The sequence below is a fragment of the Sorex araneus genome, chromosome 8, assembly GCF_027595985.1.
Source record: "Sorex araneus isolate mSorAra2 chromosome 8, mSorAra2.pri, whole genome shotgun sequence".
NCBI lineage: Eukaryota > Metazoa > Chordata > Mammalia > Eulipotyphla > Soricidae > Sorex > Sorex araneus.
Window position 1 is genome coordinate 23,299,467 of NC_073309.1, and position 142,883 is coordinate 23,442,349.

General features: G+C 53.2%; 1 protein-coding gene across 4 annotated transcripts; it reads right to left on the reverse strand.

Moving 5' to 3' along the window:
* Window positions 1–12,682: 12,682 nt before the first annotated feature.
* Window positions 12,683–119,784, reverse strand: NUP93 (nucleoporin 93). 4 transcript variants are annotated; one of them, XM_004600652.2, is made up of 22 exons: window positions 119,680–119,784; window positions 102,342–102,534; window positions 93,422–93,539; window positions 53,327–53,389; window positions 47,190–47,318; window positions 38,539–38,613; window positions 35,758–35,847; window positions 33,316–33,455; window positions 27,693–27,825; window positions 26,278–26,435; window positions 24,655–24,820; window positions 24,423–24,516; window positions 22,960–23,151; window positions 22,404–22,530; window positions 22,218–22,290; window positions 21,515–21,559; window positions 19,537–19,653; window positions 17,457–17,575; window positions 16,583–16,700; window positions 16,006–16,089; window positions 15,080–15,208; window positions 12,683–13,155 (listed from the first exon to the last, which is right to left on the reverse strand). In XM_004600652.2, exons 2-22 carry the CDS (start codon window positions 102,518–102,520, stop codon window positions 13,045–13,047), a joined length of 2,460 nt encoding a protein of 819 aa, XP_004600709.2. In that variant the 5' UTR covers window positions 102,521–102,534; window positions 119,680–119,784; the 3' UTR covers window positions 12,683–13,044. The 4 variants fall into 4 exon arrangements, with proteins under 4 accessions (XP_004600709.2, XP_055002071.1, XP_055002072.1 ...); XM_055146096.1 differs by lacking the exons at window positions 93,422–93,539; window positions 102,342–102,534; window positions 119,680–119,784 and adding an exon at window positions 67,036–67,465; XM_055146097.1 differs by lacking the exons at window positions 93,422–93,539; window positions 102,342–102,534; window positions 119,680–119,784 and adding an exon at window positions 65,405–65,514.
* Window positions 119,785–142,883: the final 23,099 nt, after the last annotated feature.

A 142,883-nucleotide genomic window follows, 5' to 3' on the forward strand; every position in this document is an offset into this window, starting at 1 on the left:
AGCACAGGCTCTGCGGCGAGCGGGAGGTTTGGGTTCTGTCCCCGGCCCCTGAGCACTGCTGGGAGATGGCCCCAAACAAACAGACGCACACAGGCCCGAGAGCGAGTCTCGCTGCGCCCTGGGCCCCCAGCGGGGTCAGCGTATCTAAGCCGTGATGGACAAGGACCCCCGGCAGAGCTGGGCAGGGCACCTGCGGCGTGGAGAGGCCAGAGATGGCCCGGGCCCTGCCCCTCTCACCCCAGCCCTGCAGTGCTGGACACCCCATCTGGTTGGGCCTCAAGCAGCCCTCAGCTGCGCGGGAGGGTTGGGGGGTGCAGTGGGCGCCCTGGGCACTGCCCGGAAGGACACTGCCCACAGCTGCCAGGGCACCAGCGTCAGGCCTGGTGGCAGGGGTCTGCCTGTGGCCGCTGGTGACTGCTGGGAGTGGGGGTGGAAGGGGCACCCCTGCACGCTCCCCTTCTTTTTTTGGGGGGTGTGTGGGCCACACCCAGTTGTGCTCAGGGCTCACTCCTGCTGGTGGTACCGGGAATCACCCTGCCCCCTGCTCTGGCCCCACCTGACAGCCTTTGCCGGCCACCCAGCCCCTGGGCCTGCCTCCAGGGCTGTGGGGTGGGTGAGATGGCCCCGGGACCTGCCCAGCTGTGTGCGGGTGGCAGCGGGGACCCCTGGAGGGGGGCCTGGGGGTGGGCAGCAGCTGGGACAGAGGCCCGGTCAGTCTTTTTTTTTTTAATTTTATTTTTGGGTCACACGGGCGATGCACAGGGGTTACTCCTGGCTCTGCACTCAGGAATGACTCCTGGTGGTGCTCAGGGGCCCATATGGGATGCTGGGATTCGAACCCGTGTTGGCCACGTGCAAGGCAAACGCCCTACCCACAGTGCTATCGCTCCAGCCCCAGGCCCAGTCAGTCTTTTATTCTTTATTTTTTAATTTTTTTTGGGGGGGTGGTGTCACAACCAGCGATGCTCAGGGGTTCCTCCTGGCTCTGCACTCAGGAATTACTCCGGGTGGTGCTCAGGCCATCATATGGGATGCTGGAATCGAACCCGGGTCAGCTGCATGCAAGGCAAACATGCCCTACCCGCTGTGCTGTCGCTCCAGCCCCGGCCGGGTACCAGCCTCCTGCCCCCTGTCTCTCAGGTGGGGGTCTCGGTGCTCGTGAGGCTGCTCAGAGGCCGAGAGGGGGCTGCGACCCCTACGTCCCGGTCAGCTTGCACTGCCCCCCCCCACACTCCCCCCCTGTGTGCCCCGTGGTGGGAGCAGGGGCTCCTAGCTAGGTGCGTCCTTCTGAAAAGGGGGTGAGTTGAGCCCGCCCCAGGGCCGGGACCGCTGAGAAGGAGCTAAGGTGGGCTGGGGGGTGGCTGAAGGGCACCGCAGGGCAGCAGGCAGTGACCAGGTGCCCTCTGACCACAGCACCCGCTTGCCACATGGCCCCGAACCCGGGCGCCTCCGCCTGTGGACATGCGCCCGCTCCGTGTTCACCCTGGACGGCTGCTTCCCGGGCTCCCCCACGCTCCACTCGGGGGGCTTCTGCTCTGCAGGGTTGGGCCCCCCACCCTCGCGGGCCCCTGCAGACTCCCGGGAGAGGACCCCAGGCTGGCTGGCCGGCCGGTGCCCAGGTCGCCATCCGCTTTCTGCCCCACGTGAGTCATTCCTTCCCTCCTGGGGCTGGGGGGGTGGGGGGCAGATCTTATCTCCACGTCCCCTCAACCTGCCGCGACTGGGGCAGTCACCTCTGCCTGACCCCCAAGATGGTGCCTCCGGGGCCCTGGAAAATTCCCGATTGTGATCTCGGGGAGGAAGGGCTGGGGTGGGGCGGCTGGCTGGGCCGACGGGCCCCTAGGTGCCGGTAACCTTGGCCCTGTCCCCTGCCTCTCGGGGGTGGAGGGGTCCGAGCGGGCTAGAACAAGCCGCTGTTGCCTTGTCGCAGAGCCCAGCGCCAGAGGGACGAGGTTTCTGCTGTGTTGGGGGTGGGGGGTGGGTCACGGCTCGTCTAGAGAGGCTCGCAGCTCGCAGACCTTGGGGGGGGGTCCCCTGCCAGGTCCCCCCGCCAGTCCTGCCTTCCAGGGCTTCCTCCCCAAGGCCCCCTCCTCCCTGGCCAGGTTTGGGGCGGCAGAGGCTTGGGGCGGGGGAACCCGGGCCGCCTCTGGGTCCCCGCGCGGCCGTGTGACTCGACCCCAGGCCCCCGACCGCCCTGAGCCCCGGGTCCCACGGCTGCCAAGAGGCATGTTCTGGGTGCCATGCCAGTGCCCCGGAGAGAGACCAGGGCCACGGGCTTGTCCCCAGCATGAGGGAGGACAGGCTGCGGAGACCCGAGCATGGCTGACCCTGTGTGGGCGGCAGGTCCCTGCCCCCCGCCCCCTCCCCCCCCGGCTGGGCTCACAGCCTCGGCCCCGACCGCCCCCCTGCTGGACATCTGGCCTCACTGACCAGCGTCTGGGCGGTACAGCCGGGGGGGCACAGGCGGGAAGGTGGGGCGCAGCTGCGGTGGGGGCCGGGCGCGTGCCCCGGGGCATGGCGGGCGTGGTGGGCTCGGAGGGACGGGCAGGGAAGAGGCGACAGAACTGGACACTGGCCACCATGGGTCGTTTCCTCTTCACACATTTATTGCACGCCGACTGCACGCCTGACCTGGGCCAGGCGGAGGGGCACGGGGACAAGACCGAAGGCCCTGCCCGCCCGGGCTCACAGTCTAGGGCGGGACACACAGGGGCCACAGCAGGGCCCGAGGCGCGGCCTGAGGGCTCTCTACGAGGCAGCCCCCCGGCTGGCCCGAGAGGCTGGGGCAGAAGACGGGGCGGGGGGGGGGGGCTGGCGGGCGGTGGGCTGAGCCCCAGTGGGGCCCAGTGGGCATGTGATCACGGCCATAGCTCTAGAACTATGTCCCCAGGCCCTTCACATGGTGCCCCCCACCAGCCTGGAAAGCCCCCCCCTCAGCCCCGAGATCCAGTCTCCTGCACGCCCACGCTATGCTGGGGTCTCCTGGGACCAATGTCCCTCCTGAAACCAGAGGCCACTGGGGGATATATGGCCAGTTTACCCGGTGAGGGTCAGGTCTCAGTTTCCCAGAGTGGACCTGGTGTGGGGAAGGACGGAGAAGCAAGGGCTGCGGGGTGTGGCCAGAGACGCCCCAGGCTGTGACGCACGGCCCCTGTGAGGGGTGGGGACTGAGGGTCCCCCCAGGCCATGACGTGGGGCCCCTGTGAGGGTGGGGACTGAGGGTCCCCCAGGCTGTGACTCGGGGCCCCTGTGAGGGGCGGGGACTGCGGGCCTGACTGGTGGGCCAAGGGGCCACTGTGTCTGAGCCACAGGCAGGAACGCCAGGGGTGGCGTTTTGCAGGGGAGCCGGCCCGGGCGGGGTGAGCAGAGAGACGGAGGGGGTAGGGGGGAGGTGGGAGGTGGGAGGGCAGACAGCAGTGGGCTTGGGGCCCAGTGCGGGTCCTGCCGGCACCATCAGATTTAGGGCCCAGTGAGGGGTGGGCGTCAGGCCCGAGGAAAACACCACCCCCCGGGTTGGGCACCGAGAACCGTGCTCCCCGCCAGCCCCCGTGCCCACCCGCGCCCTCGGAGGCGGTGCCCGGTCCCTCGAGGCTCGTCTGGAGAGGATGGGTAGGATGCAACCCTGGTGTCGTGAAATAGCCGGGTAAGAGGATGCGCTGCTCGTCGGCCTGATTCACAACACCAGCTGCAGCAACCGTACCAGAACTGGGTGGCTTCTCCTCCCGGCGCGGGTCCCGGCGAGACGCGGCGAGCACAGGCCGGCCGGCAGAGGCCGGAGGAGGGTCCCTGCCCTCCAGGGGCTCACAGGCTAGATGCGGGGCGGAGGGGAGCAGACACAAACATCTCCGAAGTCTAGCAGCACGCGGGGGGCCGGGTCGGGGGTACCAGGCCAAACACTAACTGTAAACCCCGGGCCCACGGAATGGGGTTCGTCTGGGCCCTGGCCACCACCCACCCCACCCAGGTGTGTCTCCCACAATCCTGGCCCTTCTCTCTGGACAACCATCCAGCACTGGGCCCCGAAGTCCTGTGGAACTGTTAGCAGCTAACGCAGGAAGAGACAAGCCCGGAGAGTTACTGTGCTCCCCTGACCGGGCAGGGACCGGGCCCCTTCCCCAGGGACAGGCTCCCTTAGCAAGCATCCTGTCTCAGGGCTGGAGAGGGAGGGCAGCAGGGAAGATGCTTGCCTGGCAGACAGCTGGCCCAGGTCGAGCCCTGGCACCACCTATGGTCCTCTGAGTCCCGCCAGGAGTGACCCGTGACCACTTAGCACCGCAGGGAGGGCCCAGAACAACCTCAATAACCACCACCAAGTCATTGTCTGGGGAGAGGAGAGGCAGGGCGACAGGTGGGGTGCTTGCCTGGCGCATGGTGAACTGGGCTCCGTCCCTGACATCCCATCCCTGCCGGGAGCAAGCTCTGAGCACTGCCGGCGGGCTGCCTGCCATCCCCGCCTCCACCCTCGGTTCCACGGGGTCCTCCTTTCGCCAGTGGCTGTGGGCATTAACAGCGTGTTGCAGACTCTGCCGGTGAATCCACGGGACGGGCACGGCTGGTCGCCACCCCCGGGAGCAAAGGGCTACTCGGGAGGTAGCCGAGGGCAGGCGCCAGCACGCGTACAGTCTCACCCAGGTGAGACTCTCTGGGGCCCAGGGGAGGGAAGGGGCCAGCGGGGCCCGGAGGGAGCAGGGGTGTGAGCTGCAGCACCCCCACGTGCCCCGCCTCGCATCACCCCGGCCCCCGGGGAAGCCGCGTCCTGCTGCACCAACACACAGAGGAACGGTCACTCGAGTGAGAGTTCTCCCCGCGGGGCAGATGTGCCCCACGCTGCCCGCCCCAGGCCTCTGCCAGTCCCCCTGCCTGACCCCGAGTGCCGAAATGCAGCATCTCTCCTCCCCTCGGCCTCTCACCCAGTGATTTGGTTCTGGCTTGGCGGCCACACCCGGCAGTGCTCAGGGGCTACTCCTGGCTCTGCACTCGGGAATCACTTCTGGGGGGGGGCTCCGGGGGCCACACGGGGTGCTGGGGATGGAGGCCCAGGTCGTCCTCGTGCCAGGCAAGCACCTTCCCTGCTGTACTATCTCTCCATCCCCTATCCCGGGATTTCCTTTTTTCTTTTTTCACCAGCATCCTAACTCTGAGCCAAGCTTTCACTTTTACTTTCATCTTTGACTTTTTTTTTTTTTTTTTTGCTTTTTGGGTCACACCTGGCTATGCACAGGGGTCACTCCTGGCTCATGCACTCAGGAATCACCCCTGGCGGTGCTCAGGGGACCATATGGGATGCTGGGATTTGAACCCGGGTCGGCCGCGTGCAAGGCAAACGCCCTACCCACTGTGCTGTTGCTCCAGCCCCTCATCTTGGATTTTTCAAACCGCATTTTCTTTGCAGCACACAGACATTGGCTCTCGACTCCCGGCAAGCCCGGGTCTGCTCCTGGGGAGGGGGTCCCCGAGGCTAGAATCCTCAAGATGTTCCTCAGTGCAACCCCTGCTCTCACCCGCCCCTCGCATCCCTCCCCTCCCCCTCCCCCCACCCTTCCCCCCACCCCAGTGCCAAGCCGGGCCCAGCCCCAGAGGCAGAGAAGCGGGAGACGGTGAGTCCTAGCGGGCCCGGCCCCAGTGTGGCACCACCTACCTTGTGACCACGGGCCCATGTGCCTTAGACCCGCCGTGTGGCCAAGGGATAAATCCACTCAGCGGGAGCTGGACGAGCGAGAGGGGCAGCTCGTGAAGGAAGCGTCTCAGAGGACACGACTAGCGCTTGGCCGACGGGAGCCGCAGGCTGGGGTTTTCCGCCCAGCTCTTTGGCTACCAGAAAAGGCGGGAGAGAACCAGCCGGTCATCACTGTCTGAGGCGGCGCCTTCCGGCAGCTTCTTCCAGCCTTTAAATGCTCGCAGACGAGCGGGGCCCCGGGGTGCGGCGTGGAGGTGGTGGCGTGAGAAGCCGAGAAGCAGAGTGCGAGCACCCGTTGTCATGTGCAGGGCCGCTCCCGGAGGCGCGGGGCGTTTGCTCCGCTTCGCCCACGGGGTCCTTCGGCAGCTACTTGGGAGAAGACACTTGGGACAGCGCCAGGCGAAATCTCTCTGAGGGGGCTCCCAGCGCCCCTAAGGCCAGGGGCAAGACAGCACTCGGCTGCGCGTGTGCTGAAGGGGGTGTCTCCACCCAGGCTGGCTGCCGGGCCTCGCAGGGAGGGGGTCCGGGTCCTCCCGCCCAGGCGGCCCCCAACCCATCCCCAGCCAAGGCCGGTGCCATGAGGGCCGGTGGCTGACAGGGAGCTGGGGGCAGCTGGGGGTGGCCCTGGGGAGAGACCAGGGGTTCCAGCGAGTTGCTCAGATGGTCGTTCACTGTACGACCCTAGAAACGGGCACCCCCGGCCCCAGCCCCCCACCACACACACACACACACAACGGTCCTCTTCAACTGGCACTGCCTGGGCAGCCAGCACCAGGCCCCTGCTGGCCTTGACCGTGGTGGGCACACAGTGGACAAGCTGGCCCAGGCACCCGGGCACCCGGAGTGCTCCTGACTGCTGAGGATTTTCCTCCTGTTTCTGGGTGCAGCCCTGTCTAGGACATGCTGACTCGTGTACCGGGGAGAATGGGGGTCCCGCACTAAAGGGGCATGGAGACCTACTTCTTTACTGCCCATTTCCGGTCAGAACCAGGACACCTGACCCTGCTAGGGATCCCAGGCCTGGAATCACTTGGGAGCGTCACAAGCATCCCTTGGAGCCAGAGACAGTTCTGGAGGCCAGGCACTTGCATGCGGCAGGGGTCCGGCCACCCTGGGTGAATCCCCAGCCCCACACAGAGTCCCCTGAGCACCCCCAGGGGTCACTCCTGAGCACAGAGCCAGGAGCAGCCCCTGAGCACCACGGACTGTGACCCTCAAAGCCCCCACTCCAAATTTAGAAAATAAGATAAAAACACCCATCGGTGCCCACCCTGTCCAGCCAGGCCCCTCAGCAGCTCAGGGGCCGGGACCCTGGCAGGTGGGCTCCCCCTATGACTTCAGCACAGACAGGGCTGACAATGGAGCAAAGACGGGCTGACTAAAGCCCTGTGCAAACCTCTGGCTCTGCCCAGTCAAGGCAACATCAAGTGTGAGTCTTTTTTTTTTTCTTTTTGGGTCACAGCCGGCGACGCACAGGGGTTACTCCTGGCTCATGCATTCAGGAATTACCCCTAGTGGTGCTCAGGGGACCATATGGGATGCTGGGAATCGAACCTGGGTCGGCCACATGCAAGGCAAATGCCCTACCTGCTGTGCTATCGCTCCAGCCCCAAGTTTGAATCTTAAAAATACACTTTTGGGGCTGGAGCGATAGCACAGCGGGTAGGGTGTTTGCCTGGCACGCGGCCGACCCAGATTTGATTCCCAGCATCTCATATGGTCCCTGAGTACCGCCAGGAGTAATTCCTGAGTGCAAAGCTAGGAGTAACCCCTGTCCATCTCCAGTGTGATCAAAAAAGCAAAATAAATAAATGAATGAATGAATAAATAAAGCACTTTCAGGGCCACGGGCAGCTCAAGTAAGATTACCTGCCTGGCATGTGGGAGCACACGGCCCCATCCAGCTGCTGCACTAGGCTGGGGAAGTGTCCAGGCCTCCCACCATCACTGGTGGGCTTGTCCAAAAAAAAAAAAAAAAAAAAAGTGGGACTGGTGAGATAGCACAATGGGCAGCGCTTGCCTTGCACAGAGCTGATGTGGGTTGGATCCCCGGCACCCCACATGGTCCCCTGAGCCTCACCAGGAGTCGCTCCTGAGTGCAGAGCTGGGAGTGAGCCCGAGCACGGCCGGGGTGGCCCCCAGACCAATGACACAGAAGCCCTGCCACGGTAGGCAGGTCTGTCCAACAACCCTCTCTCCTGGGTGCACACACGAGCACGTGAGCCGACCACGGCGTTAGCCTGCAGGAGCCGTGAGCCGCTTCCCTCGCACCGGCAGGCAGTGTGCCTCTCAATCAACACTGCGGGTCGCCCCCCAGGAGCCCCTCGCACCCACACACTTGCCTCTGGAACGGGGTGGCTCCCACGGGCCAGGCCGGGAGGGGAAGAGGGGCTCACGGCTCCAGATAAGCAGGGCGGCCCCTTCCTGCTGCTCTGTACCTGGCCCTTCGCGGGCACACATGGGCCCTGCGCCTCTGACAGCTGCGGGGTGTGTGTGTGTGTGTGTGTGTGTGTGTGTGTGTGTGTGTGTGTGTGTAGTGAGTGTGAATATATGTGGGAGTGCATAAAAGTGTGCTTTATGTGTGTCTGTATGTGTGTGGATGACTGTATAAGCATATGTATGTATGAGAGTGTACATGAGTGTATGTTTATGTGTGTGTACATGCAGCATGTGCATGTATGTATGTATATGTGTATGTGACTGAGTATGTGTATATGAGCAAGTATGTGTGTATATGTATGAGGGCATGTGTGTATGTAACAGTGTGCATGTATGTGTGTATATGTATATATGTGTATGTGTCTGAGTAGATGTCTGTGTATATGAGTAAGTGTGCATGTGTGAGTGTGCGTATGTGCGTGTGTGTGTGCATGAGCGAGTGTATGTGTGTGTGTGCATGTGTGGAGACCTGCTTCTTGTCCTCTCCCACGGGAGTCTGAGAGCAGGGACTGCACTGCCCGGGCCCCAACCGCCCACCACTCTCAGCCCGTCCCACCCTGCGGCTGGCCGGGCCGCCCTGTCCACTCTCCGCTCCTCATGGCCCTCAGAGCTGGGCTCGGCCCGACAATGTCTTTCCCTCAGAGCGAGGTTCTGGCCCACCGAGCTGGACCTCTGGTCTGCGGCAAACAACAACAAAACACCCGGAGAAACCCAAACCCAGGCCTGGGGCGCGGTGCAGGGCAGCGCCCAGTGGCCGAGGACATTGCCCTGGCCTCCCCCGCAGCTGCCCGCAGGAGCGCTGCCCAGCACCGTGGCAGGGCCACTGGTACCGAGTGCTCAGGAGCCAGTCCCTGCTTCCGCCCCGGGCCGCCTCCCGTCACTCACCGGGAGTCGAAGGAGGCGTCAGGCCGGCTCCGTGCAGCTCCAGCGACGGTCTCTCGAGTGGCCCAGCCTGGAGGCCCTGGGCTGCCGCCTGCTTCCCGGGTTCAGGAATCTTGAGGGTCTCCAAACCGGGGCTGTTCCCAGACCCCCTCCCCGCACCACCCGTACGAGGTTCTCTCCTTTGGGACTTGAGCTTTTGGGGGTTTTGCCCCTGCTGACCCCTGCCTGCTGCCAGGGCGCCCGGCACACCCTGATTTGAAGAACCAAACTACTCTCTTCCGAGGTCCAGCTCTGAATGTGGGCCGGTCGCTGTCAGGCTAGTGAGGACAGCTGAGCCAAGGAGGGCGGGGGCCAGCCAGGGAGCTGGGGGGCTCAGGTGCGCACTGTTGTGGCGGGAAGGATTCCCAGCTGACCTCTGGCGCCGGCAGGAAGCTCTCCCAGGCTCAGGGCCCCAGGACCACGGTCACCTCCGAGCTCCTGTAGCCACTTGCTGCCAGAGGCCCCTGCCACTCGTCGGGGGACTCAGCTATTGGAGAGCAGCTCAATCAGTCTCTCTTTTTTCTTTTTTCTTGGGGGGTGGGGGCACATTTGGCGATGCTCAAGGGTTCCTCCTGGCTCTGCACTCAGGAATCACCCCTGGCAATGCTCGGGGGACCCTATGGGATGCCGGGGATCAAACCCGGGTCGGCCACGTGCCAGGCAAGCGCCCTCCCCGCTGTGCTACTGTGCTATTATTACTCTGGCTCCTTCTCTTGACTTTGAAAGTTTGGTTTTAACAGAACTCAAAGAACCCTTGTTCCACCCCTGAGAGAAAGGGCCATTGTCTGCAGGGCCTGGCCCCCACCTGCCTGCACCCAACTCCCCACCCCTCCTAGGCCAGGCTGACCAACCCTTGCTCCAGGTGGTACCGAAGAAGAGATCATCTGACTCAGCTTGGGGGGGGGCGTGTGAGGTGGGCGACCCAGTTCCCCGGTTCCCCCAATGCCCCAGAAGCGTCCCCAGGGCAGGGCTGATGTCCCCAGTGTGGCTCTTTTAGGGAGGGAACAGACAGGCCAACAGGCCATGGAGTCCCAGGTGGGAAGGGGGACACCTCCTATCCCCCAGCAGCCCTCCTGGGCAGACCCCGTTCAAGGGTTGAGACCCCCTGAGGCCGCCCCCACCAGGACAGGGCAGTCTCCCAATCCCACCTCCCTTTCCCCAAGACACCCCTGGCTCTCAACCCCATTAAAAAGGCCCCCAACGAGATCCTCAGTGGGTTCTGAGCCCCACAGAGCCTGCCTCTGGCACGCTGGGGCCGTCCCCATGCCCGTCCTGGCCGGGTGCGGATGCTGTGGCCGGGGGCTGGGAAGGGTGTCCTGGACGTGGAGCCCTGCGGGGGCTGGGCAGGCCGGAGCGAGGAGGGGAAGCCCAGGGCAGAAGGCCGGAGAGCTCGTCCATTCCCCTGAGGAACTGGACAGAGGGGGCTCGGGCACTCTGCAGGGACAGTCGGGAAGCCGACGGGCTTGTACAAGGCGGGGATGTCTGGGGAGGAACCGTGCTACACGGAGTACATGCGTGAGTGACTGTAGAGAACATGCAGAGCGCCCAGGCCAGCTCTCTCCCCACAGACACCACACAGAGAAGCAAAGGGGAAGGAAAGCCAAGAACCCGCCCTCTGAGGCTCCAGTGACAATGACGGATGGATGAGACCCGGCTGCACCCTTCGTCTGCACACGGCCCGTGGAGTCGGGGATTCCCGACGGAAAAATACCCGCTCCACGTCCCACTCGGCCGGCCTGGCCCTTCCGATGCAGTGCCAGCCCCTGCCCTCTCGTTAGTGACCGGCTGTCACGCTGCCATCTCCCCTGCTGCAGGGGCACAAGCGGCGGGCTGCCCGTCAGGGCAACCATCTAATTTTGCCGGAGAGCTCCTTATCGGCAGCACATGCCAGCCTGTGCCAGCCCAAGCGGGCAGTCAGACCAAACTCAGCTGCTCGCCGAGTTTTCCTTGGCGAGGTCTGGCCCGAGGAAGGGGCCTGTGATACAGGCTTAGTCAAGTCCAGGATGCCACCGAGTCTGTTTTGTCTTTTGGGCAAGTGCTCGGGGGAACCTTCCCCCATGTGTGGTGCCTGGGGTTGATCCCAAGTCGGCCGGGGGCAAGGCCGGCGCCCCGCCTGCCCTACTCTCGCCCAGACCCGCTCGGCTGGGGCCTCCCTGGGGCCACTGGGCCCCCCTTTCTGCTCAAACAGGAGCTACGGACGGAAGCAAACTCGCTCACCCCTGTCTCCCGAAGAGCCCGGGGAGGCCTGCAGTGCTGCCAAGGCGCCCTCCCTCCTCGAGCTTCTTATTACAAAAATTAAAAAAAGGCCTGAGCTTGGTGAGCGTGATCCTACTCACTTGCCCCCCATTCCTGCAGCTGTGAAGTTCCCTGTTCCAGGTCAGCCCCCAGCAGCCCCGCCCAGTGGGTGCCAGTATGAATCCAGGCAGGTGTGGCTGGGGAGAGGAAGCAGGGAGCAAGACCGAGGGACTGCTCATCAGGAGAGAGCCCAGGGCCCGGTTAGGAAAGCCCCCCTTTGGCCTCGTCAGCTCTCGTCAGCCCCCGCACGCTCACTGAGCAGGGCCGGGCAGGAAGAGTGGGGAGAAACTGGTTCCCCAGACTCAGAACTTCTACCTCTGGGCTGGAGCCTGCTGGATCCCGACGGCCCAGCACGTGTGGCTGGAGCACTCATGAGCTCTCGATGACCAGCCCTCTCTGCAGCACCATCAGGTCCCAACAGCAGTCGGTCGGTCACAGAGCCAGCCAGGCACACCCGGTGACTCACGCCCAACTCCTAACTCACACTGGCAAGAGCGAATCCCTGGGTTACTGAACGTGAACCCCGTCGCCAGGGTGCTCAAGCCAGGTGCCTCTGGAGGACTCCAGAGGAAGGGGCCTAGGAGTGCTCCCGCAGACCAGGTGGGGCTGGGCGGTGGGCACTAACCCTTCGGGCCCTCGGGATGGAAACCTGGGTCCTCTGGTGACGAGAGGCTTGTCCTGAGGGCCGAGAAGCACCTCTGGAGTCTGCAGCCAGCCCCGGGCCCGCTCGGGGTCTGTCCCGTGCAGCCACCCGGCCCGCTCAGGGGCGCCCTCCTCTCCTGCCCACGCAGGCCATGGGGGCCAGTCACGGTAGAGGGCCCCAGGCCACATACCCAATGCACGCTGCCCAGTCGGGGGTGGACGCGGCCGTCGGGCGCCAGGATGGGGTCCAGGCTGGGCGGGGCAATGGGCTGCCCAGGGCGCCTGACCGCTGGGCGTCCCCTTGCAGAGCCCCGGCGGGCACACTTGTTTGCTCGTGACGTTATTTCCCTCAGCGACTTGCCAGGCACGCCAACCGGGTTTGACCCCTGGCACTCCAGAAGGTTCCCCTGGCCCCACCGGGAGTCATCCCTAAGCACTGCAGGTGGGCCCTCGTCCCCCCAAAAGGTGATTTTCCCCTCCGGCCGTGCATTCACCATCAGTGGGAGTGAAAGGAACAGAGAACCCATTAGCCCTGGAGTCAGAACAGCTGACGCTCTGGGCCAGGCGGGTGAAGATGCAGGATTCCACCCCCCCCACCCCCAACCCCACCCTTCAGCCTGGGCGGGCCTTCGTGGCTGAATTAAAATGGGGGGGAAAAAATCATGAACCCCCCCCACCAAGAGAACATCAAATCTGAACCAGAGCAACTCCCACCGCAGCAGGGCCGTGCTCATTCGGGCTGAGTTTTTAATTGTCCACAGTCAGGCTGAATGCTCGGGTCCAGAGGGGCCTCACTAAGCCCGGGAGCCGGGGGTGCAGCAGCCCCTCCCACACAGAGGGGACTTCAAACAGAATTCCAAAGGGGAGGGGGGAAACACAACAACAACATAACGAAAAGAAAAAGAACGTGAAAAGAAATACAAATAAATCAAACAAATTTATTTGTGTTGACAAAAAAAATAAAATACATAATACCAAAAAAATTAAAAAAAATAAAAACAGAACAAAACCAAAAGGCAATGGAACACAACAGAAAGGAGCGCAGAACCCGCCCCGCCCCCGGCCGGGCGCTAGTCCATGAGGACCTCCATCTGCACCAGCCTGGCGTTGGTGTCCCCCGACGTGCGGTAGGGGATCATCCCGGCGAAGGTGATCAGGGCTCGGGCTTGGCTGCGCAGTTGCTGGGAGAGAGGGCGGGGAGGGGAGAGGAGAGAGGAGAGGAGAGAAGAGCAGCGGTCACCTCGTGGGTCAGGGCGCCAGGCCATGTGATCTGGAGGGCGGGCGGCAGGCCGAGCCCCCTTCTACTCTTGGAGCTGCTGCCCTCCCGAGGCCTGGGGTCCCGGCTGGCTCCAGCTCACCGGCGCCCTTGGGTGTCTGAGAGTCCCGCCCCACGCTCCCGCCCGGCCCGAGCGCTTCTCCGGCAGGGGCAGGAGGAAGGGAGCGTCCACAGACACCTTCCAGCACAGCAACAGATGTTCCCCTGGCAGCTTACGAGCCCTCACTGGTGTCCACGCCGAAGAGCGGCCCGGGCCTGTGACAAGGCCGCCTGGCCGCCCTCCTGCCTCACCGGTTTCCTTATTTGGGGGACAGGCGGGGGACGGTCACCCTGGCCGTGCTCGGGGACTACTCCTGACTCAGTGCCGTGGCTGAAGCTGGGCCTCCCACACCGCCCCCCCAGACCCTGCTGTGCCCGCTTTCAAGCTGCCGTAAGTGAGCTGGGGTGGGGCAGGGGGATGTCTGGCCCAAGTGATGGTCAAGATTCTAGCTGGGCCCTGAGCAGCGGGACACTGTCCCCCCTCCGTCCCACTCATCTCTACCTTCCCTGAAGACCAGGGCGAAGGAGAGCGGCGGGCATGAGTGGACAGGAGGGTCACTCTGCAAGGAGCCCCGAGGGACAGTCCAGGTCTTAGAGCATCTGCTCTGCCACTGTGACCCCAGGACCACTCACGGTCACTCATGAGCACAGAGCCAGGAATTGGCCCTGAGCACGGCTGGGTGTGGCCTCCAAACCCAAACCCAATCAAACTTATCACCCTCCTCCAAAAAAAAAAAAAACCAAAACCCAAACTAAAACAAAACCCCAAGTGCCTGGAACAGTCCAAAGAGGGGGGAGAACGTGAGCCGACCCTCCGAGACCGCCCACTACGGAAAGGAGCGGGGCCCAGCTCTCCCCTCTGCGGACAGACCCTGTTCTGACCAGCACCGTGCGGGGCTCACTTCCCTTGGCTGCTCTGGGCCTGGCCGGCAGCAGGGCGGGCAGCAGATGGACAGACCCGGCCCTCCGGGGCAGAGGTTTTCATGCACTCAGGAATTACCCCTGGCAGTGCTCAGGGATGCTGGGATTCGAACATGGGTCGGTTGCGTGCAAGGCAAGAATGTTCGAGGGCTGGGTTCGACGGTCCCGGCCAGGGCTGGCTGTGGGATACACTCCAGGGAACCCCATCAAAACTGAGGCGGGAAAGGGTGTTCAGCACCACCACTGGTGCGGGTGGCTCAGCTGGGTGACACGTCTCTGCCCTCTGCCAACCGGGGACGGGCCTCTGTGCCACACGCCACATGCAGGGCTCCTGTGTGCCCACGGGAAGGGGCAGCCGACACGCAGCAGCCTGGCCTCCGACAGCTGCTTCCCGCCCGCGGGGCGCCACGGGAGAAACGAGTGGCTTCTCGACGCCAAGCCCCGTCCCTCAGCCTGAGACGGGGCTGCCTGACAGTCCGCACCCCCTCCCTGGCCCCTGGGCTCGGGCAAGGACATGAAGAGGGTCAGCGTCAGGGCAACGCCGCTGACCAGAAAAGAGGATGTCCGCGGAGCAGGCTGAGCGGACACACAGAGACCCCTCTGCGGAAGGCGACAGGAAACGCCACGGAGCCTCTCTGAGGAGCAGCCGGGCTCGGACAGGCGGCATCTGGGGACTGGGCGCGACTTCTGTCTTGTGTTTTTTTTAAACTCTGGAGAAGAGTCCTGATCCCACCCACTAACATCCGGTTCCTCCCGAGAGCTGCCGACCCGGCACAAGGGGGTGCAGCCGAGGCCCATGGCCATGGTCTCGGGAGCAGCGGCGGGAGGCAAACGGGAAAGGCTTTGCCCGGCCAGCGCTGGGGTCTTACAGAGTCGCGGTCCTCCATGACTCGCTGGGGCCTGGACGTCGAGGACGGGCTTGTCCCCTTGAGCCTCTTGAACTGCGTGAACAGGATGTTCATGGTGGCCAGCAGGACCTCTGAGAGGTTGTGTCTGATCTGCACAGAGATGAACACAGAGTGAGGCAAGCACCGAGCACCAGCAAGGCCAGTGGGAGGGCGGCGGGGAGGAGTCGCCCCGAGAGCCGGTGGACAGACGCGAGGGCAGACGCGAGAGCGAAGCCCAGGGATGGCGCCTGGGAGTCAGGTGCCCACCCGAGCCCCCACCTAGGCCATCCCTCCCGGGCCCCAACTGCAACCATCCAGGCACCCGGCGGGTGAGAGGTGCCGGGGACGCGGGGCAGGGAGGGCTGCAGCGAGCAAGGACACACACACGTCTCCACACGAGACAGCCGTGCCCCTGCTCCCCCTAGAAGGCACACCTGCCTTCCGCAGAGGGACCAGCAGGCCCTAGCGACTTCCCTTTGGAGTGTCCCTGGCCAGGGGAGGAGCCTTTCCCAGCAGCCCAGTCCAGGGACAGCCGGCCTCCGCGTCCATAGCCGTGTACCTGCCCCTCACACACACCCTGGCGCGGGCACAGAGGGGAGGAGGCGGGCCAGACGCAGGGGCCATGTGCCGAGTAGGACACTCGCAGAGGTGAGCCCAGCACCGACACCCCCTCAGATCACGGGGATGATGGAGGAGGGAAAACAGACCCCGGGGCCAGCCAGAAACCCATCTCTCCCCCGAACACGGTGGGTCAGTGAAACAACTGCAGCGGGTCCGAGCCGGACAGGGAGGTGTGGACCGGGATGGACCGGATGGTCCGAGGATGCCCCGAGGGCTGCAGGAGTCCCATGGTTGGTCGCCAGTGGGAAACCAGAGCCCCCCGTGGAAGGCAGGCGGGAAGCACCTACCTCATCGCTGAAGTTTCGGAAGGCAGCCACCCTCTCTTCCACACTCTCCTGGTTCAGGGGCACCAGCTTCAGGCGATCGATGATCTGTTCAAAGCAAACCCCCCGCCCCGATGATGCGACCGTCACAGTCGCTTCCTCTTCTTACACTTGGTGCCCGACGCTCCTGGAGGGCTCATCAGCAGAAGCTGCTCTTCCCTAACACACGACCGTGACTAAGGACGTCCCCATCCTGGGGGACGCCCGACAAACAGCACAGGAGCCAGGGATGCGGCTCAGGCGAGGCCCCACTCTGACCCGTGATCCAGCCGGCACCCGCCCCATCTCCAACCCCCAGCACCAAGGGAGCTCTGAGAGCAAAAAGTGAAATAGACCCCAGGGTCACGGCTGCCTTTCTGGCCTTCCTCCCTTACTGGTGACGTTTCCTTTGCCTTATTAAATGAATCCCCATCAAGTGTTCGGCATCCCGCCCCCCCGCCCGTCAGGGTCACACTCTGTGGTTCCGGGTCAGCCACGTGCAGCCATGTAATTAAGCCCTGTGCGATCTCGCCGGCACCCCTGAGCAGCCCCCGACACTTACGTCAAAGGCTCTGTCGATGTGACCACTGTGATACTCATCGAAGAAGGTGATCAAGTCCAACAGAAGATAAAACGTGGAGTCCACAAACTTATTTGCACTGATTCCCTGAGCCCTGTACCTGGAAGGCAGAGGAGCAGGACGTAGCGCATGTCCCCGTATGGGGCTCCCAGAGGCCCCGTCTCAGAGAAGGCAGAAACAGAAATCTGAGGGTCTGCTGCTGTTTTGGGTCACACTCAGCTATGCTCAGGGGACCGTATGGGATGCTGGGGATCGAACCTGGGTCAGCCACGTGCAAGGCAAGCACCTTGCCATCTGTACTATCTTTCTGGCCCAAGAAATCTTTTTTTTTTTTTAAGTGAACACCCCCCTGCTGGTTTCTGAGGCTAATACTGCCCCCCCAGCCCCTTCACGGTTCCAGTGGCTGACCACTCTACCTGATGGGCAACAGCACACATTCTGGGAAATACTACAATAACATTAAACACCTAAAATCCTCTGGAACTCTGGGTGAAGGAGAGGAGCAAAGGTGGAAGTTATGTTTCTTTGGAAATGGCCACACAGTGGATGGCTCTGACCCAAATCCTCTCTAAGCATGGTCCTCTAGTCTCAGCACCAGCTCAGGCCCACGTCAGAAGCAGAGTGTGTGTGTCTCTGTCATGGGCACCCGGCCGTGCAGGGCTGGGTGCAAAGACGCCTTTTGTACCTTTCATTACACTCTGGGGCAGGAGTTTCAGTCTGACAGCCCCCGGGGGCTGGTATGGTTCGGGGACCGGGAAGCTGCAAACAGGGCTGCGGGCAGAGTCGGCAGGGCCCTCTGGCGTGACCTGGGCTCCGGGGACGGGGCCAGGGGTTGTGCTCGGGGCACGGGGCTCACCTCTCTGCGATGGCGAGGGCCATGTTCTTCAGCCGCTCCTTGTTGGACTGGGGCGCGCTGATCTGGGGGACCACGGGGCTGAGCAGCTTGTTCATCAGCTCCAGCACCTTGTCAGCGTTCTATTTGATGTTTTTAAATTAAGGAAGGAATGGACGAAATGGAACAAACGAATCAATCAAAAGAAACACTAAATAACCAAAGCCAAAGGAGGCACCTTCTGGGGAAATGACGGAGTGTAAAAAACTAAAGCACACCAACAGGTGTGTGCTCTCGCGGGCTCTCCGGGCGGCTCTGTCTCACCGCCCGCGTTTGATGCTCTGGAACCACTGTGTGTGGCTATTGGTCAAGGGCAGGCGATGGAAGGAAGAAGGCCAAACTGGTTGCTCGATCAGTTTATTTCATTCTCTCTCTCTGCTTCTCTCCTGGCTCTGGATCTCTCTCTGGATCTTGCCCCCCAACTCACTCTTACAGCCTAGTTAAATCCCCCCAGCATGAGGGGTTCGGGCTTACACATAGCTGTGGTCACAATCAATAGGGGTAAGGTTCCTTTCCCTCAGGGGATGCTTCTCCTAGGACTGATTCTCTTTCAGCAGGAGGATCCACCCAAGGGCAGAGTCCCATGAGTGTGTTTCTCCTCTCCTCAGCCAGCAAACATAAGCATTCATAATCACTGTCATCACTGTCATCAATTTGTTCGAGCGGGCACCAGTAACATCTCTCGTTGAGAGACTTATTCTTACTGTTTTTGGCATATCCAATACGCACGGGTAGCTTGCCAGGCTCTGCTGTGCGGGCTCCATACTCTCAGTAGCTTGCCAGGCTCTCCGAGAGGGGCAGAGGAATTGAACACGGGTTGGCAGCGTGAAAGGCGAATGCCCAACCACTGTGCTATCGCTCCAGCCCGCATTCATAATATTAATCATTTTGTATGGACACAATAAGAAATGCATTAAAGCTTATAGATTGCTCTCCTGGGGCCATCTTGATCTCAGACTACAGTGCTCATGCCAGATTAGTCTTTCCTATCCCTAGCAGGGTCCTAGTCTCGTCATTACTTTTGGATCATGACAGCATTTGTCCATGATCAAGCTCTAAACTTATAGTTAAGCATTAGGCACTTGGGCCAGGCCCATCTCGATGCCAGGGTAGCACATAACTCACCGCTTGCCCTGTATCTGTCCCGTCCCTCATCGGGACCCTGCTTTTGGGGTGCTAGGAACTGAGGGCAACTGAGGCTTAAGTGGAGAAAGCAGATGCCCGAGAATGAATAATATTCGAAGCCAATTAAGTCCCAAGTTACAAAAGCATAATATTGTCTTCTTGTGTCTATATAAAAAAGGACATTGCTTTAAAGTAAATTATTCAAAAGGCATAATGAGAGTAGAAAGGCAATATTATAATATTCAGTGTCCTAGGAAGGTCTGACCTTACAAATGAGCAGAGTCAGATTAGGGGAAAAGCTGATTAGCTGTTTTGGGGAAGAGAGCACAGAGAAGTGATTACAGCTAAACAAAGGGATGGGAGTGACTCGGGAACACCTTAATGGGTGTGACTGGGGTAAGCCTAAACTCCGGGAAAAACCGGGACAAGCTCCTTGTGGCAAGAGGGGAGAGGACAAAGTAATGTCATCCAACAACGGAGGATGGGAATGTTCTCTGGTCTGAAACTGGGAGGGGGGTCACACAGATTTCAACCAAGGGAACCGTCGCCAAGCTGCACGCAGGGAATCTGCACCTTCCTCTCACTCAGAACTCAGCCCAACACGGCAGCATTAAAAGAACGCACGGGAACTCTCTCTCTTCCCTAGCCGGTCGAAGAAGGACAGGCACCGAGCGCGGGTCCTGAACTGGGATAGGCAGAAGCCTCTCCGCCATCCCTGCCGTCCTGCTTCTCCCTATGCTGGCCCGCCAGAGTCCACCATGGCCTGTGCCCCGGTGGCCGCGCCATACGGGCAGAGATAGTTCTGCAAGATCAGGATTTCAGCCTGACTTGACCACTGACCGCTGAGAGAGACAGAGCACCTCCACGGCGACGTCACCGGGATGCCAGGGGCGGGCAGGAGGACGGACACCCGCCTTACCTTGGCAAGGTCATACAGCTTGGTCGCTTCTTCGAACAGTCCTTTGTTCTCAGCCACGGAAGCGACTTTGTTGATGATAGGTTTCGTGTCATTCGTAAACTTATCTATGACTCCAGGCTGGCAAGACAAGTCGGGGGGGGAGAAGGCGCGCAGAGCATTAGGCAGGGAGCAGCGGGGCCTGAACACCACTCTAGGCAAGGATGCAGACTCAGCAGTGCAGCCATTCTCGTCAGCGGGGCCCCTCCCAGACGTCAGGGCCGACAAACCCCATGAGAGGGGCCCTCCACAGCACCCGGCAGAGGCAGGCGGCGGGTGGCACGTGGGTCACAGGGGGACAGTCACGCTCGCTAACGTCCCCACATGACCCAGAGTGCGACAGGCCAGACTGCCTAGGATCTGAAACTTGCTGAGGGGCAGGCACGAGGGCGAGACTCAGGAGGCAGGGGAGAGGCATCAAAAAGATTCCGGACCTGCTGCTTAAGAGAGACGGCAGAGGGGGTATGGTGCCGCCAGCAGGTCAGCCTGTACCCGCGGGGCGAGTGCAGCAGTAGCCTGATGGTGCCTCCAGATACCCCAAAATTGCTGCTGTGCCTTTGGCCAGACCCCAACAACTTGGGGCCAAGTTTACCAAGAAATTAAACGGCCAAAAGCTAGGTATGTGGGAGACACACCCACAAACCACCTCCAGCTCAGCTGTATAAGCTCATTTATTGGCCTTATTTCAGAGACCCATAAAATTCAAAAGAGGTCAAAAGACAGTTAGGGCCTGTAGCGCAGAGGTAGGCGGGAACCCATGACTGAGATCATCAGGCCTGCTTGGATGGGCACTGGGCCTCCTCCCCCCAGGTCCCCAGTTTTCCAGTAGCTTGGCAGTCACACCCATAAACTGACCCCAGTGCCATAGAATCGAATCAACGGCCAAAACCCAGGGACTATAAACTAAAACTCCCGAAAGAGAGCCCCACAGAACGTCCTGACCCCATGCCAGGCTGTCTTCACTGGGGAGCCCCAGAGGGGGGCGGGTGAGAGCTCTCCCCGCCCCAAGGGACCCAGCCCCAACAGCCGACCTCCACTACCCCACCGCCACCACACTCCAGGCTTGGGCCGAGCCTCACACAGGAGTAAACATATCCCTGGACCCTTGCAGGTGGCCAAATGATCTTGTTTTTAACAGACGTTGTTTGTTTGTCCTTAAAATATGCAAATTGTGCAGAGAGGGCTTCTGCGATGCCCAGAACGCTCATCTCTTGTGCCTGCGTGTCGGAGCTGGAAGTCTTTCTGCCGCTGCTCAGAAGTACGCGAGAGAAGTGACCGCACTGACTCTCCCGGCTGGAGCAGCCAGGCGCCAGCTTCTGACTCTCGGGAGCTGCTGGAGGCTCCGCGCTCTCCCCGACCCAGCCCTGCGGCTCATCCTCCTGCCCGCCGAGCAGCACAGGAGGGGCAGGCCAAGACCAGCAGTGACCTGGCGCAGGCTCTCTCCCTGCAGCTGGGAGAGGCCACCCACCTCCCTCAGACTCACCGTCTGCATCCGTAAAAAGGCGTGGCCCTGGACCCAGAAACGTCCAGGCATCGCCCTCAGAGAGAGGCCAGTGACGGGGGACGGGCAGGGCCATGTGCTCTGGGAAGGGGTGGTGAGGGGCAGCGCCCCGTGCTCTGGGCACTGTGCTGTCTTGGGTCCCTGCCGTAGTAGTCCCACAGGCTGGGGACCGCTGTTCTGCTCTGTTTGGGGTCTGCACTCAAGGCTCACTGTTGGCGGGCTTGGGGGCCCAGACACAGTGCTGGAGATCAAACCCGGGCCGGCCCAGAGCCAGGCCAATGCCCCCCCCACTGGACTACCTCCCGGCCCCTCCAGCCGGGCGTCTTAGACTAAGTAACTCAGCTCTGCATCTCCAGGACACGAACTCCGAATCGCACCGCGCTCTTCTGGCACTCTGCGGCCGGCCGCAAGGCTACACGCCCAGGGCCACGTGCCACTCACCTTCCTGCTTCCGTCGTTCTCCAGTTTCCCAAGGATCATGTCGAACTGTGGAGACAAAGACGTTCACGCGAATTACGAGACAAACACGTTCACGGAAGCCGCAATTCTCCGGGGGCCACAGAGGGGAAGGACGCAGGGAGAACCGAGAGGCTCCCGCAAACTCGGCAAAGGCAAGGGACGCCAAAGGCAGGTCGGAAAACGCCCAGCCTACACGGTGGGCACTCTCAGCTGTCTGTCACGGTGGTGGTGGTGGTGTGTGTGTGTGTGCGTGTGGTGGTGTGTGTGTGGTGGCATGTGTGTGTGGTGGTGAGTGTGTGTGTGTGTGTGTGTGTGGTGTGTGTGTGTGAGGTGGTGTGTGTGTGGTGGTGAGTGTGTGTGTGTGTGTGGTGTGTGTGTGTGTGGTGTCTGTGTGTGTGTGAGGTGGTGTGTGTGTGGTGGTGAGTGTGTGTGTGTGTGTGTGGTGTGTGTGTGTGTGTGAGGTGGTGTGTGTGTGTGGTGGTGAGTGTGTGTGTGTGTGTGGTGTGTGTGTGTGTGAGGTGGTGTATGTGTGTGGTGGTGAGTGTGTGTGTGTGTGTGTGTGTGTGTGAGGTGGTGTGTGTGTGGTGGTGTGTGTGTATTGTGGTGTGTGTGTGTGTGGGGAGGGGGGCTGTGGGGCACACCCTGACAGTCACAGTGGGGAAGGGAGACAAGGAGGGCGGCCTACCTCCCGGCTCTCTATCACGAGCTCACTCACGCAGCGCAGAAACATGTTCTCTCCCTGGCTGTCCTTCTCGTCTCTAGAGGGAGAGAGAGGCGGCCTGGTCGCGGGCGGGTTCCGAGGCCTCGAGCAAGCCCGGCTCTGCACGCAGGAACCCCGCCGAGCTGCAGGAGGGGCTCCGGCCGGCCCTACCTGAGGAAGTAGAAGTACTGGAGCGCCTCCCGGGGGTCCGTGGACTCGAACTTGCGGGTGTAGAGCATCAGGAGCCGCACGAAGTTCAGCCGCCGCACGCAGGGAGGGTCGCCGGGCTCGTGGCTGACTGAAGGGCAGCAACGGGACCGGTCACAACCGCGCGGCCCCTCGGACCCGCAGGGCAGGGGCTCCGGGCGGTGGCTCCCCCAAGCCCACCCGCCTCTGCTCCTGCGGCCCCCAACTCTGGCGCGGCAAGCCCTGGGCAGCCTGGGGGTCCCGCCCTCGGTGTCTCTCGGGCCGGGGAAAGACAGTGCTCTCCAGCGGCCACTGCAGGCTGGCCTCTGGCGGGAAGGACGGAGATGGCGGCCAGCCCCGCGCGTGCTCCGGGGGAGCCGGCCACACGCAAGGACCCCCGAGATCACCTCCACATCCCTCCTGGCTCCTTCCTCTGACCCTCGCGCCCCGCAGAGACCCGCAGAAGACACGGCACGGGGGCGGCCTGCGGCTGGAGCCCTGGCCGGCTCTTCTCCAGGGAGGCTGCCCGCGCCCCACTCACGCAGCTGGGCGCTCTGGCCCGACGACTTGAGCAGCAGCCTCAGCTCGAAGAGCACCAGCGCCACGTGCACGGCGTGGCAGCGCAGCCGCTCCGTGCGGAACAGGAAGGCGATGGCCGCCTCGAACTGCGCCGTCAGGAACAGGACTTGGAAGTAGAGGAAGGGCTGCTGGTTCACCGTGAAGTGGGACTCGCCTGCGGAGACGGGAGACCGGGCGGCTCAGGCGGGGTGGGGGGGATGCTGGCCGGGCTCTGCCGGTGACCCGGGCCAGGCGCCAAGATTTGGGATCTGTTCTTCGGTTTGGGGGTCACGTGACTGGTGCTCAGGCACTCCTCCCAGGGCAGTGTTCCGGGGGACGGGACCCTGGGACGTGCTCCGGCCCCCCGAGGGCCCCCCACCCCTCCCAGGGCCTGCTTCAGGCCTCCCAACACGACATGCCAGTGAGCAGAGTTGTGAGGCGCGAGCTGAGGCCCGTCTCCCCTCCCTCCTACCCACAGGCAGTCCTGAGACACAGACACAGACACCGCTGGCCACGGCCCGATCTGATCGTTTCTGCCGTGGGCCTGCTACTGTGTGACCGAATCATCCCTCTGTATTATCTGGAATATCTGCCCCTGATGCTCCCTTTTCCGAGACGCTTGGTTTCAGGGTAAGAACAGCCTCGTAAGATGAGTGGAGAAGTGATCTCTGTCCTCTAAGATCTACTGGAGAGGGTTTTACAGAGACTGATCCTATTTCTTTCCCCATGTGAGAATTCAGAAGGAGAGCAAGCCAGACAACGGTTACGTGGCTATCCCGATTTTTAACAAAACGAAACAAATCCCAGTGCTGGACCTGGGCAGGAGAGGAAGAGGTCAGGAGGCTCAAAGGGGGTGCAGGAAGAGAGCTGCCTCACCCCCTTCACCCTGAGGCCAGCACTGAGGAGGAGGGAGATATTTTAGATGCTCCGGGCCTCTCGGACCCAGACAGCTGAGTTCACACACCTCTAACCAGGAGCTCAAATCTTCCTCCCCAAAATCTTTTGTTCTGGGGGCCACGCCAGGTGGTGCTCAGGGTTTACTCCTGGGAAGATGCGGGGGATCATCCGGGATGTTGGGGATTGAGCCTGGGTCAGCCGTGAGCAAGGCAAGCACCTCATGTCGTCCTATCTCGCTGGCTCCAGATTTCTAACTATCGGCTGGGAGGTGAGGATAGGAAAAGGCACCTCACCCTGTTTGCTGGGGAAACGAACGTTGGGAGACACTCAACCCTCCCCAAGGCCCTCCCAGAGCACTGTCCAGAGGCCACAGAACTGGAGCAGAAGCACTCTGCCACGGCCACCGGGTCACCACATCCTTCCTACGCTACCCAGGCTCGAGACGGGCCCTGGCCTGCAGAGTTCTGAGGAGCTGCCGTGGGCTGAAGGAGAGAGGGCTGGCCTCGGGGGACGAGAGAGGGCGTGACGGCGCTGTTCTGGGCGGCTCACCGTAGTCTTCCAGGAGCTGCTTCTGGAACTGTGAGAGCGTGAGCCGGTCTTGGGGAGAGCTGGTGCCGTCGTCATCGAAGCACACCTGGTTCAGCTGGACCCCGAGAGACGGTGGCGTCAGTGCCAGCCCAGGCTGAGCCGGTCGCCCAGGGCGCCCGGGAGCGACAGAGCAGGAACAGGCGAAGCCCCAGGGAAGGGACCCCACCCCCAGGGGTGCGGGGGCAGTGCCTGCCTTCAGCCACAGGTAGTCCTCGGTCTTGTCGGCCACCTCGCTCTGGTTGTCCGTGATGTCGCATCTGCCGATGACGCAGTAGACGGCGCGTTTGTAGGGGTCGGTGTTGTTCCGCAGGGCCCGGCGGTAATGCAGCCGCAACTTGTTCTCCGTAGCTGGGGACAATCTACAGACACAGAGGAGCAGAGAGACACAGTGCTCGTGGGGTGTGGGCGCTCCCACTCGTTCCTAACACTCAGGCTAGCGCAGGGGCCTCCCCTCGGAGAGCGAGTCTCTCCCTCCACCCCATCAGCCCCTCTCCGCTGTCCCTGTCCCAAAGAAATGACCTGCACTTGGGCCCTGCCCCAGGGCGCCTCCTGGCAGAGCCCGGAGACAGGGACCCTAACCCTGAGCCACTCCCGCTGTCAGCGGAGGCTCCGTCTAAGACACCTTCTGAGCCTGGCTCACCTGGGGCCGCCAGGAAGTACCCCAGCTCCCCACAGGGACAGTTGTGGGGGGGGCACCACCACTCCTTCCTCCTACAGGCATACACATGGGAACTGGCTAACTAGTAATTTAAGTTCAATTTTATTAACAAGATGCAGAGGAAAACTAATGTTTTATAGTGTCTTTTTTCTTTTTTCCTTTTTGGGTCACACCTGGCGATGCACAGGGGTCACTCCTGGCTCTGCACTCAGAAATTACCCCTGGTGGTACTCAGGGGACTATATGGGACGCTGGGAATCGAACCCAGGTCGGCTGCGTGCAAGGCAAACGCCCTACCTGCTGTGCTATCACTCCAGCCCCTTATAGTGTCTTCATACAAAACTAAGTGACTGGTTTCAATCATCACGTTTCAAGGTCATTAACTTCTGACTCTAGCCCTGAGGCCAAGAAGCGCACTCCAACAGTCGATACTGGGGTAAAGAGCAAAGCACAAGCGTCAGCAAGGAAGGGGGCCGAGGGGGCCCTTAGGGGCAGAAGCGGGAAACTAGGCACAGGCCCGGGAGGCCCATTCTGGGAGCTGGGCAGGGATGAACCAACAGGCAATGAATCGAACATCATGATCAGAGCAGAGCAGGAGAGCCAGGCCGATGACCGGACCAGAACCCCAGAGCAACCGGTAAATATCTAGGCGGAAGCTAGAGCGGCAGTTTTCATCCCTGAGAGCGCCAACCACTCCGCGTGTGAGCACCCGCTGTGCGTCGGTGTGTGTCAGGTGATGAAGCCGTTTCCACGGTCGGTGTACCCTGGTGTCTGACCTAGCCGGGCTCCCGCTGGCCAGCCCAGAGGATGGCTCTCCCTCAGCTCTCTCCAGGGGCCACGCCTGACGGCTCATGAGGCTCCCGTGAGAACAGGGCACAGCCTCGTTTTCTGCAGCACCTGAGTGAGCTCGGGCGCACGGGGTACGTGACTTCACGCTTCCGGCCACCGCTCCTCCCGGACTGGACACAGAGTCCCCAGACTCAGACGCGCCAGACAGAGGGGGCTCTCTCGGAACCTGCTTGGCGGCTGACCGTCACCCTGCTCCGACCTCTTCCTACGCGTCCTGCTTTCCCGATCGGGAGCCATGCAGGGGAGGGGCGCACACACCGTCCTCGAGGTGCCCGTGGCTTCCGGGCAGCTGCCGAGTGGCCACCGTACCTGCGGTCCTTGCTGTTCATGTACTCCTGGAACCAGGTCTTGAACTCGCCCAGCTGGTGCTGGGCTCGGTTGACCACCTGAGAGGCAGCGAGCAGGTCTCCACAGCGCATGCAGTAGTAGATCAGCGCCCACACGGGGTGGCCTTCCACCTCTCCGTCCTGAGAGAGGAGAGCGGCTCGGGTAAGGGGTGAGCAGCAGCGCCAGGCCACGGCTCTCAGCGGTGCCGCCCGCCAGCTCAGCCGGCTCCTGGGGTGAGTCAGTCACTGCAGTGGCCGTCGGGGGCCGGGGGGAGCGCAGGACCCCTCTTCTCGGCTCAGAAGTGAAAGGGGGTCCAGGGGACACGCAATGTGCTCACACAAGCTGGTGGCCTGGCTTGAGTCTCCACAGAAGCCTGTGGTTTGTTTCTTCGGAGAAGCCCACTGATGCTCAGAGGGACGCTCCTGCACCAGGACCAATGGGGGACTCCCACCACTCCACCCCTTACTGAGATCTGCTTCGGGCACTGCTGGGCGCTGGGCACGGGGGAGGCAGCCGTTCTTAGTCTCCCAGAGCTCACTTACCCCCCAACGGGCCCCGTCCTCGGTCTGTGCAGGGAGCCCTGGTCAGCCCCCAGCTCGAGAGAGGCCACCTCAGACGATGTCCTGGTCGCCCTCCACCTTCCCCAGGGGACTTTTCCTGACACCCAGATCTGATCATGCCACTGTCCTGCTACCTGCGGCCACAGTGCTCTGCCGGCCACACCCCAACATGCCAGCTTGCCCACTCCCCCTCCCACACAGCCTGGCGGGTGCCAATCGTTCTTCAGCGCCCTCTGCAAGGCTCCAGGGGATGCTTTGTGCACGGTGAACGGACTGTGAGACAAGAATCCCCATCGGCCGTGAGCTGAGGAGAGGCCAAGCCAATCCTGGGACAACCCCAACTCCGCTCTCCCAGATGTTGGAGACTCTGCTCGCAAGCCTATCCGGGCTGTTCTCAAACACACCCAGGCCCTGGGGCTGTCATCCGTCCTGCCTCGCCCCCACCCTGCACCAAACAGCCACCTCAATCACCTGGGCTCCCCCACTTTCTCTCCTTGGCCCCCTTCCTGGTCTCCTCTCAACACAGAAGGTTTTTTGGGGTTTCTTTTTTTGTTTTTTGGTTTGTTTTGGGTCACACCCTGAGATGCTCAGGGGTTATCCCTGGCTCTGCACTCAGGAACTACTCCCGGGGGTGCTCGGGGGACCATATAGGATGCCAGGGATGGAACCCGAGCTGGCTGCATGCAAGGCAAATGCCTCCCCGCCACCTCCCCCACTGTACTATCGTGCTGGCTGGCCCCAGCACGGCAACTGTTTACACATAACTTCGTTTTGATGAAAGACATCTACCACAGAGCTTGGTCTGCGGAGGCGGGACACAGAGAAAGCCGGCAGTACCTGAAGTCCGGGCAAGGGAGCAGGAAGCTTGATGTTCAGGAAGCTTCGGACCAACTGGTAGGTGCCAGGCACGCCACCCAGCTGCGCCTGATGCAAATTGCCGAAGACGGTCACGAGGGTGTAGTTCTTGTAACTAGAAAAATGCAAACGGGACAAGTAAGGAAGGGTGAAAATACAGATCTCAAGTGTCTAGGAGACGCTGGCCTCCGCGGCAGGACCCGGGGAAATCCGCCCGAGAAGAGGAAACGGAGCACGCTGAAGGAAGCTAACTGCATCGTTCATTCAGGGGCCCCGAACCACAGTGGGGATCTCTCCTCCCCATCCCTGAGACACTCCAAAGAATGCCCGGAGCAACATAACTGCAGACTTCACAAGCACTCAGGGCTTAGTGTGTGAAAGAACAACCGCTCCAGATCTCAGTCCAATGTTGCAGTGGGTTCTTTTGAAATTTTTTTATTTTGGAAAAAAAAAAAAAACGAACTTACAAAAATTAAAAGAACAGTTCAATGAACACTCACATGCCCTACACTTAGAGTCACCAGGTAACATTATGTGAAATTTCTCTGCTCTGTATATGTAAGGAAACACACAAATGCGTGAATACATAAATATGCATGTATATACACATGCACACAACACATACTTTGGTACACACACTCACATCCTTTTTTCTCTGAACCATTTTGGTTTCTTTTGTTTTGTTTAGGGGCCACACCCGGCGGTGCTCGGGGAACCATATCTGGTGCTGGTTATTGGACCAAGGTTGGCCGTGTGCAAGGCAAGCACCTTACCTGCTGTACATTCTCTCCCGTCCTTTCCTCACTGTTTTAATATGTGCTATAGAAATGAAGAAATCAGGGACTTGACCATGTATTTCCCTAGAACTTAAAAATTCTCCCTAACTCTCAATTATGATGCCAAGAAATTTAACACTAATATACTGTTATCTAAAAATAAACCAAGACTCAATTTCTGAAGCAAGTACCCTTTACACTTTGTGTGTATTAAAACCCAGGATCCCTGGCCAAGTACAGAGGGTAGGTGCTTGCTCTGCATTGCAGCTGACCTCAGTTCAAGCCCTTGAGCACCGCTAGGAGTGAAAACTGAACACAGGAGTAAAATGCAAACCCAACTGGGTATGGCCCCAGAACCAACAAAATAAAATAAAACCCAGATGCAGTCAGGGAAATGCTGGTCAGCTGTTCTAATCTAGGGTGATTCCAGACAGCGGCCTTTTGAAAAGACTCCAGACCAGCGGCAGAATGTTCTGCAAATGGATAGTTTCTCCTCGTGATCTGGATGAGGTTCAAATTGGGTGGGGGGGAAGGGCTGGAGACTGCAGCTGGGACCTGGGTGTGTAGATCATGAGCTCAAACATGAGCCATACACACAGCCACCAGGTGCAACTCAAGATCCCCACACATCTGACGCTGCCAAAGAACAGGCTGACGCTCTCCGTCCCCCCCACTCCAGTGACAATCTCGATCTCAAAGACTCAATCCTGAAAGATCAAAATCCTAAAAATGATTCTTCAGAATCTGCTGGATTACCTTTGAAACGGGGACTTAGGAACCAGAGACCCATGCTGAGGTGGAGGGTCCCCCTTGTGCTGCAGAAACACAGTAAGTGGTGACTTACTCTGGGCCAGGGTTTGACTTTCCTGAAGAGACTTACACCCGCCACTAACTGAAACAGGAAACCTGGGACAGGCTTCACTTTGAACAATGGATCGTAGCACGCTCACAACTGTGCGGCTGCTTTGTTTGTTTTAAATCTCTACACACAACTCATATTCCTGTTGGATCAAACGGTCCTACACTGCAGCTGCTCTTATCAATGGGTTAGTAGCGGGAAAGGTGAGCGCTTTGTAAATGCTTATCTGAAGATCTGGTGAACTTCCCTGAAGAAGATGAGTTCAACTGAAGCCCCGACAAGGACAGATTTGGCATTAGGTGCGATCAAGGCCCCTACAAGTGAACTTCCTGGGATTAACAAGAGAGTTTGGTTTCTGCCGGGAAGTCCAAGGCTCAGGGTGGGAAATTCAAACGAACGGGCCAGCCACGTGACACGGCAAGGAGGAAAGCGCCAGGGAAGCACTCGAGCATTTGCCTGCATGCACACTCCTTCCAGCCGAGGAGATCCCAGGAGCTCCTGATGAACTAACTACCGCTGCGTCTGCCAACAGGAAAGTCACCGACTGGTGTGCAGAGAACCACGTGCACAGGAGGACGAGAGGACAAGCTCGCAGCAGCCCTGCTGCTCCACCACCACGACGGCTTTGCCAAGTGTGTCGTCTGCCTGCGAGAGCGTGCAACAGAGGGTGCTCATGTACCCACGCAACGGAGACGCATGGCACGGGAGACGTGCCTGCACCAGGGACTGCTCGTGCCAGGGCGCATCGCGCAAGGATGCCGAGAGGAGCAGTGCCAAGTCGGGACGAGTGTCAGCGCCTCCAGGCAAAGCCAGGCCCAGTGGTCTTTCTGAAAGGAGAGCAGCTGCTCCCACGGCGCAGGACCTGGAGGTCAAGTTTGTGGCCATGGACGCCGGCCAGCTTTGGGGGCCACCTCCGCGTAGCTGCCCAGACTTGTCGCTAGAATAGGGGACACTTTCCCATGCAGGGGCAGTTTGCGTTCTTCAGTGTTTTTGTTTTGTGTTGTCATGATCTTAAATTGTCAGCACATTTTTATTTTCTTAATGGTTCACTATGTGTGTTGCGTATTCCACCGTCACGGCATTTCCAACCCTGGAGCTGCAAACGATGTCAGACTTTTCAGGGAGTTCAAATTCATTTTGTGGATTGCTGCTGCTGGTTGCTGTAAACATGACTGCACAAAGGACGCGGCTGCCTTTGGGACTAAGCACTGTCCACGTGGGCAGGAGTGCCAACCCCGCCTTAGGGGACGGGGAGTGTGCGGCTGTACATCTGCACCCCCAGATGTTTCTCCTCATAGGTGTCCTGACGTAAAGATGTTCTGTCACGTAAACAATTGTCTTAAGATTTTTATTTTACTACTTTTTTTCCCAGAGGTATACTTTTGGGATTCTTATTGTCAGGCTTTCAGACTAGGGCTTTTGATTGTGGAGGATGTTTTTTAACATCCAGGGTCATGGTGCGCGGGGCTCTGCCTTTGGGTCGTGATGCCAAGTCCCCTGCCCCACTCCTCGGCACTGTCAGGACAGGCCACTTCCCCACTACGTGTGGTCACTCGTGCCCTGGAGCCTCACCCCGTAACAGTGATTACTCTGTAATCAGGATAAACCTGGCGGTCAGGTGGCAGTTCTGTTCCCTAACTCTCCATCACACCATGGTTTCAGTTCCCACTGATTATACCTGCTGAATCACGGGCACACGGGGACTGCAAATTAATTTTTCATTTTCTCTATACTTCTAGCATGCTTCTTAAAGGCCTCTACGGTGGTTTAAAAATGTTTCTACACTAAGATGAAATGAATTCACTCATATCCAAGCGTGGGGTTAATAAAAGAAATTTCTAACTGTGCATCTTGGTCAAAATAAGGGAGAGAGTGCGCTTATAAAAGCCAGGCATGTCACGTGCACAGGGATGTCCCACACTCAAGGAAGCACAGAGAGGAAAACCCCCAAATGCCAGTCACTGGAATCTGCCACAATCACAGAAAAATACTGACAAAGGCTTGGGAAGTAGCTCAGGCTCAGGGGTGCAACCCCTGCTTTTAGCACGGGTGAGGGCCTGCATCTGAGCCCCAGTGAACTCCGGCCTCAATACCCCAAACAAACAGAGCTGACACGGCCACATTAGTAAGACCTCCCTCCCTGGCAGTGCTCGGAAGCAGAGGCTGGAAAGAGACCGGCGTGCTGCAGCAGCCTGGACGAGTGGACGCTGTGCCTACCTGGGTCTCCTGTGACTGACATTAAGGCGCTGGCTAGGTCCCACACAGAAGCAGCAACCTAACTCACCCCCGGCTGAGAAACACACTTCTAATCTGGAGTGTGACAGGGGCCCATAGGTCAAGCTTTCATTTTCAGTCTCATACTCAAAAAAAAAAATCGTTTGGGACTGGTTATTTCTATAGCTGAAATATTTTATATATAAAAATAATATAGATAGCATCTTATAAATAAGGTTATAGTACTTGTAGAGAGGAAACTCCCATATGGTTGAGCTCTGCTGAAGAAATGAATGGAAAAATTTCTGAAAAATGGAATAAAAATAATAGTACGAGATGCCTTAGCAGATACAAAAACAATGAGTAGGGGCTGGAGCGACAGCACAGCGGGTAGGGCATTTACCTTCCATGCGGCCAATCCGGGTTCGAACCCCAGCATCCCATACGGTCCCCTGAGCACTGCCAGGAGTAATTCCTGAGTGCAGAGCCAGGAGTAACCCCTGAGCATCACCGGGTGTGACTCAAAAAGCAAAACAAAAACAGTGAGTACAGCCTGGTAAACCAGGTAAAGCAGCAATGCCAAGGAATAAGCCCATTTATATATACATTCGGCTCTTCATGGCTAACGATCAACAGGCCCCAAACATACACTACAAGCTGGCAAGCTCCCCGTGGCGTATTCATATGCCAAAACCAGTAACAATGATGGGTCTCATTCCCCTGACCCTGAAAGAGCCTCCAATGCGGCACCATTGGGAAGGACAAGCAAAGAGAGGCTGCTAAAATCTCAGGGCTAGGACGAATGGAGACATAACTGGCGCCTGCTCGAGCAAATCGATGAGCAATGGGATGACAGTCACAGTGACAGCTAAAACCCAATGAAATATCTTATAACCTCTCTAGTGCTTATGCCTGAAATGAAAGAGCCACTTGGACTCCAAATTATTCTTAACAAGGAATGGAGATGAGCAAGTTTAATCGGGCCCGGCGGTGCTGGAGCAGCTGCTGCCCCATGAGCTCACCCGCGGCAGGGAGGCTGTCCTCTGCTCAGCCCGGGCAGCCACAGGCGGGGCCGAGGCTCCGGGCGAGGCGTCACTCTGCTGAGAAAGGGCGCCCAGGCGGGAAGCCCGCTGGCGGCTGCAGAGGCGCGGGGGCAAAGGGCGCCCATCCGCCCGGCACGTCCACTCAGCGCTCTCGACCGCAGCCAGCAGGGAGAGGCCCGGCGCCCTGGCTCTGAGAGAGGCTCTGGTGTCCACCCCTGAGAGCTGCTGGCCAGCTCGGCGCTGAAAGGAGCAGCCTGACGAGGGCACACGGGGAGGGCCTCAGCTGCAAGCCTCCAGAGACCCACTCACTCACTCCCCACAGTGAGGAGGTGGCCGAGAAACGCAGGACCGTCAGGCACCGGTGGCTGGGCAGGATCTGAACTCACGGGCTCAGGTGAACGGAGAGAAAAAACACCCAGGGTGAAGGGACCTGCCCAAAGCTCGAAGGTGCTGATACCGAGTAGAGAACTCAAGACACTGAGAGAATCAAAGCACCTAGGGGTGGAGCCCCATGGGGGGACAGAATCAATTAAAGCACCTAAGGTAACACGGCCTCAGGGAAGAGAGGGCTGGAAAGAAAGAGCTAGTCGACCGCTGCCCCCACGGACCATGACACTCTATGAGAGCAGGCACCGCCGAAAGTGAAGCGTCTCTAGAAACAGGGTCACATGGTCCCAGTGACCCGGCATCGCTCGACAGGAGCAGTGCCTCACCTCTGCTCCAGGTAGCCCAGGGCCTGCCGGACGAAATCCATGCGCACCTCCACGCTGCTGCGGCTCTTCACGGCGTCCGTTGCCGGGGTCAGCAGGATGTCTGTCATCTGCTTGACCATGGTCCACATGTCAGAGATGTTCTGCGGGCAAGGGAGACGGCAAATGACCACAGGGCGAGGCTGGGCAGGATCCGGCTGCTCAGACAACTCTGAGCGCAGACGCAGGAGGGAAGGGAAGGGGCAGAGTGCAGGGTCCTCCGGGGAGGTGGGCCTCAGGGCCGCCAGCTGCCGAGGTTCCCTGCGGCAAGGGGCACCCCGTTCGGAGTTGGTTTTGGGAAGAAGTACTATTCCAGGCTTGACGTGACCACTGGCAGAGTAAGACCACACGGGAGGAACAAGAACACTGAGACCCTGGAATCCCCAAAGCGTCAGGAGTTCAGAGTCGGGGAGCTCCTCAGACCCTGCAGGCCCTGGCGTTCCTGAGGCTTAAAGTAAGAGCCTCACCCAGATCACGTGGGCCCTGTGCACCCAGGGACTCTGCGGGGGCCACTGGTCTTGCCCATGCTGCGGGCTTCGGGGCCTCCCATTCTCCTCCCCACTCGCGCCCTGCCGGCCCTCAGGCAGGAGCGGGCTTCCTCCCCGGGCACCGCAAGACGGCCGGGGCTCCCTTTCCCCAGAGCCCACCTGGCTGCAGCCTCGCCTCAAAACCCTGCGCCCCGAAGGCTCGAGGTTCTTAGAACAGTCCTGACCAAGGCAATTTTCCCACCTGGCGCCTATGCCTGGCCTCGTGTTTCAGTATTCAGAAATATCCAAGTTGGCTGCATTTTTCGGAGACACAGGAAGTGTGCCCGAATGCCAGCGCCGGGCCTCCTGTCCTCTGGGCGCCCTCCTCGGGGCTCCTGCGACACATCCAGCCACACTTCAGCCTGTTACCTCCTCCCTCCCCCCGGGAGCAAACTGGCCAGGGAAAAAGAGCGGAGGGGGCCAGAGAGGAGTGGAGCTGTAATATACAAAGGTGGCCCGTGAAGGCCCCACTTTGGAGGGGCCGGAAGGACTGCGCAGGACTCAGGCCCATGGCTGGGTGCAGCTACCCTTGGTTCTCTGAGCACAGCCAGGTGTGGCCTGGGGGTCCCTGAGATGTAATCTCAGAGGCAGTGGGATCCGGCACTGCGGCACCACACCTGTGGGCCCTGGCACACACCTGCCAGTCCAGCGGGCTGAAAGTCACTGGGAGCGCCGAGTGCCCCAAGGTCTCCTGAACACTGCTTGGGAGACCCCCGCCTCCCCCACAGAATGACTTAAGTCAAGTTCAAAGTCCTTGGGTGTGAAAATCACATCCTCTTCACAATTCCTTTTTTTTTTTAATTGATGAGCAATGGGATGACAGTGACAGTGATTTATAAACATAGCATTTATTAACAAAATGCTTATACCCTTACAACAAATTTTGTAGCAGTTTAGCATGTTATTACTCTATTAAAATTTATTATGTAATGATCAAGCCCAAACAACACGGTTTAAAAGTATGCCAAAGCAACCACTATTTGCCAACTACTACCAGCGTTAAGTGGAAAAAGAAAAATCTTACAACAAAATCCAAAGATGTAGCTTTGACAACATCTGCAAAGAATACAGAATTCAGGTCCAGCTTGAGCTTAAGACTGCAAAAACATTCTTCAGGGGCTGGAGCGATAGCACGGTGGGTAGGGCGTTTGCCTTACATGCGGCTGACCTGGGTTCGATTCCCAGCATCCCATATGGTCCCCTGAGCACTGCCAGGGGTGATTCCTGAGTGCAGGGCCAGGAGCAACCCCTGAGCATTGCCAGGTGTGACCCAAAAAGAAAAAAAAAATTCTTCAGACATCCACAGAAGCTTGGCAACCCATCATCCTTCAATCCAGCCGGGCAGGCCGGCGGCGGCGAGGAGGGGGCCGTGGCTCCAGGTGTGGGTGCTTCAGAGGCCCACATGGCAGCCCGCAGTGTCGGCGATGCACCTGAGGTTCCCCCCACAGACTCAACTATACAAAGGCATGGAGACCTCATGCCTGGCCTCTGGTCTTGGAGAGAAGCAAGAACTGCTGGTGGGACGGAGGCAAAGCATTTCTGGTTCAGCTCCAGTTACAGAGCTCGCCAAAGGGGGCAACTGGGGGAGCCTCGGGCCTGGCCGAATTCAGAGCAGATACCGAGAACTCTTGTGCGGTGCTGGCCGGGCTTTCTGAGACGCATCGAGCTGTTCACGTGTACACACATGCACATCCTCATCAACAAAACTGTGCCACACCATGCAGGCTCAGACTGCGGGCACTCTATCCACAGACAGAGCGGGACATCTTCAGCACGCGTCCAAGGCAGCGGGCAGCTCCCCCCACCCCCCTACCCCCCGCCTACCCCCCCCTCCCGGCACAGGCCCTGGGTCTCTGCCCGGGCTGGCTGCGGACACTACCTTATCGTCCAGCTCAGCCACTGAAGCACAGAGGTCCACGAGGCTGGGCTGCAGGTGCCCGCTGACGATCTTCTCGTTATAGATGTAGATCTGAAACGAGGAAAGGCAGTGTCAACGCCCCACCTCTGCCTGTGCCCCTGCGGCAGGTCCTGAGGCTGGCGAGCTCGCTGACCGGCCCCCACGGCTCAGGCCCCGGCCAGTCTCCCTCCTGCGCTTGTGCCAGCAGCACCGGCCCATGTGATATAGGACCGGGCGGGGAGAGGGTGCAGGGAACGGCCCCATGCGATTCCCAGGAGCCCGGGTTCCCACAAGCGCTAGAACATGGCTGCATGCTGGGAGAACCCGCTTCTCCCGGGAAGTTTCTGTTCTTTGGGGAAACAGAACATTGTTGCAAGAAAAGGAACCTATGAGGCAGTTCAAGTATTTGGAAACAACAACAAAAGCACCCCATAGTTATTATCCTGGGCTAGATGATTTATTTGCCTGCAGGGCCAGGGATGGAGCCAGGGCCTCACATGCAAGGCAGCGGCTCTGCCACTGAGCCAGATCCCAGCCCCACACTCCAGTTTTATTCCCTGAGGGGGTAGCTGCGTTATCAGGCTGACGTGTGGACCGGACAGAGGAGAGCAAGGCAGTCGAGTCCCTGCTCCAGAAATCCACTGCATAGACTGCCCTTGGAGGCTGCTATCAGGTACGGAACGGACAGGAACATACATACACCTGACCTTAGCCCAAATGCCAAAAGGCGACCGGGACCGTCTTTAAGAACTGACACAACAGAAGCGAGCTAGATTCCACTGTGTCTGTGGTTCTTGCGCTGCCAGAGATGAAGCCAGGCGGCGGCGACAGGGGAGCAGCAGCCCTGCCCAGCCTTCCTGGCTTCCCATGCATCTGGTCTCTGAGCCACGGGGCAGTGCTCGGGGGTCAGTCAGGATACCCCAGGGCGTATCTTCGCAGGACGGCCCGTTAGGCCCCGACAATGCACAGTGCCCCTGAGCACTGCCGATGCAAACCCCAAGCAGGGAGCCGCCCCGGAGCACTGCCCGATACAGTGGCCAGGCCCCACTGCAGATACAGATCTGGATCACTCCATCGGCCAGCAGCCCCGGAGGCTACTTAGTGCCCCTCCTGTTAAAAGTGGCGAGGCCAAGGGCGGGGAGGTACGACAGGTTTGTGAATGTAAGGTGGTGTCCATGCACACACCTTAGGGCACTCCGAGGGCCCTCCCTTGGAGAGGTACCGTGACCAACGGGGCTATGGAGACACACTGTCCACCCCAGAGGGCAGTCAGACAGACAGACAGGGGCGGGGCTTGATAGTGCCCTGAGTATGTATAGGAAACACTCATTTCATGAACCTCTACAGATTTCACAGAGCGCAGACAATTTTTATACTTGGAAGCTTATAGCTTGTAGCAAAGGATGGAATGGAGTAACAAAATGAAGTTAAACACAAAGGGTGTGGATGCAGTCGTGGGGCGGGGGTGGGGGGAGGGGGGAGTGGCTATCTAAAAGAAGGCAAGAGGCAAGAGCCTGGCTGTGAGCCTGCAGGAGCTGGGAGGTGGGGTCCTAGAGGCGGGGTCCGCAGTGTCCATGAGGCACTCAAGGGGACGGGCTTTAAAGCACCGCTGCGGGGCAGGCTACGGACAGTACAGCAGGGCGGGCGCTTTTCTAGCCAGGCCCGGTTCAACCCCGGGCACTGCCTGGGGCCCCCCAGGTCCCAGCAGGAGTGAGTCCCGGGCACCGAGCCCTGAGTACCCCTGGATGTGGCCCCCGGCCCGCACCCCACAAAGAAAAGTTCTCATGAAAGTTCCCCCAGGTTCCAAGAGGGGTTTCTGACGACGCCTTCAGCCTCCCAGGAAGCTCAGTGCCAAGCTCCATTTGCTAAGTAAGTGGGAGGGGGAGGGTCTAACGGCTCCCAGTGGCCCACACCGGGCAGCCAGTCACGTGGAGCAGAAGTCCTTGGCCACTGCTGGTGCAGGACGGCCCAGAGGGCAGAAGCCTACTGATCCTCAAGTCAAGAACCCCCGCCAAAACAAGGGGATCGGAGAGAAGAACAGTGGATAAAGTGCTTGCCTTGCACGCGGCCAACCTGGGCTCAATCCCCAGCACCCCGTATGGCTCCCTGAGCACAGAGCCAGGAGTACGTCTTGAGCACTGCTGGGTGTGGCCCCTAAAGCAAAACAAAACAAAAAACCCAAACTGTTTTCCCTTCTTTCTACTTTCAGGCAGAACACAAGAAACACAGAGGCGGCCTGTACCGCCTCACTCGGAGTGACTCTGGGCGAGTGACATTCTCCGGATGGGTCCTGTCCAACGCCTCCCCCTGCACGCGGGCTCACACCGGCCTTCCGCACGGTGCCCAAAGGCTAGAGCTTCTCCTGGGCAGCAATGTTAAACCGTGCTCAGTGCACCAGGCCAAGCAGGGCAGAAAACTATTTAGAAAATTTCTCTCAACAAGAGGGCAAAGTCGGAATTCTGCTAAAACGACCAGCCCCAGGTAATTCAGTTAATACAGAACCCCCTCCACTAAGCAGTGCAGCTACTCAAGGCTTTACTGTACATGGGCTACTGCCAAATGCAAAACAAAATGCCCGGGTCAGCATGTAGGGCAGACTTCATTTCGCCCACATCAACTCTGAACCATTCTATGACCAGGGTGCTAGAATCTTCCAGTGACCCAGGCGGTGAAATATTAACTAGGCTTCTGAAAGTCTCCCAGGTGTGACCTTCACCCCGAGTCCTCGTCACTCCTCGGAGGGCTCCCAGGGCTCACGCTTACCTGCCGGGCGTAGGCCATCTCGATGCTGTCCAGAGAGCTGCGGCCGGGGGGTCCCACATCGCTGATGTAGCTGGGCTGCAGAAACACACAGTTGAAGCTGGTGAAAAACAGCATTTGGGCGCGCAGGACAAGGGCACAGACCCCCGCCCCCCGCACAGAGCTGTGGGGTCTATCCTCCAGGCAGGCAGCCCCACCACAAGGACTTTTCCGGGATTCAAGAATGTGGCAATCTTCGCTATGAACATCTAGGCAGGGAGCAGCACAGGACCCAGGTAACTCGAAAACATCAGGGGGCTGGCCATCCTCCAGCCCCTGGAAACTTCCATCTTCTCCAGCACCCAGCCTCGGTCTCAAGCCCCCTTCCCCACCTTCCCTCTCCATGTCCCCACACCAGTGAGGACATCGTTTTTCCACGTGGGCTTCCAATCGCCATCAGTCACGGCCACTGGCCACAGGGCTGGCGCTCAGGGGCTCACACTGGCCTGCAGACACGCCCAAGCCAGGGGCTGCACGCTGCAGTGGCAGCTGGTAAGAGTCTCCGCATCGTGCCACACACACACACACACAGAGCTGTCGGCTCACGGGTGACAGAACTGCCCAGAAGCTGTCCCCAGAGGGCTCAATGTCCAATGGCAAGAGTCAGATGCAAACACGGACAAGTTTGTCAAGACGGGACAGACTGACGGGCTTTCCCACACACAGGCGTATCTTATTTAGGTGCCTTGGTGATGACTTCAGACTTGACTGCACGATGCTGAATCCTAAGATGGCAGAGATCAAATCCTTTAAGTGTTCAAACAGAAGTGAAAACTGTGCTAGGCAGGGCAGGACTCCGAGGGCCCAGTGCACAGGAGATACAGGAGACCTGGGTGCTCTCCTGAATCCTCTGGCCCCAGCACTGCACTGAGTCTTGCCAGAAGGCCCCAGGCTCCCGAAACATGACGTGGGAGCCCCCTCCCAATACACCGAGCCGCCTCAAGTCAGCTTCCGGGAAACTGTCCCAGCACTGCCACTGCCGACAAGGGGGCTCAGGTGGGCCCTGAGGCAGGGTGGCAGAGGCAGGGCGGGGGCAGAGATGGGGATGGGGTGGGGGCAGAGCGGGACGGGTGGGGGCAGAGAGGGTTGGGGTGGGGGCAGAGGCGGGTCCTGCTGCCAGGTGCTTGGGGAACAGACCGGGCGGTCGGGAGAGCGACGCGCCTGCCCGGAGAGCGGGGCTCCAGGTGCCTTCTGCCACCCTGCGGTGGAGTCTGGGGAAAGCTCCACCCCCTCTCAGCTCAGGTCCCCCCAGGTGGGGAGGGCGGCCCCCACGGACCCCGAGAGGCCCACTCCTGCTCTGAACCACTGACCTGTCCCTGGCCGGTGCTGCTGGCTGGCCCATCCCCTGCCTCCTTTCTGCCTGGCACACGGGCAGAGACCCCCGATGCTGTGCTGGTTTGGGGAAGGGGCCCCTTCCTGCATGCAGGATGGCTTCGGAGGCATGACCACTGTAGTGGACTTCAAATAATCCCAGGTGGTATCAAATCTGAAGTTTTGCTGGCTGCCCCCTGTGCTGACCACACAGTCCTGAGCATTCTTCCTGTCCCCTCTGCGGCCACGAGGGCATGTGCCCGAGTTCTGGCAGAGGAGCTGAAAGCACGAGACGGGGAGTGCACCTGGGAACAGTGCCTGCTTTTCCTGATAAAGGGAGAGAAGCCTGCCCAGCACGGCCTTCCAGCTTCCTCCGGGATGGTGATGTGACAGGTGGCGCTGCAGCAGCCCTCCTGTGACCCTCAGGAACGCGGGGGTGCTGAGGTGGACAATGACACGGCAGAAGCACTGACCTCCCCACATCGACAGACTTATCTGAGGAGGGGAAGAAACCCTCATCCCAAGCCCTGGAACCGACGTTTTCTGTTACAGCTGAAAGCTGTGCTACCTGAAGTACAAATTACTCAAAACCACCAGTTCATAATAGCAGTAAGAGCTACACTAATTCTTGAGGACTGCCTTGATTTCCACGTATTAGCCCCACGACCCTCAGAGACAGGGGTTTTTATTAAGACCAGACACAGAGAGAGCAACTTTCCCACGGTCCCCCCGCCCCCCCTGGCCAGAAGCATGGAGCCGTGGTTTGAGCCCACCATCTGGTGCCACAGTGCCCACCAGGGTCTGCTGTGGCCCCTTTCCAAGTACTGCCACCCTCAACAGTGCAGTGAGCACCCCAGCCACCTCTCACTGAGTGATCTGAGGGAAGCGTCAGCCTCAGTGTTGCCAGCTGTGACTGAACAAAGGGGGCAGTGGTGGGGCCCACCTCATAGGTCTGTACCCCTGAGACGAAGAACAGGAGGGGAGAAAACTGTGCTTACCTCACGGCACTGAAGACAAGAGTTCTATTCTACACAGTGCCTGAGACTTGGCAACAGACCCTGGTTACAATTTGCAAAACAAACAAAAAAATAAGCCAGCCCCCATAGTGACCACGGGACTTCCTCCATCCTGCAGTGCAGAGTCAGGGAAGAGGAACACTCCAGACCTAAAACAGTCTGACCGGGCCAGGAAAATCTTTTTCTACAATGAACACTTTCTCCCTTCAAACAGAACCCCCACCAGCTCATCTTCTCCTTCCGAACCAAGCCCGAGTGTTCATCGGGAACAGAGGTATCGGGAACCGGGAGGGCCAGAAGAGCAGGCCTCTCACTGGTTCGTTCCAGAAACCAGAGGGATGAAAAGGGGCAGAAGCACCTTCTCCAAGGACACGGCCATTCCACCCAAACATCCACAAACCGCCTGGAGAAATGTTTTTCCCGGCACTAACACCCCTGCCCCCTGCTTTTTTTAATTCCCCACTTTAAAAGTCTTCAGCTTTCACATTTCCATTTAAATGAATGTTGCCTAATGCTCCTGTTTTCAAGCCCCTAACCTTCAGGTGCCCTTGGTCCCGCCTCCAGTCCACCACACAGAAAGTCAACTCCCCATCCCCAGGCTGTGCGTGCGGACTCCTGAGCAGAGACCAGCCCCCAGCCCGTGAGCACTGGGATGCGGGGCTAGGAGAGCACATGCCTCATGCTGGGTGGAGGCCAGCAGGCAAACGCCCGGGCTGTATGGGGCCTCGGGACCACTGAAGGGATGACAGGAGCAAGAACTGAGCAGCGAAACCAGGCGGGGAGGCCAGAGGCAGGCAGGGAGTGCTATGGAGGGACAGGGGCCTGTGCAAAGTACATCCATGAGCGGGGGGGGGGGGGGGGGGGGGGGGAGGGGGGTCCCCTCAGAGGACTAAAGAGTCACTCAAAGGGATCAAAGGGATCATCCCAGAACAGACAGGCCACAGTTAACGAATGGCAGCGAAGTACACATTTTTATTAAGCAACTACTTCTGGACGAACACGGATTCCAAGCAGCATCCTTTCCCGAGAGAGGGAAAAGGAACACAGCTAGCACCCGGCAAATCACGCAGAGCAAACAGCAATCAGATGGCAGGACGGAAGGAAGGATCTACTTCCAAATGGAACTGTCTGGCAAAATGGACCCAAAGTGACTCTAGCGGTCGGCTATTCAATCTGCACGTAGAAGCATAGTGTGACTGGAACAAAACATGAATGACGGGAACAGAGGACTGGGGTTCCACGTGCACCCCAATGAAGAACAGTGGGCCTGCTGGAGCCCAGCTCTCATGGGGAAATGAGAAAACTGGGGTCATTTATATGATGAACTCTATTAACAGTCACCAAGAAACGTCAGACAAATCTACATGGACTACCCTAGAAAAAGCTCTAATTAAGTTTTTTTTTTTAAGTAAAAATATTAGGGTCAGAGAAACAGCACAGTGTCTGCCGTGCAAGCAGCTGACCTGGGTTTGATCCCCAGAAACTTATGGTAAGTGGCTGACTTGTATTCCTGGCATCCCATATGGTCCCCATCAGAAGTTAAGTCCTAAGCAGAAGTGGGTGCAGCTTCAAAACAAAAGAATAACCACACACACACACACACACACACACACACACACACACACACAGTGGGTGGGGCATTTGCCGACCCAGAGATCCCCGGCATCCCATATGGGCCCCTGAGCACCACCAGGAGTAATTCCTGAGTGCAGAGCCAAGAGTGACCCCTGAGCACTGCTGGGTGCAACCCAAAACGCAAAAGCAAAGAAAAAGAGCCCAGAAAAGCACGGCTTGGCCAGCAGGTCTCGCCTCTTGAATCACATGCCCTGATGATGCCCACCTCATTTCCCCTATTCTTAGGGGTGCTCTGTAAATCAGGGGACCGTGCAGAAAAGGACAAATCCGTACTAACGTATCTGGAAGAACCCGGGTCACATCCAGCTGACCAAATACCAAAAGCAGTGCCTGAGGATGAGCGTGCAGCCCTGCAGCCCACGACTGGGGCCGGGCCGGCCCACACATTTCATCCTGCTCCCAGCAGCTCTTCACATGCCCCTTGGCAATGAGGGGCCCGGGCCTGGGCGCGGAGGCCGGCCAGGTCACTCACGCTGTGGGTGTCTGCCCAAGAGAAGGCTCCACCCTTCTATCATTGTGATTATGCGGGGGAAGCCTGCAAAAATACAGGGTTCCACATATCTGAAAAGGTAGAAAACAGAAGCATAGCAAGAGTATGAACAAATGAAACTGCCTCCTACCGCAGCTGAGAGGCACAGCACACAGCCGTGCTGGGAGACCCAAGGGCATTTTTATACGCTCACCAAGAGACGTACAAGAACGTTCTCCATGAGAGATTTATAAAATCCAGCAACTGGGAGCTATCTAAAAGCACCCGAAGGGATGGCGAGACTGCGGTTATACTACACAGTCACGAGACTGGGCGAACTACATGCAAAGTATCCAGAATCTAAAACAGAGAGAAGTCAGCAAGAGGACCAGGGGTACAGGCCAGGGGCAGACAGCTTGGGGACACAGCTCATAGCCTGCATGAGGGAGGCCCTGGGTTTGATCCCCAGCACCAAAAGATCGGAAGCTGAAAACCAGAGCGAGACAAGCCCGGAGACCGGAGCAGCAAGGGGGAATTGCACGCTTTGCACGCGGGAGCCCAGAGGCTGACTCTGGGAACCACAGGGTCCCCCAGGCTCGGCCAGGTGTCCTCTCCTAGCCCACCCCGCAAAAACGCCGGAAGAAGAGCATGTGCTTTATGACGGGGAGACCCTGCACAGTGGTTAGAGAGCATATCCTGCATGTGGCCGAACCCGGCTCAATCCCACACAAAGCACATGGCACCCATGGCCCCAGCACCCACCAGTGCGACTCTTCAGCACGGAGCCAGGAAGAGCCCCTGAGCGCCACTGGGTGTGGCCCCCAAACTGAAGCCAAACAAACAGAATGGAATTTTTGGTTTTGATTCTCAGGGGTTACGCCCGGCTCTGCACTCAGGAATCATTCCTGGTGGTGCCTGGGGAACCCTTCGGGGTGCCGGAGATCAAACCCGGGTCAGCTGTGTGCAAGGCAAGTGTCCTCCCCGCTGTACGATCGTGCTGGCCCCCAAACAAAAGGAGCCCCTGGTGTTGGAGGCTAGAGTGGGGACCCTCTGGGCGGTGGTGAGGCACCAAAGGGTATCTGCGGTGAGTCTCCTCACAGTCCATGCTCCACCGCAGTGCTCAGTGTTGCTGGCTCCTGGAGAGGGTATTTCTCTCTTATATTTGATATTTTTTTGAGAAAAATTCTGAACAATAGCGACAAACAAAAAGGATATTGTGTATCACTGCCCGCCTCAGCACGGCTAGGTGTTAAAAGAGGACAGAAAAGGCCTTGCCTCCTTTCCAAGGGGGGTGAGGTCAGGGAAGGGGAGCGACCAAGTAGACTAGCCTACTTTTAAGAGACGAGCAATCAAGAAAGAACCTCTCATTAGGAATTTATAATTACTTCCAAATCCCAACACAGACCACAACCTACTAACACCATTTTTTAAAAATGAAGTTTATAAGACCATGAGCTGTCCTACTTATTTGCCCAGATCTTCCAGAAATTGAGAAAGATGGCGTCAGCTTTGCTGGCCGAGGACTGATGTGCTAGTTCTTCCCTCTCTCAGATGCCCACCTGAGTCTTTGGTCTTTGGGCCTGAGAAATGCAGAACAGTGTCCTTAACGAGGAACTTCTTAAACTAGTTTAGGGGCCAGAGTAATAGCACAAAGGGTCGGGCGCTTGCCTTGCATGTGGCCAACCCAGATTTGATTCCCGGCATCCCATATGCTCCCCCGAGCACTGCCAGGAGTGATTCCTGAGTGCAGAGCCAGGAGTAACCCCTGAGTATCACTACATGTGGCCCCCAGACACACAAAACAAAGAAAAAAAGATAAGCTACCTGTGGTGTATTTGATATGCCAAAAACGGTAGCAATAAGCCTCACAATGGAGACGTTACTGGTGCCCGCTTGAGCAAATCAGTGAACAACGGGACGACAGTGCTACTATTTAGAGGCTAACAGAAAAGCTGTTCTTTTCATCAAGAACCTATCTGTAGATATGGGAGGCATCGATCAAACTGCCGTGCCACTGTCCGTGGCCCCTACTTGCAGAGAAGGACAGCGCTGGCCAGGGAGGCGGCTCCGGGGGCGGGGGCCCAGGCTCTGGTCTCCCAGCTGGGCTAGAAGTGGCCCCCAGCACTGCACGGGTGCAGTCACTGAGTGTGGCCAAAATGAATCAACCAAGGAACAAAAGTCCCAAGTGTCACTGTCACCAGCATATTACACGTTTCTCGAGCCCCCAGCTGCCCGGAGGAGAGAATGCTGGTCAGCTGTGAAAAGGACAGACCCTGCGTGGACTCGTGAATAAATGCACAGCCATTTTAAACGCTGGGGTGGATTCCTCTTCATTTCGTCTCCCCGCTCTTCTCGTTCCTGCAATGACGCTACTGTGATTCACTCACCGGGGCCCGCACAGCAGAAGGGGACAGAACACGGCCTCACAAAGGCGAGGCTGGTCTCTACCACTGAACTACCCTTGGGCTCCAACAAACTGGTCCTAAAGAGAGGAAGAAACGCTCAACAGCACGAACACTGATTGATATCGGCAATCACGGCAACTACTAACAACATCCACTCTAACACCACAGCTTCAACACAGCCCTAAACCTGTTTGCCAAATGAGTCAGTCCAGACTTTTTTTTTTTTTTGAGCATCTATTGTGGAGCTTACACTGTACTCCAAGAAACAAACTTAGCAATATGAAGATGATAAACATAAACTGGCACGTGAGAGAAAGTGTCATGGAGGAAAGACAGCAAGAACGGGAGAGGCAAAGTGAGCTGGAGAGACTGGTTTGCATTTCAGCCATGTTCCCAAAGCCTTGGAAAGCTGCGCTAGGAAGACACGGGGAAAACCCTTGGAGGAAATAAGGGACACAGGCTCAAGGCCCCTCAGATTTACTGGGAGAACAGCTTGCTTTCGGCCACGCGGAGGCCTGCATCTACTACACAGCAACAAATAGAACAGAAAACTACAGCCAACAGTAAGAAGGCCAGTTCTGGGGCCAGCGCCATAGGACAGCAGGGAGGGCACTTGCCTTGCATGCAGCTGACCCGGGTTCAACACCTGGCATCCTTTATGGTTCCCCCAGCCCCTCCAGGAGTGGCCCTTAAGCACAGAAGTAAGCCCTGGACATCGCCGGGTGTAACCCCAAAACCAGGGAGGGAGGTGGCGGGTGTGTGTGGGGTGGTGGGGGTAGAAGAGAAAGGCCCATTCAAGGGCTGGGGAGAGTTCTCAGGCAAGTGCAGGTGCTGGAGACCAAGGCTCAGGCCGACAGCACAGCCCCCCGACACGGAGAGAAGCTGCCTACAGCACCCACACCGTAGATGTGGCCCACCCCAGCCCCCGACACCAAGAGGGAAGTGGCCCCCAGCACCCAACGCCACAGATGTGGCCCACCCCAGCCCCTGAGGTTTGATCTCTGCGTGAGAAATGGTGGTTTGGACTAGAGAGAGACGTGGTATTATTTCAGGTTCTGGTTCCACACTGAGGATAAGACTGACTGGATCTGTCAACATTTGAGACAGACTGTGGGTGAGAAGTGAAAGGCAAGAGGGAGCCTGGGGTTTCTGATCTAGGAAACTTCATCCGTACCGAGGACCATCCGTAAGAGGGGAAGGTGGGAGGGTATGGCAGAGAGACAGCACGACCCGTAGGGCACTAGTCTTGCACCCGGTTGGTCCGGGTTCAATTCCCAGCATCTCAGATGGTTCCCCTGAGCCTTGCCACGAGTGATCCCTGAGCACAGAGCTCGGAGTAAGTCTGGAGCACATCGGGTGTGGCCCCACCAAAACAAACAACAAGAACCTCAGCCAAAAAAAAAAAAAGTCAGGTGGGGAGGGCAGTGGGGGGAAGGGGGAGAGCACCTGCTCAGGTTCTGGCCAAGCTGAGCCGGCCAGGCCACGGCAGGAGGGAGTCTGGGGCTCGGCGCCGGCGGTGTAAACCGGAGCGTCCAAACAGGGCTGGCGTTAAGGCCACAAGCCAGGATGAGATCGAGAGGACAGAGGCTGGAGGAGAGACACAAGGGAGGACTGGGGTGGAGGCAGGCGAGGAGCGGCCAGAGGCCCTGTAAGAAACCCAGGCCCATGCCTGCGTCCAGGAAACCAGGGGCGCAGAGCGGCAGGGGCAGACCGTGGTGGACTGTGCCAGGACGTCCGGAGCGAAGCAGAGGGGCGGCTGATCCCTGGGACCCCACCTACCTCGCTCTCCTGAGTGAAGTCCAGCGCGTCCTCCCCCGACGCCAGCAGCGTGTGCAGGATCCGCTGCTTCACCTGCTCCCACTCGACCAGCATCGACTCTCGGTGGTACTCCTCGGCCATGGCGAAGGTCTGTCCGGGAGGGAAGGCAGAGGACAGTGCTCAAGCCGCCTGCCGGGACCTCTGGGTCCCCAGTCCCCATCTTCCCGAGCGCAGAGCAAAGCCCATCCACTTTACTGATTATCCTTGACGAGTTTCCTGACGCCTGTCGGCAACAGCCCCAGTTCACGAAGTTTGAAACAGTAACAATTTGCCAGTTTCAATGTTCAGCTCAGGCGCCAGAGAGAGAGTATGGCAGGTAAGGCGCCGACCTTGCGTGCAGCTGACCCTGGTTAGATCCCCAGCTCGGTCCCCTGAGCACCACCAGGAGTGACTCCTGAGGGCAGAGCCAGGAGTAAGCCCTGAGCTCCGCCGGGTGTGACTCAAGAATTAAAAACACCCCAGAAAGGTGAGTTTGGCTCATTAAGTACTTGAGCGCCACGACTGTGCATCCACAGAACCATTTCCATCTTGAGAAACCGAAATCCTCCATCTATGAAACCAGAACTCCACCTCCTCCTTCCCCAGCCCCTTGGCAACATTCCCCTGGCAACGACCTTCTGTCTCCATGGCTCCGGTACCTCTCGATGCCTCACAGCCGTGGAGTCAGGGGCCGGAGAGAGAGTGCAGGTGATAAAGCACTTGGCCGTGCAGTCGCTGCTTCGGGCTGAGTTCCTGGCACCACACAGTGCCGGGAATGACCCCTGCTCATACAGCCAGCAGCCCTGAGATGCCAGTTTCCCCTCCTCCCACCCCCCAGGGCTAACAAGGAATCAGTACATCTGTCTGTCTGAAGCCACAGGCCTGTTTCACTGGGCATAATGTCCTCGATGTTCATCTATGCTGTACAATGTGCAAAATTCCCTTTCTTTTTAAGGATGAATAATAATATTGCATTGTGTTAGATGCCTATCTTGTTTATCCGCTCATCCAGACTTTCTGTTTGTGTGCCACCCCTGGCAGTGCTCAGGGGTCACTCCCAGTGGGGCTCAGGGGATCGTATGTGGGTCGGGCATCCAACCTGAGTCAGCAGTGTGCAAGACACACGCCTTACGGACTGCACTATCTCTCCGGCCCCGCATGCATACATACTCATTTGAGTTGCTTCTACCTTCTGATTATTTTGAATAATGCTGCCATAAAAATGGAACTTTGCTTTCAATTCTTTGGGAACACACCCAGAAGCAAAACTGCTGGATCTCTGAACTTAAATTTTTAATATTTTAATTTTTAAATTATTGCTTGCAGAGGCTGCATGTTCATTTTACAGTCCTGCCGCCAGCATACAAGGGCTCGCATTTCTCTGCACTCTCAGCAACACTTATGGTGATTCTAGGGGTGGGATGGGATCTGGGGGTTGACAGTAGCCATCCTAGGAAGGTGTAAGGTGGCATCTCACTGTGGTTTTAATTTGTATTTCCCTAATGATTAAGTTTTTTCCCCAAACATTGCTGAATGTGAATTCTAAAATGTTGAGGGTTTTCCCTCTCACATACTTATTAAGATAAATCTTTTCAAAACCTGTGAAACTAGACTAACGTATTTATAATTGATGTCCAAGTTTAAATGGAGGGAGTTTTTTCCCTATAGTCCATAAAATGGTGGATTCTTAAAAACTTATGGAATAGCAATAAACATTGAATATGTATCTAAGGTAAGAAAAAACAGAAATAAGATTCCCCCAGTGAATTTATTTCTTAAAGAATTGTAATAAAAAAAAAAAAAGAATTGTAATCATCCCCGATAGGAAGCAGCACAAGAAACCGGAGGGGCTGGGGGACAGCACAGTGGCCAGGGTGCGTGATGCATCACCAGGCCCCCTAGCACTGCAGGACCGAGCATCAACCCACTGACCAGACTGCCGAGTCTTGCTGGGGGTGGCCCCGGGGCTTCGTGAGCACAGTATGGAAGGGGGAGAGAGAGGGAGAGGGAGAGTGTGGGAGGGAGGGAGGGAGACCCGGAGAGGCCATCCTGATGTGCTGTCCTACCCGTCTACTCGGTCACCACAGGCAAGTCTGGGAAACCTCCTGCCTTGTCTACTCGGGGCCCTGTACCTGGCTGCCAAAACAAAGGCAAGATGAAGAAAAAGAGAAAAGAACGAGAGAAGAAAAGGAAGGAGAAAAGGGAGAGGGGAAAGAAGCAAAGGAGAAAACAAAACAAAAAGAGGAAAAAAGTAAAAGCAACTTAGGCAGAGACTCCGAGCCATGACATTCTTAGTCTATTAATCTTTAATCGGCAGACCAGGTCCCCCATCCGCTCAGGCCCACTTTTCGTTGACAATCAGAGTGGCATGTAATTAGGCAGCACCAAGGGAATGAGTATTAGTAATGCCTGCTTTATTTTTGGCAAGGCGGATCATTTATACTGAAAATATCCATATACATGAGCTTTGGGAAACAGTTAGAAAAACCACATATCCTGCCAATGGAGGGTCAGAGACACAGTACAATGAGCAGGGGGCTGCCTTGCAAGGCGGCTGACCCGGGTTCAATGCCCAGCATCACATATGGTTCCCTGAGCACCACCAGGAGAGATCACTCCTGAGCACAGACTCAGGAGTAATTCTTGAGCACTGCCAGGTGTGGCCCAAAAACCAAAAAACAAACTTTAAATAAATAAATAAAAAAGCTCTACAAAATGTGGGGGGAAAGGCCACACAAACTCTCTCTCTCTCTCTCTCTCTCTCTGAGAAAGTTGTCACAACTTCTGAGTTTGACTGTGGCTCATGGACCAACTGAGCACTTTTCTAGTAAGTGTTCGGATGACACAGGGAAGAATGGCAATCTACCTGGTTTTCTTCCCACAGAAAGGCCAGAATGGCTCATTCCTGTCAGTCAGCACTGAGTCAAAAAATAAAAAATCCCTCAGAAAAATCCTTCCTGCTGGTGCTGCTAGGGAGCTCAGACGTGATATGTTTGCACAGCAGTGAGGGAGGCAGGGGGCACAAGGAGAGTCGGCTTCTCTAGGAGGTGTCCAGAAATAGCGTGCAATGAAGCAGTTGGTTTTGCTTTTTCCCTAAAACTCTTCCTACCTAATGATCCAGCCTGCACCCCATGGCCTTGGGCAAGAGGGCCGTGTGGCAGGGCCCGGGGCAGGTGCAGGGAGGAGGTGTGGGAGCGGCTGGCGCTGTCCCCTTCTCACCTGGAGGAGAGGCGCCAAGCCGGGGCACTGACCGAGGAGTGCCCCAGCTTTTCTTAGAGACCAGCTCTCTGGGGCCAGGCTAGGACGGCAGGTAAGGTGCTTGCCTTGGGCACAGCTGACCTCAGCACCACGCATGGTTCCTCAAGGCTGGCCAGGAGTCAGCCCTGAGCACAGAGCCAGGAGCCAGCCCTGGGTTTGGCCCCCAAACAAAAGAAAACAAAACTTAGACCGAGACATCAGCCCTTTGACTAATGACAACAAGCAGGACGATGGGAGGCGAGCAAAGAAGAGGGGGGACGCGCCCAGCAGGGCACCAGGGGCGGGAGGACACGGGCAGGGGGAGGGAGCATTCGCTTTCTTGGGCTGCCACCTCTGTGCCAAGAACTCTGGCTGCATCATACCGGGGCCTCTGGAAGCTGGCAGGCTCTGGGCCCCGCGGCTCCGTCTGAGGGGCGTGCCAGCCCTTCCTCAGAAACAGCCACAGCGCCTCAACAAACCACGCCGCGGCCCCACTCCGCACCAGGGATCAGGAGCTCTGGATAAAAACAAACGGCTGACATTGAAACGCTCTTCCCTTGACCACGCCCCACCCCGCCATCCTATCCTAATTTCATTAGAGATAATGGAATATCCAATTTGTGGGCTAATCAGGGGTGATCAGCCACCCATCTGTCCTCTCCTGGCCTCTTCCCGTCAGAGCCAGGGCTGGGCCAGATGCGGAGCAGAGAAGAACGTCGGCAGAGGAGCCGAGAGTCCAGGGGCAACGAAGCGGAGGAGATGACTGCCCGGGTGGGAGGGACTTTGAAGAGGCAAGCAGGAAAGGGCCCGAGGGGAGGAGCAAAGGAAGGTCAAGGGTCACTGGTTACGTGTGCAACTAGGACCCCTCCTCCCCGCCAATGCACACGGCGTGGCAGAGCAGCGGGGACACTGTGGGCAAGTCAGGCTCTGCAGTTCCCTGTGGGAGGGGGAGGGAGGAGCGGGCACCCAGCAGCAGCACGGGCCGGGAGCACTCGAAGCCCCTTCTCAGAGAGGGAAGAGGGCAACCTGCTCCCGCTCCACTTCTTACTGAGCACGCGCCGGCTTCCAGAAACTCTGCATATGTTCTGATGCTGCTGTTCTGTTTTTGCTGGGATGCACCAAACGGGTAAAAGAGAAGACACATTTGTGATTTCCTAGCTTGTTTTTTTTTTGGCATTCCAGCAGGGCCATTGGCAAGTTACTCAGACACAAAACTGACACCAAAATGCCAGGCGGCCACTCACCTTCTGCATAAAAGTGATTTCTCACCCAGCAGCGGCAGCCTCTGGTCTCCAGGTACGTGAAGGCCCCGTCCGACCCTCCTTCACCCCCACCCCCCCAAGTTCCTGGCGCCGGAATCGCTCGCCCACAAACACATATGCACACAATGTGCACTGTGGTATGTCACTGAAATGTTTTGGCTGGCTGCACATCTAGTCTCAGTATGGCACCATGCTCGGGGACTGCCAATTCCAGAAACACATTCCACAGGGGGAGTGGATTCCGAAGGCTTGGTGGCACTTGGCAACCCTGATTCAGTTTCACTGGCCCTTCACAGCAGGAGACTCAATAGCTGTGGCGACCAAAATGGGTGCGTGCAGGGTGAGGGGTGGAAACGGGGGGGGGGGGGGGGGATAGCGAACCCAAATTCCTTGTTTTTAATACTTGAAATCTTAAACAAATAAAAATTTCTCTATTTCCAGGAATAAGTGTTGTTGCCAAAAATGCAATTAATGACACTTCTGGCATCTGTACTCTGATAATTAAGCCTTCCCAGTCATTCTAATAATGCCTCTGACACATTTCTTTCTGAGTCGGCACGAGAGAGACCCCCTCCCATGACCCTGTCTCTCCCACTAATGTCCTCCTGCCCTATTTCTACCTGCACAGTGTTTTAATAAAGCACAATGAGAAGCATGTTTTCTTTATTATTTTTCAAGCTACCTGAACCTATATGTATAGTATACATGTACATATATATAGTGTGTATGTGTAAATACATATATATTCAGTCAATATATGTGTATATATGTGTGTATATGTATATATACGTATATACATATACACACATACACACACACCCCTATGTAAGTACACTTCATTTGGAAACAGGACCCCTACCTTCCCTCCCCCCAGCCCCCTTTCCTGGGCAAAGCTGAGCGAGTGCTCAGAGCCATCCCATGTGATAACTGAGGCCTCTCCTCTCTCTCCCAGTGACCCCAGAGGCCTGAAAATAGCTTGCCAGAAAATAACTCTGGGAAGCAGTCTGATCTTCTAGTGCTCTTCAGAAACAATGACGCGAACTCCCGGGAGCGAACTGTCCCGGGGCGGCGTGAGGGAGTGCGCGCTGCACAGCAGCTGCCCTGGCGACCTGCTCACCCTCCTTCCCAGGGCCCGAGCACTCGCTCCTCACTGCCGCTGCTTTCAAAAAGCCCGGAGAAGCCGTTAACATAAAAGGTAGCGCAGAAAGTCACATCATGTGATAAGAGGGGAAAAACGGAATCCAAAGAATTCCGTCGCTTCCATCTCTGACGTCAATTTAAACGACCCGACTGTGTCTCAGAAGCGTTCCGGCCCAGAGTGACTGGCATGGTACCGTCTTCAAAAATGTCTCACAGAGCTTCGCTAGTACAGGGGTGAAGGCTCATGGCCTGCGTACGGCTGGTTCAATTCCGAGCACCACATCTGGACACCCAGGCACAGCCAGGAGTGGCCCTGAGCACTGAGCTAGGAGTAAGTGCTGAGCACCGCTGGATGTGGCTCCAAGTTCCCCTGCCACCCCAAAAAGGCTCCCAGAGCCCCCTCCTGACAAACCGCAGCACCCTGCCCCTGCAGCCCCCACCGCACTCCGTGTCCCCATCCAGGCCCTGCATGCGCCTTACCCTCTTCCGGGACTCTTCGATGGCCGACAGCAGGGCATTGTCCTTCTCATTCTTCAGGAAGCCCTAAGGAAGGGGTGGGTGGGAGGGAGAGCAACACAGCCTGGGTTAAAATGAACGTTCAGATCATCAAAGACAACCGTGAGCATATCTGCTACTTAAACCCAGCTCACCCCTCAAAACTTGCCCCGTTTTCAAAACTTAAAATAGATGGTCTTCACTGATCACTTATTTCCCCCCCTCCTTCCTTCTCCCTTGATATACCCAGGAACCCACCCTCAGCCGCTTGCTTGCCTGGGTGGTTCCCACTTTGTCAATGCTAACTAAAATAATTTCTTTATACATTTCCCCCCGGGTTTTGCCACATGTGCTCCTTCGAGTCCAACAGCAGCCGGGGCTTGCTGAGTAGAAGCAGGGTGGGAGGAGGAGCCGGTCACAGGCCTGGGTTCATGAGCACTGGTCAAATGCCTGCAGAACGCAACCACGAAACGACAGGACAACAGACCGATCTAGTGTCAAAGGCTGGTGCCGCCCTCCGTGGCAGGGTCTTGGCCGAGTCACCTAAACTCTGAATCTTGGCGACCTCATATGCAAAAAGAAATGCTAAATGAGAGAATACAGCCTGTTCTTGGCCCCCAGGGCTCAAAACTGTAGCTTTGTTACTAAAATCGGTCCCAGGGAGCTGGGTGGCTGGCACGAGAGGGGCCGGGGACATGTCCTTGCTGCTCCCTGCAGACAGACGGTGCCAACACCTTGCCCTTCGGATAGGAGGAAACATCTTTTCTCCTGCTGAGGGTGTGAGCACTGAGCAGGACCAAGGAAGACGCTTCCTCTCACAGGCAGGAATCAGAGTGGGAACTGCAGCACGGAGAGCGGCCGCGGCTCCAGGGAAGGCCAGGCTGACTCGTCCCGAGCCCGCTGCCGAGGGACTAACTGACACATGTTCAGAGACCCCTTTCTCCAGAACCATGTTTTTGCCTTTATAGTTTTTTGTTTTTAAGGAGTGAAATCCTACATTTAAAAATATTCTTTCAACAGGGGCTGGAGCGATAGCACAGCGGGTAAGGTGTTTGCCTTGCAGGCAGGCGAACCGGGTTCAATTCCCAGCATCCCATATGGTCCCCTGAGCACCGCCAGGGGTAATTCCTGAGTGTAGAGCCAGGAGTTACCCCTGTGCATTGCTGGGTGTGAGCCAAAAAGCAAAAAGCAAAAAAAAAAAAAAAAAAAAAAAAAGAATTTTTAAAAAAATTGTAAAAAAAAATATCCTTTCAACAATTTTCTTATATTGGAAATTTACTGTCACAATTTGTTTTGATCAGCAATACTTAAATAACTGCACCTAATGTTTTAACATATTACACTCTAACAGTCCTGGAAGGGACTTTAGAATTAACAAACCAACAACGACGACATCAGGGGTGAGGCCAGGTAAGACGGGATGTACATCTCTTTCTCTTTCACAGATTCCTCAGATCCTTGCTATCCCTGCTTACGATCACCCGGCACCACTGTCACACCCTCACCTGCTCTGTGCCCTGGGGCTGGAAGGGACACTGGTCAGCAGCCGGGAAACAGCTTCCTCACAGGCTCCGCAGTCCCTCAGGGGCAGCTCTGAGAGGACCATGGAAAGGACCTTCCAGTCCCTACACTGGTCATCTGCAGGGGGCGAGTGGGCTGGGAAAGGCAGGGGCCACCCACTTCATAGGTCATGCCCTCACGGAACCAGAGCAGGTGACCCAGGCCCCCATGAAGCCCACTCAGAAAGGGGCAGCCTGTCACCACATGCCTGCCCCTGCCACCGCAGGGCAGCCGGGTGGGAAAACACAGCCTGGATTCTAACCGACCTTGCTTACTTTTTTCATGGCAGATGAACCCATTAAATCAACAAACTGCCGCCGTGAACTGCCTTTCGGAGGAGTCGCCAGCTGGAGCCGAGGCCCGAGTCATGGTGTGGAAAGCGCCGTAGCTCTGGCGGGAGCAGTCTGAAGCCAGGGAGGCAGAGGCCGGGCGCGTTCTGTGCCCGCTGCCGAGACGCTGAGGGACTCCCCAGGCCGTGCTTGGACGGGGTGGGAGGTGGAGCGAGGGCCGACAAGGCCTCACCCGCTCCCGCCTCCTCCTTCCTGGCCGGGCTGGAAGGGCCAGTGCTCGGGGCCCTGGCCTTCTCTGGCCTCTCTCTCTGCAACTCTGGGCAACGACTAGCCCAGCCTGTATCTGAACCCATGTCCACACGGAACCCACAGCCACACAATCACAACATAAAAGTAAGACAGTAGCCAGCCACAATGGTTTAAAGGCAACATGATGGATGGTAAGAAACACAATCCTAAGATCTCTGAAGAGATGAAATTTCAAGTGGTAGATACAAAGGGAAAAAACCCAGCGCTTAAAGGTGCATTAAAATATCCATTAGAAAGTGGCATCACAAAACACCTTCTGATAAAAATCGCGCTTGCTGACGAGGACCCAGCCTTAGCCTGACCCCCACGCGGACCAAGACAGGCAGCCACGGTCCCACGGCACGGACGGGGCCCACGAGAAACACAGACTCTGGATTCCACACGGAGGCCGTCACTACTTTCTAAAATAGTAAAATAGGTCACACACGATATTGCAGTTCTAGAAACAATACGTGAATAGTTAATCTCCTGAAAACTCCAGGCCTGATGGTGGAGCGGCACGAGCAGCGGGCCCCGTGCGCCATCTAGTGGGAGCTGGCTTCCTGCGACGGACGCTCGGGAGAGGAGCCGGCCTGCTCCCAACCCCACCCCGGGGGTCTTCCTCCGAGTCCTCCCAGCCCCTGCCATGAGGCGCCCTCACACTTCTCTGCACCTGGAGACGTCCACTCTCAGTGGGCCCTCGCGTGTGGAAGACCCCTGGGCAGAGCCCATCTCCCACCTGAGGTTGCGGGTGACCCTCTAACTAGGACCCTCAAAGTTCCTCTCACCCTGCCAACTGCCCGCTCCCCGACCCGCCCAGCTGGCCAAAGAACGCTGCAGGAATACCCGCAGGCCCTCGCCGCCCACTGCCCACAGCACCCCTTCTAAGCGGCGCCTCAAACAAGTTTGGTTTCAAGCCTCCGAGGACAGGGGAGTCACCAGACCCCCAAACGCACCCCAGGTGACAAACACATTTCATCGGCTTGACTTAGTGTTCCGGGCCAGGACCAGCGCCCGGGATCGAAACACCATTCCGTCAGGAGACAAACGCACGGGAACAAGCCCCCAAGTCAGAGAAAGAACGCTTTTCTCTCCCAAAGACAGGGGGCGGCGGGGAGGGAAGCCCGTGATGACACGTGCAGGGCTTCGGGTCTCTAGGCCTCTCCCCCTCCCCCACAACACCGCACAGAGTCCCAAGCACCATGCTGGGAGCAGGCCCTGAGCACTGAACTGAGAGTACCCACCAGGTGGGACATACAGAGAAGACAGAGCCCAGAAAGGGGATAAAACAGTTGAAACTTTCTTACATCAGACATTAATTACGCCCTAGAGATGGACGGTGAGGCTGAAGGCCCTGAGAACACCAACTCACAGTGCTGCAGAGGGCTGAGCTAGAGGGAGACGGAGACGACTCTGTGTTGGGGTGCGGGCTTTCTCTCTTTGCATGTTTCTATCACACACCTAGTGATGCCCGGGGCTACACCTGGCTGTGTGCTCAGGAATCAGCTCCTGGCTTGGGGGACCGTATGGGATGCCGGGATCAAACCTAAGTAGGTTGTGTGCAAGGAAGGTGCCTTACCTGTAGTACTAGCGCTCCTGGCAGTGCTCAAGGGACCGTACAGGATGCCGGGATCAAACCAGAGCATCCTGTGCAAGGGAAGTGCCTTACTCGCTGTCCTATGCTGGGACTGTGTGGCACACATTTGGTTCCAGCTTTCCCTTTAAACCTACGTTAAGCCGACTATCCATGTAACTTAACTAGGCCATACCTTAAAATGCTCTTAACAAAGGCTTAAGAGCTGCAAGGGCCGGATGAGATGGTTTCGAGAGCTTCTCCCAACCTTCAAGTCATGCTCTGTATTAAGGTCATCTTGTTCAGAGACAGCAAAGCTCAGCCTCAGAATCCAAACTCTGAACCCCTGTCTCTCAGTCTCCCTTTCACCACTCTACCGCTCATTATGACAAGTCACAGTGAGGTACACAGGCATGTTACGGTCACATCTTTATTCCTTCCGTCCCCCTACCTCATGCAGCTAAGGGGAAAAGTGAGACAGTAAACATCAAAGTTTTCGAATTCCATTAGCACAGTGTTTTTCAAAATGCAGGTCAGAATCCAGAATTGGGTCATCACTGCAATGAGCGTGTTTTTAAGTGCACTAATAACGCACAACCGGTCCACGGCACAGGGACTGCTCTGCGGAACGATCCTCAATCACGTGCACACACAGAACCAGAGAATAGGCCAGGATGGAAAACACATTTCCTACCAGGGATCACAGGAAAAAAAACCAGAAATCACTGCCCTATGTGCCAATTTTTGTTTCAAGTTGTTACCTTTTTTGGCTGTAGGACCAGCAAATCATACCTCTGCCCCAGCAATGCACTTAGCCCGCGTTCCTGCCCGTGGCACATGTCACGCACTGCCGTGTACACCGGCCAAGAACCATGCAGAATGTAGACCTCAAGGTAAGTGGGTTCTCCTCTTAACGGTGGGAACAGCTCAGGGACCTTGTACCCAAAATGAGTCTTTAATGGCTTCACTTGAGAGCAAGCATGAAACGGCCTTATTTTCCCTCACAAGGCAGACTTGAGGTTTCAGAATACAGCGACAGCTAAACTCCTACAGTAGAAAGAGGGAGTGGGCAAAACACTGCTTTTGTCAAATGGCCAAATTCTTTCAGCTTATTTGCTTTCTGAAAATGAAAACTGTAAGAAATAAGGGCTTCTGTGAGAAAATGTTCAGCATCCACTTTAGCCAGGGACTGAAGATGGCAGAGGGAGAAAAAAAAATAGAGCTTACATTTATTCTTTCACAGTTCTTTGCTTCCCACATACAACAAATAAGTGATGTTTGGACAGTTACATAAACGGTCTGCGCAGAAGAACACATACATTTCCTGACCATTAAGAAACAGAGCACAGGAAGAGTTTTGAGAACACGAGTCCGCCATCTTCCAACCTGCTGGCACGCTGCCAATAGAGCTCTTTCTTGACCCATCAAATCAAGCCAGCCGGCAATGCCAGGCCAGATGAGCTGAAGCTGGTCACACCACGCAACAGCCATATGCTACATGGCCCTCCACACACAAAAGATGATTCCATCCATCCCTCTTCCGCTGAGCCACTCTGCCAAAACAGAAAGAGAAGCCCCTCAGCGGGTCACGGCAAAAAAAATCCCTGGCAGTACCAGGGATGCAGTTCTGTGTCTTTCCTCACTGAAAACATACAGTCCACACAAATAAAAGGACACCTACACCCAACACTTCGAACCAACATCGTATTGATGCCAGGAAGCAATGCCTACAGAAAACGGTCATCAACGTGCTTGAGAAACATTTCTGTGACAGGAGCTAAGAAGGCGATGAAGAAGAAAAGTTAAGGAAACGCTTTTTAAAATGTGCTCAATAAAAACAGTCAAGTGGCATGCGTCTACTCCAAGATGCAATGAGATGATGATCACTCCTGGCAGGGATCAGGGGACCATACAGGGTGCTGGGGATCAAACCTGGATCTGCCGTGTGCAAGACAAGTGTTTAGCCTCCTACGCTATTGCTCCCGCCTCTTGACAGACTTTTAGCTAATACAATGGAGACGTGTTTAATTCCTGTAACAACCTGGGCCCATTCTTTTGCTTCAGCTCATTCTGAATAAAATACCTACTTAATCTCTCCCAAACCCTCTCCCCAATTTCTGAATGAATCACCCTTTCAGAAATGACCTTTTCTCTTGGATGCAATTTTTGCCAAGACAAATTTTACAATGGTGGGACTGGAGCAGCGAGGAAGGACAAAATAAAATACACTTCTCAGAGAGGCACTACAGTGACCCTACCTGTCATCAGAGCAGTAAGGTGTGGACAAGCTCTTATCAGCTCTCTTTTGGTGGTGCTTACGTGGAGAATGCCTCAAATAAATTTTTAAGTGCAAAGAGACACGCATTACAGATAAAGCCCAAAGATGAACAACAGAAATTTTTTATTTGAGTCTTTTCAAGATTTAGAGAGCTTTAATATAGTTTTATAGCATATTTGGTTATTTTAATTGGTCAATATTTAATGCAGTAAGAACAGATAAAATGTCAGTTTAAAGGGCCTACAAAAAAATGGATATCCTTATATAAATACAGACTCAATAACAATCCAGGCCTTATTCTCCAACTCAGATATTTAGAGGAGAAAAAAGACCTCTTTGTTTTCTACAAAAATTTTCATGTAGTAAATCATTAGTTCACAGACTGCATTAAGAGAGAGAGAGTGTCTGTGCATGCACAGTGAGACCGAGACTCTGCCTCAGCCTTGCGTACGTGAGAATCTTCGTCTGCTCTCTGGCATGCATGCACCCCGCCCCGCCCACCTCAGTGCCACCAGGTGTGGTCCATCGCATTTAGAAAACAAAAACAAGACAAAAACCTGCAGAAACCCCACACTAAGGCCGCAAACTAAGGCCACAAAGCTGACACAAACAACGGTGTTCAACAGTTGGTTTCTTTTTGATTTTTTTGGCCACACCTGGCAGTGCTCAGGGGACCGTATTGGATGCTGCCGGCTGGAACCCGAGCCAAGCGCCCTGCCCACTATATCATCTATCCGGTCCCTATAAGGCCCTATAAGGTATTAAAAAGAAAATTTATGGAAGCACGGTGGTCTACAAAGTTATTCATAGTTGATTTTTAGACATACAGTGTCCCAGCACTGACCCCACGAAGAGCCGACTTCCCTCCCCTGCCCTCCCCCATGCCCACCTCAGCCGACCGTCATCTGGACAGGCGTTTTTAAGGTTCGGCCGTTCAAGTCTGGGTCTCATGACTTCAGTGGTCTGGACGTTTAGCTCTGTCGTTCCTTACCTCCACCGGCATACCTGAGCCCCTTAACCCCTTGCCTGCCCTGGCTTCTCACCCGATCCTCTCCCCACCCCACCCTCTTCCTTTCCTTCTCCCTGCCCTCTAGGCCAAGGTGATGGAGGCGTCCCCCTTTGAGTCAGCACATTCCCTCACCCAGTTTCCACACACACACATTTCACCCTATGCTTATCCTTCTTCTGGCTCATTTCATTAACAGGCCAGTCCCATCCGTGCTGCCGTGCTGATTTCGGAGCCGCCAGCCACAGCCTGCTTCCAGGCTCCGAACGACGGCTTACTGCGTCAGCTCCTCCTGTGCCCCTTCCCTCCCGGGGTGCCGCCTTGGCAGCAGGCAGGCCTGGAGCCACAGGTGGCACTCTGTGGGCACCGGCCTACCTGTTACCGCCAGGCGCTCAGTCCCACTCTGTATGCCTTCTCCGCCAGACCAAATGGCAGGTGTGGGCGTAGGTGGGAAGGCACAAACGACTTGCTCCCATGAGTCAACCTGGTTCACAGGCCGGCCTGCAAATGCTCCAGGTGGAGAAGTCAGTGCGTGTTAGGAGACCCTAAGCCAGACTTGCGCAGGGCCTGACAGGGAAGCAGCTGGCCCAGACGTATCGGCACGTCTACGCCACACATCTGTGAGAGAATTCTGGAAAAGCAACGAGCGCCATCCCATTCCTGAGCCCTTCTTACTGACTGTCCTTCACGCTGCACCAAAAAAAAAAAAGTCACAGAGTACCTAGAACAATAGCCCCATTTCCAAGATTTTAAGCACGGGATGAAGAAAGTGTATGAAGGAGGACTCACCTGGACCCAGAGGGAGCACCATGGAGCGGCCACCCGAGGAACACATGGCTCCCAGATGCCTTTCCTCCTCCTCCTCCTCCTCTACCAAGGCCTCAAACCGGGCAGTGAGCACAGCTGCGCGCGGAGAAGCAGGCCATGGTGGGGGCCACACAGATCGCTGGGGGTCCCACTGCCAAACCAGCTCTGCCCCTCTGGCGGCCGGCACACTGCCTTCTTGCCTGCCCCCGGGAACAGGCTGCAACTGGTCAGTGCAGCCATTGGAGACTCGTAAGGGCCCCTGGGAATGAGTAAATAAGGGTGGTCGTCTGGGTGCTGGTGGAGACACCCCTCAGGAGACCCACCTCCTTCTCCGGCCACGCTGGCCCGGGGGCGGCTGTGACAGGCTGAGGGCAGAGAGCGCCCTCCGGTACAGAGCAGGAGCCGGGTTAGGGCGTGGCCGATGCAGCAGGGCGCGCACTGCAGTAGCCGCGCTCCGGGCCGGGGGCAGCAGAGAAGCCCGCAGGGCAGGCTGCCAACCACTCTCAGAGGGCTGAGGCGGCCTACTGGGGGAGAGCAAGGGCACACACACACACACACACACACACACACACACACACACACACAGAGAGGCAAAAGCTGGCCCGCCTAGCTCTGCAAACGGAACAGGGTGCCCAATGACGCCAGGTCCCAACGTGCAGCACAAGAACCCCCTCCACACTCGGAGGGAAGAACAGACTGAAAGTGAACCCCGTGGCTTTTCTGTGTTGGGGAAACTGCTCTCCATCTTGGAGCTGGACTCGTGCGGGCACGGAAACCGCACTGCAGCATGAACCGGCACCGCACCAACAATGGCCTCTGCTAGGGCGGCACCCCCTCCCGGCCCCCAAAACCCATGCAAAAGCAGTGGTGGGAGCAACCCAGAGACAGGAAAAGCATGCCTTCTCTGCTTCCTCAGACCGAGTGTCTGCTCCCCTCTGGGCAACAGAGACAAAAGACGGCCTGGGGGGCCGGGGGAGGGGGCGGGAGCCTGCCAGCCACTGGCAGGAGGGAGCGAGCCCGGCTCTTGTCGGCTTAGCAGGCACCGGGAGGCTGGGAGTCAAGACAATGTTTAGGAGCCACGTGTCGCATTAATTCCCTGCTGGCACACGGTGTCAGTCACTCCCTCTGCAGTGCAGCCCCCCAGCTTATCCTGACGGACCCAGCACCGGGCAGCAGCAAGGCCGCCACAGAACAGGGAGCTCTGGCGGTGCTGCAGTTCATTCAGAAATGCAGCCTCGCCTCTTTACTTATTTATTTATTTATTTTCGAAGATTCATTTGTGTGGGGACTATGAATGCAAACAAGAGACCTTTTTGTTGTTGTAGCTCCAAGTTGTCTGAAGTGGCAGTTATCACGGCACTTCTCTGCCAACAGTACTTGAGGTTTCACCCTTCGCTCCCCTCTAAAACCTTAATTAACTCGGGAAGCATTCTGACTTCACCCTGTCAGCGCTAAGGAAATACTGCAGAAGGCCACCACTCACCACGGTCCTCACCGGTACAGGAAACATGAAACACGGCCATAGTAGCAAACTGAAGCAACAGGGCGAGGCCATTTATTGATGCCAACTGTCTCACAGTGACAGGGAACTAGAGCCTTTCCCCCGCCCACGGACACTGCGGAGTCAGGCAGCCTGCATGGTGGGGTGGAAGGAGCGTCTGCAGGAAGTCACGCTAACGCTCAGACTTGTCCAGCCTGTCCCCGCGCCACTCCAGGGGACGAGCACTTCATCCTTCATGCAGAGCCAACACCCGGCACTGGGAAGCCCAATTCTTAGGCCTTATTTTTAAATGTTTGTTTACAAACGAGTTATCGCCTCAACACACCAAGGGGTGGCAAGCTCGGCTCAAGCAGACTCCTACCCCAGCGAGTCGAGCTGCGAGAGCAAAGCCAGACTGCTGAAAAACTCTATCCGTTGCATCCATCAGTCTCCAGTGAGCTCACGAGGAGAAAGAGACGGAGACAGACGGGGACAGAGGCACTGCACGTGACAGACAAGGAGTCAGGTGGCCGCGAGCTGGAGCAAAAATCAATTGCTATCCAGACAGATGACCTTGAGAAAGTTGTCTAATTACCAAATACCCTGTTGTACGTAACTGTAGAATGAGCTGGTTTCGTTACATAAACTCTAAGCCCTCTCGAAAATTCCAACTCTTGTGAGGTGGAAAACAGGTGGAAAGAAATTAACGTCAGCATGACTGTCGGCGGTAGCCTGCTTCCAAAGTCACACACACCTCGAGGTGATGGGAGGCGGTCAACCTGCAGCCCCCACGGAGAGTGAAGAGCCAGAGTGCAAGCCAGGAGCAAGGGTCAACTGTGTGTTTCTCACAGAACTGGTTTCATCTTGCCACCAAGAAGGAACATCATGCTCTCTGTTTCCCGGAAGTCCATACTACACCTTGTGAGAAACACATTTCTAGAATCTGAAGCGAAAGGTGGAGACAAGGGCTTTCAGAAGCAATAATGGAAATGATTTGCAAATCTTAAGCTCAGTAACTGCCTAAAAGGCAACATTCAGAATTAAGACTTCAGGAAAATTCAAAATTTTGTCTTCTATTAGAATTTTTTTTTTAAAAGGGGGGGGCTCTATATCATGAGACAATGCTTCTGGGAGGCTTCCCACCCGCCTGACAGGAAAGAGCCCACGAGGCTGCCTCTTGTCACAGTGCTCCTGGGGATGGACGCCATTTTCCTCCTTCCTCACGGCCATCTCAGTGCCACAGAAATGTTTCCTCGCGGCCTGGCCAACAGGCTTGCTTATCTACTTCATGGCACTGCTGGTCTCCAAAGGTTTGAGGGAAGTACACTTCGCACAGCCAAAAGAACCAGTAAGGCTAAGACTGTGAGAAAACCAAAGAGCTTCCAGACTGAAGAGACGCAGGTGTTCCTGCAAGTACCCGGAAGGAGAGCCACACTGCTAGCGGGCCAACCTGAGCGGGCCACAGTGGCGGCGGCAAGGAGGCAGGGCAGAAGGGAGATGCTGCCATCGCCCAGAGTATCAAGGACCCAGATTACATAAAGCCAGGAAAATTGAGGGGGGAAGGACCAGAATCACCAACCAAGTTTCAGCTTAAAATATCCAAGGAAAGCTTCAGGAGACCTATCATGCCTTTTAACCCAACATTTTATGCAAGCAAATCTGCAGTTAAAATGGAATTCCGAAACAATTATGTTGACATGTAACATCTTAAGCTGCAAATATAAGATTTACACATGATTTATGGAATCCACATAGGATTCTCAACAGCATTAGGACAATAAGCCTTCGTATTCAATGAAAAGGCTGACGTGAAAATCTTCCGCTCTAGTCCAAAAATGCCTGTTAATTGAAGAAAACAGCATTCAGGGAGTAAGATGAACAGCAGCTAAAGCAAAACCTCCCAGAGCGGCTGGCTCTTACTTTACACTTGGTATCGAGAGCAAAGGACTCCCAGATACCCACTACTGTGAGGGCTCAGCTCCTGAAACAACTACAAGAGCATTTGGAGCAAAAAACGTCATGGCAGTTTACTGTAAAATACACTTACTACCAATTATTTACGGTTTAGCGCCATTAAAAAGATAAGCACACAAATCAAAGTTTAATCTGCTGTTTCCTCTTAGTTACAGTAAAAAAGAACAAAGAAATAAGCCAAGTCAAATCCAATTATTTTAAAAATCAAGATTTCTAAGCTTACAATCACAAACAAGAGTTTTCCACAAGTAGCTTTGAAGTCACTCTATTAATTAAACAGAGGGCATTAGAAATTATCCTCATGGATGAGATTAAAAGCCTTAATCTACTGATTTTTCCAGGACCAAATCTTGCTATTTAAACACTTCTTTTTATGCATTTTAGCCAGTTATTATATACCTTCACATCTAAGAAGCATTTTCTTAAGAAAAAAAAATGCAGCAATTCTCTTCAGAAATGGAAAATCAACTGTGAAGAACAGTGAAAAGAAGCGAGAAGTCTTAGATAAGCAGGGTTGGGGCATCTTTCTCTCAGTTTCATCTTTGAAGAGCAATAAATTCATACCTCTCATTAACTTAAGTTACTAATGAAGGATGAATTTAAAGCATATGTTAAATTTATCCATAAAAACCTATATTTCAAGTATTTATCATGCTTGGTGACTAATACATACACACACACACCCAAATCCATCTAAGGATGTTACACCTTTAATATCTGAGAGTTCATTTTAATGTCCATTTTGCCCATTCAACCAAAGACAAATTGTCAGCCTCTTGCCGCTATATGAATACGAGAAATACTTACTGTAGACAAAAGGATTCCATTTTCTTCCTGGGCATGTTCTCCACCCTCCTAGAGAACTCTTCTCTGCAGTGTGCAAATTCATTCCCGACTTTGACAGTAACAAAGGTCTCGTGCCACAGGAGCCGGCGGGAAGGGAACGGCCCCGCGGCTGCCTGCAGGTCCCAGCCCACCTCAACCATGAGACAGCTAATTGTTAAAAATGGTGGCTGAGACATTTTCCATACATTAAATTAAGGAGCTCTGATGAAGGCGCTGGCATCCACCCACTTCAGACAAAGGAAAATAATTTGCAACTGTACCAAGGCATGGATAATTGAGTCATCGCCACACAGGGTTCATGTGTGAGGTTTCCTCCATCTTTACAACATGCAAACCACAGCTCATTGTCTCATCTCAGAAATCAATGCTTTGCAAAGCTTCACTCGCCAGAGTTTTAGAGCAATCAGAGGCATGGGCAGCCAGAGAGGAGAAAATTCTCAGAGTTCCTCTCTCCCTTCCAGGAGCAGCTCTCCTTCAGCTGCCCCCCACGCCCACCCCCCACCCCACCCCACCTGGACAGCCCCAGTTGCCTAATACAGAAAGTCCCACACCTCAGAAGTCAGTTAAATCTCTCAAGGAGGTGAGCAACATTCAAGCCCATGCTTTGAAGAGGTCCGGACCCCACAGGTCCCACGACACAGATACAGTCCTCGGGATAAAAAAGGACATGCACCGTTGTCCTGTTTAAGGAAAAACCAGCACGCTGCATTTAAACACTGAATGAAAAGCATTTTATTTCTGATACTAATCAAGGCATTAAAAGTGTTGTAGGCAACATTTATAATCTGGTTGCCCTCCAGATAATGCTGATACAACTCAGAGAAGTCTTCATTTCACACATACAGATTATTTTCTACATTAAAAAAAATCTGAATACACTTAAGGGACTCATACCTTTTTTGGAGGATGAATTTGTAAGAATTCTCAATTTAAACTGTCAATATTTTAATAATACTTCAGCATTAATGTAATTTAATGATACTTAAGAATTCACATCTTAGAATTTATTTCTTGCATTTAAAGTCTTATGAAAGAATATTTCCCATGAGAAATTCCAAATACCTCAAATAGTACTTTTTTCCTACAAGAAAATATAAAATGAAAAAAAAAAAAAGATTGAAAAAGGAAAAGAGAGGTCTGAATTCTTTGCTAAGGTCTCAGTCTCTCTCCCTAACGCCATGACAATCCCAAAGAAGAGCCCGGTTTTAGCACAGAAATTCTTTTCCACCTCATAGAAAAGAATGCTGCACTTAACAGTCATCCTTGGAACCCGACGGCAGGTCCACAGTACTTACTAAAGATGAAGCCTGCACAAGTCTGAAATAACCAACTATTTAAATCTTTCAGCAGACATCCTCTGCCCCACCCAATAGACTTTTTTTATTTTAAAGAAAACTATGAGATCGACAAAACACAAACCTGATCATTCCTAGAGGAATTGACTATGACATAAGCTAAAAGCCTCTGACTTTGTCTTGAACTGTAAAAACAAACCAAGACCCTGCGTGTGGGTACTGCAGCCACACGCTTACTGCTCTCCACAGCAGGGTGCACCGGCCCTGGAATTTCCTTACAGACACAGGGGGCCCTACCTGCAGCTGCCGTCAGAGGAGTTTCACACTGGCCGGTGCTGTTGGTCACTGCAGCTCTCCCAGACCTTCTATGTGGGCTGAGCGCGGCTGGAATCAGTGCTCAAGTTTTTCCCACTCCAAAGAGACAGAACTGAAGCGGGGAGGGGGGGCGGGGGAGGGAGGAGCAGGGCGGGTGTTGAGAAAAAGGGAGGAGTCCAGAGGAAAGGGGAGAGAGAGACAGAGACAGACAGAGACAGACAGAGAGATGGAGACAGAGAGAGGAGAGAGAGGAGAATACCCTGCAAATGTTGATATGACAGGGGAGCACTGGAGAGCCAATTAGACAATGAGATTGCAGGGCCTCCTTAAAAAAGGTGCGGATAAGCCCTGGGGCACCGCATCGGCATCCCCACCGCATCCCTGCTGCGCAGCACGAATTCGCAGAAGTCCGCCCGAGTCTTCAGTTTGAAAGCACAAACTGATGGGAGTAACAGTTTATAGGTTACAGAAGGGTATTTTATTGTTAACGGACTGTACCAAGTTAAGCTTTAAGAAGGGGTGAGACAACATGCAGGCAAGAAATGCTAGGATACCCCCTCCCCCGTCGAAGCCACTTCAATTACTCTGATGTGAATTTTTGATGACTTCCGACATCTTGCATGGCTAATAATCGCTTCAGCTGTCATGTTTGGTTAACGTGGAAAATGCCTTTGCTGCATTGTGATGCAGTGCTGTGGCCACAGATTGTAACACCAGTTGTGAGGCTGGTCCCTTAACCGAGCAGCAGGAATTTGCACATGCCACGATGCTAAAATAAATGGTAGTTAAAAGATTTTACACAGCCGCAGACAGCTTCTGCCATTTTAGCCTACAGCACGCGTAGATGCAGCAAATACCAGCGTCCCGGCTCCGGGTGCCCTTCCCACCCGCACTGTCCTTCACGCAGAATCACACACTCACCGCCCCGAGATGGGGTTAGAGGGCTGTGATGCTGCTTAGATAACTAGTCAGATTAATTACAGCTTTGAACAAAACTGAGGTTATTTGCATTTCAGGAATACACAGCCAATGAAACTGCCAGTGACACGGGAAGATGCAGACCTCTGATTAACATACGCCCGGCTTAACCGTCACTTTCCCGTGCAACACTCAGGGAAAGATGTATGATATGGGAGTCAGGAATACCCTCTGACTGCCGCAACTGCTGCTTTTAAAAGTGATCCTCAGAAAGGGAATTCCCCCCCTCTGTGTTTTAACGTATAACCTGAAAATTAAAGAAGACATTAAAATACTAACGTGTGTTTTTCCATTGTCACTAAAAGTGATTCAATGCAGCAAAGGGCTGTGCAATTCCAGACACGCTCCTGGAAAGAGCCAAGAGGAAACCACACCAGATGATTAAAGCCAGGCCAGGTGGTGGGTGCCATTATGGTGCAGATCACAGAAGAAAGACTGAGAGAAAGACCACTCCGTCTTCAGGAGCAGAACCCAGAAGCCTGCCCCCGTGCCGAGCAGATGCAGAGGTGAGGCGAGAGCAGCCGCATCTGCCGATTTCACGGCATGTTTGCGTGCAAGTGTTAATGCGGCTCCCTAGAATGTAGAATTTGCTCGAGGCTCCTGTTCATCTACAATCATTTTGACATTTAAAGAAGCTGAGTCAAGTTTTACGGACTTTGCCGCTTTGCAAAAGAAAACACTAATATTTCTTATATCAGAGCTTTGACCGAATTCAATGCTCAGCTGAAATGTTTCAGACTTATTAAAAAAATTAAACTAAAATTAAAAAGCCGGACAAAGATGCACGTACTGTCACACAAGCAGTGAACAGCAATGACTTACATTAGTGATATGAAAACCCAGTCCTGATTTCCTTTGTTTTTTATTCACACCGAGAGCACCAGAGGCATAATTTGGAGGTACAAGTGCTAACAACTACTGTGAAACCGCAGAGCTCTCCGGCTCCGGGTTCTGTCCGAGCATAAATCTAGCTGCACCAACGGAGCCGTCCGGTGCCAGGGCAGATGCCACAGGAGTTGCGGTCAGCACTCAGCGATTCAGGCTTCTCCGTGCCGGCCCCAGTACAAGGTAGCACTAGGCGGCTGAGAAACTGCACCAAGGGATGGGGGTGGAGGGGCCTGTGTGTGTATGTGTGTGTGGTGGGGAGCTTTGCAGGAACCAGGCTCAGCTTATGCTCCAATTACTGAACAAAAGGCTATCCTGAGGGACCCCTCTCTGAACCAGGGCGAGAAGCAAACTCTTTTGTCTCATCAGATACAGACCGGAGCATGGAGGCTACGCCCCAGGAGGAGTCTGCCTGGGGACGTCAGGGGAAGAAAGAAAAACACCCCGAAACCCAAGTGGGGTGAGAGTCAAGCCATTTCACTGAGGGGGACCCCTGAAGTTCACTACAGGGAGGACCAGGGTGGGGGAAGACACTTAACTCACTTAAACACCAATGAAGCGCCCGCACCGGTCAGCACTGAGACGCTCCCCTCCCCAGCACACACTGAGGGAATGGACTGCAAGCCACCCCGACCCCTTGCCCGGCTAGAGGAGCCGAGAGCAGGCGCAGGGGAAGGCCGGCCCACCCTGCATCCTCCAGCCCGGACTCCCGAGCCTGCCGACAGAGCTGGTGAACGCGCGGGAAGGGAGGCAGCTCGCGAAGACGCCTCTCCCCCGTCAGCAGTTACAGACAACGCGACCCATTCCAGGTCTACTTGGTACTTCAGTTTTAAGGTTGCGTGTGCGTCAAAGAGACAGGATACAGGTTACAGCATTTGCCTCCCAACACTGCAGAACCCACGTTCACATCCAGAACCACGGATGGGCCCCTGAGCACTCACAGGAGTGACCCCAGAGAGCAGAGCCAAGAGTACTGCAGGGTATGGCCCCCAAAGCAAAATAATAATAACAGTAATGAGGATAATAAAAATAAATCCTATGGCTTTATCTTATAGCCCCGAACACCAAAAACTAACACAGGAAGAGAAGATAACTAGTAGAATTAGCATTTATTAATATAAGATATAAAGGGCCTTCCTTATACAAATGCAGATTACCTGAGCTCTCTACCACAGAAGACTGACGCTGCTGAGCTCTTCAAAATCCTCTGTGCACGGCCCCATTCTGCAGTGCCATTTACTCAGATATGCACGCTACATAAAAACCCCAGATGCTCGAAGTGCAGAGGCAAATAGGTCTCACCGCCACCACAACCAAGGTGTATAAAAGTCTCTGTCAGAGAGAGAATTCTTTGTCAAGACCCTGAATGAACAGTTTGAGGCTCTTCGTGTTCCTGGAGCGAGCAGACGCCATTGGGCTACACTAGCACGTGACAGGGATAAATGAAGACATTACTGGCACCTGCTCGAGCAAATCAATGAACAACAGGATGACAAGTGACAAGTGACAAGTAAGTAATAAAGATCTCCAAATTTCCAGAGAGAGAGTCTACATTTTTCAGTGTTCCATATAAAATTTCAACAACACATGCCTTTACACTGTTCTTTACAATTCTATAGAAAAGTTCGCTGCTGTTGCTTCCATCACCTGATACAATCTCTTTAACTAATACCTTTTGCTTGGCTCTTGGTCACATCTGGCTGTACTCAAGGCCTACTCCTCGCTCTGTGCTCAGTGACCACACCTAGCAAGGCTTTGAGGACCATACAGGGTGCTGGGGATTGAACCTGGGTTGACCACAAGCAAAGCCAGTGCCATACCTGCTGTACTATCTCAGTCCCCACCCACCCCCATAGTCTTTTAAGGAATTCTCAGAATAGCACACTGAGAGTCATGGCAATATTTTTCCTGGAAAGCAAGAAACACTTCTGCCCTGTTCAAACAACCCGATTTGGGATTGGAGAGACGGTACAGGAGGTAAGGCACTCGTCTTGTACCCGAGAGACCATGGTTCCAATCTCCGGTATCACATACGGTCCCTGAGCAGCGCCAGGGGTCACTCCTGAGCACAGAGCCAGGAACAGGCCCTGCGTGTGTGTGGGGGGCTCACCAGGGGCTCTCGTGCGTCTCTTCTTCTCCATTCTTCCCTGCTTCCACCCTGGTCCCGGGCCTCATCCCTGGGACGGATTATTACAAATGTCTCTGGAATCTCGTGAGAGACTTCCACTGGCCAAACCCTTGTCTGCAAACACGCCCACTCCTGGCTCCTTTCCTTCTGACTCTCACCTGCCCGGGCTCACCCCACAAACAGGCACTTGCTCCTACCTCTGACCCCCCTCCCTGACTTTGATCTGGCCCCTACTCCCTTCCCTCTCACTTCCTGAAAGGCAAACAAACCATCCACTGCTGAGCGTCTGCCCAGTCATGCCTACTGCAGGGCCTTCCTCCGGACTCCAGCACTGCCCCCGCCTGCCGTTCCTCTCCTCTGACCCCCCACGCCATGGCAGATCTCGTCTCACTGCCTTCCGGTGTGGCTTGCCTGCCGCGGGAGTGTTTGTCTTGGCTGCCCGTGCGCATCCATGCCGACCACCCTCGGCGCTCGCCAGTGCTGTCTTCAAATGCTTCACGAAACCACTTCATTGATTTGGGGTTTTCTGTTCGCTTGTTTGCTTGGGCGAGGGGGTGGGGTGGTGGATGGGGACGGGGGCATACCTGGCGGTGCTCAGGGCACACTCCTGGAGGGGTGATCAAACCCCGGTCTGCCGCGTGCAAGGCAAGCACCTTGATCTGCATTAGGGGCACCAGGTGCACAGCCAGGTTGGGGAAGGCAACTTCTAAAAGGGGAACTCAATATTCTCTTGTTGTTTTAAATTCCTTTGGCTCCTGAGTTAACTGCAGCCCTGCACAGTGGGACAGATGCTAAGATGGTTCTTGGCCAGTACACAGAGACAGTAGGCTCTTTTTGTGACTAAGCACCATTACCAGCAGTATTCAATTCCCGAAGTCAGCTTCCTTCTCAGGGGCACGGCGAGCCAAGGAGGTTCAGGGGAAACGAGAGGGCCCCTGGTCACAGTCAGGAGTGCGGCATTCACAGCTGATTTGTCCTGGCAAATCAGCTGAGAGCTGGAAGACCCAACCTGCTCCTTTTATTTAATACCATTTACCTCAGTATTGTTTGAGGCGAAGAGTGCTAGATGTAGGTGGCCTTTGAAGGCCTCTGCCTTTGAAGATATCTGGCTTCATTCAGCAGTAAGCCAAATTAAAGTTCACTCTTTGTGGCCTGTGTACAAACTTCTCTATTCAGGGACTAGGCAACAGAGGGGAAAGAGACTTGCCTCTGCCCTGAGAAGCTGACGAGCCGCCTCGAGACTGGGCCCTGGTACTGATTATACACCAGAGCAGGCGGGAAGCTTGAAGCAGAGGCTGTGAAGGCTGTGACTAAGGACCTAGTGGAAGGGGGAGGAGCAGCCCAGAAACTCAAGAGGCGAGGCGCCCTCCTGTCCAGAGGCGTGTCTGCCAGCCTGGATTCTTGCAGACCAAGCTTTCACAGACCCCGTGGGGCACTGCACCAAGACAAGTGCTCGGCTGTGCCTACACCCGGCCCTCCTGGAATGTGGAGTCATGGATGGCGGATACAGACGGTTTCTAGGGTGCTTGCGCTGTGACCAACGTGCTCTACACTGCAGACGGACTTTGCACCTGCTTGATTGGAAACAGGACTCTTTTAAACAAATCCTATTTTAAACTCAGTAGGGAGGTGTTTTGGAAAGGAACACTAGAGTGACACTGTCCCACGGTCTCTGTCGGATATTCAGAGTTTGGATCTGATTATTCTCGAGTGGGGCCGTTATCTGTCGTTATTAAAGAGACGGCACAGAAGTCTTGATTTTCATGGCGCCGTACGTACCACATGTCTGCCATTTCTGCCGTCAGGAAATACTAAGGTCAAAAGCTGATGAAAAAAATTATAATACAAGATCCCTGAACAGAATGAAAAACTTTAAAAATTATCCGATCCTCAACAATTTAAACAAGGAAACAACAACTTATTTTGTAAACTGGTTACAATTTCAAATCCACTAACACAGAAAATAGTCCCCTGAAATTTGTCTATCGGGGGAAATTATACGCAGAATTCTATTTTATCATTAATCTCAATTACAAGTTGACAATGGCACTTCTCAAGGCAATAAATCAAATCTGGCATAAGGATGTAATAAAGTTTGCTTGGGGGTAGACCACTTTCCTTACAGCCTGGATTTAATCTCTGGTAACAACAACCAAAAAAGACTGCAGTGAAATGACACTGAAGAAAGCAAACCTGACCCCCAAAAGCCCAAACAAACCTAGACTACCCCATGTGAGAAAAAAAGTGAATTTGCAATGTAAGTGCCTCCCTGTCTGCCGGTTCCACAGGAAGAGGTAACGGGGAAGACGCCGCATGTGTCCTCGCCGACCCCTTCTCCCCTCGGTCAGAGGAGACCACCAGGCCAGGGAGACAAGGGTCCTGCCTGGGCTGCAGAACTCAGGCTGCCTACAAACACCAGGCCCGCTGTGCACTCTGAATGGGGCCCTCTCGCCTCTGGAACTTCTCTTCTCTCCCCCCACTGCCTCCCCTGCCCCCCGTTCCTCTCTCTCTCTGAGGGACGACCAGGTAGGGCCCCAACGGTGGCAGAATACAGCAGTCAGTGCTCAGACGCCCAGGACAGCTCCGATTCAGGCAGGGCTCGGACACCCAGGTGGGACCCAGGAGCTGAGCACAGGCGTCTCACCGGGACAGCAGGGACTGCTGTGGTACAGCTGAGAGGCCCCGCGACAGGCACGGTGCTCAGGGGTCTCGCCCACGAGTAAGCAGGGACAGAACTGTCCCACAGAGGCCCAGCGACAAGATTTCAGAATCATGCGCTGGCCCGGGCACTGAGACAGAAAGAGCGAGGTCCTGTATGGGTAAGGAGAGGCCTGGCCATCTGGGGAGGGAGCCTGCCCCCTCTGCTTAAACCCTACCATAAACCCCAACTCCTCATCCTTCAGACAAATCAAACATCCGTTTGGGGGCCAGAGTGACGGCACAGTGGGTCAGGGGTTTGCCTTGCACAGGGCTCACCCAGGCTTGTCCCCGGCACCCAGCAGGGTCCCCCGAGGCCACCAGGAGTAATCCCTAAGAGCAGCGCTAGGCATGAGCCCCATTCGGGGACTGGAATGCGGCTCGACAGTCAACACACACTCAGCCCGGGAAGAGCTCCAGTGTCCAGTAAAGGGACAACACAACCCAAGCCAACAGCCTCTTCTCGGCCCTGAGCTGGGTGGGAGCAGGGCTCCACAGTGCTCGGCTTGCCGGCATACAATCACAACTTCCAATACCCGGTGCCCACACGAGCGCCAGTTCAGAAAGCTCTGCGGTCTGCGACCCTGGCCCAGACTCGATTTCCTGCTGGTGGCAGCCAGGTGCCCGTGAGAAGCACAGGAAGGGGTGCAGGCCCCTCAGCAGGGCGGCACGGTGTGCCCTGAAGGGAAAGCGAGCCGGCAGGGAGGCCACGGAGAGCTGCTGTGTGATCCCTGGCTAGAGCCACAACGGAACGTGTGCCACTCTCGGTCAAACAACACGGCATCACTGAGAGGGAAGGAAGGGGGAAGAAAGAAAACCAGCATAACGGCCACGATCCAGACTCACAAACGAGTGTCGGAAGCGAGCAGCTCGCCGCAGAGATGTCTCCGGACCTTGCGCCAGGCTGACTGCACCTGGGAGCCTCGGAGCGGACCAGGCGTTGTCCTCCGCCTGCCCCAAATGAAGCCCGGCCGCCACAAACCTCCAGACCCCAATCGCCACACCCTCACGGCCGACCTTCACAAGCTCATTCCGAGTCCCCACGCACGAGAGTGAATCCACTGAAAACCCAGGTATGCGGGACCAGTGACTAAAACCCCAGGCCTCAAGGAGCTGGGAACTGGCTGCCCCTTCCGGTCTCCCGTCCTTCCGAGGTCCTGGATGTCACACCCACAAACTGCCTCCAGGTGCCATTCACGGCACTAACGGCCCTGATGCAGAGACTCACAAATGAATCTCGAGACAGGAGCTCACTGCAGAGATGCCGCAGGACTCCAATTATTTACAATTTTAGAATTCTAGCGCGCAGCCACTTTTGCATCTGCGCAACATCAGATACTATTTTTTTTTCCTTTTTACCATTTTATTGAATCACTGTGAGATAGACCCTTACAGACATCTCAAACTATTCATAACAAGCAATACAAAATAATAATGGTGGTGGGGAAGTGTAACAATGGTGGGATTGGTACTGAAATATTGAATGTAATCAATTATTGTGAATAACTTTATGAAAATAAAATTTAAAAATCAAAAAAATAAAGTAAATGCAGTACTATCAAGAAGTAAGAAAGAGAAGAAGGAAAGAAAGAAAGAAAGAAAGAAAGAAAGAAAGAAAGAAAGAAAGAAAGAAAGAAAGAAAGAAAGAAAGAAAGAAAGAAAGAAAGAAAAAAAACGGGACAGAGAGTGGGTGTCTGCCTTGCACATGGGTGACCCAGGTTTGATGGACCCCCAGCATCCAATATGGTCCCCCAAGCTCCGCTAGTAGTGATTCCTGAGTGCAAAACCAGAAATAACCCCTGAGCATCAACGGGTGTGTGTCCCCGCCACTGCACCCCCCCAACCCCCCCGCCACGCAAAAAAAAAAAAAAGCAAGAAAGAAAATAAAAACAATGGTTTGATTTTACTCACATGCTTCTTCCCCCCAGCAAACTACTAAGGAGCCCAAACCACCTGCAGTTCCATTACTTTCCTTCTCCTGTGCCTAGTCAATACTGGACATTTCAAGGAGCCCTCAGGAAGATCTAGGACACTGAAAATCTAATAAAGAGGGGCTCTCAACAAAGTGACACTCATAGGGTTAAGGACCCGACAAACGCTGATTAACCTACAGGACCCCAGGGTTGCTATCCAGAAGGTCTAAAACCGGAACTGTCAACAGTCTCGGGCTGTGGCCATTTCTCAGCGCGCTGACATTTAGAATTTAATCAGAGGTGCGCCTGTGAAGCCGCCCCTCCGGAGGGGAGTGGGAGTCAATCTGGTGAAGTGCCCTGGAAGCCAGCTACAGAGGATTTGTAAAAGCAAGGAGGAAGAAAGTATACTTAAGTTGGGGCCAAAAGAACCGAGTGCTGGGTACCTTACACAAGCCGCTTACCTTGTACCTCAGTTTCCTCATCTGTAAAATGAGAAAATGCCACCAGACCTACGTATCAAGTAATATGATACACACCTTCAACTGCCTGTACATAGGATCACTCTTCCAACCAAAGACGAGCTACTTCAAATAATTCCTAAAACACAGGCCACACATTTTAATACATTTTTCAAATATGCAGACTGATTTAGACATTTCAAAGGAAATGCTTATTCTGACTCTCTGCTTCCTCTCATGGCATCTGTTGTTCCGAGCAGCTATGAAAACACCCCAATGTCTTTCATGGTAGACCCCGATACGGACCCCCAGCACTGACTTAACTGGGGGCCAGGGGTAAACGCAACGCGAATGAGAGGAGTGGAGGGGCACTCCGGGGAAAGGAGGCCGAGGAACAGAAACAACAAGCCCATCGTTCATCTCTCCGGCTCCTCCCGACGGCAGACAGTGTATTTAATCTGCTGAGAGACCAGATTTAAGGCCTCCCTTTGGCACAGTCCATCCATGAATTATTAACGTTTGCAGAAGCAATAGTGTATCCGCTCAAGGCGATCAGAGAGGATAATGATGCGCAACTAAGATGGAATTATTAATCCCCCACTTCCCTCTCCTCTCCTCCCTTGGCTCCTCGGGCCCCGTGGGTGTGGGTGGGTGTGGGTGGCTTTTCCGGCAACGACACTTGGAGCTACCGCCTCAGTTTTCAATTTGGGGGGGAAAGAGAATCACGGCCAATTCGAATGCCTAAGTTTCTAAGGAAGTCTGCGACACCGCAGCGGTCGCTTCTAGCCTGGAAGATCCCCCACTGGTGGGCAGGTTAACGCCGATCCTGGGCGCCACTCCCCTGGGCTGGGTGTGGGCTCGGAGAGTCGGGGTGTCCCGGGTGAGGTGGTGGCAGCGGCCTCGGCCATGCTGGGCCCTGCGCTTCGGAGTCCCTGACCAAGAGCTCTTCTCTGGCTGCCAGAGGCGCTTCCGGAGAGGGGCGGCAGGAAGGAGGAAATGAAAGCCCGGCTGAGGTAGAAAGCTATTTCAGAAGACAAAGATGAGGTGGGAAACCTAGCTGCCTGAAGGCGCTGCAATATGTTTGCTGTTCCAAAATAAACCCCATTCCACGGCGCTCCTCAGACGAGAGCAGGATGAACAGTCAACAAATGCTGCAGAGCACTGAGGAAGGTGAGCTCCAGATTTTCAACTTCATTCCTAAAACATGAGAAACACAACCAACTCTCTCCCTTTTCCTGGCCGGTTCTTACCCCTCATAACTCCTAAAAGGAAAAAAGAAAAAGAAAAAAGGAGGGGGGCAAGGGCGGAGAAATAGTACCGCGGTTAGGAAGCTTACCTTGTGTACTGACCCAGGTTCCATCCCCGGCACCCCGTATGATCCCCCCGGCCCACCAGGATCGAGTCCTGAGCTCAGAGCCGGGTGTAAGCCAAAAGACCAAAAAGCAAACAGACAAAAATTTACTAAGTTCTAACAGTCTCACCCTAAACCCCTCTGTCCTAAGTACTCTAACAGAAACAGAGAATTCTTAGAGATCTTCATTGTCAAGTTGACTCAGGCACCCCAAAAAGTACCTTACCAGCAAAGGCTTCAGGGAAGGGCTGGAAATATGGAGAGACACTTTAGGGCAACAAATGAAAGAGCAAACAACACACGGCCAGGCTAGCTGGATGGAGGAACTAACCCCCTCTCTGGGGCGACAGGGGCAGAGTAAGGGGCCTGTGGGAAGCACGGCCGCGGGCCGGCTCCCAGGGCCCTCCTCGGCCGCTCCTCCTGCAGCACCAGGGCCCGCGTGGGCAGGCGGGCGGGCGCATCTGCCAGGCTCGGGAACCATCTCGCCCGCCCTGGGTTCACTGCTCAAACTTGGGGCGGGGGGTATCTATGCCCATTAACAACGGCTGCTCCGGAGGACAGGGACAGAGAAAGACGGGATACAGAAGAACAGCAGCAAAAAGAATAGACAAACAAAAGAAGATCAAAAGGCTGGAAGGACGGAAAGGCACAGGACGCGAGGCAGGATAAAGCAGAAAGCCAAACATGGGCGAGTCTGAAAAGCAAAACCAATCTTACAGATTCTTTCGTTTGTGTGTTGGGACAGGGATTGGGGCCTGGGATGGGAACATCCTGAATTTGGTGGTGGGAAGGTGTGATGGTGGGGGGACTGGTGTTTGAATGTTAAATATAATCAAATAGTGTCAAGTAACTTATAAATTTTTTTTCCTTTTTTTTTTTTGGGTCACACCCAGCAATGCACAGGGGTTACTCCTGGCTCTGCACTCAGGAATTACCCCTGGCGGTGCTCAGGGGAGCATATGGGATGCTGGGAATCGAACCCGGGTCGACCATGTGCAAGACAAACGCACTACCTGCTGTGCTATCACTCCAGCCCCCTAAAATAAAAAAATTTAAAAAAAGGAAACATTAAACAATCTGTCCGAACCCTGATAATCTATTCCACCTCAGGATCCAAACACGGCATTTGTTCTAGTTCATCATCCAAGTGAGGCCTGAGAGTCACCAATTTCAAGAAACCTTGGACCTCTTCATAGAAAAGTCCTCTGAAGGGGGAGAGAGAGAACAGCGGGCAGGCTTTAAACACAGCCAACCCGGACTCAATCGCCAGCACCACACAGGGCCCCTTGACCGCCCCCCAGGAGTGAGCCCAGAGAAAGCTCCGAGCACCACCGGGGATAGCCCAAAACCAAAACATGAAACAGCAGGACCCTCCGTGTGCTGCACCAGCAGGACCGGCAGCAGGACCACCCTTTGTTCCCGTGTGTCTCCGATGGCGAGAGTGAGACTGGCCACTAGGTCATTCTTTCACTCTGCCCGGCAGCCCGCTTCCCTCCCTACCATCACTTCATTCAACCAACAATTCTTCCACGGGGAAAGGAGAGAACGGAAATGCCACTTCAAAGAAAACAAGAAAAGACCCCAGGGGAGACACAGTTTCCAAACCGTAAGAATTATGACCAGTGAGTGGCAAAGGAGCTGAGTATGTTAGCTTTGCAAAAAAAAAAAAAGAGTGAGATTTACCCACCCTCTTGATTCATTCCTCAGCAAAACAGAGTTAAGGATACAGGGCAAGGTCTTCATTATAATCTAGTTTTAAGTTCCATCTATCGGGCCAGGGCGACAGTACCGTGGGTAGGCACTTGCCTTGCACAGCCAACCCACATCTGACATGGCCCACGGTCCCTGAGCACAGCCAGGAGTGAGTCCTCAGCCCACAGCCAGGAGTAACCCCTGAGCATCGCCAGGTGTGGCCCAAAACCTCTCCCTTGCCCCACCCCCGAAAAAGTTCCACTTGTGACAGTAACTGAGCTATCTTGGTCTTAGTTTCTTCCCCTTCTAAATGAAGATGATGCCAGCATCCACTCAAGCCAACTCAAATAAAGCAGTGAGAAACAGGGGGTAAGGGGGCAACAGACAAAACCAACCCCTGCCAAGTATTACACAATTGGGAAGTCTATTAGGATGTGCCTTCAAAGCTCAAAATAAAAATCATCTCCCCCCTGCCCCCCCCCAGCGCTCCAAATTAGGGAACAGTCGCAGAACTTCTCAATGACCATCAGGTTGGGGGACTGCGACCCACTGGGCACACTCAGGAGCTTTCCCATTCCGTTACAGAATCAAGGGGCGCCTGGCAGCAGAGGCCCGAGTACTGTCCCTAGCATGAAAATACAAACAGTGGAAAACTTTGCATGCCACTGCATAGCAAGTACCCAGAAATGACTCATGAGGACGATTCTTGATAGTTCGACTGACCCTGTAATTTCTCACCTTTCTGTTGAAATAAATGTATGTCCTTTGACACTTCAAGTAGTTGTTCAGTAGTATCAAGAACCCTGTCCAGGGGGCTGGAGCGATAGCACAGCGGGTAGGGTGTTTGCCTTGCACGCGGCCAACCCGGATTCGATTCCCAGCATCCCATATGGTCCCCTGAGCACCGCCAGGAGTAATTCCTGAGTGCAGAGCCAGGAGTAACCCCTGAGCATTGCTGGGTGTGACCCAAAAAGAAAAGAAAAAAAAAAAAAAAGATGGGGCTGGAGAGATAGCACAGCGGGTAGGGCGTTTGCCTTGCACGCGGCCGACCCGGGTTCAAATCCCAGCATCCCATATGGTCCCCTGAGCACGGCCAGGGGTAATTCCTGAGTGCAGAGCCAGGAGTAACCCCTGTGCATCGCCAGGTGAGACCCAAAAAGCAAAAATAAATAAATAAATAAATAAATAAATAAATAAAAAGAACCCTGTCCAAACAAGTCAGCTGCTGTTCTGACAACTTCAAGGGGAGAAAGAGCAGTCAACAAACTCAGAAATGGTTAAGGCTGGAGACACTACAGGGGTCGGTCCTGTCCCTGGGCCCCAGGGCCTCCCAAGCATTACTGGCGGCCAGGAGTATGAGGGTCCCCCTACCACTGAACTGCAGTCCAGTCTGGCCCTGGACCCTCCTTGGGAGCACACCCGCTGACCCCCAAGAGAGAAGCGCAAAAATGGGACCCTTTTTCAAGTCCTCTGAATGAGGTATGTCTCACTTTTGTAACAGGGAGAGGAGTAATCTTCCCTTGCAAAGTCATTCAATTTGACTCAACTCGGTCTCAAAACCCCTAATTTAATGTTTCTCACTCATCTAACTCCTGTCATCATTGCTCAGAGGTGATGGTTCACCCCTCATTTGAGCGAAAGATGTCCAGAAGCAAAAAGAGGGTGAAACATTTACCTCCTCTCCATCTCGACGGAGCCCAGCTCCCACAGGGCAGCACTGCAGTTAGATTCTCATGTCAACCCCCAGGAGCGCAGTCCCCTGTGCAGAAGCCACTCCGGGGCACCTGCCGTGGCCTCCTCTGAAACACTGCCCACTCAGCTCCCTGCTGGGCCTTCTCTCAGGCTTCAACTCTGTTCCTTTGCATGAGGTCAGTCAAAGGGCAGACCAATTTGCATGACTTCAGGTGTTAGTGTTCTGCTGAATGTCAACTCACTGTCTCCTGGAAGTGAATAATTTTGCTACAGAGAAATTATTTTCTGCACTCTGCAATACACAGGGGAAGCTGAGGACTTTGTGCCTTTAAAAACCAAACACACATATACCCTTGGACAGCCAAATCATATTAGAAGATGGAAGATTTCAACATTCCGGCACACTGCCAGGGCTTAATAGCCAGTCAGACGCTAAGTAAGGAAATGGGTCTGCATTAAACCTACAAATAAGTCAACAATCAATAGTTCAGGATTACAGTAAAAATTTGATGTGCCCTTTAAATTGCTTCTAGCATCATCCTTTTACTCAAGCTCAGCCTCAGAAACAAAATAAAACAATGATCAAGGAGGAAGCCAAACACAACCTATTTGAACGAGCATAAAGCTCTGGTGTTTTGAAACCAAAAGTGGCTCCCAGATTCCACAGAAATCCTGTATGGTTTATCCGTAAGACAGCAGACCTGAGAAATAACAGGCCGAGATTCACTCAGTCAATTACACCGCCAGCCAGCAAGCAGAAAGCGACAGCAAAGCAAGTACCTGGAGATAAAGGGGTGAAGGCATGCGGCATTCCTACAAAACTCACCTCTCCTCCCCACTCCCTAGCCGGCAGGAGTTGGAGTCAAAATTGAGAAAAGTCCCTCTCAGCTTCTCAGCCCACATTATTTTACTCCTACAATGATGCAGGGGGGAGGAACAACGACCACCAGACCCATTTCAAAGCTGCGGCTGCCTTCTCTGGCATTATGACTTGCATTCTTTTTTTCTGGAGATGAACACCCCATTACACTTCTATATTATACTTCTCCTACTTTCCTCCTTGTCCTGAAAACTCACTCCTTTCCTGAAGAGCCAGTCTAAGATGAAATTTCAAGCCTTGGGCGTTCAGAGCACACCAGGGCGGGTGTGGCACACCTAGCCCAGGTTCCTCGTCAGAGAAATGAGGGTAAGGCTGAAAACAGTTCCCACGGCCGAGGGTTACTGAGCAAGGGATCCCCAGCAGGAGCTCCGAGCAGCACGGGGGCTGCAAGGAAGGGCTAGCCCAAGGGCAGGAGCGAGAACTTGTCTCTGCCCAACAGCACGCTGCTGAAACTGGACAGACAGGGAGTCTGTAGGGAAGGGAGGACAGGGAGTGGCGGGAAGGAAAAAAGGGAGAAGAGGGGAAATACGCCACTCAAACTAGTGCCACTGGGTGTGGCGGGAGGAGCACGAGCCACCACACCCGTGTTCCTGTTCCACAGGGGTCAAGGACAAAGAAGAAGCCTTAAGGACCTTCCCCAGCCACCCGAAAGGCGCGTTCATGCCTACTGAATCTTTAAGAATTCCAGGCTTTGTATTTTGCTTGTCTCTCATTTCCCCTTTCTCCCCTAGCAACTTGCTAACTGTATTTAATAAAAATTTGCCTCAGTCAGAGACAAATCAGGAGGGAGGGCGAAACCACCTTGCTCAAGAAACACCAACCCAGTAAGTCCCTTCTGCAGGAACCACACCCACCATCACCTTCCTTCAACCCAAAGATTTCCGGCATAACAGAGCCAGGTGCTGCTGTGAATGCCCACCAGCAGGGCATGCCAGGCGCTGACCATTGAGCCACGATCCTGCTGGGACAGACACTCTGGTCCATGAATAAACAAGATAGCTGGGGAGGGGGCGGGGAGTGCTCCCAGATCAGATCACACCGGGTATTTTGGGTGCCCAGAGCCAATCAAACATATTACAACCACCCACAGTTGTTTACACCTGTCTCTAAGTGACAGCTATTTTAGAATAGACCGTTCTTTCTTCAGGGAGAAAAAAAAGGGGTGGGGGCGGAGGAACTCTCCCCTCCAGGTAGTCACCCGGCACAGTAGCCTTTGCGTCCACACTCCCGCTCGTCTTCTGCTGACCCCACCCTCCCCTTTGTCCCAGACACACAACGAGCATCCCTTGCTCTTTCTGGCCAGCTTCTGGGCAGCGGGGCCACGCCCAGTCCTGCTTGGCCGAGTGCTGTAAGAGCTGTGGGCAGGAGGGTGCTAGTGGCACCTCAGGCCCTTGGCAGGAAGCGAGGGCCTGCCCTTCCTCCGTCCTGCAGGGTAATTAAAGGGGCGCAGGCCTGGCAGCCGATCACGGACTAGGACGACAGACCACGGCTTGGCTTCCAGCCACCTGAGCGCCGGGTCTCACTCCACCTCTCCACGTCCCAAATGCCAGGCAGGAGCATCTGTGGGACAGACAAACGCTGCAAACGCAAGCAGTGCACGCCGGCTCCCAGCGGCAGAGGCTGCAGCGCCCTCTAGGGGACAGAGGCTGCTGCCCTCCCACCCCTGGCTCCTTTTCTGGGTCCTGCCAAGCGAAAAGGAGGACGGAGATGCCTGCTTAGCTCAAGCCACCTATCCCTCCACAGAACTACTCCGAACATTCCCACATTCTCACCTTCATGGGGTTCAGTGGGGCGGGGCAGAAACCAGGACCCCAAGTACTCGAACAGAAGAACTGCACTTTGTGCCCGTGCCAGGCTGCCACCTAGGAAGGTCTGGGTCCGACATGCTCACGGCGACCCCAGGTCAGCAGCTGGTGACAGGGCACACCAGGCCAGGAGGTGCCATCTGAGGAGGGTGGGTGGGTCTGCGGCGACCCACTCATCTCTGAGGAGACTTTTCACCCCGCATCTAGAGACTCCAGTTACCCGGCAGTTCAACAGAGGGGCCCGGGTCTGGTTCCTGAAAGCAAGTACCTAAAAATAGAGACAGCAGATGACAGTGGACAGTGCACATCTCCAAAGTGCTGGGGCATCGACAGGTATTGGCAGGCTGAGAGAGCCCGGGGAGGCGGTTCAAAGGCAGCAGGCGGAGGAGGGTGGAGGGTGGGGGAGACTGGGCCCTGTCTGAAGTGCTATTAACCATCAGATAAATACTTTAGTCATGGGCTTCTTCCAAAATACTCTTTACAGAGCCATTCCCAACTTCTTTCTTCTTGAACTTGGTAATTGATACCCCCCTTGCTCACTACAGGATAAGAGAAACCTCGGGAGAAAACAAATAAAACTGTCATTTCCTGCCGGCTCAGAAAGCAGTCAGCATCCATTTGCTTGCGGGTTGGGAAGCCCTGCATTCACAGGGAAGCGTGAATGGATAAGCAAAAAGGCTCAAGTCTTTATCCTTGGCTCACATCAAAGCTGTTCTCACATCTTCCAGACAATGCCTTTAACACTGATTAAAGACATTGGCTTTAATACCACTTTTACTCCAAAGTTACTATTTTTAATCCATTCACAGGACATTTAATGTGATTGCATACTTTGCCAGGGCCATAATGTCTACCTTATCACAAACAGGCAGAGAAATTAAATCATTTCAGTACTTACCGCAGTAATCAGCATCAGGCTACTGAATCACAAACACAGCCCTGCCTCTGAAAGAACACTTTTTCTTTTTTATGTTTACAGGTGTTTTTTCTGTCCTTTCCCCACCCCCATCCCCTGCCCTACGGGAAAAACCCTCTTGGTTTATTTGATTAAACAAAAATAAAATAAGCTGCATAGGAACAATTTTCAAGTCCAAAGAGTTAGGTGGGCAACCCTGTCTTGTGCCTAATCTTAGAGGCAAGATTTTTAGGTGTTTTTCCCCATTGAGAACAATGCTTGCTGTGGGACTCTGGTAGATGACTTTGACTACATTGAAGAATGTTCCTTCAACTTCCATTTTGTTGAGAGTTTTTAATCCCAAATGGGTTCTGGATCCTGTCAGATGATTTCTCTGCATCTAGTGATACAATTATGGTTTCTATTTTTTCCTCTTATTTATATGGTATGTTATGTATGTTATGTTGATTGATTTGCAAATGTTAACCCATCCTTGCATCCCGGGATGGATTCTATTTGGTTGTGGTTTATAATCTTTTTGATGAATTGTTGGAATCTATTTGCTAGTATTTTGTTGAGGATCTTTGCATCTGTGTTCATCAGGGATATTGGCCTGTAATTTTCTTTTTTTTGCTGGTGTCTCTGCTTTTGGTATAAGGATGATACTTCATAGAAACTGTTTGGGAATGTTTCTGTTTCTTCATTTTCTGGAAAAGCTCGAAAAGGACTGGCAATAGGTTTAGAAAAATTACTAGTGAATTTCTCTGGGTCAGGGTTTGTGTCTGGAGGAAGACTTTTGATTACCATTTCAATATAAAGAAACTATGGTACATCCACACAATGGAATACTATGCAGCACCTAGGAAGAATAAAGTCATGAAATCTGCTTATAAATGAATGGACATGGAGAACATCGTGCTTAGTGAAATGAGTCAGAAGAAGAGGGACAGACATAGCATGATTACATTTATTTTTGTCACAAGTTGGAAGAAGGGGAAGAGGCAGTTAGGATACTGAAGGGACCTATGTGACAATGTGTAATGATCACTTTGAACGAGAACTGGATGTGGAAAGTAGGTAAAGGGATACACATGATAACTTTATAGTACCTGTCCTGCAAACCATCATGATCAAAGGGCAGGGGGAGGAAGCCACAGACTCAGGCTGGGGTTGGGGAGTGTCGGGAGGGTAACTGGGAACATTGGTGGCAAGAAATGTCCACTGCTGAAGGGACGGATGTTGGAACATTTTATGACTGAAACCCAATCATGGACAATTCTATCTCACAATTTAAAATAAAATTTTAAAAAGAAAACAAAGTCGTAAGAAACAGCATCTTTGCTTTAAGGCTGCAATAGTGGATAGTGTTAATCACTTTTAAACCTGCTCAGAGGTTTATACTGGGTCAACATTTAATACTAAGGAGCAGAAAATCTGTTCATTAATCGAGGGAGGGGTACAGGGTGTAGATGGGAACACTCTGTGTTCATAAAGGAGACCAAACCTGGCAGAAACACAGCCCTGAATAGATACACACTGCCCTGTACGTTTTCCACATGCAGTCCCACCATTATAACTGAAGGGAGCTCTAAAATGTACCTGGGGTTCTAGGAGAGGGCATCTCTCTCACAGCCCTGGGCCCAGGACAGGGCATCTCTTTCAAAGGCCCTGGGCCAACGAGAGGACATCTCCCTCACAGACCCTGGGCCCAGGAGAGGGCATCTCTCTCACAGGCCCTGGGCCCAGGACAGGGCATCTCTCTCACAGGCCCTGGGCCCAGGACAGGGCATCTCTCTCACAGGCCCTGGGCCCAGGAGAGGGCATCTCCCTCACAGGCCCTGGGCCCAGGAGAGGGTTTTTCTCTCACAGGCCCTGGGCCCAGGACAGGGCATCTCTCTCACAGGCCCTGGGCCCAGGAGAGGGTTTTTCTCTCACAGGCTGGGCTTCTCCCAAACAGGCCCTGGACCAAGTAAGAATGAGAGTCACTCACTACTGAATCCAAAAGCACTGTCTACGGGTTAAGTCCAGGATAGGCTGTCAGATGCTGTGAGAGACAAGATTCAAACATTCACTAGTCCTCTCATAACTCCAAAGAAAGGTCACCAAGAATATCTATGTCGACTCTCAGGGGCAAGAGGGGAAAAGGAGGTGAATGAACAAAAATGCTTAAGGCAAATCCCTCACATTAGATGCCACATAAGTCTCCTGTATTGCCCTTATGTGAAAACACTTCACAATAGAGCTAGGCTTTATTCCTTCAGAGTTCATCAATTCAAAATTCCTAATCACCCAATTTGGGTTAAATCACCAGTACACCCCCAAAAGCCTATCAAGCATATTAAGAGCAGAAAAATTATGAAAGTAAGGTATGCTCTACTGACTGAAGCCATTTCTTAGAATCATCACACAAATAATCAGCACACAACAGACACAACTCATGAATAAACCTTATTTCTTCCTTGAATTTATTAGTAAAGCAGTTCTGGTAAGACCTTTCCTTGGCATACATAATTAGTTTCATTTTCTTTCCTTTTTTTTTCTTTAAGAATGAAAGATGCTTACTGAAACTGGAAAAACATTCATTCCCTCTGAGAAATCAATAACAAAGTTTTTCAGAACATAATGAAGACTACTGAATGAACATCTCTTTTTTTCTTTGAGCACCATGACTTACAAAGTTGTCACTCTTAGGTTTTGGAAATGCAGTATTGCAGCACCAATCCCACCACCAGTGTCAACCTCCCTTCACCAACGTTCCCAGGCTCCCTTGGGGCCCCCTCCAGCCTGCCCACTTGACGGGCACCTTTCTTCGTTCAGCTGTTACAGGTGGGCCTCTAGATTTCAGTGCTGTTGACTCTCCGGCTTGGATATTTGACTCTGTCGTTCCTTAGCACCACCTTTGTACGTGACTCCCCTGCCCTGGCCCCTGTTGCTTCTCATCTGTCTCTTCCTGCCCCTGCCCACCACACACACACACACACAAACACACACACACACACACACTCACATACAACACATATACTCTTTCTTTTCTTCCCTGACCTTATACACTGGAGTTTTGATTTCTTTCTTAAAAAGATTAAAATACTCTAAAATTCCTTTAAAATAATCCCAGAATTAAGTATCACCCACCCACTATCTTTCCCTCACCTGATTCTGAGTAGGGAAGCTTAATGCACATTCGTCCTCAATCTTACTATTATGCCAGTAACACCCCTACACTCCAGCCATGCTAGACAAACCAGTTTCCACAAAACTGCCAATGAATTTCTGAAATCAATTCCCTATCAATAACTTGCCACTATTTATTACAAACACACAAGTAATCAACAACTCAGCTGTGTTTCCTTTAGCTATTATATAGCTGCATCTAAACAGTAATATCTTAATTTGGAAGGTTCTGGGGGGAGATGTTGGGCCATACCCAGTAATGCTCAGGGCTGGCTCTTGGCTCTGCACTCAGTAATCACACCTGGTGGTGACCAGGGAATCATATGGGGTGCCACAGATGGAACCTGGGTCATCTGGGTGAAAGCAAGCACCTTACGGCCCGCACTATCTCTCTGGTCCCAAATAATTCATTTATGCTTACCGAAGCCATTTACGCTTTTCTTATTATTTAAAAAATACGTGAAGAATGGTCTTAACATGCTCTATTTTTCTAAGGCCAGAGACAGAAAAAAGGAAAGAAATAATGAATGTTTTATTATGGTTACTATGTGGTAAGCAAAACAAATTTCTAAGAAGTAATCAGTAGTTAGTCTTATACATGATGAATCAGTTTCTCTGATTCTAACTTTCTCATTAATTAACTACTTTATCCTTTGTTTTGAGAGTTTAATTTTAGCTTTCTTAGAGAAGACATTCTGACAGAAGAGGATGAATTTTCACTTAGCTAAGATTTGTATTGGCTGCTAAGTCAATTTCAGCAACAGAATCTAAATTTCTGTTCACTCTGTAGGGAAACACTAAGAATATTTTGTTTTTTTCCCTAAACTGTAAAGCCAACATACTATATTTTCAGGCTATGAGAAGAGATATTTGAGAAGACTGAAAGAACTAATATACAAGGAAAGCCTTGGTGTGTTAGACTGAAATTAAGAATTAAGGTGCTATCAAGTCTCGGGCCGGGGTTGATACCAGCACGAGCTCTGCCGAGACTCGACCCGGGCAGCCCCCTCTAGTGCGGCTGCTTTGCTGCTGATTGACCACGATCCGGAGGCCAGCTAGACTACTTGTGGTCCCAGAAACTGCTTGCAGCCATGTCTCTAGACTGTGAACTAAGCCATTGCCCCATACTGCCCCAGGAAGGGAAATGATGCAATTTCTAACATAAATCTCCCTGGACTTAATTACTAAAATACTAAAATACAGAAATCCTAAACCACGTAGCCGCGGTAGCCTTCATATCTCGTTATTCTCAGCAATGAAAAACTAATTATCAAATGCTTCCTTGTCAGTAGGGCTGTTTTTTTTTTTGGGGGGGGGAACTCCAGCAACAATAGTGAGTTTTGTGTTGAAATATGGAATGTAATCAAGGTAAGGAGAAAATGGGGTGAAGTTTATCAGTTACGCAGGTGGGGGTGGGGGGTGGGAGGTATACTGGGGTTTTTGGTGGTGGAATATGGGCACTGGTGAAGGGATGGGTGTTTAAGCAGTGTATAATTGAGACATAAGCCTGAGAACTTTGTAACTTTCCACATGGTGATTCAATAAAATAAAGATATACATGAAAAAAAAAAGTTGCTATCCAGCAACATAAAGCAAATGTGTTATGTAACTAAGGGGACAGACTGGGATTGGGAGGGAAACTGGGGCACTGGTGGAGGGAAGGTGACTCCATGTTGGAACACTAAACAACTGAAACAACGTATTATGAGTAACTTTGGAAACCCCGGTCTTTTTTTTTTTTTTGCTTTTTGGGTCACACCCAGCAATGCACAGAAGTCACTCCTGGCTCATGCACTCAGGAATCACCCCTGGCGGTGCTCAGGGGACCATATGGGATGCTGGGATTTGAACCCGGGTTGGCCCGAGTGCAAGGCAAATGCCCTACCCGCTGTGCTATCGCTCCAGCCCCTAACCCCGGTGTTTTCATAAAAATTAAAAAGTGCTATTCCAGGCCAACCAAAGTGGTGAGCAAAGGCCTCAAGTCCAACAGGTGAAAGGAAAGGTTAAGACACTGGGTGGCTGAAATATAAACAAAGACGCATTTCCTGGTTGAGAATATCTGTCCAGGGGCTAGAGAGACAGAGGGCAGGGTGCTCGCCGTGCACGGGATCAAGCCGGCTTCAGCCCTGGCATACCATACGGCAGTCCGCTTCACTTCCCAGCCGCCTGTGAGAGGACAAGAGGACGAGCCCGACGCTGGGCCAAGTCTGCAGTCACGTGAACAGCACGTGCCGTGCCCAGCGCTCCTTACAGCTGTGAGAACTTGATGCGAAGGTGCTGCGTTAGCTGCAATGAATTTAGTTCAGAACATTCTGGCACTATAGGGAGTCAGGGTTCGGTTATCCACAGAAAAAGACGTTCAACGCCTATCTCCTAGCATCTGTGAGTGGCCTTCACTGGAAACAGCTTGGCAAATGGAATTTAAGAATCTCAAAATGAGCACTTCCGGGCTTGGGGCAGGCCCACATGAGCAGGGCCTTCTGAGAGCAGGGTGAGGTCAATCTGAACACACACCCAGAACACAGGACACCGGAGCAGGTGTGCCAGAAATCAGCGACGCCTCGAGAACCTGGACAGGGAGGGAGTGATGCCCTCAACTAGATTTTCAAAGTTCTAGACACCAGAACTGCAAGAAAATATTTAAATTTCTAATGTCTTAAACCACTAAACTGGTGGCATTTGTTGTCGCTTAGCCCTAGGATTTTAATCTGAATTTATAAACAATACCACTGCCCAACAAATTATCACAGCCTGATGCTGAGAAACTACAGCGTCCATTTTCACAGGCAACTCAGGTTACTTCAACACAGTCTTCCTGAAATGCTCACACTAGAGGGAAAAGCCAGAATACAATCGACCCGCAAATACCTAAACTTTTTTTCACGGTATAACACATCATCCATCCATTAGACCTATTTCTCTCATAGAACTGTATCTCAATTAAAGGCATTAAAGTAAATGAGGGGGGGGGGGAAATCCATCAGGTTTTTTTACCTGGTTTTTCTAAAAGATATTAAGATGTTTACTCTTCTCACACAACCACCACACACTGTGCAAGGGGCACAGAGGAAGGTCGTTCTGTGATAAGCGTGGACACTGGCCTGGCTTTCACTTCTGACTACTGCGTAAGTTAGGGGCTGAGGATGTGTCCTACTAGTTCACTGTCAGGGCATGTGTCTGGTATGTGAGAGGCCTGGGGTTTGATTCCTAACCCCTCACCCCTGCCCCCAACTCTGCCTAAAGAAGGGGCAAGGACATGATCTGCTGGGTAGGAGTTGGAGCAAAGTGACTGAGGCACACCGTGCAACTTACGGCCTCCAATCCCGACCACATACTAGAGCCATCGCAGACCAAGCTAAGCCCTGATTTTTTAAAAAGTAAATTTGGGGGGCTGGAGAGACAGTAGAGCAGACAGTACAGTTGCCTTGCACACGGCCAACCTGGGTTCAATCCCTCACACCCCACAGAGTCCCCTGAGCCTGCCAGGAATGATTCCTGAGTGCAAAGCCAGGAACAAGCCCTGAGCACCACCGGACGTGGCCCAAAACACAAAATCAAATAAAATTAAACTTTCTACTTCAAAAGGCTTTGCTGGTAAGCATATGGAGTCAACAGAGGGCTGATTTTAAAACCAGCAGCTCATCAAACAAGCCAGCCAGCCCCCAGAAATAGTAAGTCACACATTCACATTTTTTTTTCACAGATTTTTTCACACATTTCAGGTCAGGATCACCAATTCCTAATGAATCAAGAGTTATCTGGCTAACACTGCACCTTTTAAAGCCATCCCACAAAAGTCCAGCTCTGAAGCCAAATTCTGACACAGAAGTATCCTTCCTGGAGAGGCTCAAAGGTCCCCCAGAGGTGCAGCACCCAACTCAAACTCGGGCTCCTTCCAAACGAAGCCGCTTTCTTTGATGTGACCGAGCACATTGCTAGGAAACCGCCTGATGGGGGTGTTGCAGGAGAGTGCTCATGCATTAAACAAAGGGGTAGAGGAGATGATCACTATGAGTCAACATATTTCTAAACCTGTCATCAATACCTCAAAGCAGAAACCAGAGAACCGTTCCAGTAGGAACCCATGATGTTGCCGGGCCTACCAAACGTGACAAAGAAAATGTAAAATGAACCTCTTCGGCATTTTAAACCTGAGAAACAAGATTTTTTTTCCCCCAGCAAGTGTCATATCTTCCTACACTCTTAAGGATAATACCCCAAATATATGGTGATTATTCAAACGTGCTCCTTTTCATTCATCCACCTCATCCATGTTATAAAAATTTTGTAGGGCATTAAGAGTTCAAACAGAGCATGAAAAGAGAACATGCAAAATGTAAAATAATAATAAGTGTACGAATGAAGACTTCATGTTTTCTCACAATTACATGAAAATGAGTTTTTTTTTTTTATTTCGCCCTGAGAGGTTCAGAGAACTGGGGGATGGGGGAGAGTGCTCCAAGAAAGTCCCAGGGGATCTGGAAGTCACTCCAATAAATCTCAGGCACCTGGGCAGGTGGGGTCAAGGCTTGGGTGGGCCGAGTGGTACTGTGCCACTCGGGTCCAGCTGTGCTAGTGTCACCAGGCCTATGCCAGGTGGGGCTGGTGAAAACTCTGGGTGGTGCTGAGGGTCAAACTCATAGCCCCCCAACCCCAGAGACCCAGAAGGCATGTTAAGGTGACAGACAATTATGATTAGGTACATTGAAAAGAAGGGGGAAAAATGGATTTCCATGCTGTGGGAACAATTACAGAGATTAGGGCATTTGCCTTGCACACAACCCCTATTCAATTCCCAGCACCACATATGATCCCGAGTATCACCAGGAGTGATCCCTGAGCACAGAGCAGGAGTGACTCCTGAGCACTTCCAGGAGTGGCCCAATGCCCCTCTCCCAAAACCCAAGGAAAAGAACGACTATTCACAACTGACTCAGTTCTCAACTCCATGCACAGGGTCTCTGATTTCTGAACTGGAATCACGACAGACCCGTGGCCGTTAGAGCTCTTCAAGCAGTTCCTGGAAGAGGAGCATGATGGAGAGCATCAATTCAAACAAATTCTGAAACACCCAGCAACACAATTACTCTCCATTTGTGTTAAGTTATGCCTTCGCAGGACCCGCGTCCTCTCATTTCGAAGATAAATCACTGATAAAAATGTTACGCTACCGTCCCTTCACTGTAACTCAAATGCAATGTTTCAATTTCTCAAAACTAAACGGACAATTTTTTCCTTAATAACTCTGTGTGTGCGCGCACACACACAGATACACATTCATCTCTGATCAGATTAAAATAGCAATAAATTGTGCCCGTGGCATGCTAGGCTAAATGAGACTGGAGTGCTCTATTAGACCATTTCCTGGTGCCACTAATGCAGCCAAATACTTCCTAGAAATCAATGGTAGGTTTCAGTAAATAGTACTCTAAATTTTCCCCAGCTCTTTGCCAACCAAAACAAGCAAGATGTAGAAAAGAAACAAGAAAGACAAATCGCAAAATTATTTGCCATCTAGCAAAGAAAACAAGAGAGACTTACAACTAATGTCTGTTGGCCTTGGATTGTCCTCACAATGACAGTGACCTGGACAGCGCAGGTCAGGACTGTCTTCAACTTAACCCCACAGAGCAGTGCGAGAACAGCCCGTGTTCCCACTCTCCTGCTAAAGCCAAATCTCCTGCTCTCTTATCACGGGAAGAAGAGAAGCCACAGAGACATCCTGAGTTCCTAAGTCAGCTGGTCAGTGAAGGCCCTGGGCCTTGGCCCTCAGCTGCCCAGGCAGGCCCCCACCTGGGCAGCGAGGGCTCCCGCACCCCTCACCTGAATGTCTGTGTCCTTCACCGGCTCAAGCGGCTCAAAGGTGGTGGCAGCACTCAGACTCTCCAGTCGCTGGGAGATGTGAGATATGTCGAGTCCTCGGGACCCCAGGAGAACCGACCTAGGAGGACAAAGGAAGGATAAGGGCATCTCAGACGTCTTCCAGAACACCGCAGTACTTCTTACTCGAAGCCCCCAGTTTCAGAGGGCTGTTCTATGTAGCTCTCCTCAAAGACCCACCGCCTGAAGTAACAGGAACGCCACACCTGGTAACGAGGAAGAGCATTCGGATCATGCCGGACTTAGAACCAAGGACTCACTTGGAATAAAATGAGACTCCATCAGCAGTTTCCAGCAGAGGGGCACGCACTGGTGGAATCTCGGGAAAAGCCATTGCTAAACACCACTCCACAGGGCGGGTGAGGAGCAGTGGGCCAGACAGGACAGCGCTCAAGCAGTCGCCTTGCACGCAGCTGTCCCGAGCTGGGTCCCCAGCACCGACCCCCAAGTGATGAGTCAGGTGTAAGCCCTGAGCACTGCTGGGTGTAGCCCCACAACAAAAACAAAGTGAACAAAGAGGTTGGAGAACAACAAGCCTCACGGTAGAGAAACCCAGGAAGGTTCCGAGGTCGGGAATCACCTCAGGGCAGCAGAATCGGTGCCAGAGAGCAAGCCCGGGTCAGCGACATGCAAGGCCCCACCTGCTCCACCAGCTCCCCGGCCTGTCTGCAACCTGCCTACAACCCGAGGCTGAAGACCGCTGCTCTCTTAAGCCATGGTAAAGACAGGTATGGTGAAGCAAAAAGCCTTATTTGATCACCACGAATGACGAAGTTATTCACTGGGCTTCAGATGTACAGTGTCCCAACACTGACCCCTTCACCGCTGTCCACTTTGCTCCACCAACGCACCCCCACTTTCCCTCCCACTCCCAGCCTGCCTCTTGAGTGGGCACTTCCCCCCACGCCCCCTTGCAGCCACTGTGGCTTTTCAATACTGTTGCTGATCGAACAGCGTGCACGTCACTCGGCCCGTTCTCACCACCCGGCCCCCGTCCAGAGTAAGCCCTTCCGTCCGTCACTGCTGTAGGGGTCCCTTCCCCCGCCTGTTCCCCCTCCCCACACAGTGGCAGGAGTCCTACTTAGTGCTCCTGCTCTTCATGTCCACTGCCTTTGGGCATTAGTTATTCCCCTACTATGTTCCTTTACTGTCACAAATAAAGTGAGATCATTCTGTGTCTCTCCCGCTCCCTTTGACTCATTTCACTCAGCATGATACTCTAGTACCAGCAGATTGAGCAACTTCACCTTTCCTTTTGGCTGGGTAATACTCCACTGTGTACCAGTTTCCTTATCCGCTCATCCGTTCCTGGGCACTTGGGTTATTTAGAGATCTGGGCTATTATGAAGAGCCTAATATCACGAATAGCTAAAATTCAATGCAATGAACAGAGGAATGCATTTTGGTTTGGGGTCCAGGTCCTTGAGGTAAATTTCCAGGAATTTATGGGAATTGCTGGAACCACAAAATTTTAGAAGCTTTAGGAAAAAGGCTGTTGAAACATTAAATTATTAGGTGAGGAAGCTAAAAGTCCAAGAGTGGTCAGTGATTGCAAAAGATCTAAAGCCAACTCGCCAAGGCTTCTCTTCAAAAGTCAAGTGTCATCTGCAGTGCATCTTCAAGTTCCCCTCTGCCCCCCAGTCCGATAGAGGAAGTCGTTACCAGACCAATAAATGCTTTTAAATTTACTGTGATGGGAATAGACTAGCTTTATTTCTGCTTATCTGGGACAATGTAACAATGAACAATGAAGAGAAAAACAAAAAAAAAAAATAGTCTCACAAATGTCTGAAACATTTCCAAAAGAAGCCTTGGGAACTAGATAAAAAAAAAAATTTTTTTTTTTGGATTGTTGCTCTGAATTATAATGGTTTTAAAAAAAAACACCGAAAATTCTGTCTTTCTTCTGAATAACTCAGAAATTTAGCAGCATCAGTAGCCCTAAAACCTGTAAGGCATGGCACCCGAGATTCCCAATCCTGAACACATTTATTGGTAAGAGAAAGGAATTCACATTTCCATTTTCACTCTACCAGGTAGTTCTACAGAAACAGAGGCAGTATACGGAAGGGTCTCCCGCCATAGATCTGTCTCTGCCATGCAGCTACAACTCCCCGGCCATCCTCGAAGCTGCATCCCCAGGCTCTCCGGCAGAGACACCAGCCTGCCCCTCCCATTCTCGAATCTTTATCAGCAAATACACAGATACACCTCTTAGCCCCGATGCGCAGTGCAGCCACGACTGCCCTCCCAGTGCCTCTGACTGGGTTAGCCCTGGGCGAGGCCTGGAGACGGGGTGTGGTTATAATGCCCTCCATCCTTTTCCCTCCTGCTCTTTAATCACGGCATTACCAAGACACAACTCACTGTCATGTAATCCGCTGATGCACAGCAACCCGGTAGTGGCCGCTACACTCAGAGTCACTGGCAATGGTCACCGCTTCAGAGCGGCCAGCACAACCCCACTTTCTACCTCTCTACCTCTTGTCTGAACACTGCACATAAATCAAGCAAATAAAGATCCAGGCTTTTGGGAGCGGCTTCATTCTCTGGACAGTAGCCTCCTTTACCGGATAAATAACTTACAAATATTTTCTCCCCGTTTTGTGGAATCCTTCTTTCCTAGCATCCTGCCTTCTTGGTGAAACAAAAACGTTTTTTACCGAAACTTATTTACAAAGCTGTCGATGGAGAGAAAGGGAGAAGCGTCTGTTCAGAGAGAGCACGGGCTTCTCCGGATCAGAGACAGGCAGCAAAAGGCCCTCAAGGCGAGCAGGTGACCCGTGCGCAGGGGAGAGCGTGGGCTTGAGAAGCAAGCCGGTCTCCCACTCTCTCCCGGCCTCCGGTGAGGGACAAAAGCTTTTGATTTCGATGAAGGTGAATTAAGTGATTATTTTTTCTTTTAAGTCTGTCACTTATGCTTTTGTGATTTAAGATCCAGATGATAATTCAAGTTTTAGCTCTGATATCCAAGTTCCAGGTCTCTGATACATTTGACGCTGGTGTTGGCGTAGTCTATTCCTCTGTATGTAGCCACACACACGCAGTACTGCACTTGCATACTGCTGAAAGCACTATTCTTTTCTCATTAAGTGGTCGGGGCATTCTTGAAACCCAGCAGATCACAGATACGTGGGGTTTATTTCTGGACTCATAGTTCTATTTGATTAATCTGCAGGTCTATCCTTATGCCAGTACTACAGTCTCCATTGCTGCAGAATGACAGGAAATTTTGAAAATAGAAATGTGAGTTTTCCATTTTTACCTGTTCCCTCCATTGTGCTTCCCAGAATTAGCGTTTATATAAATTATAAGTTCCCAAATTCTTGTGCCAGGATTGGCTTTTTGTAAAATATCAAGTGAGGTCTAAATAAACGTGTTTTTTTCTTAAATAAAAAAATTGCTATAAAAAAAATGAAACAAAATGTGAGTTTTGGGGGCCTGAGAGATATGACTGAGGGCAGGACACTTGCCGTACACACAACTGGACAGGGTTCGACCCCCGGCACCACATACGGCCCCCGAGTACGCAGGCTGTGACCCCTGAGTGCAGTCAGAAATAAGTCCTGAACACTGCCTGGTGGGGCCAAAAACCAAAAACGGAAAACAAGTGTGAGTTTTCTGACTTTCTTTTGCTTTTTAAAGGTTCATTTTGGCCTTACTAGGTCTCCTGGATTTTAGGATCAACTTGTCAATTTCTTGAAGAAAAAAAAAAAACAGTCTACTGAGATTCTGAGAGGGAGTGCATAGAATCGATCTAGTTCAATTAACATATTAATAAGACTTCCAACCCATGAACAAAGGACATGTTTCACTTGCTTTCTTAAGTTAAAATCAGAGTCTGCAGCAATCTCTTGCACTGGTATTTCTATTTTACTCACCATGTCCTGAAATCACTCCGATAGCATCTATTCTAATTCCTGCCAGGACGACATGCCGTGTGGCATTAGCAGTACCTGCGTGGGAGTCCCAATGCGGGGACAGAGAAGGACTGAGGAAGGAGGCAGGAGACCGAAGGTAGGGATGGTTTTAAAAATAAAGGCTCCTAAGTGAAATGAGTCAGAGAGAGAGAGAGAGAGACAGACATAGAATGACTCCACTCATTTGTGGAATAGAAAGTAACAGAATGGGAGACGAGCACCCAAGGATAGTAGCGATAAGGGCCAGGAGGATTGCTCCACGGCTGAGAAGCCGACCTCACAGGCTGGGGGAAAGGCAGCTGAGACAGAGAAGGGACCACCAAGTAAAAGATGCTTGGAGGGCTCGCTCAGGACGGGAGATGCGGGCTGAAGGTAGACTATGGACAGAACATGATGGCCACTTAGTGCCCGTATTGTGAACCATTAACACCCAAAAAGAGAGAGAGAGTGAAAGGGAACGTGCCTGCTACAAAGGTGGAGGTGGGTGGAGGGGATGGGGTGGGGGTTGTGGGAGGGATACTGGGAACATTGGTGGTGGAGAATGGGCACCGGTGGAAGGATGGGTACTCGATCATTGTATGTGAAACGTAACCATGAAAGTCTGCAAATCTGTAACTGTATTTCTCAGTGATCCATTGAAATACATACATACATACATACATACATACATACATACATACATACATACATAAATGCTCTATCAGAAACTTCTAGCTTCCTGCCTAAGTCCATAAGCCAGGCAATGGAAAGGTCCAGGACTGCTGGCCCAAGAGGGCAGAAGGACAGGGGAGAATTGGGGAGCAGAGAACAAGCTGGGAGCCAGTCGAGCAGCTCCTGTCACTCTCTGAGAACCTCAAACTCTGCATTTCCGAGTATCTTTCTCCCTGAGACATGGGAGCACAGGGCGGATGGCCCCTGCCTGGGGCTGAATGGACAGTTAGTCCAGCAGGTGCAACGCCTGTCCTGCACTTGGCCATTTCAGTTTGGTGCCCAGCACCACGCTCCACCCCTGAGCCCCACCAGGAGTGATCCCTGAGTGTGGAGCCAGGAATAAACCCTGAGCACTGCTGCATGTGGCCCCAAAACAAAATCCAAAATCCCAAAACCCCTTCCTCGCCCGCCTCTCGGGTGTGTGAAGACCAGACAGAAGGACACCAACCACAAATGTGAGGGATTCTTACTGACCAGGCTGGACCTTCAGTTCTGGTCTGGATACCTGTCACCTGACGCTCTTCAACCATGGAGGCAGGGACCCTGATTTCACAGGCTCACTCTGAGAAAAACAGAGCCTGGTGAGAAGGTACCCGGCATAACGCCTGACTAACGGAGAGTATTTTAGAAAGATATCTATAGTTCATTAACCCAAAATCAGCTACGATTTGCTGCACAGCTTTGGGCAAATAAAACAGATACACTCTGCATGATCATGGAGGAAACGTGAGAGGGAATGACAATACCGGTCTGTCCTCGAGAACATTAAGTTAGGGAAAGGAAACAATCGTTGATGTCTTTGGGTGCACCTCCCGGCTGTGTGACTTTGGAGTCTGACTGGGGACTAATAAACTAAGAGTCGCTCCTGATGAGATGAGGGCTGAAGGCCACTGAGGGTGGGTGCTCAATGACCCACAGCTATTGGTCCCATTCTCCCTTACCTGGGTCTAGTGCCACAGGTATTCATGGAGTCAGCAAACTTCCAAAACAGGAAATATTCCAGCGTCCAGATGCTACCGACTCTGCCCCACCCCACCTCTCTGTGGCTGCAGCAAAGGCAGCACAAAGAGTGCCAACGTGTCGCTGCAGCCCAGGGAACAAGCAGCAAGCTGGGCTTGGGACACGGTCCACAGTTCTGCAAAGGCTGGGTTTACACTTTATATGTGCTATGCATTGCTCTTCCTTATGCATGAATAAACTAAACAATTAAAAATAACGAATACAGGGGCTGGAGCGACAGCACAGCGGGTAGGGCGTTTGCACGCGGCTGACCCAGGTTCAATTCCCAGCATCCCATATGGTCACCCGAGCAATGTCAGGGGTAGTTCCTGAGTGCAAAACCAGGAGCAACTCCTGAGCATCGCTGGGTGTGACCCAAAAAGCAAAAAAATAAAAATAAAAATAAAAATATAAAAGAATACAGGGGCCAGGGAGTTGGTACGATGGGCAGGGAGCTTGTCATGCACACAGCCAATCTGGGTTCAATCCCCGGCATAGCATCTGACACCGGAGAACACCAGGAGCCCTGAGCACAAAGCCAGGAGTAAGCCCTGAGCACAGCTGGGTGTAGCCCCTCAAACAAACAATATCGAAAAATTTTTAAATTTTTTGAAAGTGTGTGTGTGTGTGTGTGTGTGTGTGAGAGAGAGAGAGAGAGAGAGAGAGAGAGAGAGAGAGAGAGAGAGAGAAGCTTCCAAATCTATTCCTTAAAATAAAACCTGCAATAAAGCAATGGAGTATACATTAAACCAGACTACAAAAAATTAAATCTTCAATCCATAATCTAACAACTAAAATCTCACAGCTTGCTTTCAACATCTCATTTAAGAAAAATTTTCCAACTCAGTTTTCTCCCCTGCCCTCATGCTGTACTAAAATATTCACATCACACGTTATGTCTCTGCCTATTGAGGAGATGGAAAAATACAGTCATCAACTCTTTAGTTTCGTTTTAGACAAGTGCCCCACCCGATCCCCATCCTTCCAACATGCCAACTTCCTCCTCCCTAAAATGATGAATTTAAGGTAGAAAGAGATGAGAAAGAATGGAAATTTACAAGAAAGCAGGTCTGACTGATAATTGTTACCAAGAAAGCATCTTCCCTCTTTGCTCTTAGTGGGCTGTGAAGCGGATGCAATTAAATGATAACTATAGCGACTCAGCTGGCACCGTGGTCCTGCGCTCCAGCAGCGTCTCTGCACACGGGCACAGCGTCTGCAGGCACCCAGGGGAGCACAAGTAAGCAAACGTGTGTCCAGGCCAGCCGGAGCACTGGGCGACCGGGCGAGAAACACAAGGACTCAGCTACAGGGTCAGATCGTCAACAGCAATCCCTCAAGCCAGGCTGCCTGGCGGTCCTTACCTACACCAGCAGAACCCGGACTAACAGTATTTTTTAAAAAGTGAGATTCTGGGGTGACCAACAGAGAAGCTTCCCCAACATCCTTACTGGCTCAGCAGCACAGTCACATGGTTCAGATCTCAAAGAAAGCTTATAGAAGGAAGCAACTTTCAACAGTGCACAGACGCCTTTAAAAATTAGGACGAGGGGGGGCCAGAGCGGTAGCACAGCGGGTAGGGCGTTTGCCTTGCACACGGCCGACCCGGGTTCGATCCCCGGCATCCCATATAGTCCCCCAAGCACTGCCAGGAGTAATTCCTGAGTGCAAAGCCAGGAGTAACCCTTGAGCATCGTTGGGTGTGACCCAAAAAGCAAAAAAAAAAAAAAAAATTAGGACGAGGGGGTTAGAGCAATAGCACAGCAGGTAGGGTGTTTGCCTTGCATGTGGCCGACCCGGGTTCAATTCCCAGCATCCCAGATAGTCCCCTGAGCACTGACAGGGGTAATTCCTGAGTGCAGAGCCAGGAGTAACCCCTGTGCATTGCCAGGTGTGTCCCAAAAAGCAAAAAATAAATAAAATTAAATTAAAATTTTTAAAAAATTTTAAAAAAACATATAAAAAAATTTAGGATGAGAGGGGGCCGGACCAGTAACACAGTGGAGAGGGCATTTACCTTGCACTCGGCCGACCTGGGTTCAATTCCCAGCATCCCATATGGTCCCATGAGCACTGCCAGGAGTAATTCCTGAGTGCATGAGCCAGGAGTAACCCCTATGCATCGCCGGATGTGACCCAAGTATAAAAAAAAAAAAATTAAGACTAGAACTTCTATGTAACCCAGCAATTGTTGCTTCTCGGCATCTACTATCACAAGAATAACAAAAAATAACAACAACAGCAATAATAATAATAATAATAACCATGGCTTGACAGTGCCACTTGCCCTGAGTCTGAGTTAGTCAACAGGAAAATGGGAACCAGTAGAACTAAATGCTAGTTGTGAGAATAAAACAAAATCGTAAATCCAGACAAGTTTCCAAGCGGAGAGATACTTCTAGGGCTTCAGGCACTTGCTTTTGCACATGGCCGATCCCAGTTCAGTCCCCAGAACCACTCAGCCCGCCAGGAGTGGTCCCTGAGAGCAGAGCCAGGAGCAAGGCCAGAGCACAGCTGGGTGTGCCCCCAAACAAAAGCAAGAAGCTTCCAGTGCACAGTTAAGTTCTCAACCCATCACGTCTATGGAAAGCAGCAGGGCCCTTTGCCCCCCGCTCGTTTTCCCAAAGTATGAGGTCCCTGAGGTTAGGACTGTGTCTAAGTGAGGGTGGTGGCCCCAGAGAAGATGCAGGCTGAGTGGGCAAGGCTGGTGTCAGCAGCGGCCAGCCCCCTCTCCAGTGTGCCCATGTTCTTTGTATGTCCAAGGCCTTTCGGAAGCAGCCGTGGAGCCCCCCACTCCGCAGGCAGAGCCCCTCGCCATCTGCAGGGTGCTCGTCACTGCTCATCAACTTCTCCCAAGTGCTCTCAGAGGCCGCTCGCTGCTGAGTGCGCCGGCCCTGAAGGTTAGCTCTTCTCTGAACAGCCCACACGGACTAATGTACTTGTGGGAACAGTTTCTGAGCCGCGCAGCAGTGACCCTGGGCAGCTGCCGTGTAGAGCACGACAAGGTTCTTCTGCCCAGCCCTGCCCACGTCTGCCAGCGCTACGGGCAACAAGGGCTGGGGAGTTCCAGGAGCAGGAGCAGGAGAGCGAGGCTGCTAACGGAAGCCTGAGCTCCCAGGCGTCTGGTGAAGGGCTTCCTTCACAAAACCGTCCCCAAACTCGAGGCAGGAGAGAAGGCACGGAGCCTCCCCCGAGCCCCCCAGTCCCGGTGCTGCTCCCCCAGCAGTACTCACGCCTTGACATCCGCTGTCTCCTGGGATGTGCGAGTGAGGGTCCGGGAACGCAGGCGCTCGCCCGCCTGCTGGATTTCCTGCAGGTTCCGTTCCACATGGGGAAGCTCCGAGATGCCCTCGGTCTCGGCGGCGAGCTGCTCGGCCTGCTGCAGGAGCTCGCCAAAGCCCTCGGTATCCATCAGAGATGCAGCTCCTGCGAGGGGCAGAGGAGAGAAGGGCCCTGGGTCAAGGCAAGGTGACCTGACAGGCTGAGTGGAACAGACACGGAGACAGCGCTTCAACAAGCAGGATTTGTTCCTGGACACCGCCCAAGAACAGGCCTGACAGAGACACTGAGTCAGATGGCAAAGTAAGTGGTTCCTGCATGTACAGGACGGGTTTCTGACACCAGAACAAACGCAACGACACTGAGACGCCGCCTAGGACTCCTTGACTCCACAGCCTCAAGGTGGACAAGGAAACGGAAACCACGAGGCCACTGGACATTAAACAATCTCCCCTCGCTCTGATTTCTCTTGCAGACTGAGGGGAGTAACAGTACCCAGAGTGAAGGGCAATTTGCTCCCCAAGAGTCCCCAAGCCTAAGTTGTGAGGCGCCTGAGCAGAGGGACACTCAGAGCAAGCCCAGGTTCAGTGCTACAATGTGGCTGAGCCAAGACGGCAGAGTCAGGCCTACTGACAGCCTCCCTCACGCTGTAGGACTCAGTCTGTGCACCCCCAGGTCTCCATCCACACCCTCCTGAGCGCCCCAGCCTACTGAGACCAGAGGCCCACGGGTGCTAGCTAGGGATGGCGTGCAGGGCATTAGACTGCATTGTGGCCACTGCCACGGATAATTATGCTAATGTAAATAACAGCTGGCTTCAAGACCAGGACTATTACTAGACAGACCACTGTTTATCTAACAATTAATAAGAAAGGTCCTATGAACAGTACTGAGATTTAATGGATATACTGTGACCTTATATATATCATGTCACCTTCGTATAAGGTTCTCCAACAAGAGAATGATTTTACTGTGTGTTGCAACGGTGGTAAAGGGATATACATGATAATCTTTTGGTCACTGTCACTGTCATCCCGTTGCTCATCGATTTGTTCGGGCGGGCACCAGTAACGTCTCTCATTGTGAGACTTGTTGATACTGTTCTTGGCATATCCAATACGCACGGGTAGCTTGCCAGGCTCTGCCGTGCGGGCTCCATACTCTCAGTAGCTTGCCGGGCTCTCCGAGAGGGGTGGAAGAATCGAACATGTGCTGGCCGCGTGAAAGGCGGCCGAGTGATAGCACAGCCCAACCGCTGTGCTATCGCTCCAGCCCAATCTTTTGGTACCTGTATTAAAATCATAACGCCCGAAAGAGGCGGCTGAGGGGGGTGGCAGGAGGGAAATCGGGGACACTGGTGGTGGGAAAGGTACGCTAGTAAAGGAACGGGTGTTGGAGCATTGTACGACTGAAACCCACACATGAACAACTCTGTAACTGTGCATCTCACACTGATTCAATTAAAAAAATAAAATTTAAAAATACATTTTAATGCCTACCACTATTTAAATCAACAGAAGAGAAACACTGCCCGCATCATCAAAACTATTAACATTGCTAAAGGTTAACAATTTGGTTTTTGTTTACTTGTGGGCCACTCCTGGCCGTACTCAGGGCTTTCTCCTGTCTCAGCACCCGGGAATCACTCCTATCAGTGCTTGGGGGACCACACGTGGTACTGGGGATAGAACCCAGGATGGGCACATGCAAGGTAAGCACCCTACCTGCTGTACTATCTCCAGCCCACAAGTTTATTTTTTTAAAAGATTCAAAGTTTTCAAATAGTAGCTTGTGTTGATTGTACTTTTCTTTTTTGTTTTAAACCTTCTGTTACACTCCTGAAATCCCTGAGGCCAGAACCACAGTAATAATGTTACTGTAACATAAAATCGCTGGTCTGCTGTGAAGCACAGGTCAGTGTGAAAAGGGCACTGTTACCGCATAACCCCACAGCACAGGAAGCGCTTCTGAAATGAGTGCTAGAAGATACTAACTCTAAAGGCTTGGGCACAGGTTAAAACAAACTAAATTTGCTGGCATTCCTTAGGAAGGTCAGGCTGCCCTTCCCACCCTCTTCCTTCTTTCCATGCCTGGGGGGCCACCGTGAGCCACGTATCAGCCTGTGGTGCTCCCACAGTGCTCAGGGAGGGTCACCCTCTTTAGCGGTATTCACGCTCGTACATGCTATACAGCTCATAATGTGCCCACCAGGGGCTGTAGAGCTTCTGTTTAATCATGGCACCTGCAGGTTCGACGGTGACAGGCCGTCGAGTGTGGCCCCCACAACCCTGGGCTGGGTCGTAGCCAGAAACTGCTCCTCTCCGTGGAGTGAGACAGCAGAGTGCCCGGCTGGTGATCAGCATGTGCATTCGGCCGCTCTGGGACTGGGCTTGACAGACAGACAGCCTGACAGACAGGCTCGCCTCTGAGCCCTCAGGCTCCAAGGCCCCAGCATCTCTAATTCACACACAACTCTGTGCCTCAAGTCTCTGGCTCACTTGCAAAATTTTTCCCTTAAGACAATTATGCTATGCCTGACAGTCTACCTGTTGGAAATGGCCTTGCACCCAGCCGACCCGGGTTTGATCCCTGGTGCCCCAGAGCCTGTCAGGACAGGAATGGTCCTCAGCACAGAGTTGGAAGTAAGTCCTGAGCACTGCAGGGTGTGCCCCCCATCCCCCCAAAAAAAACACATCTAATATTTCACATCCATGTCAGGAAACTCAAGGAAACATTCAACTTCTCAAGTAACATGCCCGTGCCTTGCTCTTCCAAGCCCGTGCTCTCTGGAACACGCGTCTCGCTTGCTGTCTGCGTATCTCATCACCTGCTCGCTTTCTCCTTCAAGCCCCGTCTCTCCCTGGAACGTGTGTCTTTCTAAGTTCCTTCCCTGCCTGCTCTTTCCGGTTGCTCTCTTGAATAAATACACACTCCTCTCCGTCTCCCTTGCTCACATCTAAGTAGGTTTTAGTTCAATAAAAACTAGAAATTTTGACCATGTTAAAAAAAAATTAATGAATGTAAGATAAGCAGGGAATGCAAAATAGAAGATTCGCTTTACTATGGCCCAATAAATAAGCTCTTATCTGTTTAAGGGCCTCTCCCCGCACTGCTCTGGGGCACACGGCCCTAGGGCTGGACCTAGAGCCTCACCTGTGCGAGGCGCATGCTCTGTGACAGGACCCATGGCCAGGCCCCGAGCAACGCTCAGAGAGTCCAGCAGTGCTCACTCCACTGGACAGACTTGGGGTTCTGCAACGAGATGCTGCTTAGGGCCTGCAGTGCTGGGGGCCTCGTGGACCGCACCCAACGCTGCACAGGGAGCAGGGGTACAGGGAGCCACACCCGGGGCCTCTGAGTTACTCTTCAGTTCTTGTGTAAGACTTTTTCCTACCCATCATCATGGTGGTATGGTGCGTAAGGCGGCATCTCCAAACACCCCTAACTCCATCACCCTCGCTGCCCGGCCTCCCGGGACTCCTGTTTACTGAATCCACCAATGTACACACACTCCTGGTGCTCTGTGGCAGCCCATTTGCTGAATGAAGAGCAGTTTTGCTCTCCTGCTTATGAAGAGTCTGTCCTTCTCCGAGTCTTCCTCCACTCCCCGGCCAGACGGCTGCCACAGCAAGCAAAGACCAGAGCAGTGACATTCCCTTCCGACTACCAACTGATACTTCACATTTCTGAGGCAGCGCAGGAGGAGGCAGTGACCGTACAAATGGCACGAACGCAGACCACATGTGACCGGGCCAATGCTTTCCTGCTACACACCCAGACAAAAAGACAGCAGTATTGAAAAAGAAACAGCCCACTTTCCAGGTGAACAGAACTCCCGACTGAAAGAATATCTAGAAAGAATGTTACTTTATAACTTAAAAATAGAAAGCAAGCGCCTTTCCGGCCCCGCGGGAGATCGACCCCGGAGGCAACTGAGCCACTTTGGACACGAGCAGCGCCCCCAAAATGCCTCCAAACTGTGTGCTCGGAGCTTCTGGCCCAGGCGCTGCCGGCGGGGTATGGTCTTTTCTCTCTCAACTCTTTCTTTTTGAACGCAGCGAGGCAATAGCCGGTTTTTAGACTATGCAGGAAGCCCGGGAAAGCCGATGGGGCGGGACTTCCTGTGCCGCCCTGTGCCGGCCGACATTTAAGCACAGAGCCATGTGGGGACGCTCCTTTGCGGCCCCGCGCGAGATCGACCCCGGAGGCAACTGAACCACTTTGGACACGAGCGGCGCCCCCAAAATGCCTCCAAACTGTGTGCTCGGAGCTTCTGGCCCAGGCGCTGCCAGCGAGTGATGCAATTACCAAAAGAATTTTCCCTGGACTTCATATAGAAATCCAAAACCGCGAGACCTAATATCTCTTGATTGTCAGCAATGTGTAAATGTTCCTTTTTGGCAGGGCTTAACGTGGGGGGAAACTCCAAACAATAGTACTAAGTTTTTTGTTGAAGGGTAAAAGATTGTAGCGATAGAATTTTAGGCAGAATTTTTCCTGGACTTTCTATAGAAACCCAAAACCGCGCGGCCGCGGCAGCCTAATGTCATCTAATCATCGGCAATATGAAATGGTTCCTTTGTAATGGGTTGGACTTTGGGGGGACCATAATAGGGTTAAAGTTTGTAGCGACGTGTAATTTCTGGCTGTACTTTCCCTGGACTTTATACAGAAATTCAAAGCCGCAAGGCCACTGCCATGGCCGCACAACCTATTGTCATTTAATCATCACCAATATGAAATGGTTCCTTTTTAACGGGTCGGACTTTGGTGGGAAATCCTAACAAGAATAGTAAGTATTTTGCTGAAATATTGAAGGCTACCAAAGTGGTAGCCATCTCTATAGACTGAACTAGCCATATCCCCACGCCGGCTGAGAAGAAATATCCTTCTTTCTCGGGAAGAAACGCAGCGTGGCGTTAACCATAGTATGATGTCCATTAAGCTGACACGGACCTGGTGGCGTGGGAATGGGATACAAGGGAATAAATTATTATGTACTTGGAACAGCGGGACACTGGTGGAATCTCGAGCCGGGGCCGATACCAGCATATTACTTTTGGTTCCAGAAACTGCTTGCAGACATTCTACCAGACTATCAACTAAGCCAGAGCCCCATGCCGGCTGATGACGGGAAATAACCATCTTTTTTGGTTTGTTTTCCCTTTGTCAGGCAGCGTGGTGATTACTAAACAGGCGTGATCTCGGTGGCATGGGACGAGGGGGGAAAAAAAATAGAAAAGTTATGTAACAAACAGCGGGACTTAATATCTCTACATTCTCAGCAATGGAGAGCCATCAAATGCTTCCTTGACAGTGGGACTGTCTTTTCTTTTTTTGGGGGAAACCCTAGCAACAATAGTGAGTTATATGTTGAAACATGGACTGTAACCAAGATAAAGCGTAAATGAAGTGAAACTTATCACTTACAAGGGCGGGGACTGGGGGGGCGGGAGGGGGCGGGAGGTATAATGGGGTGGTTGGTGATGGAATATGGGCACGGGTGAAGGGAAGGGTGTTTGAGTATTGTATAACTGACATAATCCTGAGAACTATGTAACCCTCCACATGGTGATTCAATAAAATTTAAATTAAAAAAAAAAATAGAAAGCAAGCTTGTTCTAAGAGAAGAGAAACACAACACAATGCTGGGGAGAAGCCGGGGCCTTTCTGCACTAAAATCAGCCAGACAAACATTTTGAGGATTCAATTCATTCCAAGTATACTCTCCAAGCATAGCAGAATTAAGCTATAAATCAATAACAGAAAACTAATGCAAAATCTTCAGAAGACTTAGCAATTACTAAGATAGAATACAGCAATTACTATATTCTATTTTGCAGATGAAAGATGAACTGTCTGCCAACAGTCAGAGCTGGCGGGGGAGTTGGGGAGGCCAAGCCTCATGGGGCGGGGGGTGCCGTCAACAGGCTCCCGAGAGACATTCCCCCAGATTAAGAGCTGGGCTCCCATATGATCCAGTGATTCCACTTCCGGGCATCTATGCCAAGAGCATAGGAACATTAACTTGAAAATATATCTGTGGGCCTATGTTCACGGTAGCTCCACTCACCGTAGCTGATCCGAGAACAGGGGCCGGAGGGACAGCGCCACAGGGAGGGTGTTTGCCTTGCATGCGGCCAGCCCAGGTCTGATTCCCCGGCATCCCATAGGGTTCCCCCGAGCACCACCAGGAATGCTTGCTGTTGTGCAGAGCCAGAAATAATCCCTGAGCATCGCTAGGCATGACCCCAAAAGCCAAAAAAAAAATTCGAGAAGAGACGAGTTGCTGAAAAGGCCGTGGGTCGTCTGCCCGTGTTTTCTGCTCCATTACAAGAGAAGAGGGGACCCTGTGGCAGCTGCAGTGTGGCTGGGGAGCAGAGGGTGCCAGGCAGAGTCAAGTCAGTGGCGGGGGGAGGGCAGATACGGAATGGTCTCACTCACATGTGGAGCATAAAGGAACATAGCAAGGAAGTGAGACCCCGTGTCAGCCTCCAGAGACCAGACTGCCGAGGCAGAGAGGCGAGGGAGGGGTGTGGTGGTGCTGCGCCCACCCCGAGACAGCCATGCTGCAGGAACCCCAAGGAGAAGGAAGATATCTGCAAGTATTATTTTTTTCTGCAAGTAGTTTTAAAGGGAGAAAGACATAACATTAAATTCTGAGCTCAAAAAAAAAAAAAAGAATCTCAAATTAGTAAATGTAAGTTTTACCTAGAAACATTAAAATAAGTATTGAAAGCAGAAAAATAGAGAATGAAATCAATGAAACCAATGAAATAAAACATTTTTCTAAAAAATAAGCCTGCTAGGAGCTGCAGAGCGAGAGTACGGGGAGGAGGGGGTCCTGGCCTTGCACCTGGCTGACCCAGGTTTGCTCGGTCCCCAGCACCACATATTGTCCCCCAAGCACCAAGCACTGCGAGGAGAGACCCTGAGCACCACCAGCGGTGGGCACCCAAGAAACAGTAACCCCTACTTGTTTACTTTTCATTTGAGGCCCTATCCAGAGATGCTCAGAAGCTACGCCTTACATTTCATGTAAGATTTTTAAATTTAGGGTCAGAGTGAGAGCACAGTGAAGAGGGGGCTTCCCTTGCATGCAGCCAACCTGGGTTTGGTCCCCAGCACCATATATGGTCCCCCAAGCCCGCCAGGAGTGACCCCCGAGCACAGAGTCGGAAGTAAGGCCCAAAACAAAAACAAAACAAAACAGATTTTTAAATTGCGGTCTGGAAGAAGAGAATGGCAGTTTCTGGTGTGGCCGTGCAAGCATGCGGTCGTGAGTTGGGATATTCAGGCCTCTGGGGACAGCCCCGAGCGTGACTGTAGTGAAGACACGGCAGTGCCGTGCAGGGCGTGCACAGGCCCTGGCCATCACAGCATCCTCAGCACAACCAAGGGGGGGATGAGGCAAGTCCGGACACTAGGATTTTTTTTTTTTTAATTATATTTGTGGCTAATTCCATACATTTAAGGGCAGTTTTGGTCCCTTCCACCGAATAAATGATGAACTGAAGACATAAAAACTGAGGCTGAACCAAACCAACACCAACCTAATCACAAGATGCTGACCCTGATCATGAGAATAACCTCCCTGGCCTGGTCTGGTCGGGAAAACGGAAATGATCCAAGTGAGCCCAAAAGCTAAGTCCAGGCTTTGTGTGAAGACAATCTGGCCAGGACACTTGCAGCGCCTCCATGCCAGCTGCCCCCTGAGAAGCTAGGAAGGGGGTGAGGAGACAGATAGCTGTGGCACTGAGAGGCCAGCTAAGTCATGTGGGTGGTCCGCACTGGAGGAAGCCGGTCAGGCCAGCCAGGGACAGGGCTCCCCTGGGCCAGCGCTGACTCACATGTGGAGACCTCTGGCAGCGCTGCTCAGGCCCCAGACACCTCTGCCCCCAGGGCAGACATCACTGCCATCAGAGAGAGGGACCGCTGGCCCTAGCAGCGGGGAGAGGACAGGTTTCTGAGGGGCGGGTAAATTTGTCTTTTTTTAAGTAAACCAGTGTTAGAGATGGTGAAGGAGAGAGCAAGAGAGCGAGAGAGGGAAGGGGGGAAACATCTCCAGAAGGGCAGGCTGAGAAAACACATCGCTGGTGGGGAGGAGGGCCACCCTCCACCCTCCAGAACTGGGAGGGGCCCATTTCTGTCTTCTGACCTGGGCGCTTGCTGAGATGGCGACTCGGAGAAAACTCACAGAGCTGGACTCACGATCCATGCACCTCCAACGCCATGTATGTCAGTAAGTTTCCCCTCTCCCCGAACCAGCCCCTGCTCTCCGGAGGCTGCGGCAGAGACAGCCCCACGGCCTCGGAAACAAGAAAGCAGGGCAGGCAGGTGGCTGAGCACACGCCCTGCACGCAGGAGGCCCCAGCACCACTCGGCCCGAGTACCACTGGGAGTCACCCCGAGCACTGCCCTGAGAGCAGCTCACACAGCACCACCAGGAGTGGCCCCAAACCAAACACAAATAAAGAATGTTCTTATTGGGAAGTTCCCTTCATTTAAATCTCTTCACCAAACCTAGAAGATGCTAAGAAAATTAGCTAGAAAAAAATAAATACATAAAGCCCATAGCAGCGCCTACCTAGAACCAAGATCAAATGCTAGGGAGACGCCCATCTCCGCACACCGGCCACTTCACAGTGGTCATCTACCTGTTATTCAGTATACAAAGAAAGCCACTTATATCAACATTCGTTAATGAGAGGGGGGAAAAATACCCAACTTATATACAAGATGAAATAGTTAATATAAAAGCAGAGCAAAAAGGCATCAGGTAATGCCAATGCTCTTGCTGTCGATGTGTGCTAATTATGAAAAACATGATCCCCGTATCATCCCAGTGTTATCATGTTAATATATAAAATCAAGCCAGAAAAAATGGTACTGGAAATTAAAAAGAATCAGGATCGGGGGTGGAATTCAGTGGTATTCACATGCTGGGCTTAATCTCGGGCACACCCCCAAAGGGAAGAAAGGTGTATGTGGGGATGGGAATGACAGTGAGAGGGCTGGCAGGCATGGTAGGCATGAAGGAGCCCCAGGTGCAGCCCCTGGCTCTGCACAGTGCCCCAAGCACCACCAGGCGCAGACAACTGTCCCTCTAGCACCAATGGCTGTGGGAAAACCAGGAACAGAACGTCTAGCTGAGTTTGTCTCCGGTTCCTAACAGAGCTCCTGGCGCTCTTGGCACGGACACCCATTAACAAGGGAGTCCCCTCTGGCAAACCTGAATGATGCTGCCCATGTACTGGAGAGTTTCCGGGTCGATCTGCCAACCCAATACTGGGAGGGAGCGAGCCCAGTTCCACGAAGTTCCCACGCTCAGGACCCTTCCCCACCGGGCCCCATGGACCTCCCCGTGCAGGTGTCCTTTATCACCAACTTGACTACTGGCAAACACAAGTGCTGCCGAGCTCTGGAAACTGCCTTCGCTAACTGACCAAACTCGGCAGGGGCCACAGTCTCCAAGATACAGCCAGATCTGACGGACAGGAACTAACTGGCCGTGCCAGCGGCAAAGGAGGAGAGAGCTGCGGCAGGCAGCGGGTGGGGGCAATCCCCTAGCCTGGGGGCCCACAGCTATCTCTAGTAGACAGTGTCAGAACCGAGGGGCTGGGGCGTCGGAGGGCAGGTCTGCTCACTGGGTGGGGACGGAGTGAAGCAGTGATGCAGAGTGCCCGAGTCAGGGGTCACGGGAAGCGCCGTGACCTCCCTTACAGAAGGTCCTCTTGTCAGTATCAACTCTGCAGTCAGATAAATCCTTTTAAATCAGGATCAGGGCGGCCCCGGGGGGGGGGGGGGTCCGTGGACTGTTTGGGTCTCCTCTGCAGTAGTATCCTGGCTTTTGTAACAAACCGTCTATGCATCTCTTCTCTGGTATTAATCCCAAATGAACTAACTATCCATTACCAAGGGCATCGAGTAACAAGGGTCGTCTCATTCGCCCCAGGCTTTGTGACCTCTCAAATGGGACCGCTGAGGACTGAAAGACACGGCCAGTGGTCCCAGAAACAGCTGCTACACACACACACACACACACACACACACACACACACACACACACACACACACACACACACACACACACACACACACACCGCCTTCAGTGGCTCAAGGAGGAGAGAAAACACAAGAAAACTGGGAGACCAACTCAGCCACCAAGCCTAGGCCAGGCAACCCACCCATTCCGGCTCCCAGTGGTCCCCAGAGCCTGGCCAAGAGGGCTGACTTCTGTTCTGTTCAAGGGCCTGGCAGTGAGTCTCTGGGCTCCTTGGGCCGCCCCTGCACAGCGGCCCAGCTCTGCCGTCTTCAGAGCAGCACAGGCATCTGCAAACAAAGGAGTGTCACTCCCCTCCCGTAAAGTTTTCATCACAGGAAGCCTGAGAGACAGCTCAGCGAGCTGAGCACATGCTTGGCATAAAGGTCAGGGGTCAAAGCCTGACAGCACCTGGTCCCAAGTACCACCAGGGATGACCCCCCAAGCAGAGAACTAAGAATAGTGTCTACGCACTGCCAGGGGTGGGCTCCAATCAAACACGGAACAAAAAAAGGAAAAAATGAAGATGTAATCACTGGCCAGTCAGATCTGGATTTCATGTCGTTTTCACAGGCCACAGTACATCATCCTTTGGATATGCGCCCCCCCAACTCCTCCCGCAATGACCTGAAGGTACAAAACCTGTCTTCAGTCTGTCCCACTGGTTTCCAATCTCCGTAGGCTGCAGACCAGCAGCACTCGGCAGCCCCGTGGGGCTCGGAGCCACATCTGGGCAGTAAACCCCAGCAAAGCTGCCTCACTAGGTCCCGGCAGCCCAACACGGCGTAAAGGTGAAAGCGTGAGGTGGAGCAGGAGCCCGGGGTGCCTCAAGCGTCGCCCTTCCCGCCCTGGTGCTCCCTTGAACACCCACCTCACCTGCTCGCTCCACGTCTCTTGGCTGGTTTTTCTACTCTTAGGAAGCCCGTGCTTCTTCCTGACCACGTATTTCTCTCTTTCTCTCCCCTCACATCGTCCTACGTAAGCTTCAATAAAAACTATCTTGCTTCACTGAAAAAAAATAATTAAAAATAATAGGATAACTGGGGCTAGAGAGATAGCCCAGCGGGTAGGGCATTTGCCTTGCACACGGCCGACCCGGGTTCGATTCCCAGCATGCCATATGGTCCCCCGAGCACCGCCAGGAGTAATTCCTGAGTGCAGAGCCAGGAGTAACCTCTGTGCATCGCAGGGTGTGACCCCAAAAAAAAATAATAGGATAACAATAATAATATTGTAAGTCCTGAGATCTTGGGAGCCAGCTCCAAGGACTGGGCTGGGGCCAGGGAGACCATACCGGGCTAAGGCACACGTACCCAATCTGGGCTTGATCCGGGAATTTCACCTCATGGAGCTCTGGAGGTGCCCGAACACCAACACATGTGTCCCTAGTGGGCCGTAACTAAGGCTGCCCAGCTGGTGCCTGGCACCACAGGCTGCAATCAGCAGCACATCCTCAGGCCCTCACACTGAGCCATCCAGCCTGGTTGACTCACATCTCTGGGAGTCGCCCCAAGACCTCCTGAGCACTGCTCAGGCACACTCCCCACCAAAAAAGAGGCTGGTACACACGGCTTACAAGCAGGAGACCAGGGTGTTGCTACCAACACCACTTTGTTCCTCTAGCCCTGCCAAGTGTGCCCCCGCCCCGCAAGAACCAAAGACTATGATACCTCACTTAAAAAATATATATATTAATGACACTAGTCCTTTTGTATTTGCCTTTCTTTTGTAAACCTGTTTTATTCGAGGAGTATATTTTGAGGAATTTTTTTTGTAGATGATAAAATCTGTCTAGTAAATGTTCTCTCATCTAAGGCACAGAACACTAGTGGATTCTGCTTCCCTTTTCATAGACAAAGCTACAGATGAAACCTACAGAATCTTTCCCTTGCCTTATCACCCACAATGCCAATGGCCTGGTTATCCAAGAACTACAAAGGTCCAGAAAGAGATGAAATGATAAAAAAGGCTATCAGTCTTTTCTTCAGTGTCAATGGAATCTTGCTCAATTCCACAACTTGCACAGAAAAAAGACACCAGCTACTTATCCTGGGGAATTTCAATATGCCAAACAACACTACTACCATTCCCTGCGAAATTCTAATTTTACCACTTGCCATATCGAATATGCCACGGGGAGCTTGCCAGGCTCTGCCATGCGGGCGGGATACTCTCCATAGCTTGCCAGGCTCCCCGAGAGGGACGGAGGAATCAAACCTGGGTCGGCCACGTGCAAGGCAAACGCCCTACCCGCTGTGCTATCGCTGTAGTAACAAGTCTCACTACGGAGACGTTACTGGTATCTGCTGGAGCAAATCGATGAACACAGGACGACGGTGCTACAGTGCTACCACTTGCCAAAATATCAGCTCTTTCCAACCTCAAAGATCCTGCAGGGCTGGAGGGATAGCACAGTGGGTAGAGCATTTGCCTTGCACACGGCCAACCTGGGTTCGATCCCCAGCATCCCGTATGGTTCCCAGAGCACCGCCAGGAGTAATTTCTGAGAGCACAGCCAGGAGTAGCCCCTGAGCTTTGCCAGGTATGAACCAAAAAAGAAAAAAAAAAAATCTGCAACCTAACAAGCACACAAGAGCTACATTAAAAAAAAAAAATCTTCAGAGGAGGGAATGTAACCATCAGATGAGGTAACTAATGTTACTATTTACACTGATCTTTTTTCAAAATGGTAGCCCAGGGCCAGAGTTACACTGGTAAACTATCCTAGTTAGGGTAGTTTATTAGGGCCCCAGCTGTCCCACCAGGAGTGATCCCTAATCCCATAGTCAGGAGTAGGCCCTGAGCACCACTGGGGGTGCCCACCCCACCCCCCTAAAAAACCACATAGGCTGGTCTTCCTTTTTTCAATTATTTTTTTAAAACCTAATGTCACATAAATATTTTTAATAGTTTGGGTAAGCAGAAGAAGGAGCATTGGATGCAACACATGATTTAAATCTAGAAATGTTCATTTACTAGTTAAAGGTAGATTAATTTTCCTTCCCAGCATAGATTTTAATGCTTTCTGCTTCCTTTCTTCATCTATAAGAAGGAAGGCGACAGGGCTGGAGAGTCAGAAGGCCAGGGCCCAGCCCCCAGCACCACCAGGAGGGATCCAGGCACTGAGCCGGGAACAGCCCCTGAGAACCACTGATGTGTCCCTGACAAGAAGGAAACGAACGAGAGAAGGTAATTCCTACCTATTTCAAGTTGACAAAAACAGTATTTCATAAACTCCACTGAGTAATCACTCTAAAATACTTTAGTTATTTTCCAAAAGTGCCGATTTGGCAACATTTTATCATTTAATTATCAATATCTCTATTCTAAAATTTATCTAGTAAATGTTTGCTGTGAAATTTAAATGTGTTTGATTACAACTTCACACCTATAAGAATTTGGGAAGGGAGAGAGTTTAAATTTTTAAACGCTTGTTTCAAATGTATATTATGTTTCCCAAGTATAGTTTTCACTATAAATTCAAATTTCTACTATGAAGGTGTGATTCAAAATAAAGCTAACACTTAATTTCAAGAGGAAATCCTGCTCTCAAACCCTATGTACTGAACTAGAGTTAAATGTAACAGTAGTTAGGGACCCAGCTTGCTAGTACAGCATGCGGCTAGCCCGCATTCAGGCAACCAGGAGTAAGCCCTGAATACAGAGCCAGGAGTAAGCCCTGAACACTGCCAGGGGTGGCCCAAATACCAAGAAAAATAAAATAATAGTTAATCTTCGATACCAAACAAGCAAAGCCCCCCCTCGAGGGACCAGTTTAAGACTGGTTCTGCTTTCTCTTCTTAACTATGTCAACTACGGTTAAATGACAGTATCATTCCACATGTGGCTGCATCTGTCAGTTGTGACGAGCCTCTTCTCACTGCTGCAGGAAGAAAGAACAGAGTCGGAGGAAGAAGGGTGACAAGGAACAAGAGGGAGCCCACAGAGGCGACTGTATCACCAGAAGCACCAGGTGGGAGTGGCCTGCTCCAGGGTGACTGTGGCAGACAGAGAGTAGGAGATGCCTATATACCAATAAATACAAAGAAGGGTCACATCTGGTGGGGCCTAGGAGACCCTGTGATACTCGGGTTCAAATCTGGGGCTCCCACATACAAAGCAAACACACCATACCTTTGAGCCACCTCCAACCCTCATTCATATATAAGCATAATATATATATATATATATATTTCTACAAGATTTAGTGTAGGAACCAATCACCAATGTACAGGGTCAGAGAAGAAAGTCCAGCACAGTTCCCAGGCCCGCAGCCTACGTGAGCAGCAGAGGAAGCTGCCATAAACGAGGAAGCCCAGGAGGGAGCAGAGGTGGTGTCCCCAGCTGCTGAGGATGACAATCATATGACAGAGCAGAGGGACACAGCCAGGAGTCAGGAAATGATGGGGCTATCACTGCAATGGACCTAGAGTTCAGGTTTCTCCTTTCTAGACAGTTTCCCCTCATCAACTAAGTGAGCAGTAGAGACAACTGTCCTTTCACATTTGCTGGCAATCTGAAATAATTCTAAAATTTTATATATATATATATATATATATATATGAGAGACGTTACTGGTGCCCACTCGAACAAATCGATGAGCAACGGGATGACAGTGATATATATATATATATTCCTCTATTCCTCTACCCCAAGTCCTCCTCTACACATAAAGAAACAGGTCTTGGGGCCAGAGCAATAATATGGCAGGCAAGACACTTGCATACAGCCATTCTGGGTTCTATCCCTGGCACCCATATGTTCCCTGAGCTCCACCAGGAGTGATGCCTGAGTACAGAGTCAGGATTAACCTGAGTATCGCCAAGTGTGACCCAAAAAGGGAGGAGGAGGAGGAGGAGGAGGAGGAGGAGGAGGAGGAGGAGGAGGAGGAGGAGGAGGAGGAAGAGGAACAGGCCTTCCAAAGGCCAGGGATGTGGCCTAGTAGGAGTACCTGTCTTGCATATGTTAGACCCTGAGGTTGATTCCTGTATCACAGGATCCCCTGGGTATGGCCAGGGACATCCCCAGAGCCCCCAGAAGACCAGGGTGGCCTGGGTTAGCACTGGGCCCTGCAGGGCTGCAAGCTGCATGGTGTCCTCAGGCAGCTGACTGAGACCCGTCCGTGGGGCCCCCGGCCTCCTGGGCACTGCAACCCCTAAACGCAGCAGGTCCCGACGCTCCAGCTCTGCATTTGCTCTCCCCTCCTAAGGACGCTCTTGACCCAGATATTCCCATGACTTGCTCTCTTTTCAACCAGTTCTCACTTAAAATATCTTGTCCTCCTTTGAAGAAAAATAAATAAATAAATAAATAAAATCCAGCCCTGACAATATACTCAGTATCTGGAGTGTGCTGCCGCTGGCTCCCACACAGAACATCAGTTCACGGGAGGGCCCCTCTCACTTGCCATCACATCCCCAAGTGTCACAGAATCATTTCTTTTACACTGATTGAGTACCTACTAGGTGCCAGGTCTAGACTCTGGGGACACATAAGACACAGTAAAATCAAAACACCCAGAATAACTAGAGCAACAGGGGAAGACAGGAAATGGGCAGCGCCTGGCTAAAGGACCCAAGGGAGAGGCCTGAAAGGTGAGTGGACACAGCAGTCCCGAAGCCTGACATGTGGAAGTGAGGGAGTGGGAGGGAAGGGAGTAGAGGAGCAAAAGAAGGAAGGGGGGCTGGCTCAGAGAGCAAGAGCACATGGCCTGGAGCCCCCGGAATCATCCCCAGCACAGCCTCCTGAGCACCACGAGCGCTGAGGCAGCTGCGGTCCCCACAAACAACAGGAAAACAAAGGCACTGATAGACATTTCAGGGACCCACAAACCAAGGCCAAAGGGGATGTGCCCCCTATCCCCAGACCGGTGTCCTGAATCAGCTGACGTTCCCATTCAAAGCACCACACTGTGACGAAAACTAAAGAGAAAGACAGACCCCACCAGACCCCCAAGAAAAAGGCAGGAAGTTAGTGGCGGGTTTTTCGAGCACAGAATCTTTCCAGCAGCTGTGCTACAGACAGGAGCCAGGCCAGAAGCAGGGGGACCAGACGGGAGCTGGAATATTACTGAAATATTGCCTAGTTCAATCATCTAGGAAAGAGATGGGGGGTGGGGGGCTTGGCCAGGTTGACAAGCACTGGATGTGGGAAATGCAAACAGTTATGGATGACCCGGACATTATAAGCCAGTCTTCTATATTACTGAAATGGAGGGAGGAGGTGGGGTGGTGGGGGGAGAGGGAGATTGCAATAGTATGGGAAAGAAGATAAAAGAGCTGACTAGCCACCCCTCATCATCCATCCTGGTGGACACGTAAGGAGGCGGCTGGAGAAAAGGCAGATATAATGAGATGACAACCTAACCGATAAGAATTTAAAGCTATAAACCTGGATGAGATCACCAGGAACGCTAGTTGGGGAAATGTCCCAAACACAAATACGCCAACAATCAAATTAAAAACTCCTATGCCCAAGAGCACCTCTCATGTCCCCCGAACAAAAGCTGACCCCCCTACTCTCTCCTCTCGGCTGAAAGACATTTCGACCACAATCAGACCCTCCTTCCCCGACCTGACGAAAGAGGGGAAAACCCGGGACCAGCGGCTCCGCCCACCAGCCATCCAAACTCTCACCAAACAACCCCTCTCCAGTGGGCCGCCTCTTTATTTTTTTACTTATATATTTTTAAATGGTGCAACGATAAACACCACCATCGCCCTCACCGGGGCTGGAGTGCTGGGCCTAGAAAAGCACCTGGGCCACGCCAGGATTCGAACCTTAGCATCTCCCGGCGTGGGGAGCTGGGTTTAGCCCTTCCCCCCCCAATCGGGCGCGGGCTGGAGGTAGAGCCAAGGCCGGGGTCGGTTCCCCGGAAGCCCCCTCTCCCTCCCGAGACCCCTCCACCGCCCTGCAGAAGGCAGCGCCTCCCGGCAGGCTCCCGGCCGCGGGGTCTCGGGAAGGCGGGTCCCGGGAGGGCCGCAGCCCCCGCGGGGGTGGGCTGGCAGGCCGGGGGCGGGGGCGTGGCGCGCGGCGGCCCGCGCGGGGGGACAGGCCGGCCTGGACTCCGCGTCCCCGAGCGGCCTGACAGCGCGCAGCGCCGGGGCGGGGCGCGGCCCGACTCTGTCGCCCCAGGGCGACCACGCGGCGAGCGGGCAGCGCGCGGGCGCGGGACGGGCTGCCCCCGCCGGGGCTCCACGCCGCCGCGGCAGGGCCCTTGCCCGCAGAGACGCGGCCGGAGACGCCCTTACCTAGCCCAGCACTGTCTGGATCGCCCGGTCCCGGCCGAGAACGCGGCCGCCGCTTCTCGCGCCGCTCGCCCGCGCCTCCCGATTGGCTGAGCGCGGCCGCTCCCAGAAGCCTCCGCGCGGTTCGCCGTCCAATGAGCTTTAGGAAGAGCGGCGGAAGAGGACAGGAACAAGGGCGGGGCCTGGGCGGGACCTGGCTGGTCTGGGGCGGGGTCTGTGCAGGGTCTGGGCGGGGTCTTGGCGAGACGTCACTCCGGACACGCCCACGGCCCCGCCCCCCGCCCGGGCCCTGGGCGTCTCAGCTCCCACGTGTCTCCGCCCGTAGAATGATCCCACGATCACGTGCGCGTTTTTATTACTCTTCATTTCCAGGCGCGCCAGCCTGGCGCACGATGGAGACCTAGGAAAACAGGATCCCCGGCCTAATAGAGTTCTCAGACGGGTGGGAGGAAACGACGACCAGTAATTGATGTTTGTAAGGAGAACGCTAAAAACAGGCCGAGGGGGCCGGAGCTATAGTACCACGGGTAGGGCGTTTGCCTTGCACGCGGCCAACCCGCGTTCAATCCCCTGCATCCCATGTGGTCCCTGGAGTAATTCTTGAGTGCAGAGCCAGGAGTAACCCCTGAGCATCGCTAGGTGAGCCAAAAAAAAAAAAAAGGCAGATGATGGGAAAGAGGGGAAGGAAATGAAAAAATGAAGGGCCCCTTGAAGCAGACGTCCTCGTCATCTGAGCTGAAACAGTCAGGGCAAGGGTCAGCCTTGCCGAGGTCGCTGCATGCTAAGCGTTCTAAACAGGGAACAGGATTGAAGGCTCCAAAGGGGGAAATGAGCTTTTTGTTGGAAAACAGAAGGGGGCAAAAAGACTGGCAGAGGATGCGGGAAGACCGGTGGGGTAAGACTCACAGTTGTCTAGGGCCAGACTTCTCCCGGGCATCAAGCCATCATAAGAAAGTTGAGAAGTGCCAGAGCAAGAGTGGAGCATGAGCTGACTTATTTTTGTAAAAAAAAAAAAAATTGCTCCGGTCCTTTCCTTGCAGATTGGAATGTGGGCAGGAGAGAACGGAAGAGTCTTGTTCTTCCTGCATCTATGGAGACAGAACTCGGACTGTCGCACTGGCCACTCATGCAACCAATATTGGTGGAGTCAGGAGATGGATCAGTGGTTAGAGTCACTTGTGAGCATAAGGCCAGGGGTTCAGTCTCTGGCACTGCCCAGCAGGATTCTAGCAGCTCAGCTGCTTGTGCCTGGCAGTTCTGCGGCACCCTGACATCCTAAGCAATTTCTAACCACATTTCAACCAGATGTGGGCAATCCATGGTGAAGACCACAGCTATAAACAAGATGCCAGTGCGGCTGAGAGCGCAGCCCCCTGTATCAGCACCATTATCACACACACACACACACACACACACACACACACACAAACACAAGCACTGCAACCAGAGTGTCCAGAAGAAATGCAACTCCTGGCAGGCACAGGCCTGGTGTGCAAACACGGGGACCTGACTGACATGGGACCCTTGGTGAGCATCACAACCAAATGTTCGAGGAAATGGCCACCCTCCCATAAATCAGGTTGTGGGTGCTGGACTGAGACAGTTGAGCCAAAGAGAGAGAAAGCAGAGTGGGAAAGTTGTTTGCCTTGCTCAGAGCTGAACTGGGTTCAATCCCCAGCACTGCATTTAGTCCCCAAACACTCCCGGAAGTGATCCCTGAGCAGAGCAGGGAGTAAGCTCTGAGCACCACCAGGTGTAGCCCAAAAATAAAAACAAAAAAGAGAGGTCGGAATGATAATACAACGGGGAGGGTGTTTGCCTTGCATGAGGCTGACCCAGGTTCAATTCCCAGCAATCCATATGATCCCCCTGAGCACTGGCAGTAGTAATTACTGAGTGCAGAGCCTAGAGTAACCCTGAGCATCACCAGGTGTGACCCCACCCCTGAAAAAAAGAAGAGGAAGGGGAGAGGAGAACGGAGCAGAGGAGGGGAAGGGAGGGGAGGGGAGAACAGAGAAGAAGACTAAGACATAGTACAGAGGGTGAGGTTCTTGCCTGCATGCTGCTGACCTGAGTTTGATCCCTAGCACTGAGCACAGAGCCAAGAATAGCCCCACCCCCACCCCTTGGTGGGTTTAGTCCAAACCCCCTTGCAAAAAAAAAAAAATCAGAAATAAAAAACCCTAAAACATATTTTTTACTTATTTTGCACAAGAGTTATAACAAGACTCACCTTCCAAATATCTGCCCAGAATATAATCTAAAGAATTTCCCTTGAAGACTCCAAACTTATCTCCAAGCTAACTCCTTGTCTTCTTGCATAAATGCCACACAGACAGCCATTTCTTTCTCCTGATGACAGGGTCTGTGGTGGGTAATTTCTGGGCCTATTTTGTTCATTAACTGTACGGGTTAGAAGAATTTTCTGGAACATCACTTTTTTTAAATTATTTATTTTGTTAGGTAGTTCACGACATTTGATTACATTTAATATTCAACTACTAATCCCACCATCATTACACCTTCCCACCAACATATTTGGGATGTTTCCATCCCAAGCCCCAAACCCTGTCTCAAAGCGTAACCGAAATAATATATTTTGGGGTTTTTTTTTAAATTTTATTTTTTATTGAATCACTGTGAGATACAGTTACAAAGTTTTCATATTTGATCCACCACCAAACCCCCGCATACCCCGCTCCATTACCCCTCTGCCTGCGTTGCAGACATTTTTCATTTTACTCTTTCCTTACTTTGATTACATTCAATTTTCAATAGGGATCTCACTATCACTATTTGGAGGTTTTCCTCCAACAGTCAGACATGTTGGATGGCATCAATAGATTGTATGTTTTCATTTTTCAGAAAAGGCTAATGCAGCCTCGCGATTCGGAGCTGTCCCAGTCCCGCATCCAGGAGCCGTGTTAGTTGCTGCTCATTGTCGCCAGGGCTCCATCTAGAGAAGGCGTACCGGGGCTGGAGCGATAGCACAGCGGGTAGGGCGTTTGCCTTGCACGCGGCCGACCCAGGTTCAAATCCCAGCATCCCATATGGTCCCCTGAGCACCGCCAGGAGTAATTCCTGAGTGCATGAGCCAGGAGTAACCCCTGAGCATCACCGGGTGTGACCCAAAAACCAAAAAAAAAGAAAAATAGAGAAGGCGTACCGGCTGTACCTCCTCCGTCTGGCTCCCCGGTCTGGGGTCTGGAGCATTCTTGGGCCACGTTGCTTCCGGAATGCCCGGTTTCTTCTCTATTGAATGTGGCAAGATCCGAAATAATATATTTTGTATTGTTTGTTTTTGCCTTTTGGGTCACACCTGGCTATGCTCAGGGGTTACTCCTGGCTTTGCACTCAGGAATTACTCCTGGAGGTGCTCAGGGGACCATATGGGATGCTGGGAATCGAACCCGGGTCGGTCGCGTGCAAGGGAAATGCGGCTAACCCGGGTTCTCCTTCCTTCTCGGAGATCCCGGCAAGCTACCGAGAGTATCAGAGCCTGGCAAACTACCCAGGGCGTATTTGACATGCCAAAAACAGTAACAACAAGTCTCACAATGGAGAAGTTACTGGTGCCAGCTGGAGCAAATCATCAACAATGGGAAGACAGTGCTACAGTGCTATTGTTTGTTATGAAAAACTGCTGAAAATGCTATAAAACAGTATCCATAGAGGAAACAGTGTGAAGACTTGGAACATCACTTTCAACTGAGCTCAGCACCTTACAAATGCCTCTGTCCTGGGGAGAACTGTTCTGAAGTGTACTTTAAGGTTCTCCTGAGAGCTGTGCTGTCTATAGACGTTGGGGACAAAGTACTCTTTTCTACGCACAGATATCTCTGGTGTGAGGTGGGGTGGGTAGAACAGGAAATCCATACTTCCCTCATTTTGATTCTATTGTTTCCAAGCATCCTTCTCTCTCTCTCTCTCTCTCTCTTTCTTTCTTTCTTTCCTTCTTTCTTCCTTTCTTTCTTTCCTTCTTTATTTCTTCCTTCCTTTCTTTCTTTTTTCTTTCTTTCTTTCTTTTCTTTTCTTCTTTTTTTTTTGTTGTTGTTGCTTTTGGACCACACCTGTGCTCAGGGATCACTTCTCAATTTTAATTGGGTGTATCACTGCTGGATGTATTCATGCAAAAAAGAAAACAGAAAAAAGGGAAAGACTTGAATAGGAATTTCACTTGAGTATCACTGGGTTTGACCCCAAAACAAACAAGAAAAATAAATAAATGCACATTCCATATATTTAATGGTTCAATCTGAAGATTAAGAATATCTGAGAACTTCCCATATCTGAGGGGCTAGAATGATCGTACAGTGGATAGCCACTTGCCCTGCACATAGCCAAATGGGTTTAATCCCTGGCACTCCATTTAGTCTCCTGAGTCCACCAGGAGTGATCTCTGAGCACAAGTGTGGCCCAAAAGCAAGGAGGAGGTGGAGGAGGAGAAAGGGGAGGAGGAGGAGGAGGAAACACAGCTGTGCAGTAGAAGTAATCTCTGTCTCCTCCAACTACAGAATCAAAATGAGGGAAGTTAACATTTTCCCGTTCTACCCACCCCAGATATTTGGCCAGACATCATCACAAAGAGGTCTGCAAGGCGGTTTCTGGTGAGATTAACTATTTTGTTGGGGCAGGTGGGATTTTTGGCCACAACCAGTGGTGCTCAAGGCTTCCTCATGACTCTCAGTGTAGGGATCACTCCTGGCAGAGCAGGGGATAGAACCAGAGTTGGCCAGATGCAAGCAAGCGCCTTTCCTGCTGTACTAACTCTCTGGCCCAAGATGAACAACTTTTTGAGGGCCTGGGAGATAGCATAGCAGGGACAGAGCTTGCCTTGCATGCAGGTGACCCAGGTTTGAGCCTTGGCTCTAGGGTCCCCTGAGAAAAGCCAGGAGTGATCCCTGAGCACAAAGCAGGGGTAAAAGCCCTCACCACACCTGGGTGTAGCTTCATAATCAGAGAAAGACGAACAAAACTTAAGAGAAACCCATTTGTTTGAATCAGTCGACCAAGGAGAGCAGATTGCTTCTTTTTTTGTTTTTTTTGCTTTTTGGGTCACACTCAGCAATGCACAGGGGTTACTCCTGGCTCTGTGCTCAGGAATTACTCCTGGCGGTGCTCAGGGGACCATATGGGATGCTGGGAATCGAACCCGGGTCAGCCGTGTGCAAGGCAAACACCCTACCCGCTGTGCTATTGCTCCAGCCCCCAGATTGCTTCTTATAATGTGGATGGGGCCACAGCCAATAAACTGGAGGCCTACATAGAACAAAAGACAGGGTCGTTCCCTGCTCTCAGACTGTCTTGCAGATTGGGACATTGCTTGTTTTCTTGTATCCAGATTGGAGTTGAACATCAGCACTTCCTGGAACCTTGGCTAGGCCCAAGCCTTCTGGCACCCCCTCCTTCCTTCTCCAGAGGCCTCTGACTAATACAATAGCAGACAGCCAGGAAGTGTGTTCATCCCACTGCCTGGTGTTTGGGTCAACGCTGGAACATATACATAACACGGTCCTGACCTCTAGACCAGTGGTCCTCAACCTGTATACACCCACACACCAGGGAAATCGAACTTTTTCACAGACCACTAAAGCAGGAAAAAAAGCCATCGTTTCTATAATATGTGTATTGGTTTGAAAATGTAGAATAAAATGACAAGTTTGTAGTTACTTAAATTTAAAATTACCAGGGGCCGGAGCAATAGGACAGTGGGTAGGGCATACTGCCTTGCATACAGCTGACCCATATGATTTGATCCCTGGCATCCCATATGGTCCCCCAAGCACCGCCAGGAGAGATGCTTGGGTAAAGAGCCAGGAGTAGCTCCTGAACACTGCCACCTGTGGCCCCAAAATAAAACAAAACGAAGCAAAAACCCAAGCAAAATCAACAACAAAAATATTCTAATCACCAGGAACCAAGCAGTAAACAAAAATACTGATTGTAGGCTGTCTTGAACTTTGGAGAGAGCAATATTGAATTCATATCCTGTTGGTACAGAATCTGCTGCTGTGTCTTTGCTTGAATGTCTGATTCCCTGGTGAGGTCAGCAGCAGCCAAAACTTCTTGTGAAGGGACCAGAGATATAGTACAGTGGAGAGAGCGTTTGCCTTGCATACAGCTGACACTGGTTCAATCCCTGGCATCCCGTACAGTGCCCACAAGCACCATCAGAATTAATTCCTGAGTGCAGAGCCAGGAGTAGCCCCTGAGCATCACTGAGTAAGACCCTCTCAAAAAACAAACAAAAAAATTCTTGTGAAAATGGAAACATTTCTGTACCATCTCGAGTTATCCTTAAGAATCAACATTTTCTTTTGGTTGTGGGGGCCACACCCAGTGGTGATTGGGGCCCACTTCCAGCAATGGACAGGGGACCACGTGGAGTGGATGGGACTGGGGCTTCATTTTGGCTTGGGGGCCACACCTAGCAGTGGTGAGAGCCTATTCCTGTCTCTGCACTCTGGGGCCACGCCTGGTGGGGATCCAGGGACCTTATGTGGAGCCAGGGATTGAACCCGAGTCATCTGCATGCAAGGCAAAGTGCCCTCCCCACTGTGCTATATCTCTGGCCCTGGAACTTGGGTCTCTTGCACGTGAATTATGTGCCCAACTCTTTGAGCTATCTCTTTGACCTCTAGCCAACTTCATTTTGAAGACCCCTCTTACTTTTATTTCTTCTCTCTCTCTCTCTCTCTCTCTCTCTCTCTTTTTGGTTTTTTGGGCCACACCCAGCAGTGCTCAGAGGTTACCCCTGGCTCTGCACTCAGCAATCACTCCTGGCGGGGCTCATAGGACCATATGGGATCCCAGGGATGGAACTCGGAGTTGGCTGTGTGTGAGGCAAACACCTTCCCTACTATACTATCGCTCTGGCCCCACAGACCCATCTTCTTGAGTGAAATATCTGTGCAACCTGCCTGCAGGGCAATATAGGGCTGTTGAGAAGCTTTGAAGCAACCAGGCCAGCTTAAAAGCAGCTTCACAAGCTCTAAACTAGCGGTGCTTCTGGGGAAGCCTGAGACTTGGAGGCGGCAAAGAGGCCTCCCTAGAGTCTTCATTCTCCCTCAGCCCCACAAGCAGAGCAGACGAGCACGGGGACTCATATCTGTTGACTCATCAAGTGGAATTGCAGAATATTTCATTTTGCTTCTCCCCTCTGCAATTTACTATTCCATAGGGTTCCTCAAACCAACAGTTCCCTTCTTGGGGAGAGGGGGGAAAGAGGCTTTGCAGAGAGGAGACCCAGGGTTTAATCCCTTGGCACCGCCTGGTCCCTCAAGCACCAATGGGAGAAAACCCCAGTGCTTGATGTTGTCGCTAATCTTCCCCCTGCCTCCCCCAGAAATGTTTCTCCTATAATTTTTTTCCTAAAAGCATCAGAGCTTCTGGTGTTTGAATGATTTGAAGACCTAAAAATTGTCCAAGTGAGCTCTAACACGCCACTCCAGGCTTGTCTCACTTCCTTGCCCAGCAAATCTGCAGGATTATTATTACTTTATTGGGGGGAGTGGGAGTAGACAACAAGTGGTGCCTGGGGGTTATTCTGGCTCTGCACTTGGGGATCACTCCTGGAAGACTGGGGGAACCATACAGATTCCTAGAGATCAAACTTGGGTAGGCCATGTGAAAGGCAAACGCCCTACCCACTCAGTTATTCCTCTGGCCCCTACTAAGGGTTTTTGTTTTAGATACTCAAGAGCAACTAATATGATCCTTGAGGTAATGGTTTTTCACGAGTCTTCATTAGACCTCTCCCTCCCTTCCTCTCTGTCTCTGTCTCTCTCTGTCTCTGTCTGTCTGTTTGCCCCTCTCTCTCCTTCTCTCTCTCTCTCTCTCTCTCTCTCTCTCTCTCTCTCTCTCTCTCTCTCTCTCTCTCTCTCTCTCTGTCATTTGTGCCAGGGATCAACCCCAGGGACTCAAACATGCAAGACAAGAGTTCTACTGCTGAGTCACACCCCGAGTTTTTATCTGGACATGTGATCTTTCAAAAAAAGCAGTGGCTTAGCTGTAATATCTCTGTGCTTTGAACGTAAATGGAAAGTTTGGAAGGTTTCCAAGGGACACTGGATAGAATTTCAGAACATAATGCACTCAGGGGCCAGGTGAGTCCTAAGGTGACATTCACTGCCAGGATCCCTTGTGACACCAAGCCTTAAACACCCCTTTATTTGGTGATTCACGATGTTTCCTATTGATTTGGTTTTTTTCTGGGTTTTGGCCCATACCCAGGGGTGGGTGCTCAGGGCTTAGTCTTAGCTCTGAGCTCAAGGATCACATCTGGCTGGGTCAGTGGACCATGTGGGGCGCCAGGGGTAGAACCTTGCTCAACTTATGCAAGGTAAATGCCCTAGGTGCTGTACTATTATCTGGGTCCTGATTTCTATTGTTTTGAGCCTGTGTGTGTGTGTGTGTGTGTGTGTGAGCATAATAGTTTTTATGGAACAAAACTTAGTTAGAAAGATGCAAGTTGGGGCTGGAGGAGAAGGAAAGGAGTGTATGTTGACGTGGGAACACACACTTGAAAGAACAAGCAGAGACATAGAGAAAAGCAAGCAGGATACATGTTCAAGGGGGAACGCTGCCATGAAGAGACTGTTCTTCACATTTCTGCTGCACATTCTAAAATATTGACATTTTTTTCCATGTCAGGGATTGAACTGAAGGGGCTAGGGAAGCCTTGCATGATGCCTTGCACGTGGCCGACCGGAGTTTGAACCCTGGCATTCCATATGGTCCCCCAAGCACTGCCAGGAGTAATTCCTTTTTTCTTGCGGGGGGGGGGTGAGGGGAGTCACACCTGGTGGTGCTCAGGGCTCTACAGACTCAGGAATTACTCCTGGTGGTGCTCGGGGGACCATATGGGATGCTGGGATCAAATCTGGGTCAGCCACAAGCAAGGCAAACACCCTACCCACTGTACTATTGCTCTGGCCCCAACTCCTGAGTGCAGAGCGGGGAGTCACCCCTGAGCATGGCCAGGTGTCCCCCCCCCCCCCAGTAACAACAACAAAAAGAGATTGAGCTCAAAGACTCATACATGCAAACCCTGTGCTCTACCGCAGAGCCTCCATTTCCAAATGCGAGCCCTTATACCTGGCTCGCTTGCATCGCCAGTGCCCCGTCTCCTGATTATCATTCTCGCTGATAAAGGGTGACCGCGATTGGCCTTGTGTCATAGGGCTTTTCATTTTACAGCAGCCTCCCAGAGAAATCACTTGTTTTCCAGAAGCACCACACAGGGCAGACTGCAAACTGCACACAAGGGCGCGGTGGACTGATAAACATTCGGGAAGAGCTCGGTGCCCAGCGGCGCCTGAGAAGCGCTGCCCAAGCTGAGCGGCGGCCAGGCGGGAGGACGGGGCATGCGCATTACACGCCGCCGTTACACGCAGCTTCAATGTATCCCTGGTTGCAGCGCTGTCCCGCTCCGCTCAGCGACGCCATCCAGGCACCGCGTGGTAAAGGACAGTGACTTCTCAGCAGGCCAGCACGGAGCCTCTGTAAACCTGTGCTCTCAGCTGCCCTGAACAGCACTGGCCTTGTGGGGTTTCACTCTGCGATAGCCACATGGCAGAGTCTCTGGACAGCACATTTCTCGGACCTCTGCTCAGGCTGCAGGAGGGGCTGGTCCAACTCCCAGCCCTGTAACAGTCCTCTGAGCACCTCCAAGAGGATTTCCCTCCCCCACCCAACCACCACCACAAGCAACAAGCCATGAGTAGCTCCTGAGCACTGCTGGGGGGGGGGGAGGCATACACACACTGTTGTTGTAGCACTGTCGTCCCCGTTGTTCATCGATTTGCTCCAGCAGGCACCAGTAACGACTCCATTGTGAGACTTGCTGTTATTGTTTTTGGCATATCGAATACCCATGGGGAGCTTGCCAGGCTCTGCCATGCGGGTGGGATACTCCCCGTAGCTTGCCAGGCTCTCTGAGAGGGATGGAGGAATCGAACCTGAGTCGGCCACGTGCAAGGCAAATGCCCTACCCCGCTCTGCTATCGCTCCAGTCCCACAAACACACAAACCAAACTATTTAAAGGCTGGGGCTTTAAAAGGGCTTTGAAGAAACAGCAATTGGAACTATCCTATACTACTGGGGTGTTATAAATATGTACAGTCACTTTGGAAAACTGGCATAAATATATTAAAGCTAATAATACATATATTCTATTACTCTTCAGATATATGTTTATATGCATGCAGTATCTATTCATGCACTCATGTATCTGTCCCAAGCATAAGTGTGTACATATTTTCACCGAATGCCATAAACAACATTCATAGTATCATCATTCATATAAGCCCCAAAGTGGATACACAATCAATGCCCATTAGCAGAAGAATGGATAAATAAATGATGGGGGTAGCCATAGGGGGAGAAAAAAAAAACATGGCAAGAAACCAAAGAATGAACTATAAACCCCAACTAGAACATATGGTGAGGACAAGGTAGCCCACAGAAGCCAGACTGGAAAGTGTAACTCCATTTATATCCAGTTTAAACCAGACGAAACCAACCTGGGCCTCCCGCCCCCCCCCACCCCACCCTGCACCAGAACTGTGATTTTAAAGTGGGGAGAGTTGTTGAGAGTGAAGGGAAAGGAGGGGATATTTCTGAGGTCTGTTGATGTTCTGCGTCTTAATTTGACTGCTGAGTGCATGGATGTTTTCACTTTTAAAAATTCATTGAGCTGCGCATTTAAGGGCTCAGCACTTCACCACGCATATATTATTCAGTATACTACAAGAAGAACTAAAAAGATAAAGTGAGATATTCTTTGCACTGGGGAATTTTGAATCTTCCTGCTACCCAGAAGTCATCTCCCTTGTCGCGCCCAGGGCCCTCGGTGCTGGCCTCTAGCTCCCTAAATTGCCTCCTTGGTATTCCCCATGCCCTCCCTCCGGCACGAGGCCCGGGAGGGGAGAGGAGCAACGTTTCTTAACTGGCAGGCAGAACCCCACTTCCCCGCCGCCTTCTATCTTGAGCTGCCATCTTAGTGGGTGGTGATAAATTACATAAAGCGTTGTGATCTGCGGCTGAGTGATCAGCAATATTCTTTAAAAGTCATGGAAAGTTTAAAAGGGAAGCTTCTTTGTACTTTGAGGAGTTGAATTGCAGCTGCACAAAAGGTGACCTGGCATGATCGGGGGTGGCAATAGGCTTTCCCTAGACCGACAGCTTCCGGAGATGGGTGGGCTTGGGCTCAGTCTTAACAAGTGAGTTAGCCCAGACTCAGCTGAGAAAATTGGTCAACTTGGCTTCTCCCTTCCCCTGCCCTGCCCTGCCCTCCCCTCCCCTTCTCTTTCTCTCTTTCTCTCTTCTCTCCTCTCCTCTTCTCGGTTTTTTTTTGGGGGGGCCCCACTCTGTGTGGCTCAGGACTTACTCATGACTCGCCACTCAGCAATTACTACTGCCGATGGGATGAGGGACCACAATGATGCCAGGGATCAATTCAGGGTGGGCCACGTGTGAGGCAAGCGCCCTAGCTGCTGTACTATTGCACCAGCCTGTGGTCAGGATTTGAGCTTTAAATAATCAATCGAAATGGATCTAAGCAATGAAGGAATGCATTCGTGGGTGGGAGGGCGAGGCCGGGAGGGCCCACACCCAGCGATGCTAAGGGCTTACTCCTGGCTCTGCGCTCAGGGATTACTCCTGGCGGTGCTCAGGGGCCATATGGGATACCTGGGACAGAACCTGGGTTGGCTTATGCAAGGCAAATGCCCTCCCCCATCGTACTGTTTCTCCAGCCCAGAAACGAAATTTTTAACCAAAATGGAAAGATATTTCAGAAAAGACCCCAGAGCACCCTGCACTGTAGAGGGTGCCACAGCTGACCGCTGGCACCCATGCCCAAGAGATAGAGGGCATTCCCGGAGTTCCGAGTACTGGAAGGAACAGGAAGTAGAAGAACAAATTGGAAAACCAGCAATTTCTAAAACTGTCCAATACACACGTCTACCCTCTGACCCACTCAGGCAACTGCTAGCTATTTACCCCCAGAGAAATGAAAGCATTTACACAAAAATGTATTGAATAAAGACGCACACGGGGTGCTGGAGTGATAGCACAGTGGGTAGGGCGTTTGCCTTGCACGCGGCTGACCCAGGTTCAAATTCCAGCATCCCATATGGTCCCCTGAGCACCGCCAGGGGTGATTCCTAAGTGCATGAGCCAGGAGTGACCCCTGTGCATCGCCGGGTGTGACCCAAAAAGCAAAAAAAAAAAAAAAGACGCACACGGCAGCTTACTTCATGTGAACCCCTGAACTGGAAACATCCCAGGAGTCCATGCAGAGGACCCTGAATTGAGTCCCCCACGAGCTGGACGTGCTGGGCCTCAGCGTGCTTCCCACACCAGAGGAAACAGAATACTGATTCCCGCTCCGGGCCAAGTGGAGCTCAATAAACCTCTGTGTCAGTGAGACATCTGACATAAAATAACACGTACCGTGGGGGCTGGAGCGAGAGGACAGAGGGCAAGGTGCTTCCCTTGAACGTGGCTGATGGGGATTCAATCCCTGACACCCCATATGATCCCATGACTCTGCCAGGGGTGATCCCTGAGCACTGAGCCAGGAACAAGGCCTGAGCACTGCTGGATATGGTCCCCCAAACAAATGAATAAACAAACTACAGATGCTATACTGTTTAAATTCCCAAGTTCAAGAAGAGGAAAACCAAGTGCATGGTGAGAGAGAAACTCATTCTTTTTCCTTCCTTGGATGTGCTGAATTGGGAAAGCAGCCAGAACTTTGGGGTGTGTCCCAAAGACCAGGAGCTCAGTAACAGGAGAGGATCCACCTACATGAACATAAACTGAGTCACTCCCTTTATGGGATGAAATGCTTTGATTGCATTTGAACCCTGAAGTATCACGAAGCACCTGTGAAGACCCCACAGGGAGTAAATCAGCGTTTCTCCATCAGGGGTCATCAGGCCCCTCTGCAGAGCATCCCGGGTAGTACAGTGGGACCACAGAGGGAAAATCACATAACCGGCAAACTATGGTGGGAGACTGGCAAAAGATTGGGGTCCAGGCATTGGGAGAAGGGGATTGCACTGGAAGGAAGCCAGGGCAGAAGGGACTGTGGTGGGGAGAGCGTGAGCCCAGTATCTCTCACCCCCAGTTCCACCTGGGAGTGGCAGCAGATCAGGACCTGCCCCCACACTCTCCTGTAGCACTGCCCCCCGCAGGGGCTCTCCCCTGGGGCCCTGCGGTGGCCATCCCTGCCCACTTTCCAAATTGCGACGGGAACACATCCCACATTTTCATGAACCCGCAGCTGCCGACTCCCAGTTGACATTGTGAAGGTGGTAGGATTTTTAAACATCTGGTTGTTTTATTTGTTATTAAACATACTGACTGTTGAGTGGGGGGGAAAAAACACACACATCCTACCCATCTCTCCATGGCTGCTGTTTAAAAACAGCTTTGCTGACATCCATCAACTTTGTTTATGTCAAGCTGCACGATTTGTCACTGATGCTGAATTTGCCAAAAGAAAAGTGGGTTTGATTGACGAGCCTCTGGGGCTTCTCTCTCTCTCTCTCCCTTTTCAACATTCCAGATGTTTAAAAAAATGGAGGGGCTGGAGTGATAGCACAGCGGGTAGGGCATTTGCCTTGCACGTGGCCAACCCGGGTTCGATTCCCAGCATCCCATTTGGTTCCCTGAGCACCACCAGGGGTAATTCCTGAGTGTAGAGCCAGGAGTGACCCCTGTGCATCACCAGGTGTGACCCAAAAAGCAGGAAAAAAAGGACACACACATGGGGCCGGAGCGATAGCACAGCGGGTAGGGCGTTTGCCTTGCACGCGGCCGACCCGGGTTCGATCCCCGGCATCCCATATGGTCCCCCAAGCACCGCCAGGAGTAATTCCTGAGTGCAAAGCCAGGAGTAACCCCTGAGCATCGCTGGGGTGTGACCCAAAAAGCAAAAAAAAAAAAAAAAAAACAAAAAGGACACACACAGACATACACACACATGCACGCACACACACACACACACACACACACAAACCACCTGGGGAGTCTCGTCTGTTGGTGAAAAAATATACCAATGTATGGGATATATTTTCAGATTCTGTAGAAACTTTGCCTCCAAGAGACCCCGTCTTCTTGATTGCTTCAATTCCCTCCATTTCCAATTGCTGCCTTTCAGCGGAGCCATCTGTTCCCAGGCCCATCTGTCAAGGGCTCTGTTGTGGCTGATTATTAAAAGTATTTACAGCTGGCGGGGTGGAGGGGAACTTAATGGCAAAGGAAAAGTGTCCTCAAGAATGGAAGTAGAGAAAGAAGGACACATACTGGGTGATCTCACTCACCTGTGGAGTGGAGAGACAAAACAAGTGAGTAGATAGCACGGACTGATCCCAAGCCCTGACCTACAAAACTCAGAGTAACAGGCAGGGCGTGGGGAAGAGTAGGAAGGAAGGGGAGGACCAAAGGTGACGCAGGGACAGTGGAGGGTGGTTGTGGGCATGCTGGTGATGGTAAAGGGGCAGTCACTTTGCACCCCGGAACCAGAAATGTTAACACTGTTGCAAGTATGCTACACAAGTTATAATCAAAATTAAAATTTGAAAAGTGAGAGGAGAAAACAGAATTCTAAATATTTCTGGTCTTAGAAGCAAAAGAACTCTGCAAATCTACTAGGAGGGAATGAGGACCAGCAAATCGTATTTTCTGTACTGTTTGTCTCCCTTTTTTGGTAACTCTATCCAAGTAGGCCCAGCTTTGGGCTGGAGCAATAGTACAGTGGCAGGTGCTTGCCTTACGTGTGGCCCACCCAGGCTCAGCCCCAGGTACCCCCCATACGGTCCCCCCAAGCCCTGCCAGGGCTTGTACAGAGCAGGGAGTAAGTCCTGAGCACCACCGGGTGTGGCTCAAGACCTTTTTAAAAATCCACTTACAGGGGTGGGGAAGTAAATTACCTTTCTCAGATAGTTTTTCAGGGATAATAATAATCTTCCACAAAGGGTTCATGTGAGGATTAAATTAGTTCTTCATACATGTTAAGAACTTAGAGAGATCTTACATCCAGCAAGTTCAATAGATGTCATTGTTGGTCCTCTGACTCTCGAGGACCAATTTGAGCATCCTGGTCCCCAACCGGGCGTGGCAGGGTGGATTCTGGGAACTCTGGAGGGCAGCAGCCCGATATGTTCCACTTTGTGTCCACCAGGGGGCGCCGATAAATGTTGGTCGGAGGAGATCTGCATGACCCACTCACCTGGGAACTCAGACCTCAGGTACCAGCCTCCCAGGTTACTAATTCTGCTCGAAGGGCAGAACTGGCACTCCCAGGATTTGTCCCAAACTGGGGCTAGTAGCAGGGTCGGACGGTCTATGACGTTACTGGGCCCTGGAGGCATCTTCAGACGCTGTGATGGAGCCTGTGTCTCGTCTGGAGGTTGGCTGTGGTGCAGGGATGTCAGTCTGCCCGGAACATGGTCCCCCACACGATGGGCAGCCCCCCGCAGCCCCTGGCGTGTGTCATGTTAGACATCTCTTTCCTTTTCGGAGTCACTGTCACTGTCATCCCGTTGCTCATCGATTTGCTCGAGCGGGCACCAGTAATGTCTCTCATTGAGAGACTTTTTGTTACTGTTTTTGGCATATCCAATACGCACGGGTAGCTTGCCAGGCTCTGCCACGAGGGCTCGATACTCTCAGTAGCTTGCCGGGCTCTCCGAGAGGGGTGGAGGAATCAAACTCGCGTTGGCCGCGTGAAAGGCGAACACCCAACCTCTGTGCTATCACTCCAGCCCCCTTTTCGGAGTAGAACCATGAAATGTAGTCCTCAGAGTCTGGAAGAGACGAGGCTCTGGGGTGAGACCGCTGCCCTATCACCTGCCTGGGAGTGTGATGACTAATGGACGAATCGGTGTTGTTTGCCTTCTGACTTCACTAGTATCTTTGAAGCATTTACCTCTTGTAACGCATTTGGTTTTGTAGTAGGGAAAATCTGATCTTCAGTTTGGCGCTTCGGCTTAAGCTAGAAGGAAGAGTTCTTAATCCAGTTTGAACTCAACTGTAGAAGGTAACCAATGTTTCTGTACTTTAGTGAAACCTCTTCTGTCAAGATCACTGTGTGTGTGTGTGTGTCACTGTATCACTGTCATCCCATTGTTCATCAATTTACTCGAGCGGGTGCCAGTAACGTCTCCATTCATCCCAGCCCTGAGATTTTAGCAGCCTCTCCTTACTCATTTTTCCCAATGATTGGAGGCTTTTTTCAGGATCAGGGGAATGAGACTGTTATTGTTACTATATTTGGCATATCGAACACACCACAGGGAGCTTTCCAGGCCCTTCCATGGGGTGTGTGTGGTCAATAGAATTTAAATGTGTTTTGGGCTGGAGCTATAGTACAGTGGGTAGGGTGCTTGCCTAGCACATGGCCCACCTGGGATTGATTCCTGACATCCCATCTGGTCCCCTGAGCACCACCAGGAGTGATTGCTGAGTGTAGAGCCAGGAGTAACCCCTGTGTACAGCTGGGTGTGGCCCAAAATCAAGCAAACAAAGATTTTGAATGTGCTTTGTTTTTGTCTTTGAGCCATACCTGGTGGTGCTTAGGGCTTACTGCTGGCTCTGTGCTCAGGGAGCACCCCGACAGGCTCGGTGGACCATATGTGAAGCTGGGAATTGAATCTGGGTCAACCACACGCAAGGCAAGAGCCCTGCCTGCTGTACTGTCGCTCCAGCCCCAAATGTGTTTATTTCAAAATAGGGCCTCGTCCATGTTACATGGCACAAATGAACGGACTCCGTTAAATAACCGGCAGGGAAAAAGCAATTTCTACATGGTGAATTTGACTGAATTTGAATGAGCCCAGGGGACTCCTTTCACCGGCTGGTGCTGGGCGGGGGGGGGGGGGGCCGCTCTGTTGCCGCCTGGTCTTTGCAGAGGGCTCTCTGCCTCCTGCCCTTCACGCGGCCGGGAGGGAACTGTGTGTGAGCAGACGGGGCTGCTTCTTCCTGGGTGGCAGGACACGGACTGCTGGGTCTTGCCCCTGCAGTGTCTCAGCCCCCTGCCCGGCACCGGAGAGCACCTGATTCTTTCCTGCTGAATTCGCCTATCCTGCTGCTGGCTCCTCCAAGACAATGAACACAGAGAATTTCATTTTGATGAAGGAGAGTGGGGGGAGAAAAACACTTTGCTTACAATGGAAGCCTGGCAACCATCCTTTCAAAGTGTCCTCATTTTTCAGAGGAGGAAATGAGGCTGGGCAGAGGAAGTTGTGCGTGTGTGTGTGTGTGTGTGTGTGTGTGTGAGAGAGAGAGAGAGAGAGAGAGAGAGAGGTGAGAGAGAGAGAGAGAGAGAGAGTGTGTGTGTGTGTGTGTGTGTGTTAGGAGGAATGGGAGCAACAATGCAAATCCCCCACTAACACACCATTATCAAGAGGTGGGTGAGCCTCACATTTTATTGCACAACCCAATAAACTTACTAAAAACATAATAGCCAGCAGATAAAGATTCTTAGGAAATTAGCACTATCCTAGAAGACTGTGTCACTGTATCACTGTCACTGTCATCCCATTGCTCATTGATTTGCTTGAGCGGGCACCAGTAACGTCTCCATTGTAAGACTTGTTACTATTTTTGGCATATTGACTACACCACGGGTAGCTTGGCAGGCTCTGCCGTGCAGGCGAGATACCCTTGGTAGCTTGCCGGGCACTCTGAGAGGGGCGGAGGAATCGAACCTAGGTTGGCCGCGTGCAAGGCAAACACCCTACCCTCTGTGCTCTCGCTCCAGCCCATCCTAGAAGACAAAAAACCAAAATCAAAACATTCCACATTTGGTTATTGTTCAGAAAGAACTGTCTGCTTATCAAAAGATCCTAGTGAGAAAATGAAAAAATAAGCTCTGTACTTGAAAGGTTAAGTTCCAGGGGCTGGAGAGATAATACAGCTGGCAGGGCGCGTGCCTTGCACACAGCAGATGCGGGCTCCATCCCCAACGCCCCTTACAGCCCCTCGAGCCCCGTCAGGAGTGATCCCTGAGCACCACTGTGTGTGCCCCAAAAAACAAAAAGAAAAAGAAAAGATAGTGATGTTCCCCCGCCTCTGCAGAGGACACAGAGCCAGAATAAAGAAAGAATTGTGAACATTGGTCATGCAAAGGCAAAGCGAGTTGCCTCAACAGTCAAGTCTTGATATAGGGGCTGGAGCGATAGCACAGCGGGTAGGGCGTTTGCTTTGCACGCGCCGACCCGGGTTCAATTCCCAGCATCCCATATGGTCCCCTGAGCACCCTCAGGAGTAATTCCTGAGTGCAGAGCCAGGAGTAACCCCTGTGCAATGCCGGGTATGACCAAAAAAAAAAAAAAAAGCAAAAACAAACAAACAAACAAAAAGTCTTGGTAGGCATTTCATGGACACAGATGGAACAATACCACTAACCCTTGGGAAGCTAATCAGAATATTGGTCATCAGGGAACCCTAACGGGAAACCACAGAGGGGAGACCACCCACCAGAGCAGCCGCAGGGCTGCAAGCCCGACTGTGCCGCGTGTGGGTGGAAAGGGAAAGCAGAAGCACACACACACTCACACACACACTCAACTCTCACACTCAACTCACACACACGCACACACACTCAACTCTCTCTCACACACGCACAGACACACACACTCACACACATGCACACACTCATACACACTCACACACATTCACATCACACACACTCAAACACATTCACACACACTCTCACACACACACACACACACACACACACACCACCCCCGCTAGTGGTAGGGAAACTGCAACAAGCACTTTAGCTGATTGTTTTCTCTTTGTTTGGATTTGGTTGCGGGGGGCCACACCTGGCGGTGCTCAGGGCTTACTCCTGGCTCTGTGCTCAGGGGTCACACCTGGCAGTGCCAGGGCTCAAACCAGGGTACGCAAAGCCAGCACCCGAGCCCCCTCTCACTCTGCGGCTGCACTCGGGCGGATCTGCTGGAGAGCTGGCTGCTGCACCCCGCCCCCCCGGGGCCGAGCTTTGAGGAATGAAGCACCATGTCCCCGACCAGCACCAGACGACCCGGAGCTGCTTCCTGCATCACTAGAAGCGACCGCACGGTCCAGCAAAGGGGTTCAAGGACACAGAAGCTGGCTCAGGGCGGGCGCTGGGACTCGGAGGGCGAGGCCTGCTCCGCGTGAGGGGGCTGCCACTTCACTCCCGAGCCGCCCCAGGGAGCTGGACAAGCCAGAGCATGCTGGGGCCACTGGCCAGCCAGCGGGCTGCCGCGGTGGCAGGGCGCGTGCTTGGCAGACAGGGCGCCTGGACGCCGCCCCGCATCCATAAGGGAGCCGGGGGGAGCTGGACATCGGGAGAGGCACCGGGGCCACGGCCCTGGAAAGCCCAGTGCGGGGTGCAAGGATGCCCGGCGTGCCACGCCTCCGGCCGAGTCCCGTCAGGAGGTGCTGGCGAGCAGGGCGGGCGGCTGTGGGGCACCGTCTGTGGCCTCCGCCTGAAGCAGCAGGACTGGTGATGGCGGGGCAGCCCTAGGGACCGGGGGTCCAGGCTGCTGCCCATCCCAGCTGAGCTTCCTGCGTGCCCCTGTCTGCTCCAGGCCGGTATATCGGTCACCCATCTCCTCGATGCCAAGACTGAGACTCAGCCCTTCCCAGCGCACACATGCGTGCTGGAGGCAGGACTGAGCCCCAGGGGGCTGGTTCCGGGCCCACACGGTCCCCCCACCTATGATGGCTTTCCTGACACCATGGGTGGATCACCATAGCCCAAGCCAGAGGTCGAACCTCCTAAGATGAGTAGGGGGAAAGATTGAGGTGGACTTGTGGCCCACCACAGCCCCCTGCAGGGCCAGCCTGGCTTCGAGTGAGTGGAGTGGGCAGGCGAGGCAGGAGGGGCCCTGGGGAGTGTGGGTGGCCTCTGGAAGGGGCCACCGTGACCGAGACGGCTGTGCAGCAGCCATGTGGGCCTTAGAGATGACACTGTCCAGCCAGAGAGGTGCTGGGTTTGAGTCTGGGGACTGAAAAAGAAAATGACATTGCAGTTAAGTGAACTCTGTGTGTGTGTGTGTGTGTGTGTGTGTGTGTGTGTGTGTGTGTGTGTGTGTGATATGCAGCCTCTGAGTCAGGAAGTTCCACCCTCCTCCTCCTCTTCCTCCTCCTCCTCCTCCTTCTTCTCTTTCTTCTCCATTCCTCCTCCTCCTCCTCCTCTTCTTCCTACTCCTCCTCCTCCCCCTCTTCCTCCTCTTTCCACTCCTCCTCCTCCCCCTCCTCCTTTCCTTTTCCTCTTATTCTTCCTCTTCCTCCTCCTCCTCTTCTCTCTCTTCCTCCTCCCCCTCTTACTCTTCTCCTCCTTTACTTCCCCCTTCTCCTCTTCTTATTCTTCCTCCTCTTCTTCCTCCTCCTCTTCTTTTTCTTCTTCTTTCTCTTCTTCTTCTACTCCTTTACTTCCTCCTCCTCCTGCTCTTCCTCCTCCTCCTCCTCCTCCTCCTCTTAGCATCTTACAATAGAAGGGACAGCACCTCACTGACCCCGAGGAGGCCAGGCTCCCCCCGCAAAGGCTGAGCCCTTTAACCTCCTAGGATGCCCCTCGCCCTTGGCGTAGGGCCTTGGTACAGGCTCCCTTTGTGGGTGGAGCCAGGAGGGTCCATGCTACCCCGGCCCTTTCTCTGCCCTCCTCCTTTGACCCCAGCAGCTTTGTCCGAAGGTCCACAAACCCGCTGGAGTTTAGGGCGAGTGCTTCCGCTCGGCACCCCCATGTCCCCAGTGGATGGATTTTCCTTTCTCTGCTGGGTCCCATCGGAGGCCTCCTGGGGCCTCTCCTCTGCCCGTCTCTCGCTGCGCCCTCGGCTGCGGGTTAGCGGGCTCTGCAGATGTGAAGAGGAGAGACTCGCTTCCTGCCTCCCGCCTCTCCAGCCCCAGGCTCCCAGCCCCCGCACCAGCGGGAGGATGGCTACCATGTGCCGAGGACCCACCGCAAGGGCCCCCTTGTGGACACCAAGCCAGTGACCCGGAGCCTTCCTGAGGTGCCCACCCCCACCCGGGGCAGGGAAGCGTGTACCTGGCCCCCAGGGCATTTCAGTAGTGAGCCCCCGCGGCAGCGCCTGCCGGGCCCTCATCTCCCCTTCAGCACTCTGCACAAAATTGCCGTCCTTTGCTTCAGAGAAGCAGGAGAGGGTCAGCCCTGGACTGAGTGGAGAGCAGGCACCGAAGGGCAGCCCTGGCCTCCGCCACGAAAGCCGAGAGGCCTGAACCTGTGACCGCAGGGAGAAGAGAGACAGATGCCCTTCGGCCAGCAGGAAGAACAGGCCAGAAACTTCCGGCTCTCCCCTCCGCCTGGGCAGCCGAGCAGAGCAGGGCCCAGTGGGCCGGGACACGGACTCCGGGCCCAGCGCATACTATGTTCTCTCTGCTTTTGTATGTGCTGGAAATTTCCATGAAATGTTAGATGAAGAAAATGCTGCAGAATAATTGATGACATTTGGGGATTATTTACTATGTCTCTCAGTGAAAAGTTAAAATCTCTCACCCAGTGGTTTAATATAAAGTCAGGTTAAATGGGCCAGAGAGAGAGAGAGAGAGAACTCAAAGCACTGAGCACATATTGTGTATGTGGGAGGCCCAGATTGATCCCCGATACCAAATAGTTTTGTAAGCACCACCGGGAGTGACCCTCTGAGCACTGAATTGGGAGTAGCTCCTGAGCACTGCTGAGCATGGATCCAAAACAACAGCAAAATCTATGTGTGTACTTCTGGAGAGATGGAATGTCACACCGGCCTGTGCCCAGGGGAACACGGGCGGGGGGGGGGGGGCGGCCAGAGACAGACCCCAGGACCCTCCACATACTGGCTTCCACAGCCTGTTAGTAGCTTATCTTTTTATATTAAGAAATTGGAACATGGAGCCCGGAGCAATAGTACAGTGATAGAAAGTTTGCCTTGCACACAGCCAACCTGTGTCCAATCCCCGGCATCCCATGTGGTCCCTCAAGCTAGCCAAGAGTGACTCCTGAGCACAGAGCCAGGAGTAACCCCTGAGCACTGCCAGGTCTGGTCCAAAAAAAAAAACCTAAAAAAATGCAGAGATAAATAAATAAATAAAAGAAATTGAAACACATAGGCAGTGACTCAGCTATTCCAGGTCTCGGGAGAGGAGTCCCCGGGGAAGAGGAGGTGGATCCACTGTTTCTGGTCTACGAGCTGAATATGGGTTTTTGTCATTTTTGCAGAACATTTTAGCACAACATTCACTCGATGAAACCTTAGGCTGCAAGGTAAGAGACAATCCTAACGCATGTGAGTTTGGACTTTTCTAAACACTAAACCAGAGAGGGGCTGGAGTAATCATCCATCAGGGAGGGCACTGGCCTCACATTCATGGGCCCCTGTTCATCTCCAGCACCCCTTATGGACCCCTGAGCACCGCCAGGAGTGATCCCTGAGCACAGAGCCAGGAGGAAGCCCTAAGCACCATCGGATATGGCCCCAAACATAAAGAAACGCCAAATTGCTCAGTGATGTAATTCTCCCCAGTACACTCCCAGTGCCAGACTGGAACGATAGCACAGCGGGTAGGGCATTTGCCTTGCACGTGGCTGACTCAGGTTCGATTCCTCCGCCCCTCTCGGAGAGCGCGGCAAGCTACCAAGAGTGTCCCGCCCACAAGGCAGAGCCTAGCAAGCTACCCACCAATAAGTGGTGTATTCGATATGCCCAAAACAGTAACAACAAGTCTCACAATGAAGACGTTACTGGAGCCCGCTCAAGCAAACCTATAAGCAACGGGACGACAGTGCTACAGTGCTACACTCCCAGTGCCAGCTCCTCCCTCACTGAGCACGTTCTGGGCCCGGGGATGGGACCACTGTGATGTTCAAAGTGAGTAGCAGATCATTTGTGGAGTATAGAAGTACATCACAATAGGCTGACACCCAAGGGCAGTAGATGCAAGGGCCAAGGGGATTGCCCCGTAGCTGGAAGCCTGCTTCGTAAGCAGAGGGGAGAGAGCAGATAGAGAAGGGATCACTAAGAAAATGATGGCTGGAGGAACCAGTTGGGAATGGGAGATGTGAGTTGAAAGTAAATAATGGACCAAACATGATGACCTCTCAGTGTCTGTGTTGCAAGCCATAATGCCCCAAAGTAGAGAGAGAGTATGGGGATTATTATCTGCCATGGAGGCAGGGGGAGGGTGGGAAAGGGGGGGGGATACC

Coding starts and splice junctions, on each gene's coding strand:
- NUP93 (XM_004600652.2), bottom strand. CDS start 102,520: ATGGATACCGAGGGCTTTGGCGAGCTCCTGCAGCAGGCCGAGCAGCTC. Junction 27,826..33,315: donor CTGGGCTACCTGGAGCAGAG/GTGAGGCACTGC, acceptor GCATTTTTCTAG/TTACAAGAACTACACCCTCG. Junction 24,517..24,654: donor AGGACTACCTGTGGCTGAAG/GCAGGCACTGCC, acceptor CTCGGGGTCCAG/CTGAACCAGGTGTGCTTCGA.